Source organism: Podarcis raffonei, chromosome 9 (assembly GCF_027172205.1).
Source record: "Podarcis raffonei isolate rPodRaf1 chromosome 9, rPodRaf1.pri, whole genome shotgun sequence".
Lineage (NCBI taxonomy): Eukaryota > Metazoa > Chordata > Lepidosauria > Squamata > Lacertidae > Podarcis > Podarcis raffonei.
The window spans coordinates 4,305,865-4,450,043 of NC_070610.1; the positions used below are offsets into that span (position 1 = coordinate 4,305,865).

Genomic DNA, 144,179 nt, shown 5'->3' on the forward strand with positions numbered 1-144,179 from the left:
TCTTTTTATTCTATCCCCTTTCGTTTCAGGCACAGAAATCGGGCAGTTGTGATCCCAATGGAAAAGTGCTCAACTGTTTACATATTATTCTGACAGATGATCAAAAAGTGACACATTCCAGCTTGCAAGAGGACAGATGGTGAAAGAGGAGGCATCAGGATGCAAGTGTAGGCAGCTGTATGCAAATTAACTACACTGTTTCCAAACTGATGCTGATAGGAAGCATCCATACAACCAATCAGTGGTTGATGGACACTTCCTGGGGTGGCGGCAATAAACTTGCAGCCAATCAGAAGAATGCTTTTGACAGCTACCTATGGATCAGTGTTTGTAATTGAAAAGTGTTAAAAGGGATAAAGGAGAGTGGGAGAACCCAGGGAATCAGCAACAAGAAGGGAATGAGCTGTGAGTGTATTTCAAAAAAGTAAAAAATGCAAAATTTATTGACCAATTAGGTATTGATAAAACTGGACCACAGCTAAGAAAATGAATTTCAATAGGGACAAGTGTTAGATTCTGCACTTAGGCAGGAAGGACCAGCTGCACAAATATGAGTGACACCTGGCATACTAGTAGCACATATGAAAAGCATCTAGGCGGCCTTAGGAGGCCACAAGTTTAATATGAGTCAATAGCGGGGGGGGGGGAGGGGGGAGCTAATGCTCTTCTAGGCTGCATCAGCAGAAGTATAGTGTCCAGGTCAAGGGAAGTAACAGGCCCATTCTATTCTGCCTTGGTCAAACGACACCTGGAATACTGTGTCCAGTTCTGGACACTACAATTTCAGAAGGATATTGACAAGCTGGAATGTGTGCAGAGGAGGGTAAAGGTAAAGGGACCCCTGACCATTGGTGGCCAACCCTGGGGTTGCGGTGCTCATCTCGCTTTAGTGGCCGAGGGAGCCGGCGTACAGCTTCCGGGTCATGTGGCCAGCATGACTAAGCCGCTTCTGGCGAACCAGAGCAGCGCACAGAAACGCCGTTTACCTTCCACCAAGCTAATAAAAGATCTGAAAGCCGAGCCATTGGCCATGCTTGCTGGGACTTCTAGGTAGTGCAGTTCAACAATATCTGGAAATATGGAGACTAGGACTGGGAATCTGGGAGGTGAGGATTCAAATCCCTTCTCGTCCATGAAACTCGCTGGGTGATCTTGGGCTGGCCACTGTCTCAAATACCTCACAAAGTTGTTGTGAGGATAAAACAGGGAGAGGAGAGCTATGGATGGCGCCTTAAGATCCATGGAGGGAAACCGTGAATATTAACGTAATAATAAATAAATTTTTATATTTGCAAAATTTCATAGAATCGTGGAATTGTAGACGGGACCCCAAGGACCATCTGGTCCTGCAGTGCAGGAGTCTTGGCTAACGCCTTCATGGTAGGTGGCAAGTTTATAATGTTAGGATGCAAAAAAATAAATGAAAAACAGCTTTGCTGTATATCACACTTGAAATTCAGGGAGAGAGGACCTGTTTCTCCAAAGATGCAGTGCAGACACACAACCCAGGCAAAGTCTATGAAAGGGGGGAAAAACACCTCACCTGTCAGCTTCACAAAGCCCTCATCAAACCTTTAACTCATTCAGTATAAGCCATTTCTCACCCTTTCTACCCCAAATTTGATATGTACCATCCTCAAACTTCTCAGACTGCCAAGTTTCAAAGTAGTCCACTGTTTTTCCCCGTAAACATAAGCTGTGGGACCTTTTCTCTCCCCCCCCCCCCCTCATAATTTCTAATTACCGTATAATGGAGGAATGCAATTCAGCTGATTCATGCTTAACACAAGGTTCTGTGACCAAAAACACAGAATCCATATCCTCCCTCATCTTCAGTTATCCTAAATATATTGTGCTTTTTGCCTGCTTGGCTGTAGAAACATCTTCTGGAGAGCTGTGTGCATGGATCTTATTACAATTGGCAGTATAATTTACGGTTTGTTACTATGACTCCCCGCCCCCCTCCAGTTGCTTTAGAAAGATGAATAGCTGACACTTATTCCAGCTACTGAGTGTTAAAAGTTGATTTCTACTTTCTTCCACAAAAATTCAATTTTACATCGAAGCCGCAAATAGCCTTCCCCATGCCATTTGAAGATGCGTGTGAAATACGGCTCCCTAGTGTGTCTCAATGAGCTGCATTTACTGTTGTAAGCAGGCTACAGAATTTAGTTGCTCATGCCTCATCTTTCACTCCATGTAAACTCTGTGAAGACTCTGAAAACCTATTAAGCCCATACCTTAATTAAAGATTAGGTGTGCCTTTATGTTTGCATGAGAGCTGCAGTATATAACAGTGTTGCATATAATGTATGAAAGATGGCGTGCAATCCATTCTGAAGCTTAATGGAGATGAAAAAGCAAAGAGAAGGATAAAATGTTAGGGGCAAAGCTAATAGTGGCAACCCACGCTGTGATGATTATCGGATTCGGTGAGGAAAATTTCCCTTCTTGTGAATAGAGCGTTCTCAAAGTGCAACCAAGAGAAGTTTGATTGTGTCTGCTTTTATAGTCAGATGTAAGATGGTGCGTTGCTGAGGCAGTTGGGCCTGTATGACAGAGGCCACTCAACTCCCGCTTGCTTCAGTGTGATTAAGCAAACCGTTTGCAGGATTGCTACCGTACACGCCTGCTAAATGGCTTGCAGGAGGAAGGATCCCTGTGGTGGGAAAGAACAGTTCTGAAGACGGGCTTTTGTTGGTATCTGAAACAGATGGGGTGGCAGTGTTAGCATGGGTTGGGCTGTCATCTCCAGTATTTTCAGGGGGCCCAAAAGCCACCCCACTTCTTTTCAGTGGACAAAACTGACCATAACCTTTTCCCCTCCCTTCCACCTCAAGCGCTGTGTCCCAAACATTTTGCTGCCTGAGGAGAAGGACACAATGGCATGCTTGCACACCACTTCTGCCTACAGAAGCTGACTGGCCTGGCCGTTGAAACTGACTTCAATGCAGGCAGTGGATCATGTCCTCCACTGCACCTGAGGGCAGGACGCTACGTAGGGGGATGCAGGAAAGACTGTGCAGCAAACACACAGTCTGTCTTCCCACAGAAGGGTACCAGGCTAAAAAAAAACCCAAGCAGCTGGGGCGGGTGTCTCCATCCCCACCACCCCAACATTTCCCATCAGAGGCAGCTGCCTAAGGACAGGCCCATCCCTGACTGGGATATAAGTCAACAAGGATTTCAGAGTGTTACACTGACCAAATCATTTGGGCAAGACACATCTGGAAGCACCATTTCCCCTGCAGTCCTGATATTTCTGCAGGGCTCTTTGTTTGCATGGAAGTTCACCCAGCCAGGTCCCTGGTTCATGGGGGGGGGGGAACCATTTGGGGTTTCCCAGAATTCCCCTCAAATGCTAAAGCAAAAAAAACCCAATGAGCTTTCCCCCAAAAAGTTTGACAGGAACATGTGAAAGGCTGAAAAGTTTGGGGCCCTCATTCACACCCACTCTGAAGGTGGTGTCTCCCCTTCACATTAACATCCCAGCACAGTCAGCTTGGTGTTTACAGTCTTTATTACATATGTACAAGAAACAGTTACAGTTCAGGATTACGCCTCCGAACCCGTTGAGTCAGATTCGAGGAGTGGCTTCCTTCGATTCCCAACAAAGTAGGTGTGGGAATCACTCGGTTCCTTTCCCTCCTTGTCTGTGCTGATTTGAAAGCCCCCTCCCTTCCAGAGTCTGAGCTCCCTTCCCGAGCCTCTGGCGGGTTGAAGGGCTCTGCAGCATCCCTGAGCCCTTCCTCCTCCTGGCTAACCTCCACCCTCTTTTCCACTTCCTCCGTCTCTGGGCGGTTGAAGGGCTCCACAGCATCCCCGAGCCCCTGCTCCGCCTCTTCTGTCACTTGCTCCTCCAAATTCTCCCTGACACCCACCCACCTGTAGCTTCTGAAAGAAATTGTGGCAAATTGTGTATGCTCTGCGCCCCGCAAAAATTGCAAGGGGGGAAATAGAACATTGGAGAATTCCACACAGGTGTGAAACACTTTGGGAACAGATGAGCAGAGTTTTAGAAATCCTAGACTTGAACTAGATTTGGATGTACATATTTTACAGCTACTGGAACTAAAAATGGTACAGTTTTCTTGTCGGTGTCCTTACAATTTATTCTTTTGTGCCTCTTTCTCAGCAAAGTTAGAAAATCCATGTGCTCTGAAGTGAATGGGAGCTGCAAACGAGCACTACAAGGCTCTCATTCATTTCAATAGATGCTAAGTAGGAGACCACCCATGTGAATTGTTCCCCAAACCCCACAAATGGTAAACAGCATTGCTCTAGTCAGATAGAAATGATTATCCACTTCACATTCATAAAGAACACCAACAACTGTATGTTGTGACACTATTCATATTAGACAGGAACAGTAGATGGACTTTAATGGAGATGGGAAAGTGACTGTGAGCTGCTGGACATTTGGGTTATATGCAAAGGCTACATTCACACATGAGATTTATTCTGCTAATCCAAAGCTAGCTCAGTTGGTAGAGCATGAGACTCTTAATCTTAGAGTCGTGGGTTCGAGCCCCGTATTGGACAAAAGATTTGGGATTGGATGACCCTGATGGTCCCTTCTGGCTCTATGATTCTATGAAGTTCTATGTTTTACTGATTATAATGCTCATGCTTTTGTCCCATTTTCTAGTGTTCCTCTCACCCTGCAGTACTACACACAGCCATGTCACCCTAAATTTCATTCATACCAATAGGCACTGCAAGAGTGAGGTTCTGCACCCTGAAGGATCATTGGGGGGGGGGGGTAGGACGAAGCCCTGAAACCAGCTTTCCTATAGGAATGCAACTTGCTCAGTATCACAAGAAGGGGGGTGGGGTGGGAAGTGAGGCAAAGGGTGGCTGGTCAAGCTGCTTGTTCCCTTTGGGGCTGACTACCTTTTCTGTGAACATTTCAAGTTTGACAGCAACAGTGAGATGGAGAGAAAGGCGTATGGAATTGAGGCACAAAAGTCCCACAACTTCCCTAGCTAAGGGACCTGCAAACAGAAAATGTCTGTAATATTCCATTACATTCCCTTAGTTTTACGGAAGCGGCTTTTATGTCATGTGAAAACTCATATAGAATGTGCAAAATAACAGTTAGGGAAACATCAGGAGAACAGAACAAACTACCATGTGAATAGGCAGCCAAAATCCTTCCATAAAACCTTGAGTATTGAAAACCTGGTTGGATTCCGTACATAACATTTGCTTGCAAAAATGTTTGGGTAATATTAATATATTCAATGTAAAAAATAATGCTATCCTTGTTTATTGCTGCTGTAGAGGTTTTGATACTTCGATTTTCACTACAAAATAAGTGGAAACCATATAATTTATGATTATGTGTAAAGTGATTTTATGGTGTTTCTTCCTGTTGACAGAATGTTCGGAATAAAATCCCATTTTCTTGACAAAACTGTGATGAAAGGCCCTTTGTGAACATTATGAAGTTTGACCAAACACATTTTGCCGAGAGGATGAAATAAAAGTTTAGACCAAATGAATATTGTCTTTCAGCTGTGTGGACTCAGAATAATGTCTGGCATTTTACAAAACCACTTTGTGGGATTCTGAGTGAGTAGTTTTATCCAAATTATCTAGACCTAAAGAGTTAAGGGACAAAAGAATAAGTAAGTAGTGTGAAGTTTTGTATTAGCATTTAAAACAAAATACACACAACCAACCACTGCCATGGAAAACTATTTTTTTGCTGCATTGTGATTATCTTGTATGCAACAGTAATTTTTAACTTTGACACTGTTTTACTTTATACGCCACCTAAACAATTATTGTTATAGGGCAGTGTATTCACTGAACAAACAAAGGACAGAATGTGAGAACAAAAATCCAACTTTTTAATTTCTCCCCCCACCCAAAAAAATCTAATAATTGGTGAAGATCCCACCTGTCCTAATTGCGCTTAAGGGTTTTGGGGAGTTTCCACATGGGTGTTTAGGGTGGAATTGGTCTCCACATGCATGCATTCCCGCGCCCCCAGCATCCACATAACATAGTTGGCATCAAAATGTCAACCTCAGTTCTCTCACCCCCATTCATCCAGATTAATCTTTTCCCGTGGAAATCCAATATGTTAAAAAAAAAATCTCTTTCCAATGACTAATTTATGATATTTCCATGACCCATTTGCAAATTGAAGCCCCCTAGAAATAGCTACAATCCAACTGCTAGATAACTGACTAAATAAATGTTTTGGGATGAGTAGTTATGTTAGATTACAGTAGCTGCCTAATTTTTGCCAGTTTTGGTTGAGAATGTTATAGCTTTGTCCTTGCCATAAAATAGCATAACCTCATTGCTTAATTTCCAGATATGGAAAACTCATAAAAGCAGTGGGACAGAGTTAGCATGCTCAGTTCCTGCTTGTCTACTTCCCATATGCATCTGATTGGCCACTGTGGAAAGAAATGGCTGGGCTAGATGTGTTCCAGTTTATGACTCTGTAACATTTCCCATTACAGTTAAGAATGTGAAATCTTATTCATACATTCATTGCAAGAGGCTGAACCCAAGCAACCTCTTTTGTGCTTCCCTGCTCTGCAATTTTACGATTCAAACTGAAAAACCACGTTTTGATAGGAAAGCAAACATTCTCAGGAAGGCCTTTTATACCCCTAGATTGTCCCTGGATTTTTCCTAGAGAAAAATTTGGGGGGGGGCACCTCAAGACAAGCTGAAATTTCTCCAGGTGGGTCGGTGGGAATCCACACATCTCTAAGCTTTAACTCAAATTCAAAGGAATGTTGGAGGTAAAACACTAGAAGAATTTTAAGGGAAGCTTTATCAATGTCAAAATGACTACTGAACTGTTTGATGGGATAGTGTGTGCGTGGGAGGTCAATATCATCATTGCATATTGTCATATATATTAGCTATAAACACCCCAATAGTATTTTACGTTGTCTTCTTTAACTTCAAAGTGTGCTCCCTGAGAGATCTATTTTAAAAAGGGAGGAAGCAGTAAGATAAAACTGAACATTATTCTGATTTTCCCTCACCAAAATGAAGGGCTTTGCATGCAAAAAAACCCAAAAATCTAATGACACAAAAAGTGGAGAAATGCTAAAAGGCAATCAGAGTGATGTGTTATAAGTAAAATAGCAAATTACATGCAAAAACTATGCTAATGGAACATTCAGGTTCAGATTCTAATTGCCCAAAGGCAGGAAACTGATTGTTATGGTTCGCATAGCAATCATTGCTCAGGCCCTTGAAGATATTTAGAATTCTGTCTTCAGGATTGTACAGCATACAAAATAATAAGCTGCATACTCTTTGAAAAGAGAAGGGAAATGCAGACGGGCTACGGAAACAGACCTTGCACTCCATTTTTATTTTCTAATGGCAAAGTTTGTTATAGCCAAGCATGGTATAGCATTAATTGACATACAATTAACTCATCCTAATTCCTATATTTGGATGTATAAAAGAAATAAACATGAGAAACTGGGTTATGAGGGACTGTTTGCACCTAAAAAGCCAATTAAAATGCATCCAGCTACTCACAACCCAAACATTTTAGCGCATTGCATTCATTCCTTGACTACCACAAAGATCATAGACTTGGTAGGACCAACTACAAAGTTTCATAGACAAGAACTGTTACTGGTAGGTCTACAATTATAGACTTTGTTTCCTTAGTGGTTCACCCAGTGGTGAACCTGAGGAACCTTTGGAAACAGTGGAAGAGGAAGCTGAGAGGAGATATGATAGCCATCTTCAAATATCTGAAGGGCTGTCATTTGGAAGAGGAAACAAGCTTGTTTTCTCCTGCTCTGGAGGGTAAGTCTCAAACCAACGGCTTCAAGTTACAAGAAAGGAGATTCTGACAAAACATCAGGAAGAACTTTCTGACAGTAAGAGCTGTTTGGAACGGACTCCCTTGGGAGGTTGTGGACTCTTCTTCCTTGAAGGTTGTTAAGCAGAAGTTGGTTGTCCATCTGTCTTGGATGCTTCAGTTGAGATTCCTGCATTGCAGGGGGTTGGGCTAGATGACTCCTGAGGTCCCTACCAATGCAACAATTCTATGAAGACATTTGTCCTTAGACCGCCAGCTATACAGAAGAAGAAGAAGAAGAAGAAGAAGAAGAAGAAGAAGAAGAGGAGGAGGAGGAGGAGGAGGAGGAGGAGGAGTTTGGATTTGATATCCTGCCTTTCACTCCCCTTCAGGAGTCTCAAAGCGGTTCATAATCTCCTTTCCCTTCCTCCCCTACAACAAACACTCTGTGAGGTGAGTGGGGCTGAGAGACTTCAGAGAAGTGTGACTGGCCCAAGGTCACCCAGCAGCTGCATGTGGAGGAGCGGAGACGCGAACCCGGTTACCCAGATTACGAGTCCACCACTCTTAACCACTACACCACACTGGCTCTATACAGCCAGGATTTTACTGGTTCAAGCTCTAAAATTGTGCTTTCTTGTCCAGTAACCAGAATTGGAAGTTAGCACCTATTTAACCAACTTCCCAGAGAGAAGTTAAAAGCCTTGGGATACAAACAAATGTTCAGTGACCTAGAGATATAGAACCAATGGCAATATCGGAATTTTAACAGACAAACATTGAAAATAAGCACAGCTTAGAGTCTAACAACACTTCTCGTCCAATAATCAGACATTTCTTTTACAACCAGTATCTGAAAATTGCAAACAGGTTGGCAACCCCAAAACGTGTGCTAGTAAGACCCTCTTTCATGGCAACCACACCAGCTGAGAGGTGTTATACAGGGCAGGTGGGTTAAAAACTGCTTTGCCTCATTTTAAAGAATTCTTAGTCAGTAACCAAATCAAGGGATACTTTGGGGAGAGTGGAATTTTGCGTGCTATTTCATATCAGCCATTTTAAAATTCACAAATGACTAAACAAAGCTACAGCCTAAAAAGCTGCAGTCTTTATTTATTCCCCTGACATTAATTCCCAGTTAAGAAATTTGCCTTTTTCTGACACGGCCGTATTTCACAATTATTATGCAGGTATCCTATGTAGCATCTTAAAAAGCAGAGACATCACCTTGCCAACAAAGGTCCGTATAGTTAAAGCTCTTGTTTCCCCAGTAGTGATGTATGGAAGTGAGAGCTGGACCATAAAGAAGGCTGATCGCCAAAGAACTGCAAAACAGTTTTAAAAGATAAGCTGCCTGCTAAACAGCTTTTGTATCATTTATTCAAAAGTAATAAGCACTGGGAAGACAAATTCAGTTGTTTCCTTAAACCAGCTGAGAAGCCCATGTCCTGAGACTATGTACTACAATACTGTACTAATATAAATGGATTTAAAACACGCTGAAAAATAGCTTTGTCACACGAAACCTCGAGAATTGTAGTCCAAAGGAGCTGGAGTGTCACAGAGAATTATTAGCCCTCATAAACCTACAATTCCCTGGGCTCCTTTGGGAGGGCAAGCAGAATATTATTATTATTATTGTTATTGTTATTCCCATGATTCCTATCGTGGTCAAACTGCTTAAACGTTTGGTCTGCCATCTCATGACATCTAAAAGTACTGCGGGAACCTTGTAAGTCTGATCCTGGGTCTTCAGAAAGGTTGGGAGTTTTCCCTCACTGAGCCGCTGAGAATATAAAGGTAAGAAGCAAATGGGGGGAAATGGTCTTTGTTTGAAATGCTTACAATTACTCTGTGGCTGGCTGTGTTCCTGAGTGAAGAGTGATTTAAGGGCAGGCTCATAGCTTGGGTAAATAGCCCTTGAACAAGCCTGTGTCCTACCCTGAGTGCCAGCGCCTCTAAGTGCCGGCAATAGTGTACTTTGTTGCCTGGGAGAAGCCTGGCTTTCTCACTAATCTTTCAGCAAAATTGAAAAGGATGGTTCATACCGCTTTGCCATAAAGGCCATTGCTATTTGTCTCTCCATTCCATGTCTCATGTAATTCACATCTGAATCACTTTCAGGGAACAGTTGTGCTGTTCTGTTGTGGCACCTTAAATACTAATACCTGGATGGCCCTATGCACGTTTACTCAGTTCAGTGGGGCTTGCTTCCAAGTAAGTGCATACAGCGGTACAACTCTTGTCTGTTGCCCCAGACTGAAACAAAGCCCCACTATGTGTAATTAATTGCATTTTCTCAAATTCATCCCAGTACCCTTGCCTCCAACTTTGCTTACCTTCTTTTGCTCCAGGGCCAGCTCTACCATTAGGCAGAGTGAGGCGGCCACCTCAGGCAGCAAATGCAAAAAGACTGGTAGCAGAGCACTTTAATCCACTTTAACTGAACAAACGTACATTTCTGGCATGCACTTGAATCAGAGGCACCGACTCCTGCCCAACACTGGGGGAATTGGCTCATCGTGTGTGCATGACATTACATGTGCGACACACGCGTGTGATGTTACGCATGTCAGGAGGAGGCCTCGAGGCCTAGGGAGGCCCACTGCTGCTGCAGGGAGGCCCAGCAGGGCCCAGCCCCTCAAGATTGGGGGGCTCAGCCCCATCCCCACATACTTCAGGAGGGTGAGCCCCCATAGAGATGGCCACTGTGACTTGAAACCTTCCTGCCAAATACTGGTAATCCGGATGGTCCTAGTTTGTCTTTATGCGCTGCTTCGTAGGTTTCCAGAAACATTTCAATGGCCTGTGCTGGTGATGAACTGGATGCACCCTTTGTTCTGATATAAGACTGGATATAAGCTCTTCTGGGCATAAGCTCTTAAGATTACCTGTTTTTTATTTTTTTAAAAAAATTAAAAATATCAATAAAGATTTGCAGACCCTGCAAGTGTCCCTATTTTCCAGGGGCATCCCTGATTTAGAGAAGCTGCCCTGGTTTCAGATTTGATCCTGGAATGTCCCACTTTTCCTTTAGATGTCCCTGTTTTCACTGGGGAAATGTTGAAGGGTATGGAGTTATCTGACCCCCAAGCTGTCTGAAGGCAATGAATGTTTAATGTTTTATTGTGTTTTTATATATGTTGGAAGTTGCCCACAGTGGCTGGGGCAATTCAGTAAGATGTGTGGGATATAAATAGTAAATTTATTGTTATGGAATGGGATGTCCCTATTTTCATGGGACAAATGTTGGAGGGTATGGATTTGTACCCATTTCAACATAATTCAGTATTACAGAGCTTCTTCCTTTAAACCCCTACAACTTTCATGTTCTCACAATAAAAGCGGAAACAAACAAGTTGCCAGAGACAAGAAACTTGGCTGCCTCCCTGGACTGACTGGCTGTGTACCTGTAAAAACTATGAATCAGCAAAAGCTGTTCATCCTACAAAGGAGAAAGACAGGCTTTCCTGCATTGCAAGCATAAGGACAAGCATATAATTGCTATAAATACTGTGCTTTATTTCAAAAAAACACAAATGCTGTTCATTCATCTATATAATTGATGGATCACACTGCTCCCATTATATTAAAAAAATGCTCAGTAATTCAGTAATTATCAAAAGCTATCCAAAGAGGTGAATATTGTGCAACTAGAAAAACATTTCGTTCACCTAGAAACTCTGGGAACGAAATATGTTTCCAATCAGGTTGTGCTACAATCCAAGCACACTGTGTGCTTTCCTTGAAATAATTCTAGTTGCCTTTTGTATTCTTTTCCAGCAGTAATAGAAACTTCTTTAATCTCTAACCCCTAATCCTCCTAAAGTCATCTATTTGGGCATGTCTCAATACTCCTCTGAGTTCTGCTAGAACCTGTTTACATGCTCTGTGCCAAAACCTCTAACATCCAGAACTTTTCCAAGGCAAGAGAAAAATGGAAAAACATGGATAAATGCAGTTGCTGCATACCCTCCAACATTTCTCTAATGAAAATAGGGACATCCTTTTCCATTACTATTGCTATTGTTATTATTTCTGTTTATACCCCACCGGTCTGACTGGGTTGCTCCAGCCACTCTGGGCAGCTTCCAACAGATATAAATTCATAATAAAACATTAAACATTTAAAAACTTCCCTATGCAAGGCTGCCTTCAGATGACTCTGAGGTCAGATAACTCCGTACCTGCCAACATTTCTCCGATAAAAATAGGGACGTCCTAAGGAAAAGCGGGACATTCCGGTATCTAATCAGAAACAGAAATGGCTTCTGTAAATCCAGGACTCTCCCTGGAAAATAGGGACACTTGGAAAGTCTGTTGCCGGAACATTTAGTTATAAACCAAATTGGATGTTGCTGCCTTCCTGGTCCACTATGTTATGAGCGGACATAACATTTTAACAGGAAATGTAAATTCCAACACATATAGATTGGAAGGAGCAATCATGTTCTCTTGTGCTATCAAGAAACAGACTGCACAAATTGAGCCCACAAGTCTTGGATTTGTCTCACATTATGTTCCATTCAAAAGAAGAAGTCCTGTTAGGAGGAGAGCAGGTAGGTGGCTGGGAAAGTTTCCATATCCCATTAAAAAATAAATGCTTTAATGTTTACATCTGTTTTTGTTGTCCATCCCACCCCCCCAAGTGGAAGGGGTGGTGGAAGCTGCCATTGGCTGATAGATCCCCTTTCCTTGCATCAATATATTATCTGAAATGGACACACTTGAAACACTGCACTGTATTCTTCAGCAATACATTATTCACTGTCTTAGATGTCTCTGTTCTACATTGCCATGTTCCATATTCCTGCATTTATACCGGCTTCCTCTTTCCATTCCTTGCTGTTCCAGTTACTTTACCTCCCTACCAGCCCAGGAGAGCACCAGCTGCCACTATTGTTGACTTTTGAATGCCTGCATTTGAGCATTCTATTGTTTTCTTCTCTTCTTTCTTCCTATGCCCCTTCTTGAAATATTTGTTCCTTTGAAACCGCTCTGTTCCACAGGTCCATACTTACATCTTCCATTGCACTTTCTCCTCTTCTACTCTTCACTACCAGAACTAACTCTTTACCTCATGCTACTAGAGATTTATGGGACGCAGGTGGCACTGTGGGCTAAACCACAGAGCCTAGGACTTGCTGATCAGAAGGTCGGCGGTTCGAATCCCCGCGACGGGGTGAGCTCCCGTTGTTTGGTCCCTGCTCCTGCCAATGTAGCAGTTCAAAAGCACGTCAAAGTGCAAGTAGATAAATAGGTACCACTGCGGCGGGAAGGTAAATGGCATTTCCGTGTGCTCTGGTTTCCATCACAGTGTTCTGCTGCGCCAGAAGCAGTTTAGTCCTGCTGGCCACATGACCTGGAAACTGTACGCCGGCTCCCTCGGCCAGTAAAGTGAGATGACACCGTAACCCGAGTCGTCCGCGACTGGACTTAACGGTCAGGGATCCCTTTACCTAGCTACAGATTTAAATGCCTATTTAAAACTCACATCTTTATGATGACATACCCCAAACACATCTCCCTTCTCTACTTTTCCCTTTTTTGCCTATCCTGCAGGGTGTCTGGTCTTTCGGAATTCTCTGCCTGAGAGCAAGGCCTGTGTTTTCATTGTGCCTAGTTGCTGTAGATGCATTATTATTATTTATAAAGCACTTTGAATTTTTTAGATGCTGTGCGGAGATTAAAAATACAAGAGTGTTCCTGTCTGCAGGGTCAAAATCAGACAAAGAGAAAATAACAAAGGATTGATGTGGGAAGCAAACAAGTTTTGGTACCAAAACTTAAAAGTTTTGCATGTTACTGACAATTTTCAGGTGGTGGGGATGCGAATAAAAAGCATTTCATTTTGAAGCAAAAGTTTACATACCCTTCCTTGATAATGGGTGGCACAGACACTCAGTGGGGAAATGTTTCATGGTTTTGCTTGCTTTCTTATTGTACATCCTTAACGCTGCAAGCTGTTATAAACTGAGAACTCATGTGAGCCATGGGTTGATATTAATTTTTCAATAATGGACATGAAATAAGCCTTTCCCTAACAGGCTCTGCAAGATGGCGGTTTCCCTCCACGCATACCCCACCCATCATCATCATGATGGGCATTTTGCTAGTAAAACAGCTTTTCCCTACCCATTGGTATTTAGGGCTGCCATACGTCCAGACATTACTGGGATTTCAAAGGGGGAATTGACATCTGGGGGGATTTTCAAATGGCAGCGCTTTGTCCTGGATCTTAGGCATATCAATCAAAAAAATATGTTTTGGGGGCATTTTTAGGTGTTTCCTAAAGAAAAGCTCAACCACCTTTGGGGTGTCCTGGTTTTTACTTTTTGAAATATGGCAGCCCTATTGGTATTATGCTGCAAGGCCAGAAATAGGCAGCAGTCACTTGTTTGCCTCCAGGCTTGCGTAGCAGGTGTGGACTAGTAGCCATCGGAAAGGCATGAGGGGTGGATAGGAGGAAGCCTGCATCATATTTCCTCCTCCCACTTTTCAACAGCAATGTGACTCTCAGTTGCTTGCTCTCAATTTGGCAGGAAGTGCCATCTCAGAATCAAGCTGAGGCTAAAGGTTGCAGGGGAAGGGCGAAAGGTTTTCTCCCGCCACTTCTCCACTGCAATTGCAGGGGAATTTTTCAGTGATAGAGGAATGCTGAATCCTTCCCCTGGGGTGTGTTTTTCTCTCCCTAAAGTGCTTTTGATTTAAGTGGGTTAGTTGCACTGGAGCACCAAATCCACTTTAGCTGTACAGTGTGATTTTGCCAGTGAGCAACTGAAGCCCATCTGCAAGATACTGACGCTCTGAAAGTGGCTCAAATGTCTAGTAGCTCCCAAGAGATGCAACAGGTATGACAGGACTTTCACACCTGTTAATGATACATGTTTACCATGTGAAAATCTGAAAAGTTGGAACTGAAACAAACATCATTTTAGATAACATACAGAGAGCAGCAAAAGAATGGTAAAATGTCTGTGTTACAGATGGAAGCAAATTACCTGGATGATATTGTCATGGCCACTGCATGATTTATGACAGGCAGATTGTGACTCACTCCCTGCCTCCCACAAATGCCTTTTCATCCTTACAGATCAACGTGGAACTATAGGCTTTTATTACTGCCTTATGCTATGACATCCCAGGTGAGATGCACAGTTTCATTTTTCACAACTTTTAAGCAACACATACAAGCAAAATATCCATGGGTTAGCAAACCGCTACAGATAAAAACACCCATCAACAAATGAGAATGACTCAATGAATGTGAGTCAAGAATAACATGTAATATCTCTTCGTAGCCCTGTTACCGTAAGATGGGCAGTCCCGAAAAGCTGAAATCCAGGTGCAGTCACATGCAGCAATGCTCACACACTAGAGGCAATTCACAAACCTATCTAGCACAATCTTATACATGTTGAAAGCAGGTCCTAGTGAGTTCATTGGTGCTTACTCCCACGTAGGGATGGAAGGATGAGTTGGGATTAGGGTGATAGGTGACAATTGCTCGAGACCATCAAGTGAGTTTCATGGATGGGTGGAGATTTGAAAGTGATCCCCTCTGATCTAAGCCCAAGACTAGGCACCATACCATTAGGCCATTAGGGCCTGAGGATTGCCAAAGCCTTGATATTCAAACAGCGTTGCGAATGAATTTGAAAAGGCAGTGCACTGGGTTCAGTCCAGATACTAACATTCCCCCCCCTGCACTGGGAGCCTCTCAAAACTGAGCACTCTTGGCTCTCAGCCTGATTCAGAGGCCTTGAGCTGGATCAGCCTCTTTAGAGTACTGTTTGATGAGCTTGATCTTACGTTGCAGATTGAGATGCCATGAGACCTTTTGAGGAAATGGTACCAGATTTGGACCACAGTCTAAGGAATCATTAGCAGCCCCCGTGCTCTGTTGAATCCCACCCATATGTACAGTACATGGGATTTGGAGCAGCCCTGCTACTACCACCTCAGAAGGCCAGGGAAGGGCTTGTGAAAGGGAAAACACTTCCTCTTATTTGAAAGCAAGGGTTCCATTTGTCCGTTGGCACAGCCAGTTCCGCCTTGGAAGTTAAAGAGGATTCTTAGACATAGACAACAGCAAACATTACAATTTTAACGTTTATTCATGCTAGGAATGGTGAAAACACTGCCACACATTTTCTTACATCCTCACCCAAATTCTTGTTCCATTTTGTACAATAGCTGTATTACACAGGTCTTTTTTTCCTACATACTGTCTGAAAATAATAATTTATTTTAATCCTAAATTACTTTCTCAAAATTAGCTTGCTCTCTTGAAGCGTTTCCATTGACATAAATGAAAGTACAAGAGAAATCTTTATTAAAAAAGATTTGATTGATGGGTTGGTTGACCAAGAAGCATTGGTGGATTGCAGGGGCCATCTCTACACAGGGAAAAAGCTGAAGACCAGCTGCCTGAGAGTGTAACCCGACTGTTGCTTGCATTGATTGGCTATCTCATCTGAATGGACTTTTCATTCTGACCTATGGTCCTCCTAAGGGTGCATATCTTCAGTAGTTTCTTCTTTGTTAATCAGAATTCAGTAAACTTTATAGGGTTCATCTATTCCAATGAGTTTTACATTTTGACTGCCTAGTGTGGGGATGGGGAATCTGTGACCCACTGCTTGTTGCTGGTTTACAACTCCCACAATCCCTGAAAATTGGCTGTGCTCATGGGGGTTGATGGGTGTCAGACAACAGGTGGAGAACCACAAATTCCCCATCCCTAGTGGAGTGTGCAAACGAAACACAATGCACTGTAGACAAGTGTCTCAGGACACATGTTCATTCCCAGTTTTCAATCTGACCTCCTGCCATGCATTTCACAGCATTAGTGTTACATTTATCTGATTGATCCTACTACGCATTTCTCAAAGCTGTTGCAGGGCTAGCCAAGCAACCGTGGCACACTTAGCAGTCCAATTGCTTTAAGATAGGAATGCTGAGATAAGTATCTGGTTAATTATGGGTGTAGCAAACTTGGGCTGATTTCACGCAGCATAAAAAGTTCTTGCAGTGTAGTTAATGCATTAAAGTAGTATTATGTAATGTTGTATCTAATTAAAAACTTTAAAGTTTCAGTGACTGGAACTGGAATTACATGCACCGAACTTGGTGTAAGACAGCAATCCTACATAGAGCAACGTAAGTGTGCTAAGTGTTTCCTACTTACATTTAATTGTACCCTGACCTAATAAAACAAGTCATAATTATATGGGGATTTCAGTTGTAAAAACAGTAACTAATTGATGATTACCAAATGGGTTTGTGGATGAACTGGGAGCTGAATTCAACATACCAACCCTGAAAACATAGAACTGGTTTGAGGTCCTCTGATTTCAGTGGAACTTTCTTTTAGCTAAGTGGTTCCCATCACAGCCCAAGTATTGATTTGAGAAAGCAAACAGTGATGCCAAGCAGACTTACCTGGAAAATGGGGAGGAGCTGGGCTGGGGTAATGGGGATGTGTGGGCAGAGGAAGCAGGTCTGGAGGAGGTGCATCTAGGGGAAGCGGCCAATGATTTGTGGGGTTCTGTGCCACCCATGAAGCAGTGCTGAGCAATCTGCAGCCCAGGGCCCCATAACCTCTATGGGGCTCGGACACATGCCAATTTTTTTAAAAAAAAAAACACGAAGAAAAACAGGCAGGTTTTACTATCTAGGCATAGAAAATGATACACTGTGACTTACTGATTGATATAATGGGTAGGTTTGCATCAAAAAGAGCTCGAAATAAACTGTTCTGACTTTGTATATAGCATCATGTTATAACTATGATTCCCCTATGAACATTCCGTGTGAATTTCATTAATCCCATACCTTGATCAACTCCTTAAAGGTGATAGATTTATAAAGAATCTTTTTATCAGTGCTAAAATTTCAGCAACGTTCTGCTGTCATTGAGTAGATAAAGGAGATGACAAGGTTTTGTTTCTCGTGATTGGATGCTGTTAAGTCTGGGCATCCCAGAGGCTCCCAGCCCAGCGCCTCTCGTTGCTTCATTGTCGGCCTGCCCATGAAGCAGCTGGTGGTGGTGGAAGAAGATGAGGAGATGCAGACATGGTAGAAGGTGGCAGGAGAAGAGCTGCAGTCTGGAGAGCCTGTGGCGCTCCCAGAGGGACTCCTGCCTTTGGTACCCCCAGCGTCTGTCCGTCCCCCCCTTTGTTGAGGGACTTGAAGCAATGTGTCAGACTAGGGGGGTTAGGAAGGCAGGAGGGCAGGCCTTCACTGTTGCTCCAACTGTCTGAGCTGGAGTGCAACTCTGCAATCATAGGTTGCCTAGTTAGCAGAGAGTATTGCTGCATTCTGCTTGCGCAGGAGGAGCCGATGTAATCAAGTTCTTTGCCAATAAAGAATAAAAGTCCAGTCACTCGTCCTTGTTGGTCTGGGTGTGTTTGAGACAAGTTGGGGTCCAGCAGGGGAATGGTTACTCCCAGCTCTGGATTTAGAGCAGTGTGGGCCGTCCTATCCCCCACAGGGCGCGGAGCCAAGGGAGCGCAAAATTGAGAAGATCCATGATTGAAAAGATCCATTTGGGGATGCCAAATTTTGGCCTCATACAGGGTCCCATATTATGAAAGATTACCCAAGTCCTCCCCTGGTTAGTCTGGGGGTGGGGGTGGGGAAGTGGCGTAGGGGAAACATGGAAACTAGGATGGATTAAACACCCCTCTTTGTGCCGGCCATCTCTCTACTGCAGATCTGCACTTGCCCACTCCCCAGACATAGGACCTGACCAGTAATGCATAGTGCAGCCCACAGCCCAGATAGTACATTCTGTTTAACTATTGATACCCAACACATGCAATGTATCTACATAGCTATACGGTTTTATGCGAGAAGTGGCATTTCTAATACCGTATTTCCTTGCAGTTGTTGACTCAGTGTGATGGTAGTTTTTTAGTGGTCAAACCTCCCCCAAAATCCTCATTCAAAGTCTAACTACTGATTTAACTACTTTTAAATGCTAATTTTAATTTAATCTTTATTTATTTACCAACCCTGTAACATTAATTGGATATTCAAGGCATCTTACATCCAAACATAACACTAAAAACAATTTCTTTGAATTATGTAGATGAGCAACCTTGTTTAGTATACCTGCTTTATGAGATCTGGCACATTTCCAAAATAATGCAGTATCCTGGGGACTGTGTGTAATGAGATGTATTTTTAAATTGGTGTGCAAACATGGACATACCAAAAATAGCCCTTTATAACACCATGTTATCAGAGTGAAAATGCAAGTAGTAGTCAGGTAAGCCAATTATAATCTAATTTCCATGGCTACCGTGCCTTTTCATCACAAATGAAGTTAGCATCTGGGGGGGAAATGAACTGCTTATATTCTCATCTATCTAATATTTTTCTCCAATAACTTTTTGAGTATACGGTATTTTACAGTTGCAGTATAGTGCCTGAGAACATTTTGAAATCATCACTGTTTCTTCTTTTATAATTTTAAAAAATCATTTCAGTCCCACAAAATTAAACTGTAAAACGTTTGTATCAAAATGCAGGATTTTGACCTATGCATTAAACTTGGTTGAACAGTGGTATCTATATAAATGAATTACTTAATTTCAGGATATGAAGGGGGGGGGAAATTATGGATATGTGTTCCCTGAGCAGTATTCGGTCAAATGAATACACAAACAGGAAGACCGTGTGCCAGCAGCTTTTGCCGTTAGACTATTTCAAACATGAGAAATGCCTTCCTGGTTCACATCAGAACTCCAGCATGTTGTTTTCAAATGTGGCTGGTTAGGTGGTTCTCGGAAGCCCAAAAGCAGAGCTTAATGGCAACAACAATCCCCTGCTGCTTGCCCTCCGTCCTCCGCAAAAGCATACTGCCCCCCAACTTATAGTTCCTGCCTGACTCAGAGGAGCCAGCTCCTGGGGGCCACGGGGGCTCTGGACCCCGCAATAAAATATTTCAGGGGGCTGGGCTCCCGCAAAGTTGATGGTGTGTGTGACCATGTCATGTGATCGATTATGTGGGGCGGGGCTTACCTGGGCCCCTACAATATTTTATTCAAGTTGGCTCTGACTGGTAGACCTTTCTGCCATGAATTTGTCTTAAAACAACAATCCACATTTTGAAGCCATCCAAGTATTGTGGCAGTGAATTACTAAGTTCATTATGTGAGGTACTCTTCTTCTTTTTGCCAGTCCAGAATCTACTGAGAATTGGTCAATGAATATGGAATAGGAGAGTGCTGTTGGGTTTATGTCCTAATTCTCGGCTTCCTGGTGGCATCTGGTTGGCTATTGTGGGAACAGGATGCTGAATTAGATGGGGGAACAGCAAGGCTGTTCTTAGAGAGGGGGCAGAATTATCCCTCATCTTCCTCTATCCCATAAATAGTTTGATGAACATCTATAATGCCTTTTAGTCCACTTCTTCAAAGGGTGTCTGGGGTGTTAGAAGATGGGTAATACACATTGTGCTCCTTCTGGGTTCGTTTGTCCACCTTTGGTCCCCCTGTACTCAGCTCCCACCTGTGGCTCCTAGTAGCTGTCAGCTTGTGACAGTGGCCACACCCCGGGAACGGATTTGACTGGACTGCTAAACCAGGTGAGTCTCAAACCCTCAGTGCATTAGGGACTTCCCCTGCATGCGAAGACAAGAAGGAGGTTTCTGCATGCGCTATAGAGGGAAGTGAGAGGCTGATGAGGCTCATCCACCTGGGAAGGGAGCCCACCTAGGAGAAGAAGTCAGATCCTAAATTGCCACTGCCTTGTGGGATATCTTCTGGAGAAGAAAAGACTAAGGAGTAAACAGTACACAAATCTGGAGTGGAGTCTTGTCATCTTGGCAGCGCAGGACCTCCATACACACTGCCTCAGCTTGCAGTGGTTTGACTTCGCCGCCGGTGGCACACTCCATTGTCTCTCGAGACAGACGGATGCCAACAAATTATTCTAAATAAAAAGCCTTTGTCCACAAGGAAGGTGATCCAGACCCTTGATGAAAGATGCATGGCTGAATCCCTTGCATTTCTCAAAAATACTCTGAGCATTTATTTGTAGGTTTAATTAATTTATATGCTTACAAAAACTGGTTGAAACAACATAAAAATATATTTTGAAAACTGATTGAAACAGCATTAAATTGTCCAATTCCAAGCTGAAAACAGCAACAGTCTTAAACACAGCATACAGTTCTTCAATAAAACACAAAGGTTGTAAGGTCCAGTGCTGATCAGGTCCTTTAATCAATGCCAAGTTGCTCCAATGTCATACACTGCTCTCATTCCAGAAGCAACATCTCAGTTATAGTCTACAAGAACAAGAAAGACCTTGTGTTACTCAGGAGCTACATCATATACAAGAGGTAGTTTAGGTCCATTAGACAGTTAGGACATTTGTACTTGGCTGCAGCTCTCAGGCCCTTTTGTCTATGTGGCATGTAACGTTATCTGCCTCTGTGGAGAGACTATCGTAGCATGGCTATAGACTTCCAGCACATCCATAGCTGTGAGAATTCTCACCCACCCACCATAATTGGCACGCTAGCAATCAGTGTTCATAGTAAAAGCTGATTCAACCAGTTTACCATGTGCAAGGAAGTCTGCATGGATTGAAAAACAAGTAGTTGCGTGAATCAGGGCTAATTTAGGGTGTGTGCATCCCAACCCTTTTGCTTGCTTCATTTCCCTTTTACCTTATTTCATTGGCCAGCTGCCCTCTTTAAAAGATTGTCCATGTGCACCCATTGATCCAACACACATGAGCTGTAGAAGAGTCACCAATTAATGTGATTCAACTTCATTCCATTACCAAATATGTATCACACCTACAGTATGTCTTGAAAAGAGTAGAGGGCTGTCGGGCAGGGTTTTCCAGGACGCCACCACACAGCTCTGGGTGTTGTTGTTTTTCTGATGCAGTGAAACCAGCTAAGGAAGCCACTTTATACTAAAAGGCCCGAGGAGATCAAGTGATATTCCCTGACTCATAAAAGAATTGTTTTATTATTAATGTTTTTATGATACTGTGTTTTTATTGGTATTCTTATGTTTTGTAAATTGCCTTAAGGACTTTCCATTGAAAGCACATTATAGACACTCCTAAAATAAATAAATTATAAGAGCTTCTGGATCAGAAAGATTGCTCAGTGGTCTGAGCAACTAGGTGGCCTGTCACTTCAGAATACAGATTACATTTAGTCTGTTCTCAGCTGCGCAGGAGCAGAGTATGACAGGAATTTGATAGCTCTTATTTCTTTGGAGACTAATTTAATTCTAAAGAATCACAGTGTCAAATCAGTAAACAAAACAAATGCATTAATGTACAAAAATGCCATCTGAAGCATTATCAAACCCTACAAAAACAGCCAAGCTTTTGCAAATGATCCAATGAAAGGATTGCAAGTGGCCAGTAAACACTTGCAAACCACCTGCCCCAACCTCACACTCCCCCTACCTCCAAGCCCTGGGGGGGGGGGCAAAAGAAGGGTTAAGTGGTTAAGCCTAGTTCACCTCTTTGTCCAGTTCATTGTGGGATCTCCCACCTTCCCTTCCTTTGTGTTGGCTTTTGTGTGCTACTTGACCTTGATATGTCTACTGTTGGTTGCTGTGTTCAGGGCCACGTTGGAATTTGCCCAGGGGACTGTCCTTTGGTTTTGCCTCATAGCAATTCTCACAAGTTTGGTGGTTAAGGGATTGGGTAAATTTTAGTCTTTGGTGGAGGTGAGGTTGTAACCTCTGCATGCCCCTCTAAAGCTCAGGGGTATCCCGGTAAAGAAATCCAGGAGGAACTTCTTCTGTCTGGAAGCCGAGGTGGGGCTAAGGGCCATAGCACTCCTCAAACTCACACCCTCCAACATTTCACTGATGAAAATAGGGCGTCCTAGGGAAAATCTGGACATTTCAGGATCAAATCAGAAACCAGGATGGCTTCTGTAAAACTGGGTCTGTCCCTGGAGTATAGGGACACTTGGAAGGTCTGCAAGCTGACAACCCCACAGGGGGTACCTACTTGATGTGTGTCATCAGGTCCCCTTTGCCTCAGGTTGACCCCAAAATGGTATACCTCAGCAAGCGGACTGATGGTCAAACTGGTTTCCCAATGCCTTGCCCAACCCTTCATCTGTAATCAATAAAAGTTGCAGTCTTATTTGACCTAAGTTACATGTCCTGTGTAATCATTGTGGGCGCTCCTGGGGGGGGGGAGTGCCTGGCTCACGCAACGAGAAGTTAATTGCAGTCTCCAAATCCCCAGTAGGAAAATACTCTGTTGGGGTCCTGGGAGCACCCATGGTAGCTGCCCCCTGTCACAGCATTCTTGGGTTTGTGGGAAAGGGGAAAGAGAGGTGGCTGCAGGCTGGTGAGCAGGCAGTGCTTGCCTCGGTTCTGCTCACAAGCGCTGGAGCAGAGATACTTGGTTTTGTAAATCAGCCTGGTCACACTATTCCTACTATTCAGAAAGAGACCACAGTGGGGCAAAAAACCTGAGTGCTAGTATTACAGGCAAGAGTAGCTTGGTCACATCCTGCAAGCCTCTGGAAAACACCCTTCTGACCTGTCATAATGTTGAGCTCCTCAGGGCGCCCTGCATTCCTTTCGCTTCATTTCTCTTCTTCATACAATAGCTTAAACTTGGGAGTAACCCAAGAAACTCAGCGCCTAAACTTACATGACAATGATTTAATTGAACCCTTGATGTCTAAAATAAGATCCAGCAATGAGCCTCTCCCTGTACCTTGGCTTCTAGCAAGACTGGTTGGGCAGTCTGTCGTGTTGGCCAACTTAACACTGCTTCAGAAACAAGTGAGCTAACATGGGATAATGGTCAAACGTGACATTGTCCAGACCTGTTATCATCTAAAGTAGTTTTCATCTTTCTGGACTCAACTTAAGCACCAGACTTGGTTTCTCCCATTAGTATTTCTCTCTCCCTCTCCTCCCCCGCCCCCTTCTCATAGAGCTGAATAAGTATTTGGTTATTTAAAGAACCACCATCATTCATATAAACTTTCCCAGTGCATATGGTCATTATTTCCGGACCTACTTTTAGGTACCTACTTTTAGGTACTCATTTGGGAGTACCAGACGCAGGTCCTTTTCTGCGCAATTCTTTCCTGAAGAATTGTGAAATTCTTCCCTAGCCCATTCCAGCAAGTGCCTCCCCCCACGTACTTTAAAATGAGCTTGGGAGGGGGGGAATTAAATTTCAAGGCCATTTATGGCTGGAGTTTTGTTTATTTATTTATAATTTTTTAGGAGTGCTGTTTTAACATTTTTGGGCTTGTGGGGATATTTTCCAAAAGGTGAAGTGTAACCCATCAATAAATGACAAAATAAAATATATAGCAGCAACCATTTTTGAAACCCCACCTCACTTGGTCCTGGCTCTTTTTAATTTACATTCCTAACCTTCACCAGCAAACACAAGGAAACAGCAAACAAACAAAAAAGGCAGCATTTGTTTTGCAAACTGGCCAAGGAAGATGATTGTTGTGCCACTATATATGTATTTATAAAGAAGCAGCTCCTCCACAAGTCTGACCCAGCTAAGGTTAGTTTATTACGCACATTTGACTAACAGAGTCATAGAATTGTAGAGTTGGAAGGGACCCCAAGGCCATTTAGTCCAAATATCTGCAATGCAGGAATGGCATATAGGGAGAAGACCAATGATAAATTTCTCTCCTATCCCTACACATGAGTCTGTGATCATTTTATTAATAATAGTCTTAGCAATTAGAGCTGTGCACAAACAGCACTTCAACAATCACCTTAAGCCATTGAGAATTATGCCTGCTTTGTCTGAATAAAGCCCTCTGGACTTTGCTTCTTGCTCAAGCTCTGCTGAATGGCCAAGAAGAGACAGAATCTCGGCAGCGTGGGACTGAGGACTGCCTGAAGCAGTGTGATTGCTACATGCTAATAGGGTGATCCCAACCATTTTTAAAAAACCACATAGGAATTTTAGATGTACGTCCTGTAGAACTCCATGGGACTTACCTCTGTGTAGACCTGAATAGGACTGCCCTGTGAGAGATCTAACAATAAAACACAGGCAGGTCATAGACTGATCATTCTCTACTATTCTTTGTGGCACACAATGGCCTCACAGATCTATCAGACCTGAGAAGTAAGATGCACACACACATATTCACACCAGCAAAGTAAAACACAGCTGGTAACTCTACATTTAAAACCTTTCCTTTTGGCAGAGTGCCTTTGAAATGTTAAAATATTTATGCTTTCTGAAATGCAATGTGCGCAAACAGAACTTTTTTCCTGCAAAGCATTAACTTTTTTTAAAAGTGGGGCATTAGAAAGTTGTGCTGTAGTTGATGTTCCTTTTCCATAATCCACCCATTAATATTTCACCAGTGAAACTTAGAGAACGGGGGAAATCTTTTGAATTTTGTATGGCATGACAAACGTCCAAGAGTAACGAAAGCTACTCTGGCAAGACTCCCTGGGGACGAGGGTTTAGGTCTTCCTGTTATTGCCTTATGCTCCTATGTCATCTACACTTCCTGGCAAGATGGCTTTTAGCAGGAGGTAATTCTCCATGGAGGGAGCTTGAAGAAAATTATTTTAAGACTCCACTGGAATATGTTTTGTGCACTGACGTCAGGATTAGATAAGGGTGCAGATTAAAACTTTGAATGAAGATCTGAGAATCTGAAAACTGATCCAGACAGAGCCCTCTTGCCATCAGTTCTGTTTATGGACAAGTTCAACAAGGATGGTTTTTTTGTGAAACTTTGACAGATGAATGAGGGCAGCTCCCACTGGATGGACTGATGAGTAGAAAGTTGTCCATTTATTCCCTAATAAGAATTGCCTGTGGAGAATACTGATTTCCCATTTCAAAACTCCCTTCAAGTCGGACATTTCATTCAAACTCAGAAAACTCACTTTGTCACCCTATTTCTCTAACCCTTTCTAGTTGTGAATTGTGGTGTCTCTGAGGGAACGTGAAACTTGGTGGGACTCCTGCAGACCTCCTGCTGCATGTGGCTACCATTGTCCTCCCCAGCCCAGAACAATACGCCCTGGGACGATGCTACATCATGACATGGTGTCATTCTGAGGGAGGGAGGCCAGTGCCCACTGCCTGTCACTGGGGACCACTTCCCGCCCACATAATGCCACTCAGAATGACACTCCCGGCATTCCTGAAATTACATGACTTTTAAATTGTAGATTAGTTATTGGAGATATGGGATATAGCTTTCACAGAAAGGTTACTTAATATATGAAGATAAGAGAATGAAGAACATATCATGAGGTTCTGGCAAAATGGGAGTTTATTTCTACATTTCTGGAAATCACATGGTAAGATTATGAATTTGACACTGTAGCAATAGATGCGAACTGAGTATTTGAAATTGTTTGCATTGCAGATATACTATACATTTCTTCCCTAATAAAAGAAATGTTCAATGGCATTGTATTCTCTTTTTTGTTTTCTTTCATTATGTATGGTTGCAGTCCAAGGTTTGACCATTACAAAAACAAAATGACCCTCGTAGTTTTCTTTTTTAAATCTCTGAGTTCAGTTTGCCTTTGCTATCTACCATGTGCCCAAACCCTGCTTTAGAGTAGTTCTCCAATCACATGAGAAAGGACCACCTTCATATCACCCTGAAGCCGGCGTTTTGCTTTGCTGGGCTGCGCAGTGCAGCCAAAGAGCGAGAGGGAGAGAGATGGCTCTCTCATCAACCCTAGTATTCCCTTTCCATGTGATGATACTACGCCAGTTTCCTGCCATGCCCATCCCTCATCACTTCCCACTGTCTCCTGCAGTTGCTTTAGGGCCCCTAAGCCTGGAATGGATGACTGTCCTCATGGCAATAAAGTCTGCCCCCTCCTCCAATCCAGTGGGATATATTTCAAAGTCAGAACTACTTATATCACTGTTTTAATTTATTTATTAGATTTAGGCACAGTCCTTCAACAAAAGATCTCAGGGCGGTTCACAAGATAAAAAAATACAAGACAAAAGTGCAAATATGCAGATGTTAAATAGCATAGGGGATGAAACTGAGCCCTGAGGAACTCCATGTTGAAGGCTTCACAGGGCTGAAAAGCATCACCATCTGAGTAGGACCAGAATCACCACAAAGCGATGCCACCTACCGCCAACTCAGACAGTCTCTCCAGAAGGATGCCATGGCTGATGGTATCGGAAGCTGCTGAGAGGTTGAGGAGAACTCGCAAGGTCACATATCTCCTGTCTCTCTCCCGACGAAGGTCATCATGCAGGGCTACCCATTTAAAATGCAACATTTGCCATATTGACTACACAGGAATCTTGCAGATGTTTCTGGGATTATCTGTTGGTAATATAGATATATTTTTGAGGGTTCAGGAAGGCTGCATTGGGCTGGCCCATTCATTTTGCAGCCATTCCACGGGAGTCACTTGGCTCTAGAGGTCAAGCTCATTGATAAAGGATGGGTGACAGGCTGCTCTGGAGACTAACAGGCTTAAAAAGCAGATTATGAAGAAGGCAGAACATCAGTACGGGCAAAGGGCACCATGACTGTAGAATGCCCTCCCAACTCTGTAGGCCTGTATGCTTTGTGAAAACATTTTGTTGTACCCAGGTACTTTAATAAGTAGTTATGTTTAGTTGTGCTGGTTTGATATTTAAACAAACAAACAAATGCTTCAAGATAACAAATCATATATGTTAAAACAGCAGAGGCAATAGGAACATGAGAGCATTGCAGTGGTGGTCTGAAAGCAGGACAGGACACATTTGGGGAAAATAAAGAGGTATTGTCACACCCCATAAAGATCTAAGCATGAGTTACAGGATCTCTGTAAAGATTACAGAGATAATGTGATGTGATATGCTTCGAACATACAAAATAAACTATATAATTGCTAAGGTTTATCATTATGATCGTCTCAAACAATGGAATCTTGAAGGGAGAGAAAGATTCTGCAACCTCACATTACTAGGCATTATAGTAATGCCAGCTGGCAGCGTGGGGGGGGGGGGGGAGCCTTGGAACAAATGCTTTCTGCCAGATATCATGTGCTGCATTCAAAGTTTAGAGCACCATGGTGCTTTTCTTTCAGCAGACATGTTCTGCTTTCACGGAAAAGAACGTGAGCACTCCAAAAGATGAAGGGCAGAGATTCCTTTTACTAGACCCATATCCATTAGTGGAGGGGGGGTGTATTTGGACTTTTGATACCATTTAGCTTATATAATACTGTGTGTGAAGAGCAACTCAGTGTCCCTCACAAGCTCACACGTCCGCCACAGCTAGGCCGCAGTTCAGCAAAAGCATATCTTCGCATCTCCTTTGTGCGCCGTCGGAATACGCCATTTAAATGCATCCTTCCTTCAAATTATTACTGCAGGGAGAGAGAGAGCGAGAGAGAGAGAGAGAGAGAGAGAGAGAGAGAGAGAGGACAGTAGATGCGAGACACTAAGAGGCACAGTTATTACTCTCTATTTTGGGCTTTTGATCATTTAGTTTTCCTTACCTCTGCACCTGTTTAATATTTCAGACTTGAGATACTGTCTTTTATGTCCTCCTTTTTTCTGCCATCTGTTGACACAATTCAGTTTGTGTCGCCTGGGTAAAGTCCAGCTGGCAAACACAGAAGGTGAGCACATCCACTTCCCCTGAAATTGCAGATTCGGGTTGTGGGGGAGAACGGGGTGCGCTGGGGAGCAGCGACTGAACCTGCTCCTCCAGACTAATAGCTCCTGAGCTAAGAAGCCCATAATTGCAATCAGCGCTGAGGCCAAATTTTCTCCATGCACAGGCATCCTTTTCTCTCTCTCTCTCCCCCCCCCCCCGGCTTCCCTGCCCCACTTGTATGTTGTAATCACAAACAATAGGAAATGCAGGATACCAATCACGATGATAACAGCTGCACTCTGGGGTCAGGCTTTACATATTCCCCTCTTAACAATAGCAACGTGTAACTCCATCTCCGCACCAAGCGCTGAATAATTTATTTATAGATGCCATATCTATTTTCTATGACATCAGAATGGCTTTTCATAAAGGGAAGGTCATCCAGATCATTCTGCACAGCAGCCCTGAAGGATTACAAGTATCTGTTCTTAATAGATAGAATTTAAATTTCAGGAGGCAGGCGGGTGTGGGTGGTGGGTTATTGCAAAATAAAATGAAATGTTCTCTGGCACTGGCTTGTTTTTAAAAGCGGTGACATGCCATTGTAACATTAATGTCCCCATTTCATAGTGGAACAAACTAGTGAGGAGAATCAAGAAAATCATTAACTTTTCTCTTGTGCTTGCCTCTTCCTAAAGCTGCCAGTTTTTCCATGGACCACAAGAGATGGTGCAATTTCTGGGAAATCCAGCTAATTGCAATAAAATAAATCATTTACCAGGTGTATGAAAAATGTGCAAAGGTTCAATTTAGTTCTTATAAAATGGTTTCAAAAATTTAAATATACAAATTTGACATTTTTACTTGAAAATTATTATATTAGATCTGGGGACGGGGGGGTGCTCGCCCCAGGTTCTATCCCAGAGGGGGGTGACAAAATCCCCCCTGGACGAATAATGCCACAGCACCACAATAGGGCCCCTGCCAGGCGGATTGTGCCACCTTGCCATGATCGCCCCCCCCCCCCCGGTCGGGAGGATTGCACTGCCTCGCCACGATCGCCCGCCGGAGGATCGTGCCGCAATTGGACCACTACCAGGAGGATCACGCCACCACGCTGCAATCGCCCCCCCCCCAGGATTGCACCGCCGCGCTGTGATCACCCCCACCCCCCGAGGATCACACCGCCATGCCGATCGCCCCACCACTCCGGGTGCAGGAGCAGCTAGCTCTGCCGCTGTGCAGGGTACCCCCCACCAGAGGTACTGCCCCTCCCCATACTTAATTTTAAAGAGCTCACATGCCAATTATGCAAAACTTTGAAATGACTTTCCCTCAGAGTTGTTGAGTTTTTAAAAAACTTGTTCAAAAAAAGAGCTCTCCACATATAATATACAGTGGTATATAAGTTGCGGACTTAATTTGTTCCGGAGGTCTGTTCTTAACCTGAAACTGTTCTTAACTAGAGGCGTGCTTTTGCTAATGGGGCCTCTTGCTGCTGCTGAGCCGCTGGCACATAATTTCCGTTCTCATCCTGGGGCAAAGTTCTCAACTCAAGGTAACTCTTCCAGGTTAGCGGAGCGTTTGTAACTCGAGGTACCACTGTATTTGAATAAGAAATAAAGGAAGGCTTATTTGTTTCTCTCTTTTACTTCTCACCCCTGGCCATTCTACCATAGTCTAAAAGACCAGGTCTCATGACTGGCAGCTGGCTGGTTCCTTATTATCCGAGTCTGCATCCAGTCTGGCTAATTACAGCCTATGATTACCAATCACTGAACATCGCTGTCACCTGCCATAGCTTGACAGGACGGTACCATCTGTGCCCCATGGCCACAGTATGGCAAGCAGGCAAGAGGTCACAAAGAGGGGCAAAGAATCCTTGGTGGGTGGTAAATGTGTTACAGACATGACAGCTGAGTGTCATTGAAGCATATGTATTGAAAAATATGTATTCACAGCTGAAGATGCTCTCCTGAGAAAGAAGTTGCCTCTGCAGCATGGCAAGGATCACTCAATATTGAGATTTTACATTTTTTTTAAACATAAAAATATCATAACATATAACAAAAATACGATTCCCCAATTTCCCCCTTCCCTCCACGACTTCCCTCAGCTTCCTCTTCTGGTTTTTTGGCATATTATCTCCTCCTGCTTATTTGTTATTTCTTATTCTTTAAAAAAAATTAAATAGTCATTATTCTTCTCTTATCATTTTAACATCGTCATTCTATTTCCTACATTTGCTTTCTTAATTGCAAGTGTTTAATCAAACCCTTGGGACGCGGGTGGCGCTGTGGGTTGAACCACAGAGCCTAGGACTTGCCGATCAGAAGGTCGGTGGTTCGAATCCCCGAATCTCCGGCGGGAAGGTAAACAGCGTTTCCGTGCACTGCTCTGGTTCGCCAGAAGCGGCTTAGTCATGCTGGCCACATGACCCGGAAGCTGTACGCCGGCTCCCTCGACCAGTAAAGCGAGATGAGCGCTGCAACCCCAGAGTCGGTCACGAGTGGACCTAATGGTCAGGGGTCCATTTACCATTTTTAATCAAACCCTGCAAGTGATTCCATTTCTTTACATTGATTCTGTAAGTATGACATGAATGGTTCCCAGTCTTTCTTAAAATCTCTATTGTCCTTGTCTCAAAGTCTTTCCATTAGTTTTGCCATTTCAGCATATTCCATCAGTTTCCCTTGCCATTCTTCTTTAGTTGGTATTTCAACACTTTTCCATCTTTGTACTAGCAATATCCTAGCTGCAGTTGTAGCACACATGAAAAGTTTTTTCTTCTCTTTTGGCAAATCTTGACCTGAAATGCCTAGCAAAAAAGCTTCTGGATTTTTCACAAAGGTTATCTTAAACATTTTTTTCAGTTCATTGTAAATCATAGCAATCGTGACTTGTGATGCATCAAGTTAAATGCATTCCAACATCCAAGAATGGTGCCAGAGCTGGTGAAAGGGAAAGGTGGCTTGAAAGTGTTCATTTTTTGCAAGCACCGATGCAAATATGGACAGCCAAGCTCACGTACCTTTATCCACTATGTCCAAGAGGCAAGCAGATAGCTTGTGCAAATTTCCCACTGGTACACTTTCTTCTTACCAGGTATAAGACCTTAAAATCCGTTTTAAAAGCATAAATCAGTTTTACTTGTGAACTGCCTTCATATTTTGTAAATAACTATTTGGTACGACCTGGGAAAGCCTCGAGGAACACAATTTTCATATAAATTGGCCAGGGCTGGAGGAGTACGTCTGACAGCTATACGAAGGAGCATGCAGTGAAGGAATCCTAACTTATCTGCAGTACAGCAAAATGAGGGAAATGTGGTTTATGTACTAAGCTGCTAGATCATTCAAAGTGCTGCTGCATATTAGCTTGCCACAAAAAACACATTGGTTTTTATGACAGAGAAGTCTTGATTCTTTTCCTCATTTTAAATTACTATATATATTAAAAGACCATTGCTATAGTCTTCTAGTTTCTCCCATCCTATTCCTTCAGAGATCAGAACTGGCCAGCAATCTCTCAATGAAATAGTAGCTGCTTGCACTGCTTCTTCTTTTGTTGTTGGCATTGAGAAAGGCAAATTTGAGGGAGGAGATGAGAGAGGGAGAATGGAGCAAACAGAGACTTGGGCACCATCTTTAAGATCCTCAAGGTTCTCTCAGGATTGATTAAAAGGAGATAATCGCAAAACCATTGAAATCTGAAAGGGCTGACTGAACAGCTAATGGGCCAGATAAGAACAGCTCATAGCTCCAACCATTGGTGCTGGAAGAGGGATTTTAGAAGCACATGGAACAGGAAGTACAATCCAACTATACTTCCTGCTTCCTTCCTCATAACATCACATTCAAAATGGGCATCAGGCAGGGCCTTCAGTTCATCAGTCACGCCCAACTATCACATCCCTTTGTGTTTCCCTCAGAATTCTGATGTACCAATGATAATCATGCCTTAAAGTAACAAAGTGGAAAAGTTTTGGCCGGCTTTGTCATTTTTTCAGAGCAGTTGTTAGACAAGAGTGGGAGAAAGCCTGTCATGCTGATAATTATCCTCAAAACTATTTTTTTAATGCTTTCTATTTGACAATTGCACATTTTCATGCATGTGCTAGTATGCTGGGGTACTGGGCAGGATGAGGCCAGCAAGAGCACTTCTATGCGTGCTATGTACAGGGGCTGCTGCCCTTCCCTTGTCTCCTCCAAAGCTGGTGAGGGCAGAGGCAACAGGCACATAGCAGTGGTGGATAGGCTCACACCCCAGCCCAAACTGACCACACTGGGATATGTTTCCGTTTTTCAGATGCTCAACCTTGGGCAGATAAATGTATGTTTGTATGGAACATGCTGAAGCTTTCCAACCAGTCTCACTAACGTAAAAATGTTACTTCCAGGAGAGACTCCACCACTTGATACAGAATGGTTGTATGAGAAAGGGCTGGAGCTGATACCAAGGGCCTTCTCGGTGGTGGCTACTCCAAAACTATGGAACTCCCTCTCTGGAGAAACTAGACTGCCTCCCTCCTTGCCATCCTTCCACCAGCAAGTGAAGGACTTTCTGATTCCAACAGGCTTTTGGGAACTGACTACTCTTAATGACAGGGCTAGCATCATGTTGCTTTTATTATTTTATTATTGTAATTATTTGTATGGTTTTAACAGTGTGTGTGTGTGTGTGTGTGTGTTTGTGTGCTATCAATCAAGGTTTGTTTTATTTCATTTCTTTCTATATTTATAGCTGTTTTTATTTTTTAACTTTGTACCCCACCATCTGAGTGGGTTGCCCCAGACACTCTGGGCGGCTTCTAGCGCATATAAAAACATAATAAAACATTAGGAGCAGGAGTCTGCATCTTGCCAGCCAGCAGATACCTAAGTTCCCACCAGCTTAGTTCCCACTCCCCCACTCTCTGAACTTTATAGATTATAAATGCTGTATTTATTTGTCAATCAATAAAACGTGACTTTTTGCTGTATTGTGATGTTTAGTTTTAGTTGTTTTAGTTGTTGCCTTGTTAACAGTGTTCTTTAGATTGTAAATGTTTGTTTCACTGATGATGCGTTAATTATCTTATATGATCTATGCTGCCTTTGTGATGTTCTGTTGTGTTCTACCATGTTGTCGTTATTAGTTGTCTGTGAGCCACTTTGGGATTCATTTCAATGACAAGAGGCATAGAAATATACTGAATCAAAACCAAATCGAGCCACTTGCCGCAGCTTGCGAAAAGCGACTGATGACGTTGCGAAGCGAGTGGTGGGCGGGACCGAGTCCAACGCGAACGAGGCGTTGGAGTGACGTCAGGCTCCTTGGGAGAGCCGATTGCGCCGCGCTTCCTGGGGGACGTGGGGAGAGAGGACGGGGCGGAGAAGCTGTTTCCAACGCAGCCAAGTAAAACACCCAAATTAGCTTTCCACCGTGTCAGCCAGCGTATCCCTCCGGCCGCGTTAATAAATGTTTTGTAAAAGAAAAGCCCCCCTAATGAAATGTCTTGCATTCATTGGTCTCGTCCGGCTTCCCCCCAGCGCCGAATAACCGACGTCGAAGACGCCACGGAGAGACACGAGCCGACGGCGCATGAATAATTCAGAAGGAGGCGGGGCCTGAGGGCGCGGCGGGGACGTTGACAGACTTGCGAGGGGCGGGATTGTGATGCGTGACGGCCGTGACGGCAGTTCCGGGTTCTTATGCGGGCGGCTGCGGCGGGGCTGGCGCTGCTCAGGCGGGGCTGACAGACCGGCTGCGGAAGAAACGAAACGCGGGGATCCTGTGCAGGGGAAAGAGGCGGCCGTCCTTGGGGGGGGGGGGTGTCTTCCCAGCCCTTTCTTTTGCGCAGGGCAGGACAGGAGAACATGGAGGGGCTTTGACAGGAGCTGCTAAGAGCACGAGATCGAGGGCGGCGGGGATCGCTTCAGTTTTTATGCAGATAAATGAGATCGATAGATAGGCAGATATATGTATTTATGTACATACCGAGAGAGAGAAATCTCTGGTTTCGGAAGGGGTTTCCCCCCCATGATTTTTTCAATGTCTTCTTTAAAGCGGGGGCTATTTTTCAGCACAGAGGGATTTTTCCCCAGTACTTTAGTGACGTGAGGAAATCCATTCAATAGAGTTGGACACCAGTCAAAAACAGGGCTGCTTCTAGATAGACATATACTGAATCTTTTTTTTATTTTAATAACTTTGACAATTTCTATTCCGTGAAGGGCGGTGGTTGTTCCCCCCCCTTTTTTTTTGGTCCAGGACAGGTTTTTGTTAGTTAAAACCCTCCCCCCACTTCTCTCCGCCCCCTGCCCCCCCCAAAGAACCCAAATACATGATTTTGCAGCCGAAGCCTCTTTTAGCAACGAGCAGGGAAGCTCTGGTTTCGCCATCGCTGGGTACTTTGGGGGCGAAGCAAGCCAGGAAGGAAGATTGGCTCCCCCCCCCCAACAAAATAAAAACTGGGCAGCAGCGAGGAGGGGGAGAAAAGAAGAAGGGCAGCCTTTGCATTGACTGAAAGAGCCGGACTCTGCAGAGGGAGAAAAGGAAAGCGCCGAGCCAGCAGCAGCAGCAGCAGCGCTTCGGCGGAGGGAGGAGGCGTCGCCCTCGGTCCTTCTCGCCGCTCCGAAGCAGCTTGTCAGGGGAGGGCGAGCGGGGCTGACCGCGGGGAAGGCGAGGCTGGAGCGCCGGGCGAAGCGGGCGGCGCCGGCGGCCCCCACCCACCGCTCTCCTCTTCTCTCCGCCCCGGCCGGCTTTAAACCCCGACCCGGACGAGGGAGTCGCCTGCTGCGTGTCACCCAGCGGCGGCCTCGCGAGCTGAGCCGCCCCGAAGGCTCGCTTGGCCCGCGCCGCCCTTTCTCCTCACAGCGCAGCAGCCCAAGCGCCGCCGCCGCCGCCAGCGGACTCACGGCGCCCCTCGGCTCGCTCGCTCGGCCGACCCCGATGTGGCGCCCGGCGGCGACGTCGGCTGCCAGGTGGTGGTGAAGCGGCGGCGTCGCCCGCTCCCTTCTCGCCCTCCTCCCTATGGAGTCTCCCCCCAGCAGCAGCAGCAGCAGCAGCAGCCACTTGCTGGGCAGCGCCGGGGGCCTCCTGCCCGGCGGGCTGGGCTCGGGCTTCAGCAGCCTGCAGAGCCCCGAGCTGGGCAGCCCTCACGGCGGAGGCTCCTCCTCGGCAGCCGCGGCCTCCCCTCCGCCGCCGCCGCTGCCCAGCTTCGGCACGCCGTGGTCGGTGCAGACCTCGCCGCCGCCGCCTCAGCAACCGCCGCCGGGCCAGCAGCAGCCGCCGCCGCAGCAGCCGCCTCCTCCGGCCGCCTCAGCCGCCGCCATGGCTCCTCCGCCGAGCCCGGAGTCGTCGTCGTCTTCGGAGGGCGGCAGCAGTTTCTACGCGGCGGGCGGCGGGATGCCGTCGTCCCTCAACCCGGCTTTCTTCCAGAGCTTCTCGCCCGTGTCGACCCACGCCGCCTCCGTGGGGCCTTTCGGAAGCCCCTTCTCGCCAGCCCCGCCGCCGCCGCCTCAGATCAGTTTACCTCAGCAGCAGCAGCAGCAGCAGCAGCAGAACCGGCGCTCGCCCGTCAGCCCGCAGCTGCAGCAGCAGCACCACCAACACCAGGCGGCCGCGGCCGCAGCGGCAGCCGCCTTCCTGCAGCAGAGGAACTCCTACAACCACCACCAGGTGGGTGCTGCGGGAATGGGGGGTCCTCGGGGGTCCCGGGTGGGTGGCGACCCATAGGAGAAGATCCAGCTCTGTCGTAGCTATTGCCGATTCCTGGCCGTTTCCCCGATCTGGCCTCGCCTTGGCGCGCCGTCCGATCAAGGCATTCGCGGCGAAGCAGTTTGGACCTATCGATGGATCGATTGAATACATGATCACGCAGGAAAAGGGTGTATTAACAGTCGTCCTCCCCCATTTGGAAGGTAGTTTAATGGCAGGAGGGCTGGGTAAAGAGGAATTTAATTGCTTACAGAAAGCTGGTGGTGAAGCAGGGTTTGTGTGTGTCAAAGAAAGAGGAGTGTGTGTGTGTGGGGTTGTTTTGGAAACACGTGTGTGCATGCCTGTTATTTTTGCTTTAAAAATTGTTTTTGCTGAAAACATAAAAGAATGGGGGGACACACACACACACTCATTTCGAGTGCATGAAAATTGACCAATGAAATATGGTGGCAAGTTCTGTTTGGGTTTAAAGCTTCTCAGGTTTGAACCCTGTCCTATAGGGTTGCTCTCTTCCAAGAAGAGTTTGCCATGTATGCTGTGGCAGGAATCTGTTTTTGAGGAGAGGGGCTGGGGGGCCAAAGAGAACAGTGGAGTGAGTTCACCTGGGTAGGTAGGCTGTGTGTCTGCACATGCGAGAGATTTTTAAGGACACAAATGCACATGCTGAAGTGTCAAAGCAGTGTCAAGCCACCAGCTGGCTAGTGGAACATGGTGGGGCCCCAAGGTGCCTTCCTTCCCAGAGAGAGGAGTTTTTCTAGGGCTTGGGAGTAGACAAGATGTACCACACCTGACCTCCCGGTCCAATGTGCTCACAAGTGCAAAGGTTACCTCAGGGTAGGGGCAAGGGGGAATAAATATGTGCTATAATCTTTAGGATGATTTCACAAGTTACAAAATTCCAATGTGAAAAATAAGTCATAAAAAATAAAGATAAAATGAATCCTGTGTGTAGGTCGGTTGTGTGTGAATGATCTTATATGTTTGCTTTTTTTGCACAGTATGTGTGCATTGGGCAATCAACCATTGAGGTGTAATTGTCACATACGGCGTTCTGTATTGGACTTACATTGTGCAATACATGAAAGTGCTTTCTTTGTTGGAATTCGGTAATATGTGAAGAAGTCCTAGGAAGACAAAGGAGACCTTTAACTCCCACATCTTTTTCTTAGTTTCTGTTACAATAATTCATAATAAATTACTGTACTAGCATTCAGTTGGCTGTTCTCTCTTCCCAGTCCTCTTGATCAAATCTGCAGTCTTAACCCACTTAACTGGCAGAAAGCCCTATTGAATTCAGTAGAACTTACTTCTGAGTAAACATGGTTAGGCTTTTTCCATTAAATATTTATTCTCTGTATATATAATATGGCCTAGACATTTCATGCACTTAACAATACAATCAGTGCAATCTTATGCATGTTTACTTGTAAATAAACTAGGGTTTCTATGCTGAGATCTGCTGAATTTTACTGCTAGTTTTTATTGTTTATTTTGCATTGGGTTTTTCCGCTGGATATTTGTAAATGGTTTTGTATTGTATTTTTACCTAACGATGATAGCCACTTTGTGGAGTATGAGCTCAAAAAGCAGATTATCAGTTTTTTCAAACCAAATAAATTACCAAATAAATAAGTTCTGTATTCAGTACAACTTACATCTGGATAAGTATACACAGGATTTCAGTTATGAAGGGCATGGGTGTAGCGGGGGGGGGAATCAATCAAAATCCTGGCTACGCCCATGATGAAGGGTCTACATAACTTATAGTTATGTTTAAGCAATATTCACTGGGTTGTTATACTAGCTACCTATAGATTTTATTTGCTTTTATTCAATAGTTTTATTTTGCAGTGAATCAGCAACATCATAACTTCATAATGAACAGAACAGGGCAGTTTTGAACATCAGTTTCAGACAAGTTTATTAGTTTATAGTGACTGTTTTTTTTGTTTAAATGAGTTTTACATATGTGTAAACCAACAACCATAAGTGGTAGTCCAAAATCTGGCATTCCAATCCACACACCCATAAATTGGCCTAAAGCAGCTTAAACTGAGTATCTTGATTTATCCAGGTTGTGAATAGGTCTGCACACAAATTTCCGCTTACGTTTTATTTTGCAACACTGAGCTATGTGCTAAGCAGCTTGCATAAGCAGCTGTAGATGCCAAGAAAAGTTTCAGTGTGGTATTTCAGGTTGTCCCAGTCTTTTCGCATGCAGCACTTACTGCTACCTTATGGGTGGGCTGAAAACCTTTTCTCCCATTGGTTGGAAGCTTTCTTCTTTCAATGAGCTCTGCATACTCACAGTAATATAAGTTTACAGTTTCATGTTTTCTATAACAGACTAGCTTTAAACTTCCTTGTTCATCGGGTAGTGTGCTGCATTTTGTTTGTACATTTATGCTTAGTATTAAACATTTTCCTTCTAATCTTTTTATTGATTCATTTAAAGCTCTTATTTATTCATTTAAAGCTCATTTAAAGTTAAAGGCCTCTTGCTTCTTCTTGGAACAAGCTGGCCTAGTAGATTGCTGCTGCTCCCATTTTACAGATGGCTGAGAGAGTAAGCGGCTGCCTAGATGTCAATAGTGGATTGAGATCAAATGTCACCCATGATGGTGTAGAATCTAATTATGATTGTCTGTGTAACCAACTGTGTTTCTGTAATAAAGACCTACAATGACAAAACAAAAAAGAATTATAAGTTGTATTTAATGGGGAAACTAAAATAAGATTTTAAAAAAAGTATCGTTGATATTCACTGTTCGGTCTATTGTTAGACAAGCTAAGAATTACAGAAACAATTTCTAAGTTTTTCACAAAGCAAAAGAAATCTCTTCTGCCTTTTGTGCTTTAAGCTTTATAAATAGTAGTACTTGGGGAGCATCAGAGTAGCTGTAAAGATGAAAATCCTGTTAAATCCTGTTACCTTCACTGTTAGTTTTACAGTATGATGCATATTTCTCCTAAAAATTGCAGCATGAGACATTCAAGACTGACCATGTCTATCTGCAATTATATAGGACTTTAGTCTGCTTAATTATCCTACCGAAATGGTTTATATATCTTCTTCACCAGGATGTATCACAACAGTCTTGAAAATATTTCACTTTGAAATAATTATATCGTGTCTGTTCCTGTGAGATACTAGCTCCCATCATCCCTGACGATTGGCCATGGTGACTGGGGCTAATGGGAATAGTAGCCCTCTAGTTGTTGCAGTACTATAAGTTGCCCCTCCCAAATTCTTTTTAAATGTATGGGGTTGTTGTTTTTTAAGCCAAGTGTTAAATTATTAACATTGGAGGTTGACACATTGCACAGCTATAGCTGTTCCCGTATCAGTGACATTGAAAAGCTTTTCCGTCATTCCACTTGACATAAAATATTGTACCAAAAGCTAAAGAAGGAATTTTGAATAGTTATTCAGTGCAACATATCCCCCCCACACACACACACCTGGACCATCCCTCTACCTTTCCTAAGGCTACTATGCTTTTACATACTTCTTAAGTCATCAACTTCTTATGCTTTTATTGTATATGATGATGCTTTATGGCCTAGCTTTTGCTGTTTCATAAAAAACCCCAAATATAGCTACCTTAAGCTTGTAAATAGCAACTCACCCAATCAGCTGTGATAAATAAGAATCTTTTCCAGGTGACTAGTCAGAAAACCTTTGAAAATTGTAACAGTTATTTCTGTCACACCAACAGTCTGAAAGATAAAGAGCTGAGTACACATAAGTATTATGGACAGTTGAGCTAGCAAATATCTGTGGGACATTAAAGGTGCAGTCTTATACAGTACTTTGATCACCTGGGGGCAAGCCCCATTGAACACAGTAAGACTTAATTTTGAGTTGCACTTTAAGCCTTGCATACTTCTGTAATCCTGAGAGAATCACCTCACTTATCAAAATAAATGTATATAGGAAGATAGTGTTATTGAAATAGGGATAAATACTTATGTATAAATACTTAAATACTTGTGTGTGTGTGTGTGTGTGTGTGTGTGTGTGTGTGTGTGAAACCTTCAGTGGTATGTATAAAGCAAGTGTCAGTTTTCATTTTAATTATTTATGAATAATGTTAGAGATACAGAACAGTGAGACCCTGGACTGCAAGTTCAACCAAGCACTCAAGTTGAGGAATTGCAAATATTTCCTAATTTGTGAGAGAACAGGGCTGATCATTTTGGGATATTATAAATCTGGCATGTGGTTTTGACATTTTTCTTTAAAACCTGATTCATCTGTTTCTGTCTACACATACAGCCTTAAGGAAATCGATTCTATTAATAAATGGGAACTTTTGGTTTTGTACTCTTTTAGTCAGTCACATCTTTGCTTTCATTAGTACGGGGCACTAAAACTTATTTAGAGAGAGTGAGACTGATCTCACAGCAAGAGAGGAAATTAGCAGAAAGAAAAAAGTTTTATTTCCTTGGTATTATAAGATTAGTACTTAAAGTGGCTGGGCCCCCAAGTTCTGCCCTAGGAAAATAACATGCAAAAATTGAGATGGGAATAAAGAGCTTGAGCCTCTCATAGCAATCGCCAGAGATACCTGTTGTCATTCTCATGTCACTACTACGTACAGTGGTACCTCTGGATGCGAACGGGATCCATTCCAGAGCCCCGTTCGCATCCTGAAGCGAATGCAACCCGTGTCCGCACGGGCCGCGATTCACCGCTTCCGCGCATGCGCGTGACATCATTTTGAGCGCATGTGTGAGCGGCGAAACCCAGAAGTAACATGCTCCGTTACTTCCGGGTCACCGCAGCGCACAACCCAAAAATACTCATCCCGAAGCTACTTTAACCTGAGGTATGACTGTATTTGCTAGGTTTAACAAAACTAAGAACTATGTTTTGTGTTTCTCCGGTTGCCCTGATCCAGAAAAAGTCAATTTGGCTTTAATAAGATTGTAGTATTAAGCTTATTTGGGAGTAAGCGGAATTCTGAATTCAGCAGAAATAATTTCTGAGCAGTCATGCATAGGATTAGGCTGTGTTACCAATACTTTTTAAGAAATTGATCAGAAATATTTTCAAATAACTTTAGTATTTCTCCTCCTTCGCCTCCCCTCCTCAGCCTCTTCTGAAGACATCACCCTGGAGCAACCATCAGAGTACTGGCTGGAGCACAGGAAATATGTCTTGGGGAAGTGTGCATGGTAGAGACCATCGTAGAACTGGAAACATGGGAATTCCAGGAACTATGAACCAGATCTCTCCCTTAAAGAAGCCGTTTTCTGGTAACGTCATAGCTCCTCCCAAGTTTACTCGTTCTACTCCATCGCTGACTCCTAAATCATGGATTGAAGATAATGTTTTCCGAACAGACAGCAACAGTAACACGCTCTTACCCTTACAGGTAAGAATGGTATGTAACCACAGCCTTTTGATGTTGTTCAACTTTTGCCAACATACTGTTTTTTAAATAAGTAAGATGGCTGAAAATGTACTTTCTGACTACAGTTACATCTCCTTAATATATAGCTTGTGTTGTTTAGTTCTCTCTGTAGATATTGAATGAGATAAAACTAAATACTTCCTTAATCATGCAACTTTTGTAATGTTTATACAGTGGAGCCTCCAGATACGAACTTAATTCGTTCTGGTACGAAACTTAATTCGTACATACCCCAGAAAGTCCGCATCTAGAGGCACCGCTTCTACACATGCACGCCGCGTGATAGAGTGGTACTGCGCATGCGCACGTGATGAAACCCGGAAGTATACACTTCCGAGTTGGCCACGTTTGCAACCCGAAAGTTACGTTACGTAAAGGTCACGTGACCCGAAGGTCCACTGTATATTGTCAGAGCAATGTTTTGCACCCTGAAACTTGCTATGAAGGTCAACAGTCAGTACGGTGGAATACTTAAGCATTGCAGATCTTGATACTGCATTGGTATAGCAATGACTTTCTGCTGGCATTGCAAACGTGGCACTGCAAATATTTAGATTTGGAATGAAAGTATTCTCTTTTTTATACTATTGTCATATGATTTCCCTTGTAAATTAACTCTGGTTTCCTTGTCAGTTTTCCCTGCATTTCATACCACTGAAATGAGCAACTTGGTACTTAGAGAACCTGAAGGGGGGAAAAATGAGTTTTTTTCAGTTTTGCATAAACTACAAAACAAGGTGTCAGGGAACTGCCATCGGAACGAGAGGAGGAGGAGAGGCTCCACGACGATGCTGGAGAGGGGCCAAGCAGGGAGAGAGGCAGGTCTCCTGTTGGGGAAGAAATTCAGCGCGACACCAGGGATGGAGGGGGGCCAATGGGGGAAGCGGAGAGCAGGCTCCGAGACTCTTCACTGGACACCAGCGGAGAGGGCACAGGTCCTCCGCTACCCACGCCCACCCTGCGCAGAAGGCTTCCGCACAGGGAGGCTAGGAGGAGACTGGGCGTCAAACAACTTTTATGTTGGAAAAGGTTGAAGAAACGCCCACTGTCGGATTCTGTCAGCGACTGAGCAGCCACGAAGTGAGGGGCTGTCCAGCCAGGAAAGGTTTAACCAGGCCACCTACCCAGGAGTGGCGGCAACTTACGCACGAGCAACCCCATAACCATTAGACAAGGCAATAGCAGAAATATCTAAGAAAATGTGTTGTATTATCACTTCTTTCAATGAGTACATGAGTGATGTAGACACATATCAAAGAACAACTATTAATAAGTCCATATGCCATGCTTTTCTTCAAAGCATGGCATATGGACTTATTAATGAAAATTATTTGTATTAGTATGAGTAATATAGTCCCACCATAAAGTAAAGTATGTTCTGGGTGTTTGAGAGCTTTGGGAACTTTACATTGCACATTATCATTTCTCTGGTTGTCAAGTTCATGCATTGTTATACCATAAAGAAATTTGCAGATCCTAGTGTCTTCAATTTTTGCAACATGGATAATCCTAGGTGGTACCAGCAGCCATGTTGTAAGTTCTTTGGGGTGCAGTTGTCGAGTTTGGTTGTGCCATATATTTAAAAGCCAACCTTGTAGAGTTATTTGAATAGAAGTTTTGAAGATAATGGAAAACTAATGAAACACATTATGCCATGACTTTTTTTTACAATCAGACACTCCCAACACAGATGAAAAAATGTTCCCTGGGCCCCAAGAGTCTGGTGCTGTTGATGTTGTGTACACTAGCAGATGTTGCAACCAAGGCTAGGATTAGAGTTCAATAAGATGTTATCCAGAGCAATGTTAAAGTATATTGCACATAAAAAAAATCTTAATAGATAACAGTGGAGTGGCTTGCTTAGACAGTAATGAGAAAACAATCTGTGTATAAGATCACAAACTATAAATCAACCATGTTGTGTTGAAAATGGAATTTCAATGTAGATCGCCTCAGATCAAAGATGCAGAAGGCAACACTTTCATTCGACATTGAGTAGGCCTCTAGTGGCATAGTTTTGTGCTCCCCATTTAGGCTGGAAGCTTGCATCCTGCAGGGCAGAAATGCGTAGAAATGATATTGAAGTAACTGGATTTAACTGCAGCAGTTGGCACTGTATAAATCTGTGTGCCCTATCTTGAAAATCATCTTTCATTCAACACTTAGTTTTTGCATGTGTTAGGTATTAAGTTCTGAAACTTCATAATACTATTGTTGGGCCAGCTTTTCTTGATGCATTTGTAGATGTTTCAGTGGCACAGAAATTTGAGGTATCTGTGTGTCAGTGATACACGTGCACTTGTACAGAATTTAGTGGCTTTAAAATATTTTTTTGATAAAGTCCCAGAGTTTATATTGCTTATGGTTTTGGGAATGCAAATTGAAAATTGTTCCACACACACTGTAATTTTTTTAAAAAAAGTGTTATGGTTAATATTGCTGTGTTGAGAAGCAACTTGGATATTGTGTACTGGTAACTGGGTGGAGTTGTCATTCAGGAATAGGAGATCTTATTCCATTTTGTCTTGACTGTTAATACTGCTTACTATACTGTTAAACCAGTGCCCCATATATCAGCAGAGTCTTTCCTCTACTCTTCCTCCATTTGAAAGTATTCTCAAAGTACAAAAAAGACCTTAATCTTAACAGTGAGGTTAGGACCATTATCTTTCATTTATTAATGTGCAGTGGCATTTACATTACTATGAGAAATCTGGAGATCACTTTCAAGGAAGTCTTGTTGAGAAGGAATTGAATTTTCCTAGCACTGAAAACACAATACTTTGCTATTGGGAAAACATGAATTTATTCCTTCTACACTTCTTAGTGCTGTGTGAGGTAGATTTCATAAATGTGTTGCGACATCCATGGTAACAAAGGATGCATGTTTGACTCCACCCTTGCACCATTTTATACAGTTTTTGAAACTAATTTTATCATATTGAAGCTAAGCTCTCCCAGGCTGTAACACTAAAGCATGTGAATTAGAAAGAAGAGGAGCAGCATGAGCTACAGACATTCTCATTCTGACCTTGTAGTATTTATGTCAAGTCTACTTTTTTATATAAAATAATCTGTGAAGTTGATAGTAGTTAGGATCATTTTGTTCTGTATAGCATGAAATTGTTTATGAATTGTAAGCAAGCAGATAAAACAAGTATAAGACAATAGGATTGTTGTTGGTGTTTCCCACACTTCTGGAATAGCAAACGGCTTTTGCACATTTTATGAGTGGAGAGATTGGCAGCTATTGTAGCTGAGACAGCACCATAACAGTTCAGTTATTCCTCTGAGCATGTTCTATGATTGTGATTATTCCTCATTGCATCTTGGCTGTGTTAAGTATGGATGATCTACACGGGCACCTGTACAGTGCTATCTTCCAGCTACCGGTAATTCTCTGCCTGTGTTATAAAAAGGTAAAGGTACCCCTGCCCGTACGGGCCAGTCTTGCCAGACTCTAGGGTTGTGCGCTCATTTCACTCTATAGGCCGGGAGCCAGCGCTGTCCGCAGACACTTCCGGGTCACGTGGCCAGCGTGACAAGCTGCATCTGGTGAGCCAGTGCAGCACACGGAACGCCGTTTACCTTCCCGCTGGTAAGCGGTCCCTATTTATCTACTTGCACCCGGAGGTGCTTTCGAACTGCTAGGTTGGCAGGTGCTGGGACCGAACGACGGGAGCGCACCCCGCCGCGGGGATTCGAACCGCCAACCATGTGATTGGCAAGTCCTAGGCGCTGAGGTTTTACCCACAGCGCCACCCGCGTCCCTATAAACTGCCTTTGTTATATGACATGATTATTCATGCCATCCTACTGGCTTATTGGCTTCTGCTATTAAAAGCAAAATTGCAAGATCTTTTCCCAACAAACACTGTGTGATCTCGAGGTAAATAAGGCTTTTATTTTATCTTCACCCAAAAGGAAAGCAATGCCCAACCTGGTGATAACAGAATAAATGATATAAGGAGGGAGCTGCAGCCCAGAATAGGAAAAGAGGCAGTAAGGGAACACCTAGCTACTTTAAATGAATTCAAATCTCCAGGGCCTGATGAACTGCATCCAAGGGTACTAAAGGAGTTTGCAGATGTATTTTAAGAGCCCTTGTCTATTATCTTTGAGAATTCTTGGAGAACAGGTGAGGACCCTGCAGACTGGAAGCAGGCAAATATTGTCCCTATCTTCAAAAAGGGGGAAAGGGATGACCCAGGAAATACCAACCAGTGAGCTTGACATCGATACCAGGGAAGATCCTAGAACAGATAATTCAACTGTTGGTCTGTGAGCATTTAGAAAGGGATGCTGTGATTACTAAGCCCCCAGCATGGGTTTCTCACAAATAAGTCATGCCAGACCAATCTGATTTCTTTTTTTGATGGAATTACAAACTTGGTAGATCATGGAAATGTTGTGGACATAGTGTATCCTGATTTCAGTAAGGCTTTTGACAAAGTCTGCCATGATATTCTCACAAGGAAGCTGCTAAAATGTGGGTTGAACAATGTAAATGTTAGGTAGATTTCTAGCTGGTTGACTGACTGAACCCAAAGAGTACTCATTAATGGTTCCTTGTCACCCTGGAAAAAAGTAACAAGTGGGGTGCCACACGGTTCTGTCTTGGGCCTGTTGTTGTTCAATGTCTTTATAAATGACTTGGATGAAGAAATTGAGGGGATGCTAATCAAATTTGCAGATGACACCAAACTGGGAGGGGTAGCTAATGCTGCAGAAGATAAAATCAGAATTCAAAATGACCTTAACAGATTGAAGAACTGGGCACAAGCTAACAAAATGAATTTCAGTAGGGGCAAATGTAAGGTTCTGCACTTAGGCAAGAAGAACCAGATGCACAGATATAGGATGGGGGGGAACCTGGCTTACTAGAATCATAGAATCATAGAATCATAGAATCATAGAGTTGGAAGAGACCACAAGGGCCATCGAGTCCAACCCCCTGCCAAGCAGGAAACACCATCAGAGCACTCCTGACATATGGTTGTCAAGCCTCTGCTTAAAGACCTCCAAAGAAGGAGACTCCACCACACTCCTTGGCAGCAAATTCCACTGTCGAACAGCTCTTACTGTCAGGAAGTTCTTCCTAATGTTTAGGTGGAATCTTCTTTCTTGTAGTTTGGATCCATTGCTCCGTGTCCGCTTCTCTGGAGCAGCAGAAAACAACCTTTCTCCCTCCTCTATGTGACATCCTTTTATATATTTGAACCTGGCTATCATATCACCCCTTAACCTCCTCTTCTCCAGGCTAAACATGCCCAGCTCCCTTAGCCGTTCCTCATAAGGCATCGTTTCCAGGCCTTTGACCATTTTGGTTGCCCTCCTCTGGACACGTTCCAGTTTGTCAATGTCCTTCTTGAACTGTGGTGCCCAGAACTGGACACAGTACTCCAGGTGAGGTCTGACCAGAGCAGAATACAGTGGCACTATTACTTCCCTTGATCTAGATGCTATACTCCTATTGATGCAGCCCAGAATTGCATTGGCTTTTTTAGCTGCCGCGTCACACTGTTGGCTCATGTCAAGTTTGTGGTCAACCAAGACTCCTAGATCCTTTTCACATGTAGTGCTCTCAAGCCAGGTGTCACCCATCTTGTATTTGTGCCTCTCATTTTTTTTGCCCAAGTGCAATACTTTACATTTCTCCCTGTTAAAATTCATCTTGTTTGTTTTGGCCCAGTTCTCTAATCTGTCAAGGTCATTTTGAAGTGTGTTCCTGTCCTCTGGGGTGTTAGCCACCCCTCCCAGTTTGGTGTCATCTGCAAATTTGATCAGGATGCCCTTGAGTCCATCATCCAAGTCGTTGATAAAGATGTTGAATAAGACCGGGCCCAAGACAGAACCCTGTGGCACCCCACTAGTCACTCTTCTCCAGGATGAAGAGGAACCATTGATGAGCACCCTTTGGGTTCGGTCAGTCAGCCAGTTACAAATCCACTGAGTGGTAGCATAGTCAAGACCGCATTTTACCAGCTTCTTTACAAGAATATCATGGGGCACCTTGTCAAATGCCTTGCTGAAATCAAGGTAGGCTACATCCACTGCGTTCCCTTCATCTACCAGGCTTGTAATTCTGTCAAAAAACGAGATCAGGTTAGTCTGACATGACTTATTTTTCAGAAATCCATGCTGACTATTGGTGATCACAGCATTCCTTTCCAGGTGCTCACAGACTGTTTGCTTAATGATCTGCTCCAGAATCTTCCCTGGTATTGATGTCAGACTGACTGGGCGGTAATTATTTGGGTCCTCTCTTTTCCCCTTTTTGAAAATAGGGACAACATTTGCCCTCCTCCAGTCTGCCGGGACTTCGCCTGTTCTCCAGGAATTCTCAAAGATGACTGCCAGTGGTTCTGAAATCACATCTGCCAGTTCTTTTAATACTCTTGGATGCAGTTCATCTGGCCCTGGAGACTTGAATACATCTAGACTAGCCAAGTATTCTTGTACTATCTCCTTAGTTATTCTGGGCTGTGTTTCCTCTGCTGAATCATTTGCTCCAAATTCTTCAGGTCGGGCATTGTTTTCTTTATCGGAGAAGACTGAGGCAAAGAAGGCATTGAGGAGTTCAGCCCTTTCTGTGTCCCCTGTTTGCATTTCACCATCTTCTCCTCTGAGTGACCCCACTGTTTCTTTGTTCTTCCTTTTGCTACGAACATACCCATAAAAGCCTTTTTTGTTGCTTTTAACCTCTCTAGCAAGCCTGAGTTCATTCTGTGCTTTAGCTTTTCTGACTTTGTGTCTACACGTGCTGGCTATTTGTTTGAATTCCTCTTTGGTGGTTTCCCCCCTTTTCCATTTTTTGTACACATCCTTTTTTAATCTTAACTCAGTTAAAAGTTCTTTAGATAGCCACCCTGGCTTCTTTAGGCACCTTCCATGTTTCCATCTCATTGGTATTGCCTGAAGTTGTGCTTTTACTATCTCCCTCTTAACAAACTCCCAGCCATCATGAACTCCCTTTCCTTTTAGTATTACTGTCCATGGGATCTCACCCAGCACTTCCCTAAGTTTTATGAAGTCGGCTTTCTTAAAGTCGAGAAATTGAGTCCTAGTATGCTTGGCTGCTCCTTTCCGCTGTATAGTAAACTTCAGAAGAGCATGATCACTCGCGCCTAATGATCCTTCCACTTCTACCCCACTAACCAGGTCATCAACATTGGTTAGGACCAGATCTAAAATGGCTGTTCCTCTTGTAGCTTCTCCCACTTTCTGGACAATGAAGTTGTCTGCAAGGCCAGTGAGGAATCTGTTTGACCTTATGCTCTTGGCTGAGTTTGACATCCAACAAATATCCGGGTAATTGAAGTCCCCCATTACTACTATCTCCCTTCCTTTTGCATGCTTGGCCATCTGTTCCAGGAAGGCATCATCTATGTCCTCCGTTTGGCTTGGGGATCTATAGTAAACTCCCACAATGAGGTCACTGTTATTCTTCTCTCCCTTAATTTTGACCCAAATGCTCTCACTTTGGCTTTGAGGTTCTAAATCTTGGATCTCTTCACAGGTATACACATCCCTGACATATAACGCCACTCCTCCTCCTTTCTTGTCTGGTCTGTTTCTCTGAAATAGATTGTATCCCTCCATTATTACATTCCAATCGTGGGACTTATCCCACCAGGTTTCAGTGATGCCTATTATGTCATATTTAGTTTGCTGTACCAAGAGCTCAAGCTCATCTTGTTTATTTCCCATACTTTGCGCATTAGTGTACAGACATTGAAGTCCATTAATCATTCCCCCGTGTCTCTTATTTAAGGATTTTTTCCTCCCACCACTAGGTCTGCGTGCTGTTTGCTCCATTCGGTCTATGACATTTGGATGATCATCTTCATCAATTGATAGACTCCTACCTTCAGGAGCACTGTCTCCCTCCCCCACATTAGTCAGTTTAAAGCCCTCCTGATGAGGTTTCTGAGATTTTTTGCAAAAACATTCCTACCAACCGTTGTGAGGTGCAGCCCATCGCTTGCCAGAAGTCCATCTTCAAGAAACTGCATTCCGTGATCTAAGAATCCAAACCGTTCCTGTTTACACCATTTGCGAAGCCAGTTGTTCACTTCCACTATTTTTCCCTCTCTCCCTGGGCCACGTCGTTCAACTGGGAGGACAGATGAGATGACAATTTGTGCATTTAATTGCTTCAATTTCCTGCCCAGAGCCTCGTAATCTCTTTTGATCTTCTGGAGGCTATTGCTTGCAGTGTCATTGGTTCCCACATGAACCAAGAGGAAGGGGTATTTGTCAGTGGGTTTTATGATTCCTTGCAGTCGTTCAGTTACATCTTGGATCTTAGCCCCGGGGAGACAGCACACTAGCAGTACATGTGAAAAGGATCTAGGGGTCTTGGTGGCCTTATTACCTTTGGTGCTCTAAAATGCTATGCAGAAGCTAGTATACTAGAACCCCAACAATACTTTCACCGTGGAGTGGAATATGAGCACAAACTGCACCCAGTCATGTGGGGCAGAACGTTTTGTAGCTTTATTTTCTGTGGAAACTAAGTATGGATGTGTAGAAACAAATTTCAAATAGTTTTAGACAAGGTAAGCACTTTCAAAGTTTTTAGCTTAGTGCATTAAATACAAATAAAACAGCCATACTAAATTAGAACTCTGTAGGGCACCAAATTCTACTCTCCCTCCCCCCATGCTAACTGAAAGTTTTCAGATGTAAGTTAACCTGCAAATTACCCTAATTTGCAGGCTAGACAATGAGATTGAATTTTCCAGTTCATTTCCCCCCTTGAAACCCCATTTCTCTGATTGCACCTGTATGTTTTGCCCTATACATCTTGCCCTCCCTGATCTAGATGTCAAATACCCTCGTTCATAGGCACTTTTAGGAAAAAAATAAAATATGCCATCAGTATCTTGTGCATCACATGTAGTTTGTCTTTGTAATAGAGCAATCTCTTCCTGTTGTCTGGACTGAAACACCTTGATGAATCTATGTATGCATGTAATAGTGCCCTGTGCCTATAGTAGAAAGTTGTTGACACATTAGTAGGTTGTCATGAATTGTAGCTTTTCCTCACATTTAATGCTGTTTTCACATGTAAAGTTTTATGTGCAGGACTTGTACAGTTTCTCATATGGAAGTATTTTAGATTAGGATTTGTGCAAAGCATGAATACAAATACCCTCCCCCATTGTACTTTGAGGTACTCTTCCTTTGAATCTGGAGACTCCATTTAGTGTACATGATTAATAGCTGATAAACATATGCTCCATGAATTTGTCTAATCCCCCTTTAAAGTCATCTCACTCCCTGGTCTTCACCATTTATTGTGCCAAGAGAACTCTCATGATGCATTGTGTGAAGATGTCCTTTCTTTTGTCTTCCTTTAATCAATTGCCAATAAATTTCATTGAATGACCCATATTATACTTTTTATTGGGTTTTTTCGTATATAAAAAGCCCCTCTCTTTTCCAGTTCTTCACATCATGCCTAACTTAAGGCATCTTAGTCATGCAATTATCTGACTTAAACCCTTAAACCCTTATCTCCATAGTTTTAAATGTCAATTCTTTCTAACCCCATGTTGAGGAGGTCAGCTTTAGGGATAGGCATGAAGGGAGGATGCTTAGGAGAGTGTCTCACACCCCCTCCTTTGCCCTGCAGTACTACCAGTTGACTCTTAATATCCAGTAGTCGCTGCTGTCACCACTCCTTTTTGGTCACCTATATCCCCAGAAACAAGGGGTAGGGGATGAGGATATCCAATTAATGGTTAAATCCCAGGATCCTGGACTAGCAGGTTTCATGTCTCCAGCCAATCCCTTGCAGTTTATGTAGAGTGTAAAGTCAGCTCTCCAGCGCTCTGTTTCTCTCTGACAATAGGGCAAATTACTGGATTTTTAACTCTGTTCTTAGATTTCAATAGCGTTAAACCCAAAGCTACCTAGGTGCGTGGCGATTCCCGAATCCTGAGGGTGGGAGTCACATACTGATTCCACTAGTTCAGTTGTGAAAGTTTATTAAGAGTACACAAGGAAAAGGGCAATAAGGTCCAACAGAAATATTAAAAAGAGCCGGCAGGCTCTAAAACCTGACTACTTTTATTCTAATTGCTAATAGCACAATGATCTCAGTCTACTTACACATAGGCAGTGAGGCTGGTTAGCTTCCTGGTGATATGGAAGAGCCAGCCAAAAGTTGCAAGAGCAGCTCAGTTTTTAAATACTCTCTCTCCTCTCCCTGAAGAGAGTGACCTTTGGATCTTTCTGACCAATGAGAGCCATAGCCATTTTGTCAGATTTGTCACATATCCCTGGTAGGTTCTTAAGTACCTTTTTCATGTGAGTAGAATTAGTGGGAGATACATGACAGTCTGACTTAGAGAAATGGTGGAGGTAGGATACCAAGGTCCTGTGTGACAGCAGGTCATATATTTTTTGGTAAGGGAACACCAGTTCCACATTTGAGGTTTTTTAAAAACAGTAAAATATTTGAATATAACTTGGATTAAAACAAGATAATATCAAAAACCAGAGTAATAGCTTTCAACTTTAAATAAGTTCTTTCTAGGGAAGTTAGAATGGACTGAAAGGTCTATAAAATATCTTGGTGAATTCTTAAGAAGGATATACAGTATATTAATGTAATTAAGAATAACTTCAGACTCTTAAGAAAATCAAGGTCTGGTGGTCTTGTCTATCAATTTAAATATCTCATTTGGATGAGGGTAATTAAGAATATAAGAACTGGAGTTGCAGCATTGTGAAGCAGGGAGAAAGTGAATGGCTTAGTGTTGCATGAATGCACCTAACCTCCTCCCAGGCCCAGTGTTCGGAATTAGCCAGGCACATTTTGCACCTGGTTTTTGACACTTGTGACCAAATGAAGATGTCTGGATGGTGCCTGACATCTCCACCATCTGGAAGTGCATGCCTGAGGTTCATTGGACTGTTTTCACACACTAATACCACATCCTGTACAATTCTATCAGTTATATTTTATCTGTACAATTGAAAATAATTTCAGGAACCAAAATGCTTTTTCTGTGCAGCCTGGGCAGCAGCAGTCACCGTTATGAAAAAGAGGTAGGAATAGGCTGATACATATGTGGACTCTCCCTGGATCGTCTGACTTTAAGTTCTCAAAGTTCTTAACCTAGCTCAAGGTTGTCATCTGAACTAGCCAGATATTTAATTGATAATCAGTCATAATCCATCATATAAGACTTTAGAGCCATCTTACCCCTAGACATTTTGTTTTGCTGACTCTAACCTTGGTTTATGGAGCCATTTGGCATTGAGCTTATGTATCTGAGTTTCGGACACTGCCCAGGCCTATTCACTCTGCTTCAACCCACATGACCAAGAGAAGGAGTTCAGAACTTTCCACTTTGGCTCTTAGTTATGGTTTGGGAAACAAAGGCAGACACAAAACGTGGGAAGAGAGCAGGCTCACTCACGTCACCTTGAGCCATTCATGACATCTGAATGGAGCCAGTGTTTCTTCACTCTCTCCAGATTGTGTATAGTTTTATAAACTTCTGCCATGTTCCTTCCTCAGTAAATCTTTTACTATCCTAAATAGTTCCAAATACTTTTGCCTTTCCTCATAGAGAAGATGTTTCATTACCTTTATCATTCTTGTTGTCCTTTTATGTACCTTCTTCTGTTCTATGTTGTCCTCCTTGCGAGGGAGAGACTAGCAATTTTCTTTTCAGTCCCCTTATTCATTCCCAACATGGAATTTGCTGTTGCTATCCCAGCTGCAACATGCAAACTTTACATTTTCATTGTGCTATTTTTTATCTTCTGGTCTGTGACTGTCAGTTTAGACCTCCCCACCATCACCTGGGTATAGGTGAAGTTAGGATTATTTATTTCCTTCACTGGGCATTACCTTGAAGCAAGGAATTCTCATATAAATGATAATGAAATCATTATGAATTTAACCAAAAGGGACCTTTTTTAGAAACCTGTTGATTTTTATCCCAGATAAGACTATGAGATTCACAGATATCATTAAAATTTATCAGATGTAGCAAAAAGCTGAAAGGTGAAGCAGAAAATTATTTTATGATTAGGAAAAAGGATTGTAGTGCTAAGCCTACAGTTGCATTACAAATAATCCAAACTGGTATTTTTATTAGACTGGCTCAGTGACCATTGTGATCCATCTTGGATATCCCATGAACAAGTAAAATGTTTTTTTTAGAGATTGTATTCAAACCTTGGGCAAATACGTTAATTTCGCTCCAGAAACCTTACCCTAAGTAGTTCAATATGTGAATTTTAACCCATTTGCAACTTAGAAATGCCAGCATTTAAGGAAAATGCATTATAGAGAGCTATAAATACTACATTGTTAATAACATATGCAGAGATTACAGGTTCGTTTCAGCAAAACTGAATCCAAGATATATTGAACTAGCAGTTTTTTCCAAGCTGCAACTGCTGTATCTTAAAGTAGTTTCCCCATAGTCTTCCAGCTTTTAATATGCAGCTTTTTTATACTTTGCCACTTTAACGTGTAGCTATTTTATTGTTCCTTTATCATTGCTAACAAATACTGTAAAGCTCATATAGTCAATTATGATTAAGTGGTAAAGCTGTCATGGCCTATGACCCTTGCTCAATTATTTGTTACAGCTTTTGAACAGCAAACACATCGAAATCTGTGGTTCCAAAAAGCAAAATATTAGACTTGAGTAACAACTTCTGTTGTTTTTTCTCTGTGTTAGTTTTGTATCCAGGAAATGCATATTCTTATTTTGCATTATTCTGACCTTACTGATAGCTCTTTTTCTTGTTTGGAAATCACTTGGAGGTAATCAGAGGTTGGACGCGGGTGGCGCTGTGGGTAAAAGCCTCAGTGCCTAGGGCTTGCCGATTGAAAGGTCGGCGGTTCGAATCCCTGCGGCGGGGTGCGCTCCCGTTGTTCGGTCCCAGCGCCTGCCAACCTAGCAGTTCGGAAGCACCCCCGGGTGCAAGTAGATAAATAGGGACCGCTTACTAGCGGGAAGGTAAACGGCGTTTCCGTGTGCGGCTCTGGCTCGCCAGAGCAGCAATGTCACGCTGGCCACGTGACCCGGAAGTGTCTGCGGACAGCGCTGGCCCCCGGCCTCTTGAGTGAGATGGGCGCACAACCCTAGAGTCTGTCAAGAGTGGCCCGTACGGGCAGGGGTACCTTTACCTTTTAATCAGAGGTTCTGAACAACTGTGTGTGCAAGTTTCAGAAGGAATTACATATTGATGTATTGCAGCAAAGAGAATTGTGGTATAACCTTTTTACTTTAGAGCACACTTTATTCAGGTAGTGATGTAGGCATCCATGAAAGCTTGCATCATTTGTGTCAAGAGACTTCCAAGATTTAGAGTACCTTGGCTGATACACCAACAGCAAGCATATCTGGGAGGAGATGGCCTGGCACCACTTATCCACACCCTGTTAAACCTCCTCCTTCAACAATACAGAGGTCACAAACGTTTTTGGGACCTGTGGACACATTCATTATAGGATTAAAATGGATCCTTTTGAATTTGCATTATGTTATATGGCGTCCTTATGTTAAATTAAACTTTGCAGTGGTAGACTGCATGGTAAAAAATCACAGATGCAGTGCTTGTTAGCACTCTAAAATATTGATTCGAGGTACAGATCCTCATGGATCTTCATTTTTTTTACACAGTATGCCAATAAAATCAGCAACAAATCACAGAACACAGATGTGAACTACAATTTTGATGGTAGTTTGACTGGATCCTTTGAAAAATTTTGAGAATCTATATGGATCTGTGTCGTGTTGGGAACTAAATCCTATTATTTTTACGGTTTAGTCAATGAAGACAGCTGGGATCTGTGATTTGAAAGAGGTGGGAGAAACTGAAAATTTAGTCAGTTCCAATGGTATCCATTTCACTGGATCCAGCTTCCGTATGTGGGTGTTCCATCTGTCTGTCTGTTTCTCTTGTGCACTTTTCCACACTTGCCTTTCCTCCATTCCTTACGGACACGGTCTGCAATTTAAAGCTCTGTGTCCAAGCGCCTCTCCCTCCACCATGAAAACCTGCTCTTTAAAGCTCTGTCAGAGCAAACTTCAATCCATGGAAAACTCGAATTGACATTTGCTCTGATTCAGCTATCCTTCCCTTCCCACCTTCTTGGCCACTCTGCTTTTTATTCAGCTGCTCAGGTTGCAGTCTGAGCCTTGAAAAGTATAGAAAGATGAAAGAGAAAGTTGGAAGGGTAATGTTCTTTCCCACTTCATTTCAACTCAGTGTGCTTTTCAAAGCTTAGATCAGCATTTCAGCTGCTGACCCAATCCATGAGGAGCACAGAGCTGAAATAATAATAATTTTATTATTTATATTCCGCTCATCTGGCTGGGTTGCCCCAGCCACTCTGGGCAGTTAAAAAGAGTGCTGCTTTTCCAGTTTCTCCTTCACTGTTGCATACTTCTCAAGGGAAGCAAAAGTAACCTGTCATTACCAGCACATAATGTTGGGGACAGTGAGAATATATATATATATATATATATATATATATATATATATATATATGGGTTCAGAAGCATGGCAGGTGCCAGAGATACTCCTCATAGGTACCATTTTGCCCAAGAGTGTCACATAAACATACTCAGGATTATTTTAACACTGTGTATGCAGGCTCTTTTTAAAAAAAAATCCAGAAAGTACAGTTGGGCTGCAAGATAGTGAACTGGGTCTAGATGATTCAGTAACAGTATGCTGGTGCCTTATTAGCTACACTGGCTGGCAGGCCTCATCTGCCCTACAGTGGAACCTCGTGTTACATCCCGTCCTCCTAACGAATGCTTCAGGTAATGAGCTCTGCTAACCCGGAAGTAGTTGCCCCTTGTTGTGAGCTTTGCCCCGGGATGCGAGCGGAAGTCACACACCGGCGGTGCAGCAGCAGCAGGAGGCCCCATTAGCAAAAGCTCAAATCATGTTAAGAACGGTTTCGGCTTAAGAACAAACCTCCGGAATGGATTAAGTTCGTAACCGGAGGTACAACTGTATACATTAAAAGCAGCATCATAATACTTTAAACAGTCATGGCTTCTCCCAAAGAATCCTGGGAACTCATTTGTTAAAGATGCAGAGAGAGAGTTGTTAGGAGAGACCTTTTCCCCTACAGAACTACAATTCCCAGGGAAGAGGGATTGGCTGTCAAACCAGGGGTCTTCTAACAACTCTCAATCCTTAAACTACAGTTCCCAGGATTCTTTGGGGAAACCCAACAACTGTTTAAAATGATATGATACTGCATTAAATGTATAGTGCAGATGAGGTCCCAGTCTCTTTTCTGACTCTTGGTTTTAACCTTAAATGCCCTCAATTGGCTTAGGACCAGGACATCTTAAAATAATCTTCTCCCAGTTATATCCACCCACATGTTGAGATAGTCTTCTTTAGGGATGAGCATACCTTTCAACTTTGGTGTTCTCAGTTTCTGATTTTTCTAATTTCAGTTTTCCAAATTTCTGCAGCGATTCGTGGATTATAAATATTAATAATGAAAATTTATCAGCATTTTAGTACAAATTTCTTCTAATAATTACATGTTTATTGTACAGTTTTGACTTTTGCAAGAATTCCCCCTAATATTTCGTATGTTATTTTCATAAATATATTCATTTTTATGAACACTTTCCACTGATACAGGCAATTTTATAAACATTGGTTGGAGAGTTGCACTGCAAAATTCAGATAAGTGCAAATTTCGAATGACAGCTGCATTTGGTTCTTATATTGTTTCAGAAGTGAACATTGGGCAGGTTCACCTTTAAATGTAAATGATATCTAATTTCTCCCCTATCCCTACTCTTCAGGGTCTCTACTCCTAATACCCTTGCCAAATGGTAGCTACCAGGAGAAGGGCCTTCTTGTTGGTAGCATATCAGCTGTCCCCTGAGAGGCTTCCCTGGTGCCAGTCTCACCTTCATAATCATTTTGGCACAAGGTGAAGACTACTTGGTACTCCTAGGTTGTGTTCTTAGGTGTATTTCCTCTTCTTAAAGATTAAATTTAGGTCCTTCCATTGGCTCAACAATTGTGTGATGCTGGCAAAGTTTAAGGTTTGGGAATCTAACATGTCTATTTTAACGCCAGCCGTGTCTCCATTGTTGCTGTTAGTCTTTCATCCCTCCTTCTTCAATAGACACAGAGCTTTTGAGTCTGAGGTATGGTGTGCTAAGTGGTTGTATTGGTTCTCCAATTTCTTTATGCAAAACACTAATTACTGAACACATGGTTAGAGAGAATTTTAGAGCCACATTACTATCGTGGTTCTCTTGGGTTCAGCTTTGCTCCTTTTTTTGTTGAAGCCTGAGATTTATGATGTTGCCTATAGAAGGCTTACTTTGTTTGCTGGAGACTGTGAGTAGTAAGACGGGTTTGGCCCCAAACATGTATAGGTTACTGATAAACCATGAGGAAGGTTCAGTAGATGGTCTTTGTATGTGTTGAAAAGAAAATAGTTAAGTAGAAATAGATGATGGACAACTGACCTCACTTTGGGATAAACCTTTCAAATCAATAACTCTGATTAAGGGATCATTATTAAAACTAATTCATAACTGCTATCTTATTCCACAGAAGTATGTCATATCAGCCCTAGATCCTCTCCATTGTGTTGGAGAGAGTTCAGGTAATTGACGCTTACCTTCACATGTGGTGGGGAAGCCACAGTTTGGGAATTTTGCCAGTGAGTTTTAGTGAAATTAGAGCCATTACAAGACAGGCTGTAAAAAACTCGCTGCAACTGGCTCTTTTAAATTTATTTCTAGGTCATCATAGAAGTATGAAAAGTAGCAAACTAATAAACAGTTTGTTATCTGCAGTCAGTGTTGGTGGCATGCGCCTAGTGTGACTTCTGTGCAGTAACTATAGATTCTTGCTACCAAAAGGTCTAAGGAAGCAGCATTACTTGAGAAATTGATACATAAGTTCAAGTGGATGTGGAAATTGAGTCAATGTGGACATGACTTGTTTTTGGCAGCTTGGCGTGATTTTATTGTTTTTACAAACATGAAGGAACATGGTTGTCCTCTACCTGACAGATAACAAACTTGAGTAAGTATAACCTAGTACTGACATTATTGTCAGTCCACCACAGTTCCTCTGTAATTGATTTCATGTATTTTAGGGGATTTTTTTAACCTATATTGACTCAGATTATTATTTTTGCTTTGTTTGTTTAGTGATTTTATATTTGAGATACATACTTTGCTATAATTGTAAAATTTCATAAAAGTTCTGCATGGTTCCCCAGCTCCGTTCCCATGGTAACACTTGCTCTGATAACATCCTACTTTGATTGCTGTAAAGTTTTTTGAGGAGCTGTTTGGGAAGCTGTAGAACGCAGCTGCTAGGAAGTTAACTAGGTACACCAGGTTAGGACAATATAGCACTAGTCCTGAAGAACCTGTGGTGGCTGCCTATACATTTCCAATCCCAATCCAAGGTGATGGTGTAGATATATGAAACCATAAATGACTTGTGGCCTGAATATGTGAATAATTTCTCCCTCATGGGCTTATCCATGTGTTAAGATCAACAGGAGATGCATTTTTCTTGGCTACATCACCAGACACAGGATGTAGCATGGTGACACGGAATGGACCTTCTCAGTAGTGATTGCCTGGCCTTGAAATGACCCCTGGTCTAAGATTCATTTGATGCTGACATTTGTTTTTTGCCATTGTTTAAAGATGTAGTTAATAAATTATAGTGGTCCCTTGGGTTACAAACACCTCGGGTTACAAACTCCGCTAACCCGGAAGTAGTACCTCAGGTTAAGAACTTTGTGCCAGACTGAGAACAGAAATTGCGCACCGCTGGCGGCAGCAGGAGGCCCCATTAGCTAAAGTGGTACTTCAGGTTAAGAATCGTTTCAGGTTAAGAATGGACCTCCGGAACGAATTAAGTTCGTAACGTAATGTACCACTGTATAAGTTTGTGGGGTGTTTTATATATCTAGAGAGAGAGTGTGTGTGTATTGGACCTTCTGTTGTGTGAACATGGTTAGGATTTACAATGTAGTAGAGTGGCTTTTTGTTGTTTAGTCGTTTAGTCGTGTCCGACTCTTCGTGACCCCATGCACCAGAGCACGCCAGGCACTTCTGTCTTCCACTGCCTCCCGCAGTTTGGTCAAACTCATGCTGGTAGCTTCGAGAACACTATCCAACCATCTCGTCCTCTGCCGTCCCCTTCTCCTTGTGCCCTCCATCTTTCCCACATCAGGGTCTTTTCTAGGGAGTCTTTTCTTTTCATGAGGTGGCCAAAGTATTGGAGCTCAGCTTCGGGATCTGTCCTTCAAGTGAGCACTCAGGGCTGATTTCCTTAAGAATGGATAGGTTTGTTCATCTTGCAGTCCATGGGACTCTCAAGAGTCTCCTCCAGCACCAGAATTCAAAAGCTTCAATTCTTCTGCGATCAGCCTTCTTTATGGTCCAGCTCTCACTTCCATACATCACTACTGGGAAAACCATAGCTTTTGCTATACGGACCTTTGTTGGCAAGGTGATGTCTCTACTTTTTAAGATGCTGTCTAGGTTTGTCATTGCTTTTCTCCCAAGAAGCAGGCATCTTTTAATTTTGTGGCTGCTGTCACCATCTGCAGTGATCATGGAGCCCAAGAAAGTAAAATCTCTCACTGCCTCCATTTCTTCCCCTTCTATTTGCCAAGAGGTGATGGGACCAGTGGCCATGATCTTCGTTTTTTTGATGTTGAGCTTCAGACCATATTTTGCGCTCTCCTCTTTCACCCTCAATAAAAGGTTCTTTAATTCCTCCTCACTTTCTGCCATCAAGGTTGTGTCATCTGCGTATCTGAGGTTGTTGATATTTCTTCCGCCAATCTTAATTCCGGCTAGGGATTCATCCAGCCCAGCCTTTCGCATGATGAATTCTGCATATAAGTTAAATAAGCAGGGAGACAATATACAGCCTTGTCGTACTCCTTTCCCAATTTTGAACCAATCAGTTGTTCCATATCCAGTTCTAACTGTAGCTTCTTGTCCCACGTAGAGATTTCTCAGGAGACAGATGAGGTGATCAGGCACTCCCATTTCTTTAAGAACTTGCCATAGTTTGCTGTGGTCGACACAGTCAAAGGCTTTTGCATAGTCAATGAAGCAGAAGTAGATGTCTTTCTGGAACTCTCTAGCTTTCTCCATAATCCAGCGCATGTTTGCAATTTGGTCTCTGGTTCCTCTGCCTCTTCTAAATCCAGCTTGCACTTCTGGGAGTTCTCGGTCCACATACTGCTTGAGCCTACCTTGTAGAATTTTAAGCATAACCTTGCTAGCGTGTGAAATGAGTGCAATTGTGCGGTAGTTGGAGCATTCTTTAGCACTGCCCTTCTTTGGGATTGGGATGTAAACTGATCTTCTCCAATCCTCTGGCCACTGCTGAGTTTTCCAAACTCACTGGCATATTGAGTGTAGCACCTTAACAGCATCATCTTTTAAAATTTTAAATAGTTCAGCTGGAATACCATCACTTCCACTGGCCTTGTTATTTGCAGTGCTTTCTAAGGCCCATTTGACTTCACTCTCCAGGATGTCTGGCTCAAGGTCAGCAGCCACACTACCTGGGGTGTACGAGACATCCATATCTTTCTGGTATAATTCCTCTGTGTATTCTTGCCACCTCTTCTTGATGTCTTCTGCTTCTGTTAGGTCCTTGCCACTTTTGTCCTTTATTATGGTAATCTTTGTACAAAATGTTCCTTTCATTTCTCTGATTTTTTCTTGAACAGATCTCTCGTTCTTCCCATTCTGTTGTTTTCCTCTATTTCTTTGCATTGCTCATTTAAGAAGGAGAGTGGCTAGATGCCTGCAAATGTCCCAAGCACTTAGGTCATATTTGAGGAAACTTCAGATTAACAAATGTGCTTTAAGTACTTGCAGTTATTTAATTTCTGTACTGTTTACACTGAGTGAAGAATTAAAATGAGGAAGAAGCAAGGGTACAGAATGCTCTTTAAAGAGAAGAGTAACATTCTGTTCTGGCTCCTTCATTGTTTATTCATGTGAATGTTGCAGGAGTAAGGTCCCTCTGTTGCTGTTCCCTGGTAACACTGTCTAGCACTGTAGGCAGCAGAACCAAGGAGTGCTCAAGGATAGCTCCTTGTAACCTCATTGAACATGTTGCTCCTTTGGGAGAAAATAGTGTTGTGTACTCTTGCTATTAAAACGTCTGTTGCAAGTGCAGAATCCCTGCATAAATTTCTTACATTCACATGAACATTGTTGGACACGGTTGTAGGTTTGTTCAGTGGGTCCTCCATGTATTTGGACATTAGCTAAAATACAGTGCAATCCGAAGCATGTTTACCCAAGAGTAAGTTCTAGTGCAGTTTCCTTCCTAGTAAGTGAGTATTAGATTACAACCTTCAAATTACAACATTGATTGGAGGAACCCTACTGACTATACATATTTGTGCATGTTTTGTCCTTCAGGTTCTACAGTGCATTGGATACTCAGGTCAAACTCAGATTCAAAGTTTGGTGATAATGGTGGTTGTTGTTTTATTTCTCAGATTTGGTAGTCACATGTTACCCAAAGGTCTCCAAGTTTCTTATGACACATCTAAAAACATAAACATGAATTATACCATTAAAATAATTCATGCAAAACACCTACAGTTCTCTCTCTCTCTCTCTCTCTCTCTCTCTCTCTCTCTCTCTCTCTCTCACACACACACACACACACACACACTCCAACCCCTCACAACTGTCACAAAGGTGCTTTGGAAGCACACTACTAATACGGGCTAGTCTGTGCTGTAAATCTAAATTTTTGGAAAACTTGTGAACTGGTTTTCAAAAGTCTTTTAGACAGAAAAAGTGAATTGTTGTGGACCATAATGTGTAGTTGTTTGCCAGTGCTGGGCAGTATTGGATGTTTTGCAATGTGTAGATTGCTACTTTAGATACTTGGAATCTTTCATGTTTTTTGTGCTACTATGGCTAAAGTCAATCCATAGGGATTTAATTCTAAATAAATGCTTTAGGAATAAAAGGGCAGCCAAGATTAGAAAAGCTAATAGTTGGAGTAATGGTTTTTTCCAAGAGGCAATGATCCCACACCCTTTTCAATAAACTAGGATAAACCAGCACAAGTTACAATTATGCCCATATTTAGTACCAACACTGTTCAGTATTGTATTATTATATGGCAGTCAATGTATATGTTGCTTTAAGTTGGGGATGGGAAACCTATGGCCCTCCAGATGTTCCTGCACTACAACTCGCATCATTTCCGATCATCGGCTCTGCTGGCTTGAGCTAATGGCAGTTGGAGTAGAAAAACATCTGGAGGGCCACATGTTTAAAACAAAGAAAAGCGGGTTCCTATGGCAAGAAATTTGCCTTCATTACGATGAAGCATCTGAAAAATTGGAGGTGATACATAGGCTTAAAATCATAGCTCCCCTTTCCCTGACTTGTCAGTACTATAGAGGCCACTATAATACATGTTTAATGGGTAGCTGCAAGAGAAGAAACTGGGTAGCATGCAATAATACAATTTTAAGAATAACATACTCCTGGAATTTTCTTACATGGGGCTGCAATGTTTAGATTTGCTTAGCTTCAGCAGTGCTGCAGCTTCATGTTCTCTTGAGTCCATTATTAGACTCTTGTTCAGATGATTCTCTTTAGAAATAAGGATGGGATTGTATTGCATGGAAGTAAATTATAGAGTGCAAAATAGCATGCCTGAAAAGTTAACACCAGACAATAATTTTAAAAGTAATGGCGAAGGAAGGTTTACTATATTGTACTCTACAGAATGGTGTGCATTTCCTGCAAGATGATTACTAACCAACTTGAGCTGTAGTGACGGTTTTGAGCTACAAGTCAAGCTGGTTTCCTTGAAGTCTTATCAGATCAGATGCTATTTTGCTTTGTTTGAATCGCATAAACAGTAAATATTTAGATGAGTATGTGGGTGTTGACCCTCTGTATAATAATACAGAAAGTTAAACTGATGTATCATGAACAAATCTAATTAGGCTATGTTTTAAAGTGTGTATCTGGTTTTTTAAGTAGAAATTAGACATTCAACCATAAAGGAAAAACTGCATGTATGCAATCCTTAATTTTTCTTTCTCATCATGTGAAAAATCTAAATTTACATTCCTGGAAAACTACACTATTGTGTTCAAGAGTTAAATTAGACAGCAGTCCCTTACCACCACTATTGGGTTGCTGCTTATACTATTCCATTTTCTGCAAGTGGCCTCCATGTTTATTTTACCAGTTCCATCATTTTAGGATGGTCCTTTTTCACTGTCTAATGTAACATATTATGGAAATAGATGGTAAATTGAAGGATTTTTTAGGATGATTGAAGTAATATTTATTTAAAGATGTGTAGCCTCCAATCAAACAATCTCTGGGGCATATTAGTTACATTAGCAAGAGTTAATAGCTCATATTATAGTGTTACTGTAACAAAGAGAGCTAATGTGGGGTCATAGTAAAGTCTCTCCACAGCTGTGTAATATTCCTGCTACTGCTATTCTTATATTCTTCAGTATATATTATTGTATTCTTATGTTCTTCAATGTGCTTCCATTGGAAATCACTTAGGGGAAGGGACTTCTCACATAGGCCAGATGAAACATGGCTCCTGGCTGGAATGGTGGCCAGGAAGAACAGTAGTCAGACATGATGTTGCCCCTTTTTTTTGTTCCTGCTCCAGTCCTTAGGAATTTATGGTGATCAGTTTCATAGATTACAAGTATCATTTACACACTATCTTCTGGATAAAGAAGGATTGGTGATTGTTGCAAAAATTGGTACCACAAAAGCTAATTACTGTACAATGAAACAAATCAAATATTTGTTCCAAAGTATACAGACTTCCTGACAAAAAACCTCACACTCTGAAAGATTTCTTAAGCAAAATAGATGCATACTCAGAAGGTTTCACTTAGTGCCTGCATCAAAATTGTGGTCTTATTGGGGAAGGATCCCCAGCGCGCTCCATTAACATAGTTAATTAACATCCTAAAAAGTTACATTTAAAAGAATAGTAAAACAGTTAAATATTTTCTCATCCAGTGACCTCAGGGTTGCCAAGAGTGGTGTCTTTCGGCCATCAAATGCCTGGGTGGGTAAACAGAAATGTTTTCAAATTCCTCCTGGAAGTCTGTTATGATGGAAACAGATGCATCTCATTCAAAACATGGGGACCACCAAGGAAAGGGCCCTGTCATGGATCAAAACCAACCAAACAGTTGTAGAGGGTCATCTCTGACTTAATTAGATAAATGAAACCCATTGTGTATGAAGGTACTCATAGCCAAAGTGGAGGAATTAATCCCTTCTCCCCTCCTCCAACTGAGACCTTCAGTCTCTGTACTATTTTAGACTATAAGCTGCTTTATCTTTCTGTTAAGAAATACTGAATAAAACATTTTTTAAACAAACCAAATGAATCAATTAGTGACATTTTCTGCTGTAAACCTTTTGATAATCAAAAACATAAGTAGCATTGTTAACAATGCTAAAGGCAGTGTGTGTGTTCATGGTGTTGGTTTCATTTCAAGGTGATGGCCGATTGTCAGATTAACTATAACCTGATAGTATAGTTTAGAGCAGTGTGGTATGCCACACTAGTAGGCAGATTAGATGTGAAGGAAGCTGCATCTGTGGCAAACAAATCATTAAAGGGTAAAGGTTGAGATGATAGCCTACTTCTCTCCTCTTGAAGTGTCTCTCAGAAAAAAATATTTGCTGACCAGGGAAACAAAGAGCTAGAACAATCTGCACGTGCATTATTTTGCTCCTGGCTTTACAAGGAAATGGGATAGATTTCTTCATTCTCTGTTTCCTACCCATTCACCTTAGTGTCATGCCTAGAGTTGTTTGTGTGAGGAGGAATATATTAGCAGGAGACTCTTGATTGTGCAGGATACTAAAGGGCCTGGACTCCGCAGCATTTTAAGAAAGATGGTTGTCTGTTAACTTCACTAACAGTTGAGGTACAAGGTGCTTTTTTTGGATTTGATTGATTGACTTCCTGAGAAGCGAGCGGAGTGTGGAAAATCTCCGGAGGAGTTTTCCGAGTAATACAGGGGCTTGGGGGTGTCGCAAAGGCACTGCGCCCCCCATAAATCTCAAGGGGGAGACCCTTGGGGGAGAGATACCCAGCCGTGTGGAAGCGGTCAGCTGTTTTTTCGGGGGTTTTTTTTTCTGGAAGATCTCGAGGCAGCGAAACCGCAGCACAAAAGGGAAAGTAAAGACCCTGTATTACGATGCCTCTGACTCCCACTGAAGAATGCGACGGACCTCCAAAACTATAAGAACGGAACCCTTAGTGTGAGTAGACTCATTTAATGCTACAAAATTTAAAAATACACTAAGAGAACGTCGGATGTTAGACGATTTAATTTAGGAGTTCACCTCGGTAGAGGACTAAAATGGCGCAGGCTACAAAGTCGCAAGGTGGAGGAAGGAATGTATCTCTTTGCCTGACTGAGTGAATACCAAGTTGGAAATACGACCCAAAGAAATTAAAGAAATATTCGGAAAAAGAACTTTTTCTAACTTTCCCTAACTTTGGGAACTTATCGACGTTTCTAGGACTTATTTCACGACTGTTTATTTGAACTTTAATCTGAAGAACACTAGGACCCCTTGAACTCTGGAATTTACTACGGAGGATTTATGTCCTGCTCATAAACCTCTGGCTTCTTTTCTCCTCCCACTCTCTCTCTTTCCTCCCATGTTCCCCTTATGTTATTTATGATATTTATGATATTTACATGGGAATGAAAATTGAACGAGATTGCGACCTGAGAACTTTAATACTTTATCACTCTATTTAGAAGTCTGATCTCATTGATTTAAGAAGAATCTGCAATGAGAAGAGCCAAAAGACTCAGGTGTCTTGACACAGAAACTGACGCAGAGCCCTCTGGTTTCAAACAGAGTAATCTAGATAAGTATCTGCTACTTCAAAAACAGCACATATCTCCTCCCAAAAACTCTCTCAACTCTTTACATGGAAAGACAGTTGAAGAGATATCCCTAGGAATAAACGAGGACAAGGCTACTACTCCCATAACCGAGGCACAAGTACTAATTGATAGAAAGGTGGAGCTGCTGGAGGAATGCTGCCTACTGACTGCTCAAACAGTTCAAAAAATCTTTGAACAATTACAAAACATCTTCAAGAAGCTGGATAACCCAGATGAAAGGAGGCAACTCACTCCCTTTTTGCCATCCTTAACAAGCCCTGGAGATAAACAGAACAAATACAAATTTATACCTCTAAACCAACCAAAAATCAGAGGAAGCCCCCCTCACTCAGTCAACTTGATACTGAGGCCATGTGAGATCGTTCTCCACATTTTTCCATACAGAGGGCCCCTACCTTACTGGGAGTCATCCTTCTGGGCCAGACATCATCTAAATCTGCTCCTAGGCCTTGAGGGGGGAAGGATTGACTTAAAAGCAGTCAAGAGGCTCACTAACGATGGATATTCCAAAAAAGTACTACTAAGATTTGGTAGTCATAGAATCCCAACCAAAATCTTAAGGGAAAAGGCTCATTTAGCCCAGAAAGGAATTATTCCACGTCGACACTTTGAAGATATATCGCTCAGACCATTGATTGCATCTAAAAGACAGAACAAGTTGAACAAGGCCATTCCAACAGAAGCCGATATCTGCCCTACTCCCGTGGAAGAACCCAGTAGATGGGAGAAACCGCTGCCAGCTACCCGAGAAATCACGCAAGAAAAATCTAAGCTCCCAAATCATGCGATTGTAGCATCAATTAACAGCCTCGCCCTTGACACAACAGACTGGACAGTCCCAGAAGAAGAAGATCTGCTGAATAACTTTACCAACTTACCAGATAAAGAACAAACAAGCATACTCAGTAAACTGACGAAACTACAGGCCAGATTGACCGAAATTCACCAACAAGGCCAACAAAATGCAGTAGAAACAATACACAATCAAACCTCACACCTACCAGCCCTCTCCCCAAAATGCATAGTCAAAAAGAGAGCTACTAATGGAACTTTCAAATGTATAGATGCAGAGCTTCAAATCCAGCCTCCTTTAAAATATGAAATGACAAGGAAAAACTCCAGCAATGAGACCACAAATTCCTGGCTGAGATATCAAATACTAGCTCCAAACGAAATAGGTACCCCTTATTTAAGTACTACAAAGGATTCTAACATTGCCGAACAAAAGATGACCTCCAACAGACCTGACACACTGAGCTCAACACCAAATGAAACCAAAGAAATGGAAGTAGAGACCGAAAACAATCCTACTGTCCATAATAGCCCACCAACCACAGAAATCTCTCAGGAACAAGGAACAGCTAAGGAAGAAAATCAAGAAAGGGAGGAAATTCTAATTTCCCGCACTTTAAAAAAGAATCTAAAAGATCCACCATTATGTTCCCCACCGAAAGTAGCGACAAATGGCTGTATCGGCACAAGACAAAATCCCTCGCTGGACTCAATAACAGAATTAGAATGACTAAATGCTGTCAACCAGCCACCAACTCAAAAACGGATCCTACGCTTGCTGTCCTGGAATATTGCAGGGTGGGGAAACAAAGACGGAGACCCAGACCTAATGAACTTCTTTAAAGATTTTGAATTAATACTTCTACAAGAAACATGGTCAACTAGAGATATTAAAATCAATGGATTCTCCTCCTATACGAAACCCGCATTGAAAATAAACACGAAGGGCCGGCCGAAAGCAGGGTTCTGTTGTATGATCAAAGACAACTTAGGGTTTGAAATCAAGCAGTTAGAAAAATGCTTGCCACTTGCACAAGCCCTACTTTTAACCCAAAAAGACGATACTTTGCTACTTGTAAATGTCTATATCCCCCCATCCAAAAACAACAGCAACAGTGAAAATTGGTCACAACTAACCTTTTATATAGAAAATTTGACCGATAAATACCCAAATGCCTCATTGATAATAGCAGGTGATTTTAATGCCAGAGTGGGAACCAACAATGAACAACTATGTAGCAAACTAAATTGGAATACTGATAATGATATCGCACATGCCTTGAAAATAGGACGATTCTCCAGAGATAGGGTTGTAAACAACGAAGGCTTACGCCTACTTGAATTATGTAACAACTTTAATTTGCAGATTGTGAACGGTTCAACAAAAGGCGATAGAAGCGGGGAGTTTACATACTTCTCCCCCCGAGGATGCAGTGTCATCGACTATATTCTTGTCCCTTATAATATTATAAATTCGATCATGGACCTCAAAATTGGAACGCGTACTGAAAGCGACCATCAGCCATTATTGTTGTCTATTAACTTAAAGGATGAAACCAAGATAACCAAGCACAATATTATAGAACCCTCTCAATACAAACAAATGACCCAATTAAAATGGTCCCAGGAAATGAGTGCAGTAGTGGGGCAAAAACTTACAGCCAACCTGAGAAAACAAGTATTATCCAACTTAAAGACCACTAATTCCTACAGCGATATTCCGAAAATTTATAATGAGATCTTCCAAATGTTCGTAGAACTTAGTACTCCACCTAAAGTTTGGGTACTTAAACATAGCGCTAGCCCTTGGTTTGACGATGAATGTTTCCAGCTAAAAAGAAAACTGCGCCAAACATTTAAAAATAATCGCACTAAACTAGAGCCCTCTTATCTTGATGAAAAAAGAAAATATCATTACATTCTGGCCGAAAAGAAACAGAAATATGCAACCCAAAAATGGCTACAATTACTCGACTCAATTCAGAGTAAAAATAACAAAGCGTTCTGGAACCTAGTGTACGGAGGATTGAAACCCGAAAATCAACTAACTCTACCACCAATTGCAGAATCCAAATGGTCCCAATATTTTACATCGGTATTTAACAATCTACACAGTGAACTTAAAGGAAATGAAACCACTAAAAATAAAATCAATAAACTCCAGGAGTGGCCAAGGGTAGAAGAAGAGGAAATTAGAGAGATAGTTAAAAATTTCAAATCGGGGAAATCTCCTGGGCCAGACGGTCTACCAATAGAATTATTTAAGACCTATATAGATTGGTGGGCAGAACCCTTAGCTCAATTGTTTACTCTCATAGATAAATATGGGATCATACCTGAGATATGGTTAAGATCAATAATTATCCCAATCTTTAAAAATGGCGACCCAAAAGAACCAAGGAATTATAGACCGATAAGCCTATTATCAGTGATAGGGAAAATCTACGCTAAGCACCTTTTATCTAAACTCCTTACCTGGATGAAAAATCTAAATTTACCAGGGAAAGAACAAATAGGTTTCTCTAAAGGTTGCTCTACATTAGACCATTGCCTTATACTTATGCATTTGGTTGAAAAATACAGATCTCAAAGGCAATCTAAGATATATGCTGCTTTTGTAGATTTTCGTGGTGCATTTGACTCAATTGACCGCCCAAAGCTGTGGAGGAAACTCGCAGAATTAAAAATTGATCAGCGCTTATTGATCCTAATAAAAAATTTATACTCTTCCAATATCTGTCAAGTCAAACTTAACACCAAAGGTCACCTTTCATCAGACATCCCAAACTCGAAAGGGGTAAAACAAGGGTGTATTCTTGCCCCCTTCCTATTTAATTTATTTTTATCAGATTTGCCAGATCACCTTCAAAAAATAGAATCACATGCCCCTAAACTTAATCAGAAACCAGTTTCTCTATTATTATACGCAGACGATGCTGTTCTACTATCATTAACGAGCTTGGGTCTGAAACGCCTTATATCTTCTCTGATCCTTTACTGCGAATGTAACAAGCTCTCTATAAATTACGAGAAGACAAAAATTTTGGTCTTCTCGAATGGTTGGAAATTAGAGAAATGGAAAATAAGAGGGCAGGAAATTCAACAAGTGAAAATCTATAGGTATCTGGGAATCTTATTCCAGAGCAATTTAGGGTGGGCAAATCATTGCACAAATGCCATAAAACAGGCAAAGTGCACCTCATCAGCTGTTGCCCGTTTTTATTATCAGAAAGGCAATCAATTTATTCCTGCGGCCAATCAGATATTCCAAACAAAAGTGCAATCCCAGATACTCTATGGAATCCCGCTATGGGTCCAAGCATATAATAGTGATTTAAAAAAGATTCACTCCAGCTTTCTGAGACGTATTCTTGGACTCCCAGCTGTGATCAAATATGAAACAATGTGTGCAGAAATAGGCATACACACAATGGAATATTGGGCCTGGTCCACCTCAATAAAGTACTGGTTACGCTGCCATTTTCGCTGCCCTCCATCAAGTCTGCTCGCTGATTTGCTCAAAGACTCCTACAAATCAAGATGGTATCAGTACCTCGAAAAAAAGATTGAATCTTTAGGCATCGAGCTGGAGCCCCTGTACAATTCTAATGAGCAATACATTTTCCATAATATCCTAACTAGACTAAAGGATGTCGAGAGGCAAAATATTATGGCAGCTGTAAACAAAATTTGTTCGCCCATATTCTATGATTTAAATATCTTAGATAGCAGAGCCAATTACGTCACCAAATTAATAATTCCAGCCCAACGTAGGGCTTTTATGCTGGCCCGTTTGAATGTTTTTCCCTCAGCATTTGTCAGGGGAAGATATCAAAACATCCCTAGAAATAAGAGATTCTGCAGATGTTCTATGAATGTCCCGGACACGGTAGAGCACATTCTCTTTCAGTGCCCATTGTACAGTACGCTCCGTCAACGCGTGCTGTCCCCTCTTCTGGGTGGTCTGGAGCCCCAACAAGGTGAATGTGTGGGATTCTGCCTATCCGACGTTGACCAAAGGGTAACGGCGGGGGTAGCCGAGTTTTTGGTAGCAGTCCTCCAAGGAGCAGGTTAACAAGGAAAACCACTGATTTTATATGTATATATATATATATGTATGTAGCCAACTGCTGCCTTTCTGTTTATATCTCAAGGCTTTTATATGTTTCTTTCTCTTTTATCGTTTTATTTGTATAATGCCTAATAAAGGTTTGAATAAGTAAGTATATTAGCAGGAGCACCAGAAACAGTCTGATTTTTAATTCTTCCTTGGGACAGTAAGCACTTCTAGGAAATAAATAATGATTGTGCCATAATTCCCCTACCAGTTTTACTTAGATGGTTCTGGTCAAATCTAGGTGTCCTCCTGTGATTGTCTCCTGAATGTTCCCTGTAACATTACAACTCTGGGTCCAGAGAGAGAGGCTGTTTCTTTCTAAATATTCTGATCATTTATAAATATATGGTGTTTGCAAAGGAAAAGCGCCAGATCTAGTTGAACTGACATATAAACCAAGCAGGTTGCTTCTCACCAACCTAACCTTTATAGATTTGATTTTATTTGTTGTTTGAACATATTTCTGTAACAATCTGTATTTCAGAAGACACTTGCTTCTAATTCCCAAATAGCATCTGAGCTGTTTAGTTAGATGCTAAATATAGTTAATGCTAAATACACTTGTGTGTAAGCCAAACTTACCGGTGCTTCAGTGGCAGTTGTTTCAAAGTAAGCATGACTAGGTTGATGGGTCAATCTGTGAGGAAAAGCACTGACAATAGAATATTTCATTTCCTCTAGTTTATAGTAAAAGTAAGTTTTTAAAAACTGATTTATAAAAATGTCTATGAGAAACATCTGTGTCCTGTTGTATGAACAGTTGGAAGGAAATTTTATGTAGAGACCTTTATTACAAAGCTAAATGAAGACTATTATAACAATAGCACACTTTCACTTATTCTAGAAATACTGTCCTTTTCTCATTTTTTTAGCTTTAATGCTATGTATTTGTTCTTTTCTAGGATCGAAACAGAATGTATGACAGTCTGAATATGCATTCATTGGAAAATTCACTCATTGATATAATGAGGGCTGAACATGATCCTCTTAAAGGTATGTTACTACTGTAGGTTACTGTTTCAGTCTGTAGGAGAGCTCTTTCACCATTACTGTATTTTTCCTTACTTGAAAAAATTAATGTTGCATTGGTGTTTAATCATATGCTTACACTGAATAAAGCAAGATAGGTCCTATTCAGATGTGATTGTTGGAAGTTATGCCCCTTTTCCACAGTTCTCTCCTGGAAAAGATACGGAGAAAGCTTTGGGCTTTTAAAAAATATTATTATTTTCTTAAATTTGTATACCACCCATCATCCAAGTATCACATGTTCTCTTCCCTGCCCAAATGAGGAAATGCTGCAGGCAAATATCCCATTAAATCAATTTCTTCTTGGTGAAGAGAAGAATGAAGCATATTGGGAACCATAGGTGCCAACTCCCTGGGTGCCTTGGTTCTGTGGTTTATTCTTTTGACAATACAGTGGTACCTTGAGTTAAGTACTTAATTCGTTCCGGAGGTCCGTTCTTAACTTTCAGTTCAGTTTCTTTCTGAAACTGTTCTTAACCTGAAGCACCACTTTAGCTAATGAGGCCTCCCGCTGCCGCCGCGCCGCCGGAGCACAATTTCTGTTCTCATCATGAAGCAAAGTTCTTAACCCGAGGTACTATTTCTGGGTTAGCGGAGTATGTAACCTGAAGCGTATGGAACCCGAGGTACCACTGTATGTTTACATTTGTAGCATCAAAAATGAAGCATTTAGAACTATAAGCATGTTTCAGATTTAGATTCTGACTGAGTCTTGCCCAGTTTGGGTTTGTTTTTAAAATTCATCTACAGCACTATCCTGTACATATCTACAGATAAGAAAGCACCATTGATTTCCTGGGATACAAACTCTCAGATAAGTTTCCATACCGTAGCCTACTAAATGTATGTATTGACTACAATGCTAAACACACTTACGGTAATAGGAATTAAGTCCCATTGAACTCAGGCTGGTTCTGTTACTTTATTGAGAATCGTATTTATGTTTGAAAATCAGACTTTAAAGAATAAATTGGGTAACACTGATAGATTGATTGATTGATTGAATGAATGAATAAATAAATAAATCTTGGATTAATCAGGGTCTTGATTTTGTCAGGATTTAGAAAAGCAATTTAACAGAATGTCAATTCTATGAAGTAACAGCTTGTTGCCTTTTCGTCGTTTTGTATCTCTTAATAGTCCTTAAATAGCTATAATAATCTAACCTTGTAAATAAGCTCACAAAGTTTCAAAAGTTTTTACTCGTTTTCTGGATGGTGGCATAGGAGGAACCAAGAGCTCTATCCCGCCTCCACCAGTCCACTGGAGGCGGGGGGGGGGGCGCCTTCCTTACTTTGATATCCTACTTGTTTCCTATGTGGTATACAGAGGAGGGATGGTGGGCTCCATCCTTCATCGACCATCTCCCACTCCCTTGTCTGCCTACCATCCTTGCAGCTTCTGATGAGTCCTTAAATGCACGACTGAAATAATTATTTGATGAGGACTATCATTAGTATAGTTTAAAGTTACTAAAACTAATCATTTTTTGATCCAGAAAGGGCTTTTTCTATTATTTTTGTTCACAGTGATTTAAACAACTTCTCCCAAAATGCTGTTATTGCCTGACTTCCAGTCTTTCATCGCTGTCTTGATAACCCTTACAGTTGTAATGGGAACGTCATTCTGCAATGGTTGAATGAGGAGCTCCAGAGATGCATGCACAAAATCTGGAATGAGGAGGGCAGAATTGTGTGCTGCACCTGCTCCAGTTCATTTGGATGGGGCTTATGCAGAGAACCTCTTGTTAAGTTGTTTCTTAGGAGCATAAACTGAAGATTTGCTGAGTGGCAACATAATGCATTATTTGGACCATCCACATTACATCGCTCAGCATTCTCCTATTATGTTAGTTCAGTAAAATGTACAGCTGCCTTGAAAGTACATAGGCAACTACTTTTTTTTTTTTTAATTAAAAAATTGTCCAGTAGCACCTTAGAGACCAACCAAGTTTGTTCTGGGTATAAGCTTTTGTGTGCATGCACACTTCTGATCAGCATTCTGTACTCTAAACAGAAGCAAATAAAGGAGGAACTCTTCTGAAGAAGTGTGCATGCACACGAAAGCTTATAACCAGAACAAACTTAGTTGTTCTCTAAGGTGCTACTGGAAAAAAAATTAATTTTCTATTTATTTATTTTGACTGCGTCAGACCAACACGGCTACCTACCTGAATCTACAGCTATTTAAGATTAAGGTGCAAAAATTGCAGGGTTAAATGGAATTGTGCCATTGCTGCCCCTTCTCCTATGCTGTCCATAGTTAGATTATAGGTGGTACTAGGTTTGCCAAATCAGAATATTAAAAATAAAAAATGCAGCTGGGCAATCACGTTGGGGGCTTTTGATCTGAAATGAGGGGACCTTACTTTTGTATGGCCTGGACACTGATTTCACCCAGTAAAGTATTGTATTTTTAAAAAATGAGAAAAAGGATGCTAATCTATATAGAGTTTAATTAAATCTGTCTTAAAACAGAAATTACTGCTTTCATATGTATTTAGATGCCTGTTTGAGTCAGTAGTATTTAATACATTCAGTTGATTTAAATTATGTATGCAAAGTCCTGCATGAATGGACCCTTCATGATTTGTCATCGGTCATCCTAAAGACAGAGCAGTGATTCTAAAAGCTACAGTATATTAGTATATATTTGGGGATTATAGCAGATTTATTTAGACCTTGAGGTAATATGCCAGTCTTCCATATCATAGTAAAACAAAGCAGCTGTTGTATGTTACTAAAACTTCTTAGTAAAATACAAAACCTTTTGCTATTTAGTTCTAAATATTCAGAATTCAATTATTATAGGAGTTCTCTCTTTCTCTCTTTAGTATTTTCTAACTTAAATTCTAAAATGTACCAGCCAGAAAACATTCATGGAACTTGTATTATCTTAAAATATTTATTTAAATGTTTGGAGTAAATGAAAACCAGCTATACCAAAATAAATGATTTTGTTTGAACTGTTGTGTCAGAAGATGTGTTTGAGATTTGAGCCGCTTGATATTTCTCCAGTGTGACTGAGTTTAAGCAGTTAGGTAGAAGTTTTCATAGTAAGAATGGAAAAGGAGACTTGGAATAGTCGGCACTATTTCTGGATTTCTTGAAACAAAGAGAACCTTTGTCCTCTTGGAGCTGATCCCAAAGCACATTGCAGATCTTATGACCAGAGAATTAAGGTTAAGAAGTTCATTCTTTCAACTTAAGTTGGCTCAAGGGTAGTGTTGGCTAATCGAGTAAAATATTAGCTGGTTCTGCTCTTGAACAAAATGGAGTTATGGTGGGATGGGTGTATCCACGTATATAACCTTGGTAGTGGCACTCTCCCTGTGGAACCTTCAGGTGTCAAGGAAATAAACAACTATCTGACTTTTAGAAGACATCTGAAGGCGGTTCTGTTTAGGGAAGTTTTTAATGTTTGATGTTTTAACTTGTGTTTACCATTCTGCTGAGAGCAGCCCAGAGTGGCTGGGGAAACCCAGCCAGAGAGGTGTGATATAAATAAGAATTTATTTTTATTAAGTATTTTTGCACATCTTCTTTTTTCCATTGAATATAATGGCTAAAATCCTACAACTATTTGTTCTTAGGTCGTTTGAATTACCCACATCCAGGAACTGACAATCTTCTAATGTTAAATGGTAAGAGCTAGTCTTCTAGCAGTTTAATTTTCTATTATCGTAGTAAGCTTATTTTTTTATGTACCGCTGCATTCTGTTACTGAATAATCCACAAATAATCAAAGATAGCCAGCATTTTTGAGAACCATGGCTGTCTTCCACTTCCAAAAAGTAGTAGCTCATTTTACAGTATGTTATATATCGTTGTATCCAATGCATTTTGTGCGTGGAAGTACTCGACAATGTGGAGTTCTGGTTCCTCTATTTTTGCTGCTCACAGAAGCCATTTTATGCTAGCACCCACAAAACTTAACATAAATATAAAACTACTGGCGTTAAAAGAAAAAACAGAAACCAAAAGTTACTAATTCTAGCATTTCAGGTATGCTTTTCCTCCTCCATCTGCTTTATTTTCTACCAATATATGACAATTCATTTGAAATTTTGTCATCTGACACACTTACTTCACATGGTTGAAATAAGTTTGCTTTTCTGTAATGATGCTTCCTGCAAATTGTGTTTGCTACCAGGGGTGCCAACTTGAATAAAATATTGTGGGGGCCCGGGTAAGCCCCGGCCCACATAATCTATCACATGATGCAGTGCACACATACAACTTTGTGGGGGTCTGGCCCCCTCAGATATTTTATTGTGGGGACTGAAGCCCCCATGGCCCTTAGGAGCTGGTTCCTGTGTTTACAACTAAAAGGATTTAGATTTAAAACACTCCTTGGGTGCATAGGATTGCAGTCTTACTTGGAACTAATGAAATCAGTGGGATTTACTTCTGAATAAACATGCATATAATTATGCTGTTAGGCAATAGAGTGAGGGCATTTGCAATTTCATAAACACAGAATTCCATGATCTACTGTACAGTTTGCCATGCTTGCATTTATGAATAGTGAAGAATTCAAGTTTTAATACTTAATATAAATGCAAAAACAAATCAGAATTGCCACGACCATAGGAGCATACAGTGGTACCTCGGGTTAAGTACTTAATTCATTCCGGAGGTCCGTTCTTAACCTGAAGCACCACTTTAGCTAATGGGGCCTCCCGCTGCCACCGTGTCACCGGAGCACGATTTCTGTTCTCATCCTGAAGCAAAGTTCTTAACCCAAGGTAATATTTCTGGGTTAGCGGAGTCTGTAACCTGAAGCGTATGTAACCCGAGGTACCACTGTACATAGATCTGTTTTTTTCATTATTAACAGTAGAACATACTGTAGTACAGTCGTGGGAGAGATATTTGAATTGATAGTTAAAGGTAAAGGGACCCCTGACCGTTAAGTCCAGTCACGGACGACTCTGGGGTTGCAGCGCTCATCTCGCTTTACTGGTCGAGGGAGCCGGCGTACAGCTTCTGGGTCATGTGGCCAGCATGACTAAGTCGCTTCTGGCGAACCAGAGCAGCGCACGGAAACGCTGTTTACCTTCCCGCTGGAGCGGTGCCTACTTGCACTTTGACGTGCTTTCGAACTGCTAGGTTGGCAGGAGCAGGGACTGAGCAACGGGAGCTCATCCCATCACAGGGATTCGAACCACCGACCTTCTGATCGGCAAGCCTAGGTTTTGACCACAGCGCCACCCGCATCCTTTGAATTGATAGGATGTTGCAAAAATCAGGTATTACAGGATGTTGTAAAGATTAGATATTATATTTATTTATTAGGGGATTTCCCACCCCACAACTTTTGAAACACACAAATATAGAAACTAAGCAATATAAAAATAATGGCTAGAATGTTGGGTTATGACCTGAGAGACTCAGCCATGAAGCTCACTGGGTGACCTTGGGCCAGTCACCATCTCTTAGCCTAACGCCCTAACCTACCTCACAGGGTTATTGTGAGGAGGAAATGGGGAGGAGGAAAACCATTTGTACCACCTTGATCACCTTGGAAACTCAAACAAACAAGTGCGTGTGTGCAGAATATATTAATCTAATTATTGGTAATTGTGCAGGTTGGTAGTCCAGTACTTAGTATGCATTTCAAACTGTACAAATGGTGTTTAAAATGGTGCTATATGAAGATTTTCTCCAAAAGTAGTTTAGACCAGCATAAGCATTTTCCGGATCGGAGGAATATTTACAAAAAGTGCAATCTAGATGTTGGAATTCCAGAACTTCTACAGATTGAGCAGCAGATGTCAGCTGCTGAAATAAAGAATTAAAAATACCACTCAGTAGTAAAGATCTGCTAGATTAAAAGGATTTTTTTGCTGGAAATTATTCCCTGATACGAATTTACCAAGTGGTAAGGTTTTCTTCTGTTGTTGTATTAATAAATATGTGGTATGATTTTTTTTTTCTTGACATGCACTCTAATATGTGATAAAATGCTGGAGACCTTAAGTAAAGCTTTTCGTATGTGTTTGTGTTACTTACTTATATTTCGCTTACCAAGGTAGCACTCAAGATAGGTAATTGGAATAGCTGGTAAATTGATAATCTTATTAGTAAAAAAGGTGGGAATAAATTTTTGTGAGCTATAGAATCGCATCTCTATAGTTTTCCTCTCTGCTTCTCCACATGTTTCAGAGTTTATATTTCTGGTGCAGGTGTGTTGTTTATACATCTCGAACCATTTAAATATTTGCAATTTTTGTGAGTGTGTGTATTCTTTAAGAACAATAAATCGATGTTTGCATACTACAAAAACTTGCTAGCTATTTGTAGAATACACTGACTAGAAATTGTAATGAAGTAGAATAGAAAATCTCAGTGCAATGTGCTTCTTTGACCCATAATAATAAAAGATTCTAGCCCCATAATCACAAGATCACTACAGAGTGCAAACTTAAAAGGTGTTTGTTTTTAAGTGAGAAACTTTAGACATATTTGTAATGGGAATTGGGGTTGCTCGTGCGTATGTTGCCGCCCCTCTCAGCGAGGTTGCCTGGATAAACCTTCCCCTGGCTGGACAGTCCTGATTTCGCGTCTGTCTCAGTCACTGGCAGAATCTGTCAGTGGGCGTTTCCTGAACTTCTTCCAACATAAAAGTTCCTTGACGGATAGTCTCCGCCTAGCCTCCCTGCGCGGAAGTCTTCTGCGCAGGGTGGGTGTGGGCAGTGGAGGACCCGTACTCTCCTCGTTAGTCTCTGGTGAAGAGTCCTGGAGCCAACTCTCCGAAGCCCGCCTCTGCCCGCCTTTCTCCCTGGTGTAACGCTGATTCCCTTCCCCGGTCGCTGAGTCCCCTCCTTTCCTGCTGGGACCTTCTCCGGCATGGCTTGGGAGCCCTTCCTGCACTCCTGGCTGCGATGGCAGTTCCCTGACAATATTCCTGAAGTTAGTTTTCTGTGATGACTTAGCTAGGTGATGTGTGTATGAGTAATCTAGATTTTAAGGTGTGTAATTATACAAAATTGATGACTTCACAGACTTAACAGCAATGTAAAACAGGACATTAGAAGCTTAAGAGCAATAATACCACCATATTTTTTAAAAGGTAGATTCCCCGCCACACCCCAAAGAGAATACTTCAAAGACAGGAGCAAATTTTAATGACCTCTTTGAAATAGCACTGTTTCATATTTACAACCTCCTTCCCTAAATATGTACTTTAGCACACAAGTGAGAAATAGATGAGCTTCTCTCAATTTACCGCTTGGCAATATGTGTTTGCTCTACATTATGAATGTTCTGGTAGTTATAAAACCCCTGACAATAATTTCAGATGCAGGGCTAAGATTTTTTGTGACTTTATTCTTGCATTTGTAAAATGTGAAATGCTTGCACCTCTAAATATAGAACAGAAAACTCTTAACATTTCTGCTACATTGCAAGCAGATACCTGCAGCTTTCTGTTCTGGATAGAATGTGGAAACATCTTTTCATATAGTTCTTGACAGATAAATACACAATGGAGGCGATAGGGTTAAACAGTTCTTGTCTTCCTTCTTTGCTGAGCAAGTGAGCCACAGGATGCGTTTTCCTTGGCCCTTCCCAACCTTTGAAGAAAGCATGGCATCTTATGGCCCCACAAACACTTGTGTGACAACCAAGCCATTCAGTAGACTGAGTTGGCCTTATTGCTTGTGCAGCTGAGATTTAGTTACAGAATGTATATACCGCTTAATATAAATAAGTATCTAAACTGTTTACATAAGTCAGAAAAAACCCAACATTAATGTAACAATACAACAATAACATTGAAATTAGACTTTCTAACAATTCAGTAAAAACATATATTTTATATCGTAAGTAAAACTGAAAAGAATTTAAAAGTTAGGATTTGGAGTTCAGGAAAGCTTGGCTAAATGAATATTAGAAAGGTGTTACTATCAAAGACCTGCTCCCATTTTGTTACCAAGTGACAATCCACTGATTGTGGAATGCCCAGCAGAATCTCCTCAGAGGACTTTAAAGCTTGGATTTGCTGGGGAAGGTGGTCAACTAGGTAGCCAGGTTTCAAGTTGTTTGGGGCTTTAAATGTTAGCAAACGGACCTTGAACCTAACCTGGTGGCTAATATTCAGCCAGGGCATATATTTCAGAACTGTTGTCCTACTGAGCACCCTATCAGCTGTATTTTGCTCTAGCTGCAGCTTCCCCAAAAAGTGTCAGGATAGCCCCACATGTAGTACATTACAATAGACTAATTGTGAGATTATCAGGGTCAGGCTTGCCAAGTGGTGAGGGCTGAACTACCACCATCCTCTTGATTACCTTGCTTAGAAAAGGTGTATTCATAGAATCATAGAATTGTAAAGTTGGAAGGGACCCTGAGGATCATCTAATCCAACTTCCTGCAATGCAGAAATGTGTAGCTGTTCCATATGAGGATCAGACTTGCAACCTTGGCATTATTAGCGCCATGCTCTAACCAGCTGAGCTATTTAATGACCAGAGGAGGTAGTTACTTTTTAAGGAGAGCTTCCACCATCATTTCTTCCAAGACAATGTGGACCACTCTGTCATGCTCTGAATCCACCCAATCATTTTGCCATGGGTAGTACACATGACCTAGAAGGGCAAGAGTCAAAAGAGCATAAGATTTGCTGCACAGCTGCGGGTGGCAGGTGTCAGCAACTAAAACTGATCCCACAAGAAGGTTCATTAGACATAGCAACAGGCACTGAATCAGCAGCAGCATTCAAGTCTGAAATTTTATCCTCAAAGTGACTCAAAAAATGGCACAGTGGGCTTCCAATGTCTCTAAAACTGAGTTCATAGGGATACTACTCATAAATGTTCTGCTGGACAGATACTTGAGGGCATGATGGAGGCAGCAAAGAAGGCTGCCCTTGCTGCTGCACAGCAGGCCCAGTTATGTACTCTTATGCCCTCCCAACCTAAAGCGCTCCAGTTGTCTCCTGTTCTGTTTCATTGCCAGGAGAGGTCTCCAGTAAACCAAGCAGCAGTCCAAGGCTTACAGTGTCTTGACGCCACCCTGGTGCTGTTGTGTAAACAGCTGTTCCTCTCAAGATGACTTAGGTCATGAAAGCTTATGGCTTAATACAGTAAGAGTTTAAGGACTCAGCTATAGAGCTGCAAACAAAATGTTTTAAGTGTGTTTTAGTGCAATATACAATGTGACACTACGTGGCGATGGTGAGCCTTATGGAAAAATTGATGTATTTTTTAAAATGCTTTTTTTTAAATAAAGCATTTTCAGAATGGTTTTTTTATATATATGTGTGTAGATTCCACCTAAGTCAGTCAATTTGGTTTATTGTGTTTAGCAAGCAGCCATTACACACATAAAATAATAATAACAGGAATACTGCTACTAATAAACATTTCTACTCCCCAACCCCTAGTGGATAAATCATTTCCCATTCCCCCCTCAAGTTTTGTTACACAAAATATGTAAAGCCTTAACAAGAAATTTAGATGTTCTAAAGGATATCTCTCTCTCAACATCAGACAGCAAAAAACAGGTATTTGCAAGAGATGACCTACCCCTCTGCGATCTTAGCAATGGGTGGATGTAATGGTTTCTGAGATCGTCATAGAAAGGGCACGCAAGGAGTACATGAGTTATGTCTTCTATTGATATAGAGTTGCAGCCAAATATGTAAGAGTTTAAGGTACCAAAAGGTTGATAGTTGTTTTTTTACTCTGTGGTGAGATACTGGATGATATTTTTGCAGACGCCCTGCATCCTGTGCAACTATCAATAAATATGCAGCTGGCTTGGTTGAGCAGTTTTTAGAAGCCATATGGACTGTTTATTCCTCTGTGTCAGTCAAGGTGAAATTCGTTAACATTCATCATTTTTCTCTACTGCTTTAAGGGCATCACAGCAGTCTTCTCTGTAGCAGATTGCATTAGTCATGTCAAAGTGCTGCCATGGTAATAGGTGGCTTCATCATGGAGTCTGAAGTACCATTTGTCAGAATCCACCACCACAGCCTTCTAGTGCTACCATGCTTCTAGTGCTACCACAACAAATTATAAGTTATTTTCCTTCTTATTTTGCAATTAGGCTCATTTGAGTGCTTTCCACAACCTGCTGCATGTGGTCATACTTGATAATACAGCTGTACTTAGGCTTTGTGAGTAAATGACAGTTGTGGCTGGGGAGGGGAGGCAGTAGTATATTGATGGTGACGCTAAGCTCATCAGGTTGGGGTAAGGTGGTGGCAGCAGCAACGTTAAGGAAGCTCTGTGGTGGTGGTGGCAGCTCCACAATGAATCCAGAGCTGCCCTGACCTTGCCCCACTCTCCCCTTGTATCAACAAGTCCATTGCCGCTGGCCTGGGAGGATGCCACTGCTAGACATTGTATATTGTGGGTATCTTAATGATTGAATACTAGAGACATTTCCAGTCTGCCAGAGGAGGATTTCTCTATTTTGAAGACTTTTATGTGCATGTATACATACATATATAAAACCCTGGTACATTATTGTACCATTATTGTTTAGGGAAGCTTTTAATGTATGACGCAGTATTGTATTTTAATATTTTGTTGGAAGCCACCCAGAATGGCTGGGGAAACCCAGCCAGATGGGCAGGTATAAATAATAATAATTATTATTATTATTATTATTATTATTATTTTATTTTATTTTATTGCAAGATCCAATGGAAATATAAGTTTTGTTCTATCTGTAGTTTGAACAATTATTTTAGCTAATTGTTTTGTTTTTCTACAATTGTTAGGTAAATACGCTTGTACTTGGATGATACGGCATACATGTATGGTTGATGATATTGGAGAGGGAGACTTTTTTGCGCAGGGGGTGATAGCTGACAGGAGTGAAGTCAATGTAGTAAGAATCCATTGAACTTTGTTTGAGGATGGCATGTAAATACTAAGAAATGAAAGCGAACAAGTAGCTGTAAACCATGGTTTACCTGTTGGGCTCATACTGTGGCTTAGGTCCTAAAATATGACTACCTCAAGCCATTGCTTGACGCCTGAATTGAACCACACGAGCCATTCCCATACAGTCAGCTGTTTGCACTGTGAATGCTGCTCTTATGTTTAATTCTCTAATATTTTAATGAATGTTTTAAATTTTGTATATTGTATATTCTTATTCTCTGGAAGACCCATATGAGGTGAAAAAGCTGTGTGTGAGAGAGAGAGAGAAAGTAAGTGCATGCACAGCATATGCTAGTTCTTCTGTGCTAGAGTAGCTGGAAGTAGGAGTTAGGGCTAGAATGACTTTTAGTCCATAAGAAGCTCCCTTATCCAAAGTCAGACGACCTGGCTCTATTACTGACACAGACAGGCAGTGGCATTCCAAGGTTTCCATACCTATGCATGATACTTTTCCACACTTTTAAAAATTGGAGAGAACAGAGTCTGGCACAATAATGTCATGTGGCTATTTGTGGCCAGAGTAGAGGGCCCAGAGAGAGATCAGGACTTCTATTACAGCTATATGTGAAACACTCTGAGCCTTTAAACTGCAAAAAAGTCAGCAGTGATTCTGTCACACTTGAGTTGCCAGGGAAAGAGGTTTTTTTTACTTATCTGCAAGACTAATCTAAGATCAAAAGGAGTCTTTTGTTTGAGACAAAAGCCTTTGAGTTAATTTTCTTCCAGCTGTTTTCATGGCAAATGAAGGTCATAGCTTATAGTATTTGTATTACCACTGCAAAAGAAGTACAAAATGTCCCAAGAGTCAGGACATTTCTCAGATTCATTTGCATATTTCGACACTGAAAAGAATCAAAGTGCTCTCTGTTAAGAGTAAAGCTCTGTTCATCTTGTTTATACTCCATCCTGAAAGCTGAAAATGGGAAACACAGTTTAAAAATATTTACACGCAGTGTGTGATATTTGTTACAACTAATACGAACAGAATTTATAAGGCATTAAAATATTAAAATTTAAATAAAATTATCCAAACCATTTTCATACTTGCATAGGAAGTGTCTCTGGTGCTCATTATCAAATGAAAGTAAAAATGCACATCATAAACAAACACTGCAGACTAAATTTGGTATACACACAAATCACTTACATTATATTTGTATTTCCAAATGTTTTACCATTTGTCCTTTGTTTACATGCAGCAAGGAGTTATGGGCGAAGACGAGGTAATTCCCTTCTGTTTCCTATAATAAATCTAATGCTGATTGGGGTTAGATTGGCTGTTATTCTGATAATTACTCCAAATCAGTGCTTCTGAAGGTGCCATTTACTTCTCGTTGAAGTTGGTGGTAGACTAACAATTGATTTTTAATAATAGATTGTTCCTTTCATTTTGCATGACCACACTTCAGCAAAATCTTTATCTGCTTTAGATACTGATTTTAGTATTATCTAAATGTTGATGCTTGATTTCCCTCCCTCCTTATTCACATTATTGTTTACATTAAATACTTCCTGAATAGGCTTCTTAAAAAACACACCTTCCCCTCCTAAAAAAGTTGTTTCATTCCATCAGCAAGTTTCAGATTCAATATACAGTTTTATATAGACTAAAACAACTCTTAGAAGCATAGCTCCACTTCTAGTGGTTCAGATGTCAAACCATGATTCTCAGATATACTCAGCTTAAATGACTTATTAATAGGGTAAATATTAATTTCACGGCCGAGTGCCTGGGTCATGAAGGAAAATAGTTTGGTGCCGTGTAAAGGAAAGGCTAAGACCACCTGTCTATAGAGAGAGAATAATCATGAATGGATCACAGATGATCATGGATGGATTTTGATTACATTTGGTTAATCAGATTTCCAACCATAGGGACTGGAGCAAGTCCCTCATGAAACTGTATATTTGGACCTAGTAACTGGGTTTGAATTGTCCAAGCTACATAATATTAAGGTTAGATTACTGTAGTGCATAATGGGGAGACTACTGTTGTTTTACCACCTGCTTTTGAAGTGTCCTGGCTTGGCCTGCCTTGAAACCGTGAGACAAGATAAACTCTAAACTGAAGTATTGAAATGAATGTATTTTGGAGTCATGATAAGAAAAGAATAGCCTTCTCAAAGTGGACCATGGACTACAGCAAAAGAGAATGTAATTGCTGATGCTGAGAAGGTCCATATCTGAAATTTTAACCAGTTTTGCAACACTGGAAAGCCATGGTTATCTCAAGCAATGCTATATGTACTTTCCTGTAAATATAGCACTAAAATAAAACATGTTCTGTGGGACTCATTGCTTGAGACACATAAGTGATTTCCACTATCTAATGGCAATGGGCATTGGTAAATAATATATTGGTTTAAATTAAGAACAATATGGGGAAACACCACAGCAAAGAGATTCTTGTCACCATGACCCAAAATCCACAATGGGGCAATACAGTTATTAGGACCAAGTGAACCATCATAAAATACTGAGAAAGTGATTGACTTCTCAAACATCTCCATCAGGCTAAAGTCTAACAATATAACATGGGAGGGAAAAGAGAAAAGGTTGGTGTGATGTTAAAGGCATGATACTTTCATATTTTAACTGCCCCAATATGGTTTACAGAAGGAAATGTATAGACTTAATTAGATTAGTCCCTGTTAGATGCTGAATGGACTTTCAGATTTATGTTCTTTATATATTTCACAGGTTTTTAGCCCACTTTTTAGGCACCACTGCCTCCCAATCTCGTTTGCAACTGTGCATAAATATACCCATAGAATCAAACAATAAAATCATTTAAAAATACACAGTTACATCCAAAAACATACAAACCATACAATAAATTAAAAATAATCTAGCTCAGTCAGCAAAATGAGTATCCGATTTACAGATCCTAGATTAGCCCTCAAAGATCACAAAAAATGAGTCTTCAAGGCTCATTTAAAAGTAGCGATATCTTGCTTTGAATTGAGTTCCATAATTAGCTGCTGAAAAGGCCTGTTTCCATGTGCCTAATTTTTTTTAATAGGTAGGTGTCTGAAATGGGCCTCTGAAGTAGATCTTAATGAATAGATAGGCAGATCAAGTGCAAGGTAGCTCTTAAAGTAACTTACTTTCAAGCTGTTTAGGGCTTTAAAGGTCATCACCAGTGGTAATGCACTGGTAACCAGTTCAGCTGGTACAATTTTGGTGAAATTGTTCCATCCACCTGGGCCCAATGAGTAGTCAAGACAGCCACATTTTGTACCTGTTGACGTTTTTGAACAGTCTTCAAAGGCAACCCCTTATATAGAGTATCATAGTAGCCTAACCTGGAAGTCACTAGTGCATGTATAGCTGTGGCAAAGGTATGTTACCTCTATATAAGTTCATAGTTGGTGTTCCAGTGGGAGATGGGGAAAAGTGCCCCTGGTCCCTACGAAGCCAAATTGGGTAGCATTGCCTTCTTGTTTTGGAGAATATGTAGCATTCCAGAATGTAAACTCCCATATTTAGGTGGCTGAAAATCATAACCTGCAGTTTCAGGTGCTCTCACCTGGGTAGCTAAATTTGATATTCTCCAAGATACATAAAATGCATATGTATCCATGGTTACATATTTTTCAGTGGCTCACTATGTTGGATAGAACAAACACATCCTCATTAATTCCACATAACTTACTGAAAGGACCAAGAAATTCAGTGGTATCCATGTCACCACACCACGCCTGCCACTCCGCACAGAATCCAGATGAAACTTGTGTCTTAAATCTCTGATACTATATTATTTCTGATAGCAGTTGCATGGCCCACACTTTGCAAATCACAGCCAAAGGTGAAATACGCAAAGGACCAATAATCCTTATAGGTCATCCACTTCCTTACCAGGGTGCCATTTTGTAGCTGGCTAATTTGTTCCAAATACTTGGAGGTGAGTGAGTGGGTGCCAACCGCTATCATTTGGGAAGCTTTGTGCATATTGGCTGGTGAACATGTATGCTTGCGCGTGCGCGCGCACACACACACACACACACACCTGTCTCAGTAATATCCAACATCACGGAAGCAAACTTAACACTTTGTCTTCTCCCACCTGTGTTCCCTTAAAATGTTCCCTTAAAATGAAGGTTCCCCCAACCCTCTGGAGCAGATTTTAGGGACACCTTGGTGGGGGTGGGGGCCGCAGAAAGGAGTGCAGGAGGAGGAACCCTCACCACATAAATGGAAGTCTGTCCTGCTTGTGCACAGACAGCATTGGATATCACCCTGTTTCCAATGGAGGATGTTTCTTTGTTAATATGTATTGATGAAAGACGTTATGTATGCAAAAGAGAGAACTTTTGACTCTCATTCTGCCCTTTGCACTTCACTTTGTGGTGTTTTCTTAATTATGTGGGTGTTGTTGCTATGACAACATGAGCTTTTTGGGTTAAGAGGCTAACAGCATGGTAAATGTTCTTTTCTCCTGCTTTGTGGAGTTGGCATTCGTATCAGTTCACCATAGTTTTATTCAGATTCTTTTGGTTTGGTTATAATTCTTCCGTTCCTTTTTTCAAATATTTCTTTCCTCTAGGGCAAAAGTGCATCTTTCCACTACCTCTTTTAGGGTGGTGTCCTGCATAGTCTTGCAAGGAACCTCATGATAACATGACTCCACAATCATGAAATTGCATCCTAAGTCTTTTGTTTGTTTTAGAATCCTATGAATCATAGAATCTTAGAGCTGGAAGAGACCACAAGGGCCATCGAGTCCAACCCCCTGCCAAGCAGGAAACACCATCAGAGCACTCCTGACATATGGTTGTCAAGCCTCTGCTTAAAGACCTCCAAAGAAGGAGACTCCACCACACTCCTTGGCAGCAAATTCCACTGTCGAACAGCTCTTACTGTCAGGAAGTTCTTCCTAATGTTTAGGTGGAATCTTCTTTCCTGCAGTTTGGATCCATTGCTCCGTGTCTGCTTCTCTGGAGCAGCAGAAAACAACCTTTCTCCCTCCTCTATGTAACATCCTTTTATATATTTGAACATGGCTATCATATCACCCCTTAACCTCCTCTTCTCCAGGCTAAACATGCCCAGCTCCCTTAGCCGTTCCTCATAAGGCATCGTTTCCAGGCCTTTGACCATTTTGGTTGCCCTTCTCTGGACACGTTCCAGTTTGTCAGTGTCCTTCTTGAACTGTGGCGCCCAGAACTGGACACAGTACTCCAGGTGAGGTCTGACCAGAGCAGAATACAGTGGCACTATTACTTCCCTTGATCTAGATGCTATACTCCTATTGATGCAGCCCAGAATTGCATTGGCTTTTTTAGCTGCCGCGTCACACTGTTGGCTCATGTCAAGTTTGTGGTCAACCAAGACTCCTAGATCCTTTTCGTTTTGTTTAAAATATTTTTGGTCTGACTTTCAGCCTTCCAGGTTGCTCACAATTTCATATGAAATAATAGATACAGTATAAATAACAGTAAAATAATGACAAATGAGTCATCTCCAGCAGCAAATTAAGTAACTGTTTTTTCCTGGTGCCTAACCATCAAGTTTGGTGAATAGGTATCGGGGAGTGTGGTCTTCAAAACAACAAGAAAATTCCAAGAAGTTGCTCAGCTCACTCCTATGGTGGGGAAATGAAGAACCGGGTCTTCAGCAGATAGTTTAGCAGCCATAAGGGAATAGATATCATGGTCCATGGCCTTATGGAACTTTATAGATCAAAACCAATTGTCACTGGACATGAACTATGAAAGATCTTCATTTACAGGTGAAGTATACTCATTTCTAGATGTCCTAGCAAACAACCTAGCAACTGCATTCTGAATTATTTGTGGTCCCCAAATAATAGTTGTTGTCACATGTAAAGTTAATTACAGTACTCCAGCTTGGATGTTGCCAAGGCATGAGTGACTCTAGCTAGGCACATATCTTTAATAAAGATTGTAACTGGCATATCCTAGCAGCCAAAACACTTCATCCCATCTAAAACATCTACATATAATCTGCAATGCCCGATTTTAAGGCATCACACAAATTGTGGACCAGATTATTTAATAGGAGTAGAACCCCATCCAAGGCAGACCATCCCTTTTATTTTCTGGTCAATTCACACCAACAAACATTACTTTTGTTATATCTTAGCTTTATCTAGTTTGAGTCTCGGTTTATTAGACCATTACTAGCTCCAAATACCTGTTCCGAATATTCACAACCCCACTTGGATTGGATTTGAAGGATAAATGCAGGTGTCTTCTGTATAATACTTACTATGCTTTATTCCAAATCTCCAAATGACCTCATTTGGTGGTTTTATGTTAAATAGCCTGGGAAACTCTTAACATAAGCATCATAGGGCAGGCCAACTGTCTACCACCACCACCTTCTTCTTTACTTGAAAGATTTTTTTAATAAAAAAATAGACAGGGTTGGCCCCCTCTGTCTCTGTTCCTGTGTAGATCTTTCATAAGGGTGGCTCAAGTGTTCCATGCAAGGTTGAAAGTCACACTGAAATTGGTTTAGATATTCAGCTTCATCTAGGATTTCTGGAGCTAAATTGTTACTAACTGCTGGAGAGACTCCCTGGGGGAAAAGTTATCAGTGAACAGTCAATTGTTACCAAAATCATCAGTGGCCAAAAACAGCTTCTACAGGAGTGCCTCATAACTGTTGCCATCAAGGCAACCAAAATTTGGTTCATTTCTCAGTGAAGCATTCATTGTCTCCTGGACCCAGCCAATCATCCTCTTTACCCTGTCCAGCCAAGATGCACAAAGGTTGAGTGCACAAGTGTAAGTCATACCCCTCCAAGCACCCTGTCAGCATCCTTGGCCTCACTAATGGAAACCAATCCAAGCAGAAGTAACTAACGCTCTCGTGGAAACAGCTCTTTTTGCACTGAAAACAATGTGGAGCCCATATTAAAGGGCATCTGATTGTTTCACTCTGTGAAATTCCCTCACAAATAAGTCACAGTGAGCCACTTTGCTATTTAAATACTCAGAAACGAGTCTGGATAAATTTCATTTACATACAATATTTCCCCTTCCCTCTTTTTTGAAAACAGCCACCACCTTGTTTATGTTTATTTCCTTAAAGGAGGCATTGCGAGCATAATGAGTTCATAGGCAATCTGTAGAAAAAAAGAAGGGCAACAATACCAAACAAAACGAAAAGGCATACCTTGGCAAGTACTAAAAAATGAGTACTTTATTTAGAAAGCATTCCTAAGTTCTGTTATGGCAAACACATTTTGAGTATGACATCTTCTCATCAGAGGCAGTACTTTTCTTCTGAATGAAACATTCCTTTGTATTTTGGGAGTGCTCTCTGAAAAGACAAAGAAACTTCTCATTCCGGATACAAGAAGTATCTACTGCCTCTGGTGACGAGATGTCATATTCAGAATGTGTTAGCCATAATAACGGAGCATAGGAATGCTTTTGTAAATATTGTGTGGTATCCGACATCCTTGCGCAGATGGAATGAGTTTGTTGGACACCACCCAATGAATAATATTTTTTTCAGCACCTGGTGAGCATTGTCTCGTTTGTTTGGTTGCTGTTTTGTGTTTTTGTTTCCAAGCAAACTCCTGTCTGGTTGCTGAGCCTCAGTGCCAATCAGGTGCTTTCACACCATAGCTGAATTAAAATTTGTTTCAGTCACAAAAGCTTTCCCAATAAACTGAGAAAAATCTACTCTGAAAACGCCTCACAAGACGAAAAACCCGCTAGACGAAAGGGTTTTCCGTTTTGGAGGCGCTTCGCAAAACGAATTTCCCTATGGGCTTCCTTCGCAAGACGAAAGCCCATAGGGAAATCTCCGGGACAGCGGAGAAGCGCAGCGCGTCTTCCCCACTGTCCTCGGACCTCCTCCGAAGGCTGGCGGTGGGGCGGAGAGACCTCCTCCCGCCGCCAGCCTTCGGAAGGCTCCTCCGAAGGCTGGCGGTGGGGCGGAGAGACCTCCTCCCGCCGCCAGCCTTCGGAAGGCTCCTCCGAAGGCTGGCGGTGGGGCGGAGAGACCTCCTCCCGCCGCCAGCCTTCGGAAGGCTGCTCCGAAGGCTGGCGGTGGGGCGGAGAGACCTCCTCCCGCCGCCAGGCTTCGGAAGGCTGCTCCGAAGGCTGGCGGTGGGGCGGAGAGACCTCCTCCCGCCGCCAGGCTTCGGAAGGCTCCTCCGAAGGCTGGCGGTGGGGCGAAGAGACCTCCTCCCTGCGCCAGCCTTCGGATGGCTGTCCTGAAGACTTGCGGTGGGAGGAGGGTTTTCCTTCCCACCGCCAACATTCAGAATGCTGTTCTGAATGTTGGCGGTGGGGAGGAAAAACCCTCCTCCCACCGCAAGCCCCGGGAACAGAGGAGAAGCGCTGCGCGCCTTCCCCTCTGTTCCCGTACCTGTCTTGAAGGCTTGCAGTGGGGAGAAAAGCCCTTCTCCGCACCGCCAGCCTGGCAAGCGGTCTCCATAGGAACGCATTAATTGATTTTCAATGCATTCCTATGGGAAACCGTGCTTCGCAAGACGAAAAACTCGCAAGAAGAAAAAACTTGTGGAACGAATTAATTTCGTCTTGCGAGCCACCACTGTATCTTCTGTAGTTTCCTCTGAACCAGTCAGTTAGGCATCTATGCCCAGTTTCATTGGAACATAGGAGATTTAGCAATATGTACGACATCCCTCTGCTTTTATGTGCAGTTTGACAATTGCTGGCAAATGGAACTTATTGGACTGTTTACTTGCTAGTTTTTAGGATGTTTTCATATTAAAATTAATTCTGTGCTATCTGAAGCACCAATACTTATTAATTTCTTACTTTTTAAAAAAATAATAATTTTATTAAACAATTTATAAATAACATTTTGCTGTTTCAGAAATCCCAGAATCATTTATTTAACTATGACGTGTGTAGATGTGGTTGCACTCTAGGGGAATGCACGTAAGTGGGTGTGGGTGTATGTAATCCTACTAAAGGTCCCATCTGGATATCAAGTAATCTTTTATAAAAAGTAGCTGCAATTCCTTTTTCTCCTACCCTGGTAAAATATTACTGCAACTTCAAAGCTAGTTAGGGCCCTACAAGCATCGGTTCAACAACAGAATGAGCCAGCTGACCTTTATGTACCCAGCCAAGCTCTTACTACCCAGATCTGTTCTATTGTAACTGGAGAGCAATGCCCACTAAAAGAAATCTCTTAAACAAACTGTCCTTTTTATCCTAGTTAATGTTTTGCTTCAGTATAACAGCAACTAGGCCTGGATAGTATTGCAAAGGGATTAATGGAGAACAAACCAGGGAAAGACAGGACTGCTATGAATTCTATATTGTAAGCGTGGCTTTTGTAAATGGATTCTGTATTTGTTTAAGCATGCGAGTTCCACATTGGTTAAAATGGTAATCCCACAATGGATCACAGCCTGAACTCTGAAGCACCGATATTGCAACAGTTCTAATTATATTTATTCAAAACAATATAGTTTTATTAAAGCAACACATTAATCTTTTGCTTTACTTTTGAAATTTGCTCTCCTTAAATATTTTAAAATTGGCAAAAATGATTTTTTTGTATTTGAAAACATAATTCCTTTAACCTACCTTCCTTCCTTCCTCCTTCCTTCCTTCCTTCCTTCCTTCCTTCCTTTCTTTCTTTCTTTCTTTCTTATTGCAGAATTGGCATTTGTATAGTGCATTAACACTTCACTTATGTGATCTTAGTAATCCATATGGCAGCTTTATAGGGATGTCTATTATTGTCTTCAGCTTGCAGCTGAGAATGCTGATTGTGAGAGATAGTAGCATGCCCAAGGCTACTAAGGGTCCAACTGCATGATACATAAAATTTGTGAATACATATTTCTCATACAGGCAATGACGGTTTTATACTTATCCAAGTCTGCGACTGCGCATCTGTTCATTCCACGACCTGGAAGTGGCCAGAAAAGGGGGCAAGGCAGAACGTAAACCCCATGCAAAAAACCCATACCTATTTTTAAACACGGGGAGGTGTGCGTGTCAGAATTGGGACTATGCCATGTAGCAGGTGTGTTTTTAACTTTTTCCTCCCGTATCATGGTCCCAAAGCTACTGATCTCCAGCGTGAAGCTTTCAATGACATCTAGTCTGACCATTAGAGGTTTGAATAAAGAATCCATAAATAACACTGAATTCTGCTCTCTCTTTCTCCCCCCGCCCCCAGGTCGTTCTTCCCTCTTTCCAATAGATGATGGCTTACTGGATGATGGTCATAGTGACCAAGTAGGCGTGTTGAATTCACCTACATGCTATTCTGCTCATCAGAATGGAGAACGGATAGAACGTTTCTCTCGGAAGGTGTTTGTTGGTGGTCTTCCTCCAGATATTGATGAAGGTGAGTTGCTCAGTTGGGGGGGTCTTGGAAAAACCAAATAGATATGGAATTGATACTGCGATCCTATATGCACTTACCTGGAAGTAAGCTTTACTGAAATCAATAAGATTAACTTCAAAGTAAACTTTATAGCACATGGTCCACACTCCCAAAGGAATAAACCACCCTTAGTCTCTTGCCTCTAGAAGGTAGCAGGGCGAGCTTGCCCCTTCCAAGAACAGGAATGCAATTGGCACAAACAGTTTAAAAATAAAGCATTGCTGCTTTTGTATTGTCTTTCCATGTTTTTGAAAGATATATCAATAAAAGTATGTCTATAAGAGTTTGGTTTTCAAGGCTCTGAAAAGCTAGTTTAATTATAGTTTCATATTTTAAATAAGTGAGGCCAAAAAAGCTTTGAAAATGGGCACCTCGTTTCAAGTTGGTCCCAGACCCCCCTTAAAATGGGGTCTATCCTCCCTGCCAATTCCTTCTTTAACCTTTACAATCAACCCCCTCAAATCCTCTTCCTTTGCAAAGGCTGCAACTAGCCTGCCGGACTATGGACTCCTCTTCACTTCCGCTTGTCCCATTCCTAGAAAGCACAATAAGTTTTCTGCTTGTCCAATCCTTTGTAGGCATGGGACCGAGTGGTTTTTCATTTGTCCCGCCACTTTCCCTGGGAAAACCCATTCTTTACCAATGAATCAAAACATGCATCGATCCACAGAAAAACAAATTGATATTTGTTCCAATTTAATGGTAAAGAGAAGTGGGCTTTCCTGGGGGAAGTGGTGGGGGAAGCGTAACTGTCACAAACTCCATACAGTACTCCTGCGCTCAGGAGCATTGTCTCAAGCTCCTGCCAGTGTGGTCTACTGTGAGCCGCCTCTGCCTTCAGTTACCCATCTCTCTTTTACAAAGGCAAGTAGATGCTTTTACTCGTGAGAGGTCGGTGGGCTTCTGTGTGTGGAAAACCATCCGGGGATTTGCAAGCAATCATTTTAAATGCAGTGTTCAAAGATTGTCCAACGGGAATGTTTAGTAAACCCAAATGGTTCCATGGAAGAGAGTTCACACAGAACTACTTTCAATGTGAGCCATTTAAAATTACATTATGTTAAAGGTAAAGGACCCCTGACCATTAGGTCCAGTTGCGAACAACTCTGGGGTTAGGTGCTCATCATGCTCTACAGGCCGAGGGAGCCGGCGTTTGTCCACAGACAGCTTCGAGGTCATGTGGCCAGGATGACTAAGCCCAACAAATACACAAAATGTAACCGGCTGTGCATTCACATAAACAATTTTCTTCTGTATTTTTATCACAGTAGCAAATACTTCTCTTGCACATAAGCAACACATAAAGTACAACAATGTAAACAGAAGTCCCAGTAGATCAGTTCATTCATAGAGTCCAAATATCTGCTAGTTTCTGTTCCACATATGTCTTTGTATGTTCATAAAATCCAAATGGAAGCTTACTACAGTTCCACAGAATCTTGACAAGGATTTCCGGAATAATGCCTTGTTTCGCCCTCCTGGGCTTCATCAATTGTATTTTACATAACACTAGGTTTGATGTTGTTCAGCATGACAAAGCCGCTTCTGGTGAACCAGAGCAGCGCACGGAAACGCCGTTTACCTTCCCGCCGGTGTGGTACCTAGTTATCTACTTGCACTTCGTGCTTTCGAACTGCTAGGTGGGCAGGAGCTGGAACTGAGCTCACTCCGTTGCGGGGATTCAAACCGCTGACCTTCTGATCGGCAAGCCCTGGGCTCTGTGGTTTAAACCACAGTGCCACCCGCGTCCCCTACATTACGTTAGACTTAATTAAATGGTTCACAAGTAGCTGTGGAAAATGTTAAGAAAGGAAATGCAGGCCAATACATTTACTCAATTATTTGCATTGATTTTTTTTAGATGAAATTACTGCTAGCTTCAGACGATTTGGACCTCTGGTCGTTGACTGGCCTCACAAAGCAGAAAGTAAATCCTACTTTCCACCTAAAGGTATTGCTTTTCTGAGTTCTTCACTCCATATAAGGCAGTTTTTGAAGAGACTTGAAGCTCGTTCACACATGATGTGAGCCATGCTTCCCTCTATTCTTTATCTGTACATGATTGTGTGGTGACTTGGGCAGTACACATAACAAAGTGCAGCATCCATTACTATATTTATAGTAGCTAGAGAAAAGTGTCAACACACTTGTGAAAGTGGCTGCTGATGACTGCAGTTAATCTCAATATGTAGCCCAGTTCATCATATAGTTTCTCCACAAATTTACATACAGAGACTGTTTCCAATTTGTGAACTAGCCCTCAAAGCCTGTATATCATTTCTCTGTATGAGAGGTAACACTGCATGCTGCTATGGGAGCAGGAGCAAGGTGTATTTCATTCATTACCAGAATAAAGTGACAGTCTTATGTCATACGAAATTAAATTACTTTCCTTACTTTTAATATATCACATGACAAACAGAAGCCATGCTCCTACTCAAAAACAAAACCAAATTTATTTGTAGTACACCCAAAAAGTAAAGGTAAGTATATTCACTCATAAGAAAAAAATCCAAAACCAATATTAGGACCTTTGTTAGGTAAACTAAAATGTCACAAAATAGTGTGCAAGCTTTCAAACCCTCCTGATGGGGAGCTCAGGTATCCATCTCTACAGCTGCTCAGTAGCTATGGACTATATTCTTAAAACATACAGTGGTACCTTGGATATCGAACTTAATCTGTCCTGGGAGTCCATTCGACTCTCGGAACTGTTTGAAAACCAAGGTGCAGCTTCTGATGGACTGCAGGAGCTTCCTGCACTCAATTGGAAACTGCGTAAGCCTCATCGGACATTCAGTTTCCCAAAAACATTCAGAACACTCACTTCTGGGTTTGCGGTGTTTGGGAGCCAAAATGTCCAAGTACCAAGGCATTCAACAACCAAGGTACGACTGTATCAGGCTGTGGAAATAGCTATTCCCAAAGGCGCCATAGTCCACTCAGGGTGACATCCAGCCACTTCTGCAGCATATAGAAGTTCTCTGTAGAGTCAGTTTACAAGGGAGTCCCATTGAAGTCTTTCATCCAGTTACTGAACATTATTAGGTGGAAGAGAATGAATGAGTCAACACAGCCTTTGAAATAAGCATTATAGAAGGTAGCTTCAGTGTTGTTGGTATCTGCCCTATTTTAGTGCAGTATGTACTACTTTTATACAGCCCATATGTAAACAGAGGAAGTAAAAATGTGAGATTACCTTGTGAATTCCCTCTCTATGGTTCTGAGGTGGGGCAGCCTACCCACCCTACAAAGAAAAGGCAGAGTGTGTGTTGCTTGAGAACCTACTCTCTTCAGTTGTTCACTATCCAGAAATTTTAAAACATGGCCTGGGATCTCATCAGGTAGCTTCACTGCTGGTATGAAAACTTTGCAGGTTCCCATTCTCCCGAACACCCACCTGAAACAGTGGAGTGTTGGATAGCGGTGCAAGGGAAACTCCTGTATGCACATGGAAACATACATATGGAGTCCTTTGGTTTTTGGTCATACTTAAGAATATCTTAATGATACTCAAGCCTTTTTCCCTCTGTGCTGTTCAGGTTATGCATTCCTTCTTTTCCAAGAGGAGACCTCTGTTCAAGCACTGATTGATGCCTGCATTGAAGAAGATGGAAAGCTTTATCTGTGTGTTTCCAGCCCTACTATCAAGGACAAGCCAGTAAGTGAACCTAACATGGCCTAACATGGCTAACTGTCATTGTATGAAGGCTGCTTCCAAGAGGATGGTGATGAAAATAGCTAGAAGCAAGTTGTTACTTAGGGCCAGCATTTGATGTGTCTGTTTTTCCCCCTTCAACAATAGCAGTGGTGGAGGGTTAGCAGGATCGCTGGCTGCAGGGAAGAATGTTAATCCTCCTCAGTTCCCTGCAGTGGTTCTGCTAGAATTTTCATAACTGTTTTGATTCTTGGACCCAAACATCTGGATATATTCAGTTGATATAAAAAGTTCAGTACCTTGAATATTGAAAGACAGCAACTAAACAAGTTGATCTTATCAGGGCTCTCCAATCACAGTGAAGTAATACATCAACCCTGTTCTTGTCTGTTCTGTGCTCTTGGGTAGTTCTGCTAGAGGTGCTTGCATGCAAAATGCTGCATGTTCAAGTCCTTCTGGTTCTGCCCCTGCCACATGCCCCTACATGTTAAACATGCAGCATGTTAAATCAGATTTGTATTTAGTTCCTGACTTTAATGCCAGTGAGCAGGACACAAAAAAGACTGGAACTGTTTATATTTTTTTTCATTCAACAGCATTCCTTAGTTGTCTACACTTATCCTACTGAGATCCTTTCAATCAAATATAAAGGTTCAATCAAATGTAAAGGTGCCTAGCTCTAAATATCCTGCACCAATCCTTCTGAAATTTAACAGTACAGTGGTACCTCAGGTTAAGTACTTAATTCGTTCCAGAGGTCTGTTCTTAACCTGAAACTGTTCTTAACCAGAAGCACCACTCTAGCTAATGGGGCCTCCTGCTTTTGCTGTGCCGCTGGAGCACGATTTCTGTTCTCTTTTTTTAAAAAAATATTCCGAATTACAAAGCCGAATTTAAATTTTTGTTGAGGGGACCCATATTTCAAGTTCCGAAGGGGGATTCCGATCATCTTCTTGCTGCTGCGTTAATATCCACAAATCTGTCCAAATAATGTTCATAATTCTATCCAGTCCTATCTTGCTGTTTCCACATAGCATCTTGTTCGTATATTTTTCTTTTTTTCTTTATGATCTCTTCTGATAATCTCCTTAAGCAGATAGACACCAATTATAATCCTGTGTGAATTTTTCCATTCGTCCAATCATCATATCAAGATGGTTTCCATATATCATCACTTTCATAAATAACAGCACTCCCTCCATCATTAGTCTCGCAAAACTGTCGCCTTCTTTTGTCCCTCTGAGGAGGCTCACCCACAATATGAAAACAGATCCATTCCTCCTCCCAGACATAAGTCTTTCGACAGAACTTGCCAATATGGCGACGCTATTTTTTGCGGCATCATTCCAAAGCTCTTATTCTTTTCACGATCTTCTTAAAACATGCTTTGGTTAGAAAATTATCTCCACACAGTCTTAAATCCACAGCTTAAGTCATTTAAACGGCATTTCTGACTTGTGGGGGGGGATTCTTGGTTAATCACATAGAGAAAAGAAAGGAAAGTTCCCCCTCCGAATCAGAGACAGCGTCCAGGAGCGCCAAGATCCGCACAAGGGCTTTCTGCCTAGTGCCCCCACCCTCTCAAATTCGGGGGTGGTATAGGGCACAGCAGGCAAGGGCAGTCCCCCCCACACGCTTGGGGGGGCCGGGAGGCTGTTTACTCCCATCACAGCCTCTTAATTACCTCGTGTGGGTCGGAGAGATGTTATTGTCAGCCATCTTCCGATGCGCCCCTAGTGGCCCCTCTCCACGATTTCTGTTCTCATCCTGAAGCAAAGTTATTAACCTGAAGCACTATTTCTGGGTTAGCGGAGTCTGTAACCTGAAGCATATGTATCCTGAAGCGTATGTAACCCGAGGAACCACTGTATTCATCTCCTTGGAATGAGCTACCATGCTAGCAAATTTCACCTAATATGGCAAAAAAGAAATAAAAATTTATAGAGGGTTATTTTTAAAATTCATACTTTAAAAGCACCCTGTACCTGTTAGTCTGTAGTTTGTCAGGTTTTGTTCACTGAGATGGGACCAGTATGAACCAGTGTGATACGTATAGTGGTTTGAATATTGTACTAGGACCTAGGAGTCCCAAGGTCACTCAACCATGAAACTTGCTGGGTTACCTAAAATGAGAAGGGGGAGACCAAGTATACCATCGTCAGCTCCTTGGAGGAAGGGTAGGACATAAATGTAAATAACAATAACAAATAAATAAATAAATATCTCTAAATTTCATTCAGTTCTGTCCAAAATAGAAGAATGTGGAGCTATTCATTGATTTCTCCATTACAGTCAGTGAGGAGAGACAAAGGCTCAGGTTTTCTAAACTAGAGGTCTGATTTGAACCCAGTTCAAGCCAAATTAAACCAATTTTTACAGCACCAAATCAGGGCTCAAACCAAATCTTATACCCAGTGCATACCCCTTGGTTACTGTTTTCAAAGCTTAAAAAGGTAAAGGACCCCTGACAGTTAAGTCCAGTCGCGAACGACTCTGGGGTTGTGGTCCTCATCTCGCTTTACTGGCCAAGGGAGCCGGCATACAGCTTCCAAGTCATGTGGCCAGCATGACTAAGCCGCTTCTGGCAAAACCAGAGCAGCGCACGGAAACGCCGTTTACCTTCCCGCCAGAGCGGTACCTATTTACCTACTTACACTTTGTTGTGCTTTTGAACTGCTAGGTTGGCAGAAGCTGGGGCTGAGCAACAGGAGCTCACCCCGTCACAGGGATTCGAACCGCCAACCTTCTGATCGGCAAGCCCTTGGTTCAGTGGTTTAGACCACAGCGCCACCCGTGTCCCTTTCAAAGCTTATACAAGCATTTAAACCCCTTCATTTCTTAATGGTGGCCACAGCTTTGATTGATGGCAGATACTCTCATACCTCCTTGGCACTCCTCTTGTGTATTTGCAGGGCCCCAGAAATTGAGGATCTATTAGTTCTTTTATTCACTTTACTCTGATCCAAAAACCAAATTTCTGGGATCTATTCTGCCTCATCTATATTCCATACCATTCCAGAAAATACCTCCTGTCAGACACCAGTTGTAGGGTAACCCACAAGGTCTCTCTTTTTGCCCTAGCAGCAATGAAAATCCAGGCAAGAATTATTAAGGAGATTGCAGTTGACTGCTTTGGAGATGCTCTTGTTTAACCTTAATATCTTTTAATAATTACGGTAATGTTTTTAATCTGTATTAGATTTTACTCTTTCAATTTGTAAGTTCTATTAATGTTACTGTGATTTATGTAGTATTGTGAAGATGTAGGTTTTATGTATGATTCTAGGTAGCACTGCGGTTTTATACAGTATTTTATACTGTTAGGTTTTGTACTGAACCTATTTATATTGCATGTGAATGACCTATGTCCCAAGCATTAATAAACTACATCTACATCTAGTGAAAACTTTATATGCAGATCTATTCTTTGTTGTTTTAATAGGTCCAGATCCGTCCCTGGAACTTAAGTGATAGTGACTTTGTGATGGATGGTTCTCAGCCTCTTGATCCCCGAAAAACAATTTTTGTTGGTGGTGTCCCCAGGCCATTACGAGCTGGTAAGTATAGAACTGTTAAAGCACTGTAGCAAATTTTAACATTGCACTATCATTGCATTATTTTAAACACACATACCACCCTTGTTCACAAACTAGCTTAATTGTGGTACAGTACTTTGATTTCAGCCAACAACAGGCCACATACCCAAGACACAAACAGGAAGACCAGACTCTGCAGTAAACTGAGATCCCAGTGTTCTCCTCTAACCTGCCCTGGCGATACTATTACAGGACCTAAGCCACAGCATCAAGAGTTCATATACCTTCTCATCGTTCAAAGTGACATAGACCATCACCTGCCAGCAATGTTCTTCTGCACTCTGCATAGAACAAACAGATCTATCTCCGTGCAAAAGAATAAGTGGGTGCAAATCTGACATTTTGGTAATATCCAGAAATGAGTAAGTGAACAGTTCAGTCTACCAGGAAACTGTGTAACTGACCTCAAGATAACCATTTTTGAACAAAGACAATTGAAAGGGAAACTCCACTGAGAGAATCAGATGGATTAAATTTATTAGGCAAATCAGTTCTGTCACCTATGGCTTGAATCAAGATTATACTTTTTAAAAAAAAAACCTACATATGACAGTTAGATTACCAATACTAGGGTGCATGTGCTGTTACTTACACTGCCTCGTTAATTGGTCACTAACTATTTTCCTTTTATGTAATAGTCACTGCCTGTTCTTTTTGCATTTCATTTACTCCTCTACATTTCCCCCACCCCATCTGTTTGCCATTTTAGAATTATGCTTCATGTATTAGATGTGGTGCTTTGTGGTCCACGAAAGCTTATGCCGTAATAAATTTGTTAATCTTAAAATGCGTCAAGTTACTTTCACATATTGTCAGGTACTGTTAAAGAGCTATTAGTAGGCATTCTCATAAGTGTTTGCCAGGGATGTGCTATCAAACAGGTGCTTGTGTCAGTGCTTTTTGGCTGCACCCTGTGGACAACTTTGAAAGGTGAACTAGGTAGCCCCCTTGTCAATCACTTGGCATCACAATTTACTGATATGCCACGCCTACATGTGAAAATCCAGACATCAAAGGTTGAAAGGGGAATGTGGGAAGGCTTGCAAGGCCCTCCCCGTGCTGAACTTGCAAAAAGCCAAATGGGGAAAACTGGCAGGACAAGTTTGGCCCACAGGCTGGATGTTCCCACTCCAATATAGATTAACTCAGAGGCAACAGTAGGTTAAATGCATGGATTGGATTAATACAGTTGCTTAGCTATGGACCCTACATATATAATGGATCAAGTGTGCATACCCCCAGTTTCCACACTCTTCCCTTCACATTTCTGGCACAGATGCACTCTACATGGGTTCACTTTGCATGAATAACATTGTGTAAAGTAGGTCTGCATGTGAATGATGGAATACATATAGCACTTACAACCATGTGAGCTGGCCCTGAACGAAAGCTACTTTTCAGCTCAGCTTTTTTAATAGGTAGTTCTGGGTAAAATAATTGTGTCTTGAAACCAAATCTTCTTTAGTTGGCATGGGTACAAGCACAAGTTTGTACCATAAAGACTATAACAAATGCCTCGTGGGATCAAAACCACGCAGTCCTAAAACCCTTCTCATCACTACAGGTTTTGTTCACTACAGTGAACAAAAATAACTGCAACAAAATGTCTAGACATTTACTTCTGCCTGTAGTAGGCAGCATGAAATGCCACTGGTAAACCTGTCTCCTTTTGTCTGCAAATTGCTATTTGTGCAATACTGTTGCACCACAGTGGGCGTTATCCCCCTTGCTAACACAACAGCACTGCATGCAGGTGTTCCCTGGTGCAGTAGCCTTGTACAGTACAAGTTGCCCTTTTGTCCCACCGCTGCTAGCTTAACTCTTAATTCTAGGCACTGTTTTTGCTGTTCAGCAAACCACAGAATCCATGGCTTATGGGTTTTCCCATCCCATAATCCATTATAGTTTATAAATATGTGTCCCATTTTAAGTATATCAACTTAGTTTAATGTTACGGCAATGTTTTTTCTTCTTCTGTAGTGGAATTAGCCATGATAATGGACCGTCTGTATGGTGGAGTTTGTTACGCAGGAATTGATACAGATCCTGAACTCAAATATCCAAAAGGTGCTGGGCGAGTTGCTTTTTCCAATCAGCAGAGCTACATTGCTGCTATTAGTGCTCGGTTTGTTCAGCTTCAACATGGTGATATTGATAAACGAGTAAGTTGTATCAAATTAATATCAATCATGACATTGCTGTATTTCATAGCAACTATTATTTTCTATGGGACCAACTGGACAGACTGCATTTTGAAAAGCATATGAGGGTCTAAGCATGGGAGGGGGCACTTTACTTGGGCGCAAAGTCAAAGAGTGTATGTGTCTGCGCATGCGCACAGCCTGGGCTGCAAGCCAGTTGCCGTTAAGAAAAACTTATTGCCTAGTGTCTGTGTGGGATGTCAGAATCTTACAAGATGTTAAGATTAACTGGCTCTAATCAATTGGAGGGTTAATATCCCTCCCATGGTGCCATAGACCTGCTCCAGAGCTTGGAACTGCATTTGCTCTTACACAGTGCTTATCTTCTAGAAAAATAAGTGCTGGTACTCACCATGAAGTTGTTACAGTAAGAGTCACATCTTTTAACCAAAGAAAGAGAGGAGCTGGTACTGCATACCCCTGAGTACCCCCTGAAAAAAGCACTGCTCTTACAAAACACACACACATGCCAATTATATATCTCCACTGCCCTATCTTTTAATATGTTTCCTGCTACATAGCGTGTTTCCGTCCAATATGATACATCAACATGTGATTTCACTGAACACATGTGCTTCCTGAAGCACACAGCATGTTTTTCCAGAGAGACATTCATTCCAGTGTTCAGCTGGTGAACCTTCAACAACAGCTGGGGAAATTTCCAGTAGGACAGCCCCTTGCCCTCCCAAAATAAGTCACAGGTCCCTGTCTACTGTCTCTCTGCAGGTTATTCAAGTCAAGCTAGACCTTTCAGTAACATTGCCAAGAGGAGAATAAATCGATCTCCCTATGCAGTAGTTCCAGTTTCTCTGGTTTCTTGAAAACTTCTCTTCTCTCTGAACCATATGGTGCTTATCTTAATTTCTTGTGTATTAGAAGTCACTTTGACGGACACTGAGCCACAAGGTGGTTCATATATGAATAAATGCATGATTCATACAAAAAAGCCAAAAGTCAGAAATTATCTCTGTCAGGCTTTGATAATTGAATATTTATCTCAAGGGGATTCTTACCTATGTTTTGTGTTCAACCTATATTTGGGCAACATTTGGATTTGATTTCATTATGTAAGAAGTTGTTTAGTGAAAACATTGACTAGCATGACAAGAAGCAAGTCGAAGGCGGGGAGGGGTTGCCACAGTAAGATCTCTGGCAGCAGAGTGCCTGAGATGGATAACAGAAGGTCTTAGTTGGTCTAGATCATGTCAATCAGCAACAAACAGTGACTTACAAAATCTGGGCAACACAGAGATTTTGGTGCCAGAAAAGCTACACCAAGGTGAAACTGTATCCCGAATAAAAGTCTCACCAAACAAGGTTTCCAAAACCTCTGTGTACATTGGCCCCTTGATGAGCTTATAAAATGGTTGTCGACCCCAATCCAAATTCTTAGGAATATCTTTGAGAGTTTGAATGGACTGACATGTGTCAAATGCCTACATATGTTTGATCTGTACCTGTTTGTCACACACCCTCACCACACTGATTTTCCATGTATTTGCAAAAATTGAAGGAACAAAGTCCACTTATGTTGAGGAGTATGCTTTTAGGTCTCACACAGGTGGGATTGTATGGACACTGAGTTCAGCAAGGAGTCAGAGCCAGCATGCACAATGCCACCCCCTTCACACACACACCAGTTCTACTTCGATTGAAAGTCTAAACGTACATAAATCATCATATTGGGAAAGATACACAGGAACAATCAACTTTTGGGGAGTTCTCAGTTTAATTTATTTGTGGGAAACTATTGGTCATCACAGAATACGTCAATTTAAATAAAAGCTGTTTTTAGAAACTTGTAACATCTAGTTTTTAAAAGATTATATTCAGATATACTAACCTTTTGCAAAATTAGTAAGGATTTCTCAGTGCCCTCCCGCAAGTGCTTTGGGTACATGTGTTGCCAGTGACAAGCTAACAGCCACACCATGTTAACCCAAAAGGGCACCATCTATGTGAAGGCTGCACATTATGCTGTTGGAAAGTCTTCTTTTGTAAACCCACCCATGTAATTTGAAATGAATGTTCTTCACATTATATCCGGGTATTTCAAGAATCTTCAGTGTACAAGGTGTAGTTTGAAGTTAAGTCACTTGAAACAAATAACATCTTTTCACAGCTGCATTCTGCTATCAAGGTTTTTACAATGATTCAGTACAGTTTGCAGCAACAGTTTACTTCAACTTTTGTAAACTCTTGGTTTATTCACTGTATAAGGGACAAAAGAGAAACATGAAGTGTCTTCTTTAAAAAATATGTTGAACTGTTTTTTGTTACGGGGTTCCGATTTCTTCCTTAACACAATCTGTTACAGTTCAGCAGCAAGCACAGGTCTCATGCAAATTAGGCACTGGACCTCTGCCATTTTTAAATTTGGGCAGGCAGATTTGTTGAGGAGGAAAACAGTATGCAAGACTGGTGTCTCTCTGGCAGCCAGAAAATCCACACTGAACCTTAACAGACACCTTTATAAAAACATGCTGAGAAATAGCTGGCAGTGTTAGAATGAAGATGGTGGGGCTACCAAAGCACCACCAATAAGTAAACAAGAACATATATTGGAAAATTGTTTATTTAAAATGATTTCTTTCAAAAAAAATCTCAAGGCAATTCACAACAATATAAAAATACATTAAAATACAGCAGCATTTGCAGGGCAGACACAACAAGCTGGCATTAATGAGCAGCATAGGCCTGGGATTTTTTTAAGGCTTTTAGCAAATAGAACATAAACACCTCACCCACCTACAATGCTACTGAATCTTTCCTAGAGTGGTCAGGTCAAGAATAAACAAGTTAGCCAAGGAAAGAAAATGATCCAGAACTACTTGATGCAGCTACAACTTAACTAAGAAAAGGATAACATCCATCCTACATATTTCTGCTTTGCATATATAAAATATAACATTTTAATCCTGTATCTTGTTAGGATTTAATTAGCAGAAGTTATAATAAGATCTCTACATTTCTGACCACTGGTGGAGTCTATTAACACTTTCACATTTAGTCTGCAAGCATAATGTGTGAAAAATCCTTCAGTATCAAATGTAATTTTAACTATATATAGTTCCTTTTGATTCATAAATATTGGTAGTTGAAGAATATCTATGATGTTACTTTCTCAGCTGTTATTTACAGCTGTGACTACATCATCAAGATGGACACAGTTACATTATTTAGTTATCTATTCAAACAATTAATTCACTAAACTCTTTTGGAAAGGTATTTCTATTATAGAATGTGTTCCAGAAAACATGTTTCTTTGACTTAGGAGATGTTTAAATTATTTCATCACCCAAAGACATTTCTATTGGGGGGGGCATCTGCAATGCAAACACTAAATCAAAAAACAATTGTAATTAAGCTGTCAGTTTTGTAATACTTCTAAAAATGTTTTGGTTTTTTTTAACCCAAAATTAAAAGGGGAAGTTTTCAAGCAAAATGGAAAGTTTTGTAGCACATGGAAATACCTTTCCAGTGAGAGGGAACACAGTGAACCTGCTCCAATAGATACTGATGAATTTTGTTCTTTTTTGTGACAGTAGCTACCTTGATAATGATGTCATATTTTTCAGCCACAGAGATTTATTAAATGAGTGACACAATCCATATACACTTCAGGGTCATTTCAATAAGTAAATATTTTTTGAACAAAAACTCAACATGAGAGTCATATACTCACAATTATAAATTTGGTTCACGTGTGTGTGTGCATGTTCACAGCACATCTTCACAATTTGTTGATAGTTGTATATTGAACTAGGATTCTGAACAGATTAACTTTATTATACATACATAGTGAACACTAGTTAAAACCCATTTGTGGGGGGGGGGGTCATTTTTCACTTATTTGCTTTGATTTCCTGGCTCTGATTTTTACTGTAAACTCTAATTTTATAATCTATAAAACTATTGTAAAAGTGCCTGTCAAAATTTGAAAGGGAAGCCAAATTGTTCGCTGATAATTTTTTACTTCTTCATTTTAAGCCCCGATCCAGATGTAATACTATACATCTTCTTTGCTTTTCACTACCATCCCTATTTCCCACAAAAAAACAACCCTTGAGCCCTGGTGTGATGAAGTGGATCAGTTGTTAAATTTGAAATAAGGGTTGCATTAAAGCCCCTGTTCAGCATGAAGCTCACTATATTAACTTGGGCCAGTCACTATCTAATATAACTTAACTGATGTGCACCGTCCTTGTGGGGCGAGCTCATTTACGCCACCCAGATTTCCCTGGAGAAAAGAAAGGATACAAATTTAACAACGATATGTGAAGCTAATCCGATCGCTTGTCCTCTTGTGTGCTTGTTTCTTAAACAGGTGGAGGTAAAGCCATATGTGCTGGATGACCAGATGTGTGACGAATGCCAGGGCGCACGGTGTGGTGGGAAGTTTGCTCCCTTTTTTTGTGCCAATGTCACTTGCCTGCAGTATTACTGTGAGTTTTGCTGGGCGAATATCCACTCTCGGGCAGGACGTGAATTCCATAAGCCATTGGTTAAGGAAGGGGCTGACCGCCCGCGCCAGATCCACTTCCGCTGGAACTGAGCCTGCTTCTCCAGCATCTCCTTAAGGAACAAAGGGTGCATGTGGCTTACTGTGTTTGAAGATACTGACATGCAGAAGAAATAAGTGCATTCTTCTGCTTCTCACCCCGACTCTCAATACATGCATCTTTTTCAGCAGCCAAAACACTACAAAGCCTCTTGTTTTTCACCAAAACCCTACATCTCAGGCTTAATAATTTTTGTGATATTTTCATGTTAAAATAAAAAAAAAATGTTTTTTTGTATTTTCTCCAACTTATTTTTATATGTAAAATTAAAACTAGATATGAGAATGTTTTTGCATAGGGGCACACTGTCTGCTGCTATATTTAGTGGGTGAAGCGTGCACTTATTTCTAAACATGGGTTTTTAACTTCAAGATCTGCCCTAGTAATTTACCAAAGGTAGCAAAAATAGTGAAGATGGGATATGTCTGCTACAAAAAAAGCTTATTTTTATTGTTGTTGCTATTTTCAGTGTATACATCGATTAAAAAAAATAGGGTTGATTTTTTGCTCTCCATTTTGACTTGCAAGAAATAATACCTCAAGATAATCTGATTTATTAGCTATTTTTAAACATTTATAATCACAAGCTGTATTAGCTTTGCTGCTATATAGGTGTTGTGTGTAATGCCACCTATTAATACGGGATTAAAACGTTTTAAGATACACTGCATTGCCGATTAAAATGCAGGCAGCACAATATGGCATAAAGTGCCATAGTTTTAGAATGTGAAAAATTGCATGTTTACTTACCTGTATACACCATATGCATGCACTAGATCTAACAAGAGGTGAGTTATTGAAAATGTTTTTTTAATGCTCTGAAATCTAGATAGCATGAGCAAACCGCAAAATTTGTAACAAAAGACACTTGCATGCATTATTGTGACTCAAGTTTTTTTCCTCTAAAAATGTCCTACATGTGTATAATATGCAAACTAGTTTTAGATTAGAAAGTGCAGCCATTTTGTGACTTGGTTGGTAGTGGAATTCAATTTTTGCAGACTGGATGTAATATTGTAATCCCTGTGCAACTTTGTGATGTGTGGTTCTAATTAGTGTGGAGTGGTGTAGCTTAGACACGTTTGAGCAAAATTACTAGATTTTTAAATAGATTTATATTTATTTCAGCCCTCTTGATTGTTCACGGTTAAAACTTCCTTTACAAACCAAAGATGGCCAGCCCACTGCTAACCAGTCACCAAATGGGAAACTACTGAGAAACGAGCATTAAAATGTGCTCATACAAGAAAACTTAATGCTTTAGTAATAAAATAAAGTCAAAATGGAGATGGTGTAATATACAGACAGCTAGTTGCATAAGCTAAATCTTACCTTTAAGACAACAGTGAAATCTGGCTTAAACTGTGTGTGCTTGTTTGACCTTAGGTGCTTTTAAGACTTCTGTCAAACTAGGGTCACTGTTGCATGAAATGTAGTTAGTTGACGGACAGTCAAGCGTAGTGTTTTAATTTTGATGAAGGAGTTCTAAGCGACGGCATTGCTTGCAAGATTTTTGAGGGGGTGGGAGGAAGGGGGGCTGTTTCTGGATTGAAATGCAAGAAATTCATTAGCAGTGTTTTTGTCCTCCACAAAACATTTTAATGCAACTAGCCCTTATGTTTCAATGGAAGAAAGAGCCACTCTACAGTTTAAGCAAGCACCCAGTGCAGAATTGAAAGTCTTATTCCAAGAGAGAAATTTGCAAGGGTTTTGCCCTTGGCAATCCCTTGGGGACAATCCTTCATGTAAGCAAAGTGTTGCTCTTATATTGGTTGTCTGCAATGTGCTTTTTGGTACTGTTCAATATGTGGTTTCATGTCTAAATCTGCTGTTTCGTTGTGGTTGTGGTTCAAGTTTTTAAAGTTTTAAAGTTGATGCTGTTTTAAGAAGAGCTTTTTAACTGATTTAGTTGTCAATGTACCCTATTTGTTACTTAACCATGATCCTCCAGATTTTTTGGAGTATTCTTTTCTAACGTTAAACCCTGCCAGACCTTGATCCATTTTTGACATTTGTTATGCACTATTTTTATATCTCTGTGAGAGATTTTTTTTCCAACTAGTCAGCTATTTTAAGGCACACTTTTTTTTGACTGACGACATCTCCTTTGCTATACCTCAATTTTTGGAATTTAGAAATGAAAAAAAAAATCAGTAGTTTTGCAATGTTAATTATTTAGATATAATTTAATTCCGCAGATGTTTTTAACTTTATTTTCATATTTCTTGCTTGAAGTTTAAAATTAAAGAGCCTTTACATGTTTTAAATAATGAAAATGAATATGGAAAATTGAAATAATTGGAGATGTTTAAAAATCCTTTGTTTCTCCCCAAATAAAACTGTAAGAAAACAGTGATGCCCTTTCTTTGGTATGGGTAAACTATTCTAAATATCAGGCTATGCTTCTCACTTCATTTCTGGAGCTATTGAGGCTAATAGCTCCTGTAACTTACATCTCCTCTTTTTATTCCTTTTTAAATCCATGTTCCTAGGACACAATCCCCCTGGAAGTTCTCCTGCATCAGCACTCTTTGAAGTGAATGGGCACATTCATCTCAATGGAGGCTGAGATAATGTGCTTTTGCACAGCTCCTGTTTGTTTCAAGGCAGGATAATAATGTAAGAGACTTCCCTAGTGGATTGTGCCCTTATTTTCTTAACTGTTCAACACTGTATTGGTTTTTGTTTATATAAATCATATTTATTTTACTATTTTTGTAGGAGATTGTTAATTTTATTGTATTTTTGTATTTTTAAAGCTTCTTTTATTTCCCCAAATGTGCATATTGCTGCCCAAACATATGACTGTGGAAGAAAAAAAATACTTTAAAAGTCCACACTTTTTGTTAAGAAGGAAACATTTAGCATTTATATATTTGTGTATGGAAAACACTTGATATTTTATTCCCTGTTGCATCTGGCTGCACAGAGCCTCTCCTCAAAGATGCTACAAAACTTGAATATAACACATTTTGGAAGGCTGACTAACCTCGATTCTGTGTTGTGACGTGCAATACTGTTTCTAATGTTTGTATAAAAAGAATAACAGTGTAAACCTTTTTAATGCAAATTTTATTTTTTTCATTGCATCTTTTGCAAATTTTATCCACAGTGTCATTTTTTACTGTCAGAAAAGAAAACCCCTTTTGTCATTGCAAATATTTTTTAAAATCCAGAAATCTTTGTACTGATGTAAATGATCGTAGTTATTTTGGATAGTGTTTTGCTAACAAAAGGAGAGACTTTTTTCATGCATATTTCTATTTTGTTGTCGTTTTGGGTTTTGTTTGTTTGTTTTATTTCAAATAGCAAAAATACTTGGAATAATTTTTCATATTCTTGTCATTAATATTATTTTGTATTTTTATGTGGAAATATATAATTTTATGACGCTAATTGCTAAAAGTTTATTTTATGTTGAATTATTTTTGGAGCCTAAATCTTTGTAATATTAAAGCAACTAGTTTCTAAATTCCGAGTTTCTGTAAAGAATCGCACAAGTGGTTTATGGAGTGTTTGGATTGTAATTATAAATGGTTCTTTGATATGCAAATTAATATTTTCAGTTAATTTTATTTTGTATTCCTAATGTGGTGTTAAAACAGTTTTTATTTTTTTCTAAATAAAAAGAAAACCCATGCTTTTTATGGATACAAAGGAACCAATGCACAAAGCACCATCGCTGAGCACCCACCATTGGTTTCAGTGGAGCCCCATAAAAGTCCCAGTGAAATGAATGGGGTGACCCAGCAGCGGTGCTGGCAGATTGGTTCTCTAGTTAATCGCCTTCAGCTTAAAATCTTCTGTTAAAATATTTTAGTTCATTTTACTGTTATCTTCCAGGTGTCTAAATCTCCAGTCTGTCTGTTGTACTGGTAATTTAACTCTGTAATGGAATAGTTTGCTGCCAACTATTTATATAATAAGTAATTTTTAAATATTTGTAATATTGTTGACTGACTAATAAACTATTAAGTTATTGGCATATTTTTCTCTCTGAATTGTTTTGCTTTCTGCTTGAGTCACGGATGAAAAGTGATTATCCTATCGTTAAGTAATGTGTTTCTTCCACAGCCCTAAAAACAGAAGTGCTGTTACCATCACACAAGAAATGTCCCTCCCCACGCTAACTTCTCTTGAACTTGTGCAAAACTTGTACTTAAATTTGTAACGTTTAAATCAGGGCAGGAAGCCTTCTTCAGCCCAAGAGCCCCATTCTCTCCTGGGCCACCCCTTTCAAAGCAACTTATCAGATGGGCAAGGCAAATGTAGACAGAGCAGTGAATGTGACTCTTACCTTTGTACAGCAGGCTGCATGCCAACTATGCTTGCTGGTGGTTTCATAGAACTGTAGAGTTGGAAGAGACCTTGAGCGTCATCTAGTTCAACACCTTGCACTGCATGTGCGCAGAAACACACGTGTCCATCCAGGCAAGCATCACAATTCAAGGACCTTCCAGCCGAGCACAAGCACTCAAGGAGGGTGCAGAGCTGGGACAGGGTGGCCTGGGAGACTCCAGAGCAGGCATGGGCAAACTCAGCCCTCCAGATGTTTTGGGACTACAGCTCCCATCATCCCTAGCTAACAGGACCAGTGGTCAGGGATGATGGGAATTGTAGTCTCAAAATATCTGGAGGGCCAAGTTTGCCTATGCCTACTGTAGAGGGCTACATTTGGCCTCCCAGGCTAAGGTTCCCCCACCCCTGATACAAGTGTTTTGGATGCACTTATTTTCATGGGACACCTTGAATGCATGTTCTCACTTTCTTGACTGCTTTGCAGCTGTCATTTTCCCTGACTCATCTCTCGAACCAGAAAATCCTCCCTGTTCAGATGGTGCTGTCATTCTGCTGCATGTATGCCCTAACGTCCCAGCAATAGTAATGTATGAATTCTACTGCACTGCTTGATTGCCCTTAGTGGACCATCTCTAGACTGAAAGGGAGGGCAGATTGCACAGCTCATGAGGCTTTGCATGACCCACAATGGATGCATTCATATTCCTGACATCTTTTCATTTTGACCTCCATTTTAATAAGCTTTGCAAATCATCTTAGCCTTGGTAGTGAGCAATACGATGGGGCAGGTGCTTACCTGGCCCCTCAGGTGAGTTACTGCTGCTTACGGAAAGGGAAGGGGTGGTGGGAGTGCAAATACGCCAACAGGAGCCCAAGATGTTTTCGATCTGCATTTGCACGATGCTGACCTTGCTACCACTTTGCACACACTGCTGTTTCCTACTGGTTTTAATCACTCTCTTACAAAAGTAAAAATATAGCTATCTTGGAGGCCTGTTGGTAGGGGTGCCAATAGGATTTTCTGCCCACATTGTGCATGCTTTGTGTCTTATATAGATTTGTATCCTTTTGTGAGTAGGGTATTGTTTGTTGTTTAGTCGTCTTAGTCATGTCCGACTCTCCGTGACCCCATGAACCAGAGCATGCCTTGGAAACTCACTATCTTCTCAAAGCTCGTTTTTCATGTCCATGGAGCTTTCATGGCAAAAATACTGGAGGGGGTTGCCAGTTCCTTCTGCATTTAGTCTAAACTCTCGGCTATGACCTGTCCGTCTTGGGTGGCCCTGCACAGCATAGCTCAAAGCTTCTTGGAGGTATTCAAGCCCCTTCGCCACGAGAAGGCAGTGATTCATGAAGAGGGTGAGCAGGGTAGAGGGCCCCAAAATACGGTAAATAAGGGGTCATATGCGTGTAATAAGATCTCTAGAAGACTGAACTGGTGACGATTTCTTCCTAATTGTATTTCCATACTAGAAATTGTATTTCCATACTGCCGTGTAGCAGTCCTCCAATGCCAGCCCTAAACCACGCAAAAAACAACAACCCAGCCTTCATTAGTTGTAATGAATCTGTAGATCATGAACAGATCTTATGATCCTTCAGATGGTGGCGGTATACGGCAATGTTATCAGCACAGGTCAAAGAGCCACCTTGTGCCTGCACATTTTGATTCATAACTTTAGTTCTAAAGGGTGACCCTGCCTATTGGCTCAAATGTGGGGAGGGAATCTCATAAACTGAACAGATTATTCTAGGCTGCGCACACAACACACATATCCTGCCTACAATCTGTGGCAAAAGGGTCCAAATATATGTAGGACATTGTATAATGAGCTAAACATCTGGTTCACAGTTTTGTTTCTGTTCTCTATGACTGCTGGTGTTCACTTGCTGATCTTTTGTTTAAAAAAAAAGGAAAGAAAGAAAACCACTTCCATTGTCAGGGTGTTGCATAAATCAGATTTTAAAACTCAGCAATTTTGTTCAAGGAGTTAGACATGCATTAAAATGGACGTGTTAATACATTAACCTTCCACCTCTGTAAAATGCTGCCTTGGGAATGAAAATTGGATTGGTGTCTAACATCATGGTGCATGAGGTCCATCTATCTGGGCATCCCACAATTGGTGTAAGAGTTGCCCAAGCTAAGTTTGCATGGGATGCTTGAAGCAAGCGGAATGACATTTCTAGGACCACCAAGCTCCATCTTTTGACAGTTTGCTGATGTTCTCCAGCTTTAGGGATGCAATATTTGCATATGATTTTCCTCATGTTAAGGTGATTAATTTGCCCAGAAAACGTAAGAAATCTGTTTCAAACGACACAGCATCCTTTTGGGAAATGTTCTGACTAAGTAAAAGATGTGGATATTTGTCACTTTAAAGCATGCCTCACCAAGCAATGCTGGGGAGCAGGACAAAGTCAGGTAGGGGGAGCAGTCCTTGTGTTCAACCACCAACTTGTGGCAGTCCATGTGTAATACGAGGATTCCCTTGTCTGTCGTGATTTGCACTCAGTCTAACAGCTGCAACAAACCAAAGTTCCTCCAAGATCTATACACAGTTCATACAGTACAGATGCAATATATTTTAACAGTGGCAAAAAACAAAATGCATATGTTAAGGCATGGAAGATGGTTAAAAAGTCAAATAAAGTGAATATAATTAGGAAGTTAATAGGAGCAGTTGAATGGGATTAAATTAATGGCTGTGTTGTGGATAAAAGACAGTTGGGGGCACAGGCAGATTGGGGGGAGCACAATCAGTTTGCCTGCGCTGGTTGCTGAGCCAAGAGGCTGATGCAGGAGGCTCTGTAACAATGATGAATGACGGAAGGCGGGGGGGGGGGGGAATGACATTTCACAGGGCAATGCTGAAATTTTAAAGCCCAAAGTCTGCCACTGATGACTTGTCAGTCATCCAATGTCACTGTGACTTCTGGTGGCAATTTTAAAGGGACTCGTTTTCAGCACGAATCAGCTCACTGGAGCTAGCAGTGCACCTCCAAAGGGATTCAAACCATGACTGAAGAGAAAAGCTGACCATTTGCAGACACAGTTTGAATCCAAATTGCACCTGCAAATAGACAAAAGGTGGGGGAGGGGGCTCAAAGCACAAATCAGCTAATTGGTGATGAAAGTGTGCCTTCACAGGCAGTGTTAGAAACTGAGATACATAATCTATTTTTTTTCCAAAAATGTTTATTAAGATTTTCCAAAAAGACAAAAAAGATTAAAAACAAAAACAAAAACAAAAAAAAAACCATTCACCTTTTACAACCTTATTTTCAATAACATATTTCCATGACTTCCCCACACCTCCCTCTCTTGTATTCCATTTCCAATTATTAGTTCAACAAGTTCTTATCCCCAATTTTTAACCTTATTATATTTAATTTATTATTATATTTAATTCATTTTATATAACCAATTTTAACTTATAAACATCCATCTTTGTACCTCAGTACCCATTCTTTAAATCTTTTTCTAAGGTTGACCCCAATACCCTTCCACGAATTTCCGATTTTAATACCCCTAACAGAATAGAATAAAAAATCAAAATATAGTTATACACCCTTTAGGTTCCCAATCCCCACCCCCCTTTTCCCGGTTTTGATCCCCCACCAATATCTATCAGCCTATCTGCAGTCAGCCTGGAGATCTCACGTCCGAGGCTCGTAGTTCTCTCAATTCCTCTCTGCCGGTTTTTTTGATAGTCCTTTATATCAAAAACCAAGACTCGGAGAAGCTCTGTCTCAGTAATGTCCATTTTTCTTCCAGCCAGATCTCCATATTTAAAAGTGGAGCTCAAATCTTGTTTCTTAATCTTTTTGAGCCCAAATGTCCCAAAAGCTCCAACTTCCAACTTGATCAGATTTATAATCCAAAAGTCTTCAGATCTCCTGGGGAGGTCTCTCCATTCTTCATTCACCAATTCAAACAAAATTTCCCTCTTCCAGTTCTTATTTTCCTTCATATCCTTTTTGACAGGCCTCTGGCTTTCCTTCATCTGTGACATTGTTGCTCCTCCTTCCTTACTCTCCAGCACCTCATATATTTCTTTTCCCACTTTCTCAATCTTCTCAAGTTTCTCTTCCTGTTCGGCTACCAAAACTTTTTGTTCCGCTGCAAGGGCCTTTTGTTCAATTGCAGAGACTTGAGTCAAGTCCTTACTAAGTTCAGTAAAATTGTTTACTGTTTCATTCAATGTTTTGACCCTTATAGCCAAAACATCATTTTGTTCTTGTAGCTTTCCCAGAAGAAACAAAGTCCTATTTAGCTCCAACAGTATTTTTCCACTTGCAGCCATTGTAGTGTCCCAGAACCTCCTCTAGAGGGATTCTGGTTACTTAGTTCATAAAAAACCAAAAGTCAAATTAGTTTGTATCAATTCCTCCTTGTTTCCAACAATTTATAACCAAATTGTAGCAAATATGTCCAGCAGAGACCACAGAAACAATGTTCTCTTTCTTTCCCAACTTTGACAGCTAATTTGACAGCTGTCAAAATCTTCTATGTCTCTTAAACAGGCTCTCTCGCGGATCACTCCCGGATCCCGGGGGGGGTTGCACTTCAAATCTTAAAAACAACTCTTGTCCTCCAGCAAATAGCTTAAACTGCCAAGACGTGGAATTAATAACTTTTATACAATAAAAAAGAAAATATTCTCTCAACCTTAGTTAGCTAGTCCTTGCTTTAAAATGTTTACAAGGCGGGGAGACGGACTTCCTTTTTGCGCCTACCCCGTTCGTTCCAAATCCAAAAAAAATTCATTTTTAAGTCCAATTTCCATATTACTCACGGGTTGTTACTTTTAGTCCGGATAATTTAAGGAAGAAGTCAGCGCTCTCCGTCCATGGCATGCGGCTTCACTCAGCAGGGGAAGCAGAGGACTCTCAGCACCGCGCCGCTCCCCGTCCCCCGTTCCGCAGCCTTTAAAAAGGCTCCTTCTCGGGTCGGGGCCCCACAAAGGTGCCCACCGAGTCACCAAGTCCACAGGCTTCCGCGCCTGTGGTTTCTAGGGGTCCCCGCGTCGCCGGCGCGTCAGGACCCGACCCCTGCTGAGCCGATTCCCTCCGGAGCTCGGAGGGAATCCGCCATTAGGCGATGGCGCTAACCCGGAAGTCCCCTGAGATACATAATCTAATCAGCAAATCTAATCTTAAACCTGGGTTCCAGTTGCCACACTGGAATGTCTAGATGCCTTTCTTGGTTTTAGTGGAATTATTATTATTATTACTACACTGGTACCTTGGGTTAAGAACATAATTCATTCCGGAGGTCTGTACTTAACCTGAAACTGTTCTTAACCTGAAGCACCACTTTAGCTAATGGGGCCTCCCACTGCCATGCCGCCGGAGCACAATTTCTGTTCTCATCCTGAAGCAAAGTTCTTAACCTGAAGCACTATTTCTGGGTTAGCGGAGTCTGTAACCTGAAGCGTATGTAACCTGAAGCATCTGTAACCCGAGGTACTACTGTGTTGTATTATTTATTTATTTATTTATTTTTACTAATTTCATCTCTATACTACTTTCTAGAACAAATCTCAAAGCAGTTTTAAAGAACAAGCTTTAAAGAACAAATCTCAAAGCAATTTACAATACATTAAAGCATCAAATTAAACAATCCAGGGAGGGGAAATAACAAATTCAAGCTTCAAGGAAAGTATTTCAGATCCTTCTCTTAGTGACATTTTGCTTTTCCCGGTTGCCAGCCTGGTATGCAGAAATTTCCACATGGTCACAACTGGACCTGTTGCAGACACAACATGTGCCTCGCGCCTGGCTAATTTCTAACTGTTCACATGCGGCCACTTTCAGCTGATGGCTGCTAACAGCAAACCCCCTTAGAGTAGCCAATCCCAATGGGGCTTGTTTGTTTGTTTGTTTCCCACCTTCTTTGCTGACAGGGTCTCAAAGCATCTTACGGATAAACTCAGAACAGCTAATACATTGCCAGATTTACATATAAGCTAAACCTGTTATAGCTTAGGGCCCCACTCTCTTGCGGGCCCCCAAAAAATTTAAAGGGGAAAAAACCAGTTGTACATTTCCAAAATATAAGATAAGTTCAACAATTACGTTGATAAAATACATATTTTGTTATGTGCAAATGGCTTTAGATACCTATTAGGTCCATAAATTACCATATAGCATATACTGAACACAAAAAACAGTGACAATTTGTTGTTGACAAATGACAGCTGGACATAAAAAGGAGCTTGGGGCCTCATCAAACCTAAATCCGGCCCTGAGCTAATAACACACACAGAGATAGAAACAATAATTTAAAAACATGGCACCAGCCCTTTCATTAAAAACTGTCAGTTCCCCAAAACCTGTTGGAATAAGGAGGTTGAGGAAAGACTGCAAGAAGAGAGCCAGTCTAACCTTCCTAGGGAGGAGTTCCAAAGTTTTAGAGCAGCCACTGAGAAGGCCCTTCTCCCGCATCCCCACCTGTCCCCACCCAGCATGCCCCCTGCCCAAGACCCCAGAACCTCAGCCTGGCGTAAAGGTAAAGGGACCCAGTTGTGGCCGACTCTGGGCTTGCGGCGCTCATCTTGCTTTACTGGCCGAGGGAGCTGGCGTACAGCTTCCCGGTCATGTGGCCAGCAGGACTAAGCCACTTCTGGCGAACCAGAGCAGCGCATGGAAACGCCGTTTACCTTCCCGCCAGAGCGGGAGTATTTCTCTACTTGCACTTCGTGCTTTTGAACTGCTCGGTTGGCAGGAGCAGGGACCGAGCAACGGGAGCTCACTCTGTCGCGGGGATTCGAACCAACGACCTTCTGATTGGCAAGTCCTAGGCTCTGTGGTTTAACCCACAGCGCCACCCGCGTCCCTTCAGCCGGCCTATATGAGTGCTAATCAGCAAGTCCTGCTTGCAAAGGAACAAACAGCAGCTCATTAAAACTCCTGGTCATTCGTTTACAACTGCATCCTTACCTGCCCCACATCTAATGTCACATCTGACATCAGGTGGGTGCAGTTTCTCCTGAGCAGTTCCTCCCCCCTGCCTTATATCTTGCTTCAAGAGGTTTAGCATTCCAAGGAGATAATAACCTGATAGGTGAGCCACACAGACCTGCAGATATTTATTAATATTTTCCTTGTGAAATGTTGCATGGGGGCAGGGTGGGGATCTTCAAATCTACTTTTGGGAAAAGAGATTTAGAAAAGCCAAGTACAATTAATTTTCAGTGTAATCTGCTTAGCCCGCTGGATATTTTCCGCAGAAGCTGAAAGGTATTTCAAAAAGCTAGCGCTCATCAGAAGCTGCAGGTGTTCTGCTAAAGTGCAAGGACCATTAAACCAGAGAGCTCTTTTCTCTATTGAGTGTGACCTTGGCAGAGAAACGGACTCTGGGAAAATAATTTATGATTTTGCAATCAGAAAAGCTGGGGGGGGACACAATTAATGAACTGATTCATTTATAAAATGTTTGCAGCCATGTTGTCCCTTTTGGAAGAGAAATCAAAATATCAGCAGGAAAATACCATTATTAAGATAATTTTAAAAGTACAAGATATTTAGCATGCTTTGTAGAATGCTGCTTTGGGGTGAGGGTTAAGGTGGAGCCAGGATGGGCAATGGTGTAATTTAGGTGTAACAAACCTGCTCCCCCCACACACAAAAAACCAGACTTCTTGTGTTAAGGGAAGGGATGGGAATTTGCACTGGAATGTGTAGGATAACAATTGCTTGATGCAACTTCATATAAACTCCCCACAAACAGATCAGAATCAATGCTCAGTAAATAGCTGCCATTGTCTACTTCCAGCCGCCCTGCAAAATTAATGCAAACAAATCAGGCTGAATATTCCTTAAACAGATTGTCTAGAAGCAACTTGCAATGCTGCTGCTGAGTGAAACAAAGGGTGGATTTTTCATTCAGATCAGTACAGAAAATAAAATTGGCTCATTCAAAGCCAAGGCAGCACCAGGTGCCTTAATTATCTTTCTGCTGGATGTTGGTTTATTGCTGTGGTCACCAGTGCCTCGTGATCAGCCTCGGCACCTGCGTTCGGCAGAATATTGTGGCATTTTGCTAAGCAAGATGAATATTGCCCAGATGGTGACTCCAGAAGGATGCATTTCACAGAGCATTCTTCCTGCCCTGCAGTTCCCAGTACAGGAATTCTGAATGTCATTCTAAAGACGGAGATGAACCCACATAAACAAACCAGCTAGCCAACAGAACGGTAAATTTGGAATAAAGAACCTTGGCAGAACTTTCACAGGAGATCAGGTGGGGGATGGGCAGATCATAAGACTCGAGAGCAGCTTGCACTTAATTCCCTATTTAGTGACATCATTTATCTTAAGTGCAACGGCTGGACCAAGCTGAAGACCACTGAGGAAGGCTAGGTGTTTATTACTATGAATAAAGAAAAGCCCAATTTCTTGATTCATTCCACAGCACAGTATAGTTGGTGCACAGAAAGATCCTACAGGAAAATCCAGCACCCTTAGAAGCTTATTCGTTAAAAAACGTATTGGTCTTTAAGGCAGTGGTCCTGAAAGGGCGTGACAACCACATTGGTGTGGCAGGAGAGGATGGCAAATGTGGCAGGAAGAATCAAGTACAGTGGTACCTCGGGTTACATATGCTTTGGATTACATACACTTCAGGTTACAGACTCTGCTAACCCAGAAATTGTAGCTCAGGTTAAGAACTTTGCTTCAGGATGAGAACAGAAATCGTGCTCCGGTGGCGCAGCAGCAGCAGGAGGCCCCATTAGCTAAAGTGGTGCTTCAGGTCAAGAACAGTTTCAGGTTAAGTATGGACCTCCGGAACGAATTAAGTACTTAACCTGAGGTACCACTGTACAGTCAATATTATACTTTGGGATTGATTCATGTTCTTGTGTAGTTGCATTGTTTTATACTTTCTGCATGTCCCATGGTCATATTATAAAGTGAAAAGGTAAAGAGACCCCTGACCATTAGGTCCAGTCATGACCGACTCTGGGGTTGCGGCGCTCATCTGGCTTTACTGGCCGAGGGAGCCGGCGTACAGCTTCCGGGTCATGTGGTCAGCATGACTAAGCCACTTCTGGCGAACCAGAGCAACGCATGGAAACGTCATTTAACTTCCCGCTGGAGCGGTAGCTATTTATCTACTTGCACTTTGACGTGCCTTCGAACTGCTAGGTTGGCAGGAGCTGGGACCGAGCAACGGGAGCTTACCCCATCGCAGGGATTCGAACCGCCAACCTTCTAATCAGCAAGCCCTAGGCTCTGTGGTTTAACCCACAGCGCCACCCGTGTCCCTATTATAAAGTAGCTGTGTTTTATAAATCAGGCATTGCTAGAAGTTGTATCTTTTTAAAGTGTTTTCCAGTATATTTCTTAACCATAAAAAATAATAATGTGGCACAAGGAAATTTTTATTCTGGAAGTGTGGCCCAGATAAGAAAGTTTTGAAAACCACTGTTTTAAGGTATCACCAGACTCTGCATACTTTGTAGAGAAAGTTATTCTCTGAAGCAAGATGGTCATACATGAATGCAAGCTTTGTGTGCAACAACTGAAATCCAACAAAGCTGATGAAGATAACTGATCAGTAACTAAATCTGCAAGAATCCTATGTACTTCTGAATAAATGTGCATAGAACGGAGACACACACACACTGGCCAATCCACACCCCCTTCCCTGATTCCCTGTGCCTTCCCCTACCTAGTGGCCATGAAGCCACTCACAGCATTACTTCATAGTGGGTTTTGTGTCAGCCTGGCGTGAAATCGGAGAAGATGAGAGGCAAGAGAAATTGGTAGCCCTGTTCCTCTCCCTGTAAAGGCCTTGTGCTGTCGGTGGCCAGGTGAAGATGGAAGTGATTTTCAGGAGCCAGGTTTGCCCACTGCAGTTCTTGTATCCTACCAGTGGTGTAGCGTTGGTTGCCGGGGCCTGGGGCAAACACATGTGTGTGCACCAGATGGGGGATGCCAGCCCAGCCCTCGCTGCTGATGCTGCTGAAGCAAATCAGGGTCACACTGAGCTCCCTGCCTGGGGGGAGCCCAGCCAGCCAATGCAGTCCTTGGCAAGTACAGTGCTACCTTGGGTTAAGAACTTACCGGTAATTCGTTCTGGAGGTCCGTTCTTAACCTGAAACTGTTCTTAACCTGAGGTACCACTTTAGCTAATAGGGCCTCCCGCTGCCGTGCAATTTCTGTTCTCATCCTGAAGCAAAGTTCTTAACCTGAGGTACTATTTCTGGGTTAGCGGAGTCTGTAACTCGAAGCGTCTGTAACCCGAGGTACCACTGTAGAGAGGAGCATCGAACCAGGCCGCACTGGGGTCACCTATGTTGAGTCACCTAGTTGGTGCCCATTCAAAAATTGTGAAGCCAGGACCACCATAGCCCCTCTTCACTTCTCATGTTATGCCTCTGTATCCTACTGTAGACAATTGTTTAAAATGCAGGTGAGAAGGAGGAAGGCAGAAACTCACAGGGCTCATCCACACTTATCTTTGGCCCTGCACTTTAAATCTCTGAGTCTGAGCTCTCTTTTTTTTCTTTTTCACCCAGTAGATTTCCCTGCGAAAACCCACTCTTTAAAGTCAAAGCACAACAACTGGCAATTTGGATTTTCCACAGATTGCTGTTTGCTCTGATTCAGCAATAAAGAGCAGGTTTTCATAGGGAAAGTTCCAGGGAAGAAAAAGGAGGAGGAGGAGGAGGAGGAGGAGGAGGAGGCTTGGATACTGAAATATACTCAGAGTCCTGTAGTGATTTCATGCTCTTTATTGCAGCTTGTCAAACAGTGATTGAATTGCCCCCCCCCACCTGAGGCTTCTATATGCATTATTTACATAATGGAGCCTGATTGGTCTTTTCCTGCAGGCCAATCAGTGGTTGCATTCTAGGATCCTACTTGCCTATTTTTCTAGGATCCAAGCTTAGCACATAACACCCCTCCCCTCTAAATTCCCATTGTGCCCAGAGGGTTCGTAGTCGTTGAGGTATGCCAGTCACTTATGTATGTGTTGTGGTCTCGGGTGTCTCTCGGTAGGGGTTCCTGGTTCTGGCTCTTGTTCCGGGGCTGCCGGCTGTGACGGGGCTGTTGGGTTGGGCGCCGCTGGTCCACTCGGTCATGGTTCTGGTTCCTGTGGCTGCTCGGCCTCGGGGGTCACTTCTGGGCTTCCTAGTTCTGCTTCACTCACCTGCTCCTCCTGCTCTGTGGGCCTCACCCTTCTACTATCCCCTTGGCATCCTCTGTCCAGCCCTCCTCGCAGTCTGATTGGCTGATTCTGCTTCCCTCCTGGAGCTGATTGGCCTTTTCCTGCAGGCCAATCAGTTGCTGCATTCTACGATCCTACCAGCCTAATAGGCTGATTAACTTCACCCTTCTACTATCCCCTTGGCATCCTCTGTCCCGCCCTCCTCACAGTCTGATTGGCTGATTAACTTCCTCCTGGAGCCTGATTGGTCTTTTCTTGCAAGCCAATCAGTTGTTGCACTCTGTGTTTTTTTTTTTATAATATTTTTATTAAAGAATTTTTATAACCACAAAAACATAACATTACAATACAATAAACACAACAAATACACAAACAAACAAAAACAAAAACAAAAACAAGTACAATTTCAGATCTTAATTTCTTATACCTTTCTTCTCCGACTTCCTCATGCCTCCCTTTTCTGTATTCCAATTTCTAATCAATTATTCAACAAATCTTCCCTTATTTTAATTTAATTTTATCTTCCTTATTCTCCTTGTCTTAACCGTTACTAATAGTAACCATTTACTTTCTAGTCCAACATCATTCTAACTTTCATTAATTTTGTAATATTTCTTTAAATAGTCCTTAAATTTTTTCCATTCTTCTTCCGCTGCTTCTCTTCCCTGGTTTCGGATTCTGCTCGTCATTTCTGCCAGGCCCATATAATCAATCACCTTCATCTGCCATTCTTCCAGAGTGGGTAGCTCTTGTGTCTTCCAGTACTTCGCAATGAGTATTCTTGCTGCTGTTGTAGCATACATAAAAAAAGTTATATCCGTCTTTAACACCCCTTGGCCGACAATACCCAAGAGAAAGGCCTCTGGTTTCTTAGGGAAGGTATATTTAAATACCTTTTTCAGTTCATTATAAATCATTTCCCAGAATGCCTTAATCTTCGGGCATGTCCACCAGAGGTGAAAAAATGTGCCTTCCTTTTCCTTACATTTCCAACATTTATTGTCAGGCAAATGGTAAATCTTTGCCAGCTTGACTGGGGTTATGTACCACCTATAGATCATTTTCATAATATTTTCTCTTAAGGCATTACATGCCGTAAATTTCATCCCGGTGGTCCACAACTTCTCCCAGTCAGCAAACAAAATGTTATGACCAATGTCCTGAGCCCATTTAATCATACTTGATTTAACCGTTTCATCTTGTGTATTCCATTTCAGCAGCAAATTATACATTTTTGACAAGTTTCTAGTGCTGGATTCTAACAATTCAGTCTCCAATTTTGATTTTTCCACCTGGAAGCCAATTTTACTGTCCATTTTAAACACTTCATTTATTTGATGATAATGCAACCAATCTCTCACTTTCCCTTTTAGTTTCTCAAAACTCTGCAATCTCAGTCTGTCCCCTTCCTTTTCCAGAATTTCCCAATATCTTGGCCATTTAGACTCCATATTTAACTTTTTAACTGCCTTAGCTTCCATTGGCGACAACCACCTTGGGGTTTTGTTTTCCAACAAATCTTTATATCTAGTCCAGACATTTAATAGTGCTTTTCTGACAATATGGTTTTTAAAACCTTTGTGTGCTTTAACCTTGTCATACCACAAATATGCATGCCACCCAAAAATATTATTAAAACCTTCTAAATCCAGAATATCTGTATTTTCAAGAAGTAGCCAATCTCTTAGCCAGCAGAAAGCTGCCGCTTCATAGTACAGTTTAAAGTCTGGCAGGGCAAATCCCCCTCTTTCCTTTGAATCTGTTAGTATCTTAAATTTAATTCTGGGCTTCTTGCCCTGCCAGACAAATTTAGATATATCTTTTTGCCACTTCTTGAAACAATCCGTCTTGTCCATTATTTGTAATGCTTGGAACAAAAACAACATTCTTGGCAATACATTCATTTTTATAACTGCAATTCGACCTAACAAGGAAAGCTTCAAATTTGACCAAATCTCCAAATCTTTTTTCACTTCTGTCCAAGTTTTTTCATAATTATCTTTAAATAAGTTCACATTCTTAGCTGTCATATTTATTCCCAAATATTTCACTTTTTTAACCACAGTCAACCCTGTCTCATTCTGAAACCTTTCTTTTTCAAACTGTGTTAGATTTTTCTCCAATACCTTAGTCTTTAACTTATTCAATTTAAATCCTGCCACTTGACCAAACTCTTGAATTATTTCCAAAACTCTTTTTGTGCTAGCTTCTGGCTCTTGTAATGTAAGTACCAGGTCATCTGCAAATGCTCTCAATTTATATTGTTTAGCTCCGACCTGAACCCCTTTAACCAACTGGTCCTTCCTAATCATATTTAGCAAAACCTCCAGGACCGATATAAAAAGTAGTGGGGAGATAGGGCACCCCTGACGTGTCCCTTTTTCAATCTTGAACTCTTCTGTAACCACATTATTTACAATTAGTTTTGCTTTCTGTTCAGAATATATTGCACCTATACCATTTTCAAACCCTTGGCCTACCCCCATCCCCCGGAGGTTCTTCAGCATAAAACTCCAAGATATATTGTCAAAGGCTTTCTCCGCGTCCACGAATATCAAAACTGCCTTAGTATTTATATTCACTTCCAACTTTTCCAAAATGTCAATTATATTCCTTACGTTATCCGACAAATGCCTTTTCGGGAGAAAGCCCGCTTGGTCTCTGTGAATCTCCTCCATCAAAACTCTTTTCAGTCTCTTTGCTAAAATATCAGCAAAGATTTTATAATCCACATTTAGTAGCGAGATGGGTCGGTAGTTCTTAAGTTGGGTCTTTTCAGTCTCTGTCTTTGGTATAAGTGTGATGTAGGCCTCCCTCCACGTGTCGGGTGCCCTTCTCCCCTGCATAATCTCATTACAGACTTCCTTCAAGGGTTGTAATAACCCTTCCTTCAAAACTTTATAATATTTGGAAGTCAATCCGTCCGGTCCTGGAGATTTGCCCAACGTCATACTTTGGATGGCACCTTCTATTTCTTGTGCTGATATTTCCTGATTCAAAATTGTCTTGCTTTCCTGAGAAATCTTTTTCAGCCCATTTTTGTCGAGGAAATGTTGTATATCCATTTCTTTCTTGTGTATACAATTGTCTAAAGTAGCTCTGAAAACAGTTCCTAATCTCAGCTGGGTTGAATATGTTCTTTCCATTCACTTCTAAGTTTGTTACCGTGTTGAGTTTTTGTCTCTTCTTTATTTGCCAAGCCAATAACTTGCCACATTTATCTGCAGATTCAAAAGTCTTTTGTCTCATTTGTTTAATTTTCCATTCTATTTCTTGATTCATCAATTCCATAAATTGTGTCTGGTATAATTTGATTTCTCTTAAAATCTCTTGCGATTTTGGTTTCGATCTTAGTTTCCTTTCCCCTTCTTTTATCTTTTCCAAGATTTTCTCTTTCCTCTCATTTTGACTTCTTTTCTTTAGTGTATTTTGTTGTATCAAGAATCCTCTCATCACGGCTTTACTTGCGTCCCATATTATTCTTTTTTCTACTTTAGTCCTCAAATTGATTTCAAAGTAGTCTTTCAAAGTTTTTTGGGCCCTCTTACAAATCTCTTCATCTCCAAGTAAGGTGTCATTCATTCTCCATCTGAAGGAACCAGTTGTTGTTTGCTTCATCACCATCTTTACTGCGTTATGGTCGGAGAAGGTTTTTGGGCAGATGTCCACTTTCTTTATACTCGACGCCATACCGCTAGTCACCCAAATTTGGTCAATCCTTGTCCATGTCATTTTGGCTTCAGAAAAGAAGGTTCCCTCTCTTTCTAGTGGGTGTTTTATTCTCCAAATGTCAATCAAGTCCATATTGTCAGTCATTTCAAAAAAAGTTTTGGGTAGTCTTCCGTCTTTTGTAACTACCTGTCTTTGTGATTTGTCCATATTTGTTGAAACTACTCCATTCATGTCTCCCATCATAATTAAGTTGTAATCCATGTAGTCCATCAAAGTCTCATGCAACTTCTTAAAAAACTCAGCTTTCCCCTCATTTGGTGCATAGATTCCCACTATCAAGAACTTTTCTCCTTGAGATTGAATTTCAATTGCCAAATATCTTCCTTGATCATCTTTAAAGATTTGTTTCGGTTGCAATTTTTCCTTTGCGTAGATCACCACTCCTCTCTTTTTTACTCTGTCTGAAGATATAAATTCTTGTCCCAATCTTCTTCGTGTTCTCTTAAAAACTTGTCTTTATCACTCACTGTCTTTATTCTTCTTTTCTTCCCCTTGTATTTAAAAGACAAGCCTTGAGGAAACTCCCACCTGAATGGTATGTAGTTCCTTTTCAGCAGTATCACCAAGTCCTTGTAAAGGCCTCTTGCATCTAAAATGTTTTTGGGAATATCTTTAAAAATCTCAATGTGAAAGTCTTCAATTTGAAGGGTTGTTTGGTAGTGCAGGTTCAGTATTTTATCTCTCTCCTCCTTTGATCTCAAAGTTATTAAACAGTCTCTGGGTCTGTTCTTCCTCTGCCTTGTTCCCAGTCTAAATGCGCTCTCTATCTTAAATTCTTCCTTGTCCAGCTCCTGCTTCCAAAAGTCAGAGAATTCTTTTGTCAAAAAGTCCACCAAGTTATCTCCTTCCTTTTCCGGCACAAGTCTAATCCTTAAGTTCCTCTCCTTCCGTTGCATATCCTGCATAGAAAGTGCCAAATCATGCTCATCTAGTTTCTTAAACACCGGTGGAAACTTTTCCTCAGCAGCCGTTGCAATTTCTTTAGCTTCCTCAGCTATCTGTCGTGTAGTAGATGATTCCTCCAGTAGTTTCCCAATTGCTTCTGCATTAGAATTCACTTTATTTCCAAGGTCAGTTATACTTTTTGTATTTAAATCAATTTTCCCAGAGATTTCTTCAATTTTCTTGTTTGTTTCAGCAACTTGTACTTTAGTTTCTGCTCCTTGCTTTTTTAGTTCCTCCAAAGAGTCATTTATTTTCCCCAATACTTTAGCAAGTGCTTCTTCTGAAAACATAGTTTTCACTTTTGTCTTTGGGACAGCTGCAGTTCCAGAGGCTCCTGATACAGAAGCCCTTCTTTGCATAGAAAGATCAACTTTGTATTGTCTGCCAGATCTCAAAGTTGTTTCTTGTGAATCCTCTTTCTCTTTACCATCTGCCATAACAAAGTCTTTCACTCAAGGTCATTCCCACACTCTTAAGCTGTCAAGCAAAAGTTCTCAGGCTTTAAAGTCCACTTGTTGCTGAAACTATTCACAAGTCCTCTAGAGGGCGCAGAACAAATTCTTTGCCTTCAAATCAGTCCCACACTTTCCAAAAAAAAAACAAAAGCCCTCCGAGTCCCTTTCAAATATTTTTAAAAGATCCAAATCAATAGTATCCTGCATGTAACTTTGCAGTGCAACAAAGTAAAATGTTTCTAAGTTGAGAGTAACCAAAGTCAATATCTCAGTTACTTTTTTACCTTCATGTAACAACAGTCCTTAGCCGGTTTCCTTTTCTCCGGCAGTCCGATCCCAGGTTTAAGAGCAGCGGTAAACAGTCCAAATTCTTTTTTAAGCAGGCAGGAAGATACTGTAAGATTTTCTTCCCCCCCCCTCCTGCCTTCGGGGAGGGAGCTCTCTTTACTTTGGTGGTGGATTCCTTAAATTCCACGAATCTCCTTTCAAAAGTTACAGCTTGAATGCCTTTTGCTTTGATCTTACTACAGAACGGAAAGCAGACTTCCTTTTTAGTGCTTATCCGTCTCGGTGCCCAATTTCCTTAATTTTAGCGTCCAATTAATCTTTAAAGTTTAATCCTACTCACGGAAAGTTGTTTCTTATTAGTCCAATTCACAGGAAGAAATCAGCGCTCTCCGCTAATGGCGACGCGGCTTCACTTCGCAGGCTGGGTGAAAGCGACTCTCAGCACCGCTCCACACACCCTCCGCTGTTCCGTAGCCTTTAAAAAGGCTCCTTCACAGCGTCGGGGGGGCGCAAAGGTGCCCGCCGAGTCTCCGGTTCACAGGCTACGCGCCTGTAATTTTTGAGGGTCCCCGCTCCGCCGTAGCTGCCGGACCCGAACCCACGAAGCAGATCTCTCTCGGGAGCTCCGGGAGAAATCCGCCATTAAGCGCTGGCGCTGACCGGAAGTCTCTTCAGTTGTTGCACTCTGGGATCCTACTTGCCTATTGTTCTAGGATCCAAGCTTAGTACATAACAGATGCGTAGCTCTGAAGCACAGACTGTGTCTGGAAAGAGCAGAGGAAAGGTTAGTGTGGATAAGCCTACAGAGTAAAACTGCATCAAAGTCCACATGCAGATTATAAGTGAAAAGAATAATGAATTGTGAAATACAGTTTCCACAAATACAATTGGATGATTTGGAAATGCAAAATCTGAGCAGAAATCTGCACTTCCTGAACCAATACACAAGCCAAAACAGCCATCTTTCAACATATGCACTTCTCTGAATTTTACAACGCAGTTCTCCAAAATGTGTAAATAAGTGTAAATAATGTACAAAATGCAGTATGTTGTGGAAAATTGCAAACATATGCACATTAGAACATTGTGCATATTAGAAGCAATGTTTAGAAAAATAAGTATGATTTTCATGGGGGCTTTAACATTCTTCCTCTGCTGCCAGACTGTGGAAATGAAGCAAACTGAGTTTAAGAATGGAAAAAGGAGAAACAGACAGAAACCAAAACAGACAAAAATCTGCCCATCAATAGCAAAGGCAACCTTCTGCATCTGATGTCAGCCTGCATTTGTGCATTTCATCATCAGCTTATTTACGCCCAAGAACAAAGAGTGTGCAGGAACTGGGAAGCCAAACGTACTGAGATCAGCCTGCTCTTAACTTCTGCAAAGTTAATCTGCTGAAAGTGATTGGCAATCACCACAGATGGGAATGGGAATAAAATAGCACCAGGCTGAATTTAATTCTCTTCATAATAATAATAATAAAACCCTGGCAAGGATGCATGCATTATTCATGGCAAGTAAGTGGTTCACCTCGGCAATATGAACCAGACAGAGGCAGAGCTTGCAGTCTTCTTTGCCTGCTTCAGGAACTGTAGCTGCACCTCAGGCTTCCAGACAGTAGTTCTCATCTATGAAAATGAAAGAGCAAAGGAGTTTTCACCCCATGATTCGTCCTTTATAAAAGATTTGGGCTTTGGAGGAATTTGGGCAAATCCCATTACAAGCCACCCAGGCTTAAATATCTGCTTGCAGTCATCATCCTCTGTATTCTTTATTGAAAACAAATCAAATTTCCACTGAAAGCATTTGAGACTTTTCATCTCTTGCCCATCTATGGAGGGGGGAAAAAGACTCTTCATCCAATAGAGTTTATTGCTCAGACTTCCAGGCTGATGGAGATGTTCAGTTGTCATATCTAGCTGCTTGGAAAATTATGAGGGGGGAAATAACCTGGTGGCGAGGCATCGCAATAGGTATAGAAGCAACGTAGATGGCATCTAAATCATTACAAAGGGTAACAGTATCATACTGGCATTCAAGAAACTTATTCTTAGATCCAATAACAGTGTGAAAGTAAAGTCCAGGAGGCCAAACGGCCCAAATCCTAGCATGTGACATGTTGCAATGCGTCTTTCAGACACATGTAATTAACTTCAGTAAATGATGGCCCCCAATTGTATTTCAAATGCACCTTTGGGGGCTTATCCCCTGTTTGGATTTACTGCAGCTTGCATGTGTTTGGAGCTGCGCTGGAGCCAATGGTCTCTTGTATTGGGGACGCCCTTCTCCTCCTCCCCACAGTCACTGTTGCTCACTCATCTTCATCCTTGGTGCTGAATGCGCACAATGGACTAGAGCGCGAGAGAGCATTGCTTGCATTCTTGGACAGGCAGCAGCAGCAAGAAGCGGGGACAGCAGGACCAGGAGGTGGAGAAGCTCCCATGGGCCAAATTAGGCCTGCCAGGCCAGCCAGATTGGCCTTTGTGCTCATTCTCTCCTGGCCACACCCACCTGTCACTGCCCTGACATCAGATGTGGGATTCGTAAAGCCCATCCAGGGCTTGCATTCAGCACTGTTTAAATTTGGCACAGAAGGCGAGCCCCGTTGGAACCAGTCCACTCGAGAGCTCTCACCTGGAGCTCCTGGGTGGAGGTGAGCTCTGCTGAAAGCAGCCAAGCGCTCCTTTTGGTGTTGAATTTGAGCAGTGCCAAAGGTAAGTCCTGCTGCCAAGGAACCAACAGGAGAGCAGGGCTTAAAAGATGTTTCAATTTTTTCCTTTGCAAAAGGGCTTGCCTTTACGTGCTGTTTAAATTCATCCCCAACTTAAAGCCCCACTCCTTTGGTTTGCAGTCCTGGGTCCACAAATAATAATATCTTGGAGGTCCCGGGCCTCAAGGAGGTTAAACTGGCCTCAGACAGGGCCAAGGCCTTTTCGGCTTTGGCCCCAGCCTGGTAGAACACTCTATCGCAGGAGACCAGGGCTCTGCAGGTCTCGACATCCTTCCACAGGGCCTGCAAGACGGAGCTGTTCCACCTGGCCTTTGGTCCAGGCCCAGTTTGACCCCCCTCTGTGGGACCTTGTAAGTTACCTCTTTGGCCCTTTTATCGGCTCACATGGGACCAACATGGATAGCTGGCCCTGATGAATACTTGAGGTTCCCGACCCCTGTGGCTGTAATTCACGGGCAGTCATTTAATTTTATCCTGATTCTAATTTTTAAGCTGTATTTTAATCAATTGTTTGACTGTGTTTTAATGTATTTGATATTTGATGTTAGCCGCCCTGAGCCCAGTCTTGCCCGGGGAGGGCGGGGTATAAATAAAAATGTACTTACTTACATGACATCAGATGACTGAGAGGCCTGCCCACCTGTCCAAGGTGACCCAGAGAAGCGGCCCCTTCTGGGTTCAGCCTGCTTGACAAAAATGGTTGCCTACCCCCCCCCCCCCGCTATAGGGACAGCAGGGGCACCTTGGCAGGGACGGTTGAGCCTCAGCAAGTACCCAATGGTGCTAATCCCTGGTGCCACTAGGTCCAATTCATCAGTTACAAGAAACCTGAGGAGAAATGCCTCTGCTGAGACCTTGGAGAGGTCTTGGGGGGGGGGCAAAGCTCCATCTTTGCCTGAAGTGAGAGTGAAGAAACTCTCCCGTCTGAAAACAAATTCACCAAAATTATTCACCAACATAATTCCCCAAAATCTCTTATCTGGCCCATATCCCACAGTCTTCCCAATTTGTATGATTTATTAACATATAATAATTAAGCTCTTGCAGCTGTGTCTTAAGAATGAGCTATATCTTATTTTAGGGAGCTTCAGCAGCTGCTGGAGGCATGAGATTGATGGAGCAGGTCAGGAACGCCAAAGAACAAATGGGAAGAAGGGGAAGCATTAAGCAGAACTACAGCAAGGAAGTTTAAATCAAAAGAAGAACACCCGACCCTTGTCCTGAAAGAACCTGGCTCCAGGGAGATATCACTTTTCTGAGAACAGGTCTGGCACCATCTTGTGGAAGTTAAAAGAAGTAACCTATGAAATAGCTGCCTCACCAGTTAGCAGGCGTATATTGCAATAAGGATTTGCTCAGTGGCTCTCTTCTTCTCTGTGATGCGCTGCTTGCTCTTTCTATTTTGAGAACATTCCTGCATCAACATTAGAACAAGAGCAAGCTTTCCCACCTTCTCCTGGTCTCAATAGAATTAATAGAGCAAAGAAGCTCAGATTGGCATTCATAGGAACTAGAAGCAGCACTGAAGGCCGATGGTCGGGGTGATGTTGGGATATGCATGATTGTCTGAAGGATCACAGACTCCCCACCATGATCTATAGGAAGGTGAATATGAATACATAAGAGATATGAAAAAGCAGCCGCTACTCAGGAGCAGCACTTTGCAGATCGGCAAAAAATTGCATTTCTGGATCAGACTAAAGATAAATCTAGCCCATCACTCTATTTCCCAAAATCCACTGTAGTTAGAATTTGCCTAAAACTGAAAATCAGTGGTTAGGGGTTTTTTTAGTTTACATTTATAGCTCATTACATCCTGAAGGATTCAGACAGGTGTGACAAGCAAGACCTCTTCCAAGCAGGGAAGAATCATATTGAACCCAACTCACTGGAATTCCACCATTGCAATCTCTAAAGATCAACTCAAACAGAAGAAGAAGAGGAGGAGTTTGGATTTGATATCCCGCTTTATCACTACCCGAAGGCATCTCAAAGCAGCTAACAATCTCCTTTCCCTTCCTCCCCCACAACAAACACTCTGTGAGGTGAGTGGGGCTGAGAGACTTCAAAGAAGTGCGACTAGCCCAAGGTCACCCAGCAGCTGCATGTGGAGGAGCGGGGAAGCGAACCCGGTTCACCAGATTACGAGTCCACCGCTCTTAACCACTACACCACACTGGCGGGTCTTACACTACTTCTAAAACATACTCTTGGATTTGGGCGAATCTCCCATGGGAGGAAGCTCCATAGCTGTGTCTGAACCTTCCATTATGGTGCTGTCATTTGGAGAGCATCTTCTGAGAGTCTCAGAGATTATAATAGGAAACAAGTAATGAGTTTGTCTCTTGTGAATGTTGGAACTATGGCAAGTCATTTAGAGTTTTTAGGAACCAGTGAGAGAACCCAGGAATTGTGAGCAGAGAGACAGACAAACTCCAGCCAAAGCCCACAAACCACTAAGAGCAGCTTGTCCATGTAAATGTCTCCACACATATAGTTCACAGATCTCTCCATCCTACAAGTTTTTGTTGGGGGACATGTATTTACCTCTCACAAGCTATATTAGTGTCCCAAAACATCATTTTATGATGCAATTAGGAGTGGATGAATCTCTCAATTTCAATTTCTCATTTTTCCAACCTTAAGTTCAGTCATCAGACAATGCTGTTTTAAGCCATTAGGCTTTGTTTTGACTTTGGATTTTTCTCTTTAGGAATCTTTTCAGGATTCTAGAAGAAGTTTTAAAATTAGGTCTTCTCATGGCTCAAGTAATCAATTTAATGATTTTAAACAACAACAACACCCTGCCAGTCTAAGGCCAGAGCTAAAGCTATCTCATGTTTCCACAAAACAGGAAAACGGGAAGGTCAGCTATGATATTGTGGTTGCTTACAACTTATCCTCCAAGCTCTGGAACAGTTTTCCTTGGTCTTTCAGGTCCTAATCTAGATGGAGGAGATACTGCTGCCAGCGACCAGCAAAGATGCCCCACACAATGTCCTGTTCCTGTATGGCTTTTGGAAGCTAGAGGAATTCTCCTGTGAAATTTCATAATAGGTATTGTATCGAGCACCCACCCTTTGCAGATACTACAATCCAGGCAAAAAGAAAAAGGGGAAAAAAGCTTAACTTTTGCTTTCAGATAAGCATTATTTTGCTGGAAAACCTTTCACAGACTTTAATGGGGTGGAAAACCCTTAATAAAATTTTAGTTGGTGATCAGAGCTTCCCCAAACCAAAGAAAGCTTGTGGTTCACAACATACCTGAACAAAGCACATTTACTACTACTACTACTATTTTCATCAAAATTGAAAGAAGTATATGATATACTTTCTTTGGGGAAAGGGGTCAAAGTGCCAATTTCCAGTACTTTTTACCTAGCTGTATCTTGGGCCATTTTTACCAGAGCAGTTTGAAATCTGGCACTTTCTCAGACCACCTGCCAAGTTCCAAGTCATTTGTTCAAAAGGTGCCATTTATTATGTTGGCGTCCTTCTGCCTTGGGAGGCAATGAAAGAGTAAAAGGGTGAAGTCAAACCATTGGAGAGTTACAGCGCCTGCTGTGGCTGTAGAGACCGATACAGGAGAAACATGTTTTATTAAGGCTTACAATGATGGAGCCCTGCTGTTGCTATGGGTCTTAACTATATGAGAACTTCTGTTGGGCTGTGTATGTAATAAAGGGGACCCATACCGGGGTGAGGGACGCGGGTGGCGCTGTGGGTAAAAGCCTCAGCGCCTAGGGCTTGCCGATCGAAAGGTCGACGGTTCGAATCCCCACGGCGGGGTGCGCTCCCGTTGCTCAGTCCCAGCGCCTGCCAACCTAGCAGTTCGAAAGCACCTTCGGGTGCAAGTAGATAAATAGGGACCGCTTACTAGCGGGAAGGTAAACGGCGTTTCCGTGTGCTGCGCTGGCTCGCCAGATGCAGCTTTGTCACGCTGGCCACGTGACCCGGAAGTGTCTCCGGACCTCTTAAGTGAGATGGGCGCACAACCCCAGAGTCTGTCAAGACTGGCCCGTACGGGCAGGGGTACCTTTACCTTTATACCGGGGTGAAGGCGTCTTCTTCTATTTGTCCCCATTCAGTTTCAGTTTACTGGTTAGTTTTTCCTAATAAGGCTGTTTCCCATACTATTTGATACCATTGGTCCATGCTTACTCCTGACAGGTCTCTCCAGTGTCTGGTTATGATGCTTCTGGCTGCTGAAAGTAGGTGGGTTATGAGCTTTTTATAGTTTGAATGGGCATTATTATCTTGGAAGATGTTCAGTAGGGCCAGTTCTGGGGTGACGTCTAGTACTTGCTCAACAAGACAACAAGAACCCGCCAACAGCATTTGAATCAATCTGGCTAACCTGCTCCACACACACACACACACAAAGACCCCACTCACACATGAAAACAAAGTTCACCACAGCCAATCAAAGACAACCAACCACACCCTAGACCAACCCCAACCTCTCTCACCACCAAAGGAACACAAGCAAAGAGTAAAGAGAACCCACACAAGTGACGCTGACACAAAACCCCACACATACAATAAGTAGAATTGAAGCATTGCCACTCGACCCCACCCCACTCACCATTCCCCTCTCTACCTCTTTCCCTCTTTTCTTCCTAATGTAACACTAATGTCTCACAACAGGTGAAACTGATCTGTAGAAAATGCAACTGAGGAAAAGAGACATTGCACATACTTTTGTAAACCAAGAAATCTTTAATAAAAATATATTAAAAACAAACAAGCTATATGAGAACTTCTGTGTTCCTATATTATAGTTTGAGGGTTTTTTAAAAATAAAAACTTTGCCAAATCTCTCTTTCTCTGAGCCTCCTCCTCTGGGCGGCCTCCTCCCCAAAAACACCCGCTTTTATATTTGCAACCATATTCTGAAGATCGCTTCCCTTTGATGTTTGACAGCCTGCCTCGTGCAACCCTTAGTCAGCATTTTTAAGCATGCCACCTCCAGGGGGAAATGTCCCTTTCACAAAACATCTCTTCAGTCTCAGCATGAAATGGTCCTAATCCCGTAGTAACAGCAAAAGCCATTTACCAGCTGCAATGTTTAATTTTTTCTTTTTTTAAGAAAAGAACTTTCATCTCCAGTGAAGTAACGCTGGAAGAAATAAGATCTATTTACTGGGGAAGGAATCGTGCCATGAGAAAAAATAAATTAAAACAAATTCATTACCTTTACCATGATGTGCTGTTAGATGCCAGCCCAATCCTACCGGACAGTGCGCCTTCATTTACTAAACACCACTGCTTGGCTTCTAAGCTCTGCCTCCTGCATCTCAGAGTCTCAGCCTCCAGAGAAGAGTAACCCTAGTAACTACTATATTGCCAGCTATGTAATGAGAATAAAACCCAAGCATTACTATCTCTTTGCTAAGGTTGCCATATGTCCTCTTTTTCCAGGACACGTCCTCTTTTTCATGGGTAGAGTCACTTATTGTATGTGTGGGGTTTTGTGTCAGTGTCACTTGTGTGGGTTCTCTTTACTCTTTGCTTGTGTTCCTTTGGTGGTGAGAGAGGTTGGGGTTGGCCTAGGGTGTGGTTGGTTGTCTTTGATTGGCTGTGGTGAACTTTGTTTTCATGTGTGAGTGGGGTGTGTGTGTGTGTGTGTGTGTGTGTGTGTGTGTGTGTGGAGCAGGTTAGCCAGATTGATTCAAACGCTGTTGGCGGGTTCTTATTGTTGTCTTGTTGAGCAAGTACTAGACGTCACCCCAGAACTGGCCCTACTGAACATCTTCCAAGATAATAATGCCCATTCGAACTATAAAAAGCTCATAACCCACCTACTTTCAGCAGCCAGAAGCATCATAGCTAGACACTGGAGAGACCTGTCAGGAGTAAGCATGGACCAATGGTATCAAATAGTATGGGAAACAGCCTTATTAGGAAAAACTAACCAGTAAACTGAAACTGACATGGAGACAAATAGAAGAAGACACCTTCACCCCGGTATGGGTCCCCTTTATCACATACACAGCCCAACAGAAGTTCTCATATAGTTAAGACCAATAGCAACAGCAGGGCTCCATCATTGTAAGCCTTAATAAAAGACACCTGCTTCCATACATCACTACTGGGAAAACCATAGCTTTTACTATACGGACCTTTGTCGGCAAGGTGATGTCTCTACTTTTTAAGATGCTGTCTAGGTTTGTCATTGCTTTTCTTCCAAGAAGCAGGTGTCTTTTAATTTCGTGGCTGCTGTCACCATCTGCAGTGATCATGGAGCCCAAGAAAGTAAAATCTCTCACTGCCTCCATTTCTTCCCCTTCTATTTGCCAGGAGGTGATGGGACCAGTGGCCATGATCTTCATTTTTTTTTATCTTGAGCTTCAGACCATATTTTGCGCTCTCCTCTTTCACCCTCATTAAAAGGTTCTTTAATTCCTCCACACTTTCTGCCATCAAGGTTGTGTCATCTGCATATCTGAGGTTGTTGATATTTCTTCCGGCAATCTTAATTCCAGCTTGGGATTCATCCAGCCCAGCCTTTCGCATGATGAATTCTGCATATAAGTTAAATAAGCAGGGAGACAATATACAGCCTGTTGGGATACTGCCAGGGAGATAAAGTCCATCTGAGCCCCCAAGCTCGGTGCCGGACGATCCATCGACCTCCCGTAGTCAGGCAATATCATCAATTCAGCGACACTAAGCCTCAGGCTTAATGCACACTCTGACAGCAGAATTCACACAGCAAGAAGTTGCACAAGCATGAGAGCATGAACAGCATATTTACAGGTTTTATTTGGCGTAGGTCAGAACATGAGAAAACATGACCGTCTGCTCTGACTGCTCAGGCAAAACAGCAGAAAACGAAACGAACTTACAACATAAACATCCTGTGAGACAGGAACTTACGCAGGCTGTTATACAAACATCCTGCTCCCTTTTAAGGTGGAACGGAAATATCCTAACATCCTCCCCCTTTCCGTGTAACCTGTAGTACCTGTGGTTCAACCCAATTGCAACCTTTGTGCGTAAACCTTAAGTTGTTCTCTGTTAACAACCTTAGACAACAGATCAGCAGGAATTTCATTTCCTGGCATGTAGGACACCTGAATGAGTCCTTTCTGAATACACTCTCTTGCACGATGTAGCTTAATCTGCAAGTACTTGGTCCTTTGCTTGCAACTCTCTGAGTTCAGCAAAGCCAAATAAGATCTATTGTCTTGATACACTTGTATAGGACATTTCACAGAAACCCCAATGTCCTTAAACAGTTGCATCAACCATTCACAATCCATGAGTGAAAATGACAGAGCATTGAGTTCTGCTTCACAGGAACTTAGGCTAACTGTTGTCTGCTTTTTGCACAACCAGTCAAACAAGCAGTGGTTGTACATGTAGCATACTCCAGAAGTGCTTGTACCATCCGTGGTGTCACTTCCAAAACTTGCATCTGCAAAGATTTCAAGACCTCCAGTCTTCTGACTGGTGAACCTCAGCCTGTAGTGCATAGTCCCTTTCAAATACCGGGCTATGCGCTTCAGAGCTTTCCAATCCTGAACAGTAGGATTGTTAGCATGTCTGCTAAGCAGGTTAGTGCTTACAGCAATGTCAGGTCTTGAACATCTAGCAATAAAATTCAACTTGCCTAGAATGCATCTGTACAGCATTGTGTCAGAAAACGCTTCAGCAGTACTATCTACCTGGTAACCTGTCACCATCGGTGTGTCTGCTGGGTTTGCATCAACCAAATTCAACCTGGTTAATACATCAGTAATTTTCTGTGTTTGGTGTACCAGAAAATTACCTGCTTGGTCCCTCTCCACCTGCAGAGAAAGATAGTTGGATACCTCACCAAGATCCTTCATGTCAAAGTGCTCCTTCAGCTGGGCTAGGGTGCTTTGGTAAAAAGCCTGATTCTTCCAAAACATCAGAAGATCATCAACAAAACATAAACAATACAGTTTGTTTTGCCCCTCCTCCTTGACAAACACACATGGATCAGCTTTGCCCTGGTGAAAACCTAGAGAAAGCAACGTTTCAGTGAGTTTTGTGTTCCAACACCTGGCACTCTGCTTGAGACCATATAAGGATTTCCGCAGTTTACAGACCATTCCCTTCTGTATCTGCATTCCATCAGGTGGAAGCATGTACAGCTCCTCGTTCAAAATCCCGTACAAAAAAGCTGTATTAATGTCATGATGGGAAACATGCAGTTTCTCCTCCGCAGCGATCTTGAGCATCAGCCGAATGCTCTCATATTTGACCGTGGGTGAGTAGGTCTCGTGGTAATCCTGCCCTGGTACCTGTGAAAAACCTCTGGCAACCAATCTGGCTTTGTGTCTGACAACCTTGCCATTCTGGTCTGTCTTGGCCTTGAAGACCCATTTGCTGCCAACCAGTCTCATCCCTGGGACTACCGGTACCAGCTCCCAAGTTTGGTTCCTGTTCAAGGAATCAACTTCAGCCTTCATGGCATTAAGCCAAGGCTCAGCATCTTTAGAGGTTAACTCTTGGACCTCTTTGAAGCTTGAAGGTTCCCACACCTTCTCTGAGCTACTAAGAACAGCAGTTGCCGTCTTAGCAAACTCATCAGCAAATCTCTTTGGAGGTTTGCCTTTGGTCGCCCTTTCAGACCTGCGAACCAGACGCAAGTCTTCTGGACTCATCTCCTCCTTCTTAGGAGAAAAGTGACCAATGGTGAACAGTGGTTCTTCCAGTTCATTGTCAGACTCATCAGATGGTCTGACTGAGGCCTTTGCGCTCTTGTAGTCTGCTGTGTCATCACTGTCACTGACAGCAGCAGCAGCGCCGCCCACTGAACTGGAATCCGAACTCTGATCATCATCATCATCATCATCATCATCCTCAGTTTCCTCAGCATGATCTGCTTTCTTCACATCACCTTCATCCTCCTCTGGGTAACTCTGGAAAATTCCCACATTTCCCCCCCACTTAGGATTGTACTCAACACTCCTTGTGAACTTTATGGATTTTGAGTTAGTCATCCATACCCTGTATGCACCTTTTTCGTACCCCATGAACAAACCATGTGCCCCACGCTTCCCAAGCTTGTTGCTTTGTGGGGTGTGCACCCACATGTCAGAACCAAAGATTTTCAAGTGCTTGACATTAGGTTTCTTACCAAACATCTTCTCATAGGGAGTGCAGCCTATAGGTGATGACAGTCTGCGATTAAAAGTGTAAACAAAATTCGAGAGAGCCTCCCCCCAAAACTTCTCAGGGAGGTTGGCATCATGCAACATGGTTTTTATCCCTTGCAGCAACGTTTGATTTGCTCTCTCCGCAAGCCCATTCATCCATGGCGATCTAGGCGTTGACAAGTCATGCTGGATTCCCTTCTCAGTCAGGAAAGCTTCAAACTGCTGAGAAGTGAACTCCCCGCCCCGATCAGTAAACAGACAGCCAATACGTTTACCACGAGCATTCTCCAACCAAGCACAGAATGCCTTGAACCTAGGAAATGCTTGCGATTTCTGCTCGAGCATAAACACATGAATGTACCTGGAAAAAGAATCAATTAGAACCATGAAGTACCTTGCTCTACCCAAAGAGGGCGCTAGAGGACCTACCAGGTCTGCGTGAACTAGCTGGTAGGGTTTGGAAGCCTGCCTGCTAGACTCCTTGCCTTTTGGAGCAACCTTCACCTTGTTCTCTGCACAAGATACACATTTCATGTGAAATTTGCAAGGTTTGATGTCCAAACCTTCAACCAACTCAGGCATCTTGGCTAGCGCTTGCCAAGAGAGGTGACAAAATCTTCGATGTGCATCATGAATGCATCCTGCATGAAGAACCTTGTTAGTTTGTGCAACACAACAAGTATCAGCATTAGACACAGCAACATCATCATAAGTTAGACTGAACAAACCATCCACCAACTTTGCATGCCACATGTCCTCTTTGCCTTTTCTGATGACACAGACAGTCCTCTTGAAGGAAACCTCAAAACCACGCCCAGTCAGCTGTGGTACACTAATCAAATTGTCCGCAGCTCCTGGAACAAAAAGTACATTACTAATGGTAGTATGCAGACTTTCAAGCTTCACAGTCCCAACTCCTGTAGCTTGCAAAGTCCTTCCATCAGCCAGCTGGACCTCTCCATCTTGAGGTGTGAAGGAGATAAACAGATGGCGGTCTTTGGTGAGATGGTGCGTGGCCGCAGAGTCAATAACAAACCTGGCCTTGGCCTTGTTTCCCACCGGCGTGGGCTTTTGCAGCTTGCCTTTAGCCTTTGGTGAAGCTGTGCCAGCAAACATAGCCTTGTTTTCCACTGGCGAGGGCTTTTGCAACTTGCCCCCCTGCTCCTGGCCATCAGACGTGCCTTTAGCCTTTGGTGGAGCTGTGCCAGCAAACATAGCCTTGTTTTCCACTGGCGTGGGCTGTTGCAACTTGCCCCCCCGCTCCTGGCCACCTGCAAGCATCTTGCTCTGTTTACATCTGGTCTTCCGGCCTCTGCAAAGGCTCTGACCTTGGTTCTCACGAGAAACAGAGCTCTCAGCTGCCGACTCCTTGGCTCCCCCTGGAGGCTGGAATGCTGCCTGGGATGACGTTATAGTCTGCTCCCCCTGCAGCTTGCAACCGGTGCCCTCAGCATCCCTGCATTCACTAGCATTCTGGGAAACAGCCAGGACCTCCGATGCATTCAAACACTGGGCTGGGATTATTGGCTGGTGGGCCTTTTTCAAAGCATCCCACATGTCACGTGCCGTGAGATTTCCAGCAAGCGTCTTTATTTCCTCCAGAGAGACGGATAAAACTATAATATCCACGGCCTTCAAATTCTGGCCCTGCCATTTCTCTGTCCGAGGAACTGGAGTGGCTTCTGATATAGTATGCCAGACTCCAAACTGACGCAGCAAACTCTCACACCATTTTGCCCAGGTCTGATAATTGTGCCGATTTAACTTTGGGCACTCAGTGGCCTCCGAAGCTTGGGAAATCTCCATTCCAGCTTTTTGCTTTAGCCGTGAGCCTTTATTGCCTTCTAAGACTTCTTATCTCGACAGCCCATAAATCACGATGCCTCTGGCTCGGCTCCCAGGCCAATTAGTTTTGCCGGACATCAAAGACTTCTTCCGTGGCAGAAAAGCCTCTGCTTTCACTTTCCCAGCACATACCTTTCAGCAGTCTGTCGCTGTCTTACTCCTGCAAGTGCCGTGAATCTGGGCCCGAAACCTTGTTGTTGGGATACTGCCAGGGAGATAAAGTCCATCTGAGCCCCCAAGCTCGGTGCCGGACGATCCATCGACCTCCCGTAGTCAGGCAATATCATCAATTCAGCGACACTAAGCCTCAGGCTTAATGCACACTCTGACAGCAGAATTCACACAGCAAGAAGTTGCACAAGCATGAGAGCATGAACAGCATATTTACAGGTTTTATTTGGCGTAGGTCAGAACATGAGAAAACATGACCGTCTGCTCTGACTGCTCAGGCAAAACAGCAGAAAACGAAACGAACTTACAACATAAACATCCTGTGAGACAGGAACTTACGCAGGCTGTTATACAAACATCCTGCTCCCTTTTAAGGTGGAACGGAAATATCCTAACACAGCCTTGCCGTACTCCTTTCCCAATTTTGAACCAATCAGTTGTTCCATATCCAGTTCTAACTGTAGCTTCTTGTCCCACATAGAGATTTCTTAGGAGACAGATGAGGTGATCAGGCACTCCCATTTCTTTAAGAACTTGCCATAGTTTGCTGTGGTCGACACAGTCAAAGGCTTTTGCATAGTCAATGAAGCATACCCTCCATCATTTCTCCACTGAAAATGAGGACGTCCTAAGGAAAAGTGGGACATTCCAGGATCAAATCAGAAACTGGGATGGCTTCTGTAAATCTGGGACTGTCCCTGGAAAACAGGGAAATTTGGAGGGTCTGCTCATATAAGCTAGTTTCCACTAGTCTTCTACAGGGAAGGGCATTCCACAAAAGACTGGCATTTTTGGCTAAGCAAGGAATCACCAAGAGCAGTCTTCTTCCTATTGCATGTGCTATTCCAGAAATCAATGTTGCTCATTCCCCATGACCAGATCGCTCCAGTCTTTTTTTCCCCCTGGAATGAGTCTTACAAAGTATTCTTCTTGCCTGCCTCTAAAGCAGGAGTGATTAACACGCAGTTTGAGAGTAAAAAATGCCCCACATCAGTTTTTTTCTGCGCTCACCCTTTGTCGTCGTCGTTCCCCACTCCCCCAAATCTACAATACTATGTTATGTATTATGTTTTTTCTTAGCCGCCTGAAGATTACACTCCATGCAACTGAAGAAATGCACTGTGGTCCACAAAGGTTTTTGCCATAACAAGCTGGTGCTAAGAGATTCTTTGTTGTTTTGCAGCAACAACATGGAAATCGTTCGGAAATATTGTGTCTTTTTAAAATGTACCACTAGAGGGCAGTCGTATACAGAAAGCAATCAGAAGGAGTACTTTGAAGCAGCCAGTCAGTTATGCATGAAATGTGCACACGTCTGATCATCATGGGTAACATGCATGTTGCTGGCATGCTTTATTACAGATTATTTCATTGCAGGAATTTCTTAACGTTTCAAGCCGTTGCTTAAGTCTACAGGTAGCTCATCTTTTTAGTCTTAAGACTATTGTAACCTCTGGAAAGTTAATTTTTTTAAAAAATCTGAATCCATTGACAAATGGAAAGCCAGAAAACATAGTGGGGGGCGGGGCGGGGAGTGATTGGTGCAGATCCTGCACAATGGAACTGAACATGCACCAAGTCCTTGCCATTTGATCTAGAACTTCCTGGGAAGTATCCGCTCCCTCCTACGCAGAATGGTCTGTGAGCCATTTCCTCCACTGCCGCTTAGTGTGAGATGTCCCTGGGCCATGTGAG

General features: G+C 42.0%; 1 protein-coding gene across 4 annotated transcripts; it reads left to right on the top strand.

Moving 5' to 3' along the window:
* The first annotated feature begins 35,185 nt into the window (after nucleotides 1-35,185).
* On the top strand, nucleotides 35,186-111,687 carry CPEB2 (cytoplasmic polyadenylation element binding protein 2). Of its 4 annotated transcripts, none has more exons than XM_053404506.1 (11): nucleotides 35,186-36,044; nucleotides 41,183-41,473; nucleotides 72,303-72,393; nucleotides 76,022-76,072; nucleotides 84,529-84,552; nucleotides 93,476-93,646; nucleotides 95,547-95,636; nucleotides 97,228-97,346; nucleotides 100,786-100,900; nucleotides 102,920-103,101; nucleotides 107,468-111,687. In XM_053404506.1, exons 1-11 carry the CDS (start codon nucleotides 35,397-35,399, stop codon nucleotides 107,693-107,695), a joined length of 2,010 nt encoding a protein of 669 aa, XP_053260481.1. In that variant the 5' UTR covers nucleotides 35,186-35,396; the 3' UTR covers nucleotides 107,696-111,687. The 4 variants fall into 4 exon arrangements, with proteins under 4 accessions (XP_053260481.1, XP_053260482.1, XP_053260483.1 ...); XM_053404507.1 differs by having other exon boundaries at nucleotides 35,187-36,044; nucleotides 41,183-41,464; XM_053404508.1 differs by lacking the exon at nucleotides 84,529-84,552 and having other exon boundaries at nucleotides 35,187-36,044.
* The last annotated feature ends 32,492 nt before the right edge of the window (nucleotides 111,688-144,179 follow it).

Excerpts from the sequence above, each read along its gene's own strand:
- CPEB2 (XM_053404506.1), top strand. The coding sequence starts at position 35,397 with ATGGAGTCTCCCCCCAGCAGCAGCAGCAGCAGCAGCAGCCACTTGCTG. Across the intron at positions 76,073-84,528 it reads CAATCTTCTAATGTTAAATG|CAAGGAGTTATGGGCGAAGA; the intron begins GTAAGAGCTAGT and ends GTTTACATGCAG. Across the intron at positions 84,553-93,475 it reads GAGTTATGGGCGAAGACGAG|GTCGTTCTTCCCTCTTTCCA; the intron begins GTAATTCCCTTC and ends CCCCGCCCCCAG.